At 32.6% G+C, this 144,179-nt stretch overlaps 1 protein-coding gene across 1 annotated transcript; it reads left to right on the top strand.

The window, feature by feature from the left end:
- The first annotated feature begins 36,851 nt into the window (after positions 1–36,851).
- On the top strand, positions 36,852–91,338 carry LOC126883858 (uncharacterized). The gene is made up of 4 exons (XM_050649534.1): positions 36,852–37,011; positions 45,272–45,546; positions 53,269–53,304; positions 90,887–91,338. Exons 1-4 carry the CDS (start codon positions 36,927–36,929, stop codon positions 91,208–91,210), a joined length of 720 nt encoding a protein of 239 aa, XP_050505491.1. The 5' UTR covers positions 36,852–36,926; the 3' UTR covers positions 91,211–91,338.
- Positions 91,339–144,179: the final 52,841 nt, after the last annotated feature.

Raw genomic sequence — 144,179 nt, 5'->3', positions numbered from 1 at the left:
TTTTTAAATAAAAAATTAGGAAAAACACAGCTTCTGGTAAATCGGAAGAAATATACCAAATTCAGTTGAAATCGTACTTTTCGTTCAAAAGTTATCGTGCTATTAGTCACATATGTATCGTCGCCATTTTGAATGCCCACCATTTTTGTAAAAGGTAAAATCTGAGGGCCTTGTATCTGATTTTGAACCTTCTTATGTGTAGTATATGTGGTCCAAATTATATGCTTCTATCATTAAATGCACAATTCTTATAATATTTTACGAATCTGCCTCACTACTAGTGAGATTCGAACTCACGACCATTCGGATCTTTCGATCCAAAAGTAGGCGCTATTACCACTGAGCCACAGAGGGGGTACTTCGAAATCAAAATTATTACTACAAAAACTTAAAATAAGAGCTAATAATGTAAAATGAATTGTTATAGAAATGAGAAAAACAAAAACTAATTTGCAATCTGCAACATAAGATTAATGGTTATTACTGGTTGTATATTCCTTAAAAATGAGTTCTAATATAGTTTACTTAAGTAGTAAAGCATAAGAATAAAAGTTCATTAAATGGATGAAAGAGCAAAAACAAAAAGTAACAATAATACAGATCAACGTATGTATATTATAGCAAGGACATGTAGATATGTTATAAAGCCTTAAATTGTAAAACTTAAGGATAGGACTTTTTACATAGGGGCGCTGTCAAAAGTAATAATGAAAAGTAGGGCAAAATACAAATAATAATACCGAAACATTGACTTCAAATAAAAATCTTGAAACAATTAAAAACCAAACAAAGCATTTTGTTGTACAGATGATGATCACAGGTCTGGCTACAAAGAAATAAATATTTTTGATAAAGGTCTGGTTAGTGGAGTCACTGAAGGTGGATATGAGCTATTACCTCCGACTTCGTTGAACCTCCATCGATTTTCATGAAAATTGGTGAGCAGTTAGAGAATACCTCAAGGAACAAAGGTGACATGATGACAACTTGCGCTTTTGCCCTGGGGGTGGATGCCACCCCTTCTCGGGGGTGAAAATTATTTTATTAAAAATAATACCATAAATCGATAGAGGGACAAATTCTAAGTAAAATTTGTTATATAAAGTTATTAAAATAAATCAAAACTTTTTGAGTTATTAAACATCAAAGATTTTAATTTTTCGTGTGAGAGAAATACATGTTTTTACCCCGTTTTCCATAAATAACTCGAAAACTCTGTTTCTACAAAAAATTTCTAATTGCCAAAATTGAAGCTAATAAAAAACGAAATAAACTACTCGCTTAAAAAACTAAACTAATGTTAATTGAAAGTGAGTTAGGGGTAATTGAATGTATATTTTTTTAGACGAGTACTCAAATCTAAGTGCTCAAGCTGAAATAACGGGAAAACGATGCATTTTATAAAATATACGTGCCATGCACTTATCAAAGTACTTCGGAATACCTATCAAATGTTATTAAACATCAAATATTTTAATTTTTCTTGAGAAAAATCCATGTTTTTAACCGATTTTTCATAAATAACTCAAAAACTGTAAGTTTTTGGAAAAAAGTTATAATTAGAAAAATTGAAGCTAATAAAAAGTGAAATAAACTTGTTACTAAAAAAACATTCTAATGTGAATTTGAAGTGAGTTATAGGTAATTGAATGTATATTTTTTTCGGCGAGTACCCAAATCCATATTTTCAATCTTAAATAACGGGAAAATTATGCATTCTATAACATAAATTATTAGAGATTTGTCAAAGTACTTAAAAATATCTATCAAATGAGCTCCCCAACAAGTTGATTGCGTTAAAAGTTTAGGCACCAAAAATTTTTCAAAATTTATCTTTTAAAATTTTTTCCAAAAATGGTGTTGTTTTTTTAATAACTCAGTCAATTTTTACGATATCAGGTTCAGCTAAAAACTGTTTGTAAGCTAATTTCAAGGGATAATAAACCAAGTCGAATTTATCCTCTTAAACCTCTTACTTTTTTAAAAATAAAAGGTTAAAATAGTCCCGGTTACATGGTTGTGGCAGCAAAATTTGAGTTGAAAACGTTTCTATCTCGGTTATTTTTTACCCAGGGGAAATAGTAAAAAACGGTAGAATATTTGGTATAAAAAAACTAAAATTTGGTTATATAAAATTTTTTACGTATATGAAGTATTTTTGGAGTTATTATCAAAAGAAAATGAAAATTACAATCATTTTAAAAATTCTGATTTTCTGAAATTATATCTTTTTCCAAAAATATCCATTCTAAACCGGTCAAAATTATTGAAATCGTTACTTATAGTAATATAAAGAAATTGTAGTAAGGATTACTATGTATTTTAATTTTTGTGGAAATTGCGTATGTTTTATTTTTCACTTCTTCCTAAAAAATTCGAAAGGCCTCTTATATTTTCATCATAACTTGCTTAATTTTGATGCTATTAACGTTTACTGGAGCTCATTTAATAGGTATTTCCGAAATACTTTGATAAGTGCATGGCATGTATATTTTATAAAATGCATCGTTTTCCCGTTATTTAAGCTTGAATACTTAGATTTGAGTACTGGTCTAAAAAAATATACATTCAATTACCCCTAACTCAATTTCAATTAACATTAGTTAGGTTTTTTAAGCGAGTAGTTTATTTCGTTTTTTATTAGCTTCAATTTTGGTAATTAGAACTTTTTTGTAGAAACGTAGTTTTTGAGTTATTTATGAAAAATCGGTTAAAAACATGTATTTTTCTCACACGAAAAATTAAAATTTTTGATGTTTAATAATTCAAAAAGTTTTTATAAATTTTAGTAACTTTATATAACAAATTTTGGTTAGAATTTGACCCTCTATCGATTTATGGTATTATTTTTAATAAAATAATTCTCACCCGCGAGAAGGGGTGGAATCGACCCCCAGGATAAAAGCGCAAGTTGGCATTATATCACCTTAGTTCCTTGAGATATTCTCTAACTACTCACCAATTTTCATGAAAATCAATGGAGGTTCAACGAAATCGGAGGCGAATAACTTCAGAGACTGCACTAGGTACGCGGATTCCAGGTCTGATACGATTTTACACCCGCCAAAATTCCATACCGAACGATAAAATCAGAAAAATGTGTTTCATGAACTATATCGATTAACTTTAAAGCTGATTTATATTATTTTGTTATGCGATCATAGTTTAATGCACTTCCCTGCAGAATTTAAATTATTTCAGCATTATGTATCTCAAATGTTTCGAGTTTATTGATTAATTTCAGATATTTAAATCCTGTGCTCGATTTAAGTCAAGGGGCAACATTTGTGTTGACATCGCAAAGTCTGAAATTAACAAAGTTTTCGAACTAATTAAGAAAGTACAACAGTGACCTTAAGGAACTTAGATGGAATGACATTTTCCGTGGGTCGTGGAAAGTGCGAAAGGATAATATGTATTACAGAAAATCTTTCGGTTGATGAGAAGAGTGTAGAAGGTATTTCAAAGTTTGTTAATTTGTATCACCTTGTAATTTGTTTAGACAGTGTAAAGGGAATTGGCGATATACAAATTTAATATTCAGTGGGTAGAAGAAAAAAATTAAATTTGGTAAACAAGCAATATTTAAAATCTGGATGTAAAAGAAGTGAATACATTCATTGACTTGGCGAAATAAAATTAAACGAACATACTGGTAAGGCCTGTGAGGAAATTTTGAAAATTAGACAGAAATAAAAAAATAATGAAAAATTTTGAAAAAAATAAAAAAAATAGAGCGTGGCACTTGCGGAGTGCCCACACAAATGAATACTTGTTATAGATTCGATTATATTCGGTTCGATTCAATTCGATTTTATTGGATTAGATTTAATTTTATTTAGTATGTATCATGCCTATAATTGGCATTGATTTAATATCATGTAAAATACTACAGATACTAGGTGACAAAGGATTACATATCATCCATTCTATCTGTGTCGCTGTTTGGAATTCAGGAAAATGGACATCTGATTGGTGTACCTCAATTTATATCCCACTACACAAAAAAGGAAAAACTACCAGATGTGAGAACTACCGCACACTGTCACTAATAACTAGCGATGTGAAATTACGTGTAATTTCAGAAATTGTAAGTTACACGTGTAAAATTACCCAAAAATTACAAACCAGATGTAATTTATGTAACTTATGTAATTTATGTTCATTGTATTAAAAAATCAATTGTTTGCATTCATATTGAATATAATAAACACAAAGTAACTACATACTTATGAAATAAAGAAAAGTGGATAAGAAATACATACAAATAATAAAGAAATGAAAACATAGGTTCTTTAGTTTTGTTTTAAGCGGCTTTTATAAATCACAACTTCCTTTTTCGCAGACAACTGGAGACCTTCTTGTTATAAAACGTCGAAGTTTCAATTGTTTGCTCTTCCAATGAGCCTTGTGTAATTTTTTTTATCTCCGGCAAATCCAGAACTGCATCCTGAAATTAAATAGGAAAGTGTAAACATAGAGAGTAAAAATAATGGGTTTATAATATAATATATACAGATCTAACTACCTTGTTTTCGGCATCTGAAGTATCCTTCTCGACTTCCGTTTTTTTTTTGGGGTTGTTCTGTGCCTTTACCCTGAAATTGATAATTTTGGAATATAAACAATAAATATGTATGTGTTTACACTAATTTACCGATTTCATTAAGACGTTTTCTAAAATGTTCACTTTGCTTTGTCTCAAAATGCGTGCTGGTCTCTGTTCCCTAGTTTCCATTCTTTGATCAATTTCATCATCGGTCATTGCAAAGTCAGCAAAATTAAAATCATCGTCGGAATTTCCATTTCCTGTTGTATTTGAATGCCATGATGATATTGTCTGAAAACATAAGATTTATAATTTTTTATTCGAAAACGGTGGAATGCATTGGAAAATCGGAAAAGAAGCAAACTGCATATATCACATGCACATATCACATATCTAAAAAATGCCTAAATTTAAAATTACCTCGTCTAATTCTTCCTCTTCGGAAATATGGTTTTCAATTACTTCTATCTCCTTCTGTAAGTTTCTACCTTCTATCGAAACGTTGTTCTGTACAGTCTCTTCTATAGGATATTGACTTTGTATGTGATGTTGTCGTGAACGTTTCAGCAATTTTGAATTATATTGTATATAATTTAAATTTGCTGCCCTTTGAGTTGTTAGGCGATTTCTTCTCTTCGTATGAATGCTGCTCTGGGAGCTAAAGCTTCTCTCTGTTGCCGCAGAAGTGCACGGCATTGTCAATATCCTGACTGCAACTTTGGAGAGGCATGAATGTCCACAAAATCCTTTCCACCATGTAACCAAAGAGACATTATCGAGTATGTTCCATAAAAATGTTTCGCCAAAAAAGTCTGTTTTAGCTAAATAGTTTCCTAAATCCTCAGTAATCTTTGACACTCCTTCATCACCAATCTCTATCGTGGTCGTGGTTGACATAGTAGTAATGTATTTCATCGCTTCAATCCTTTCGGCTGATGATAAATTTGCACCAACAGACCGAGGGTTTAGTAAGTCTGCGGCAAAATGGATCGGTTGAAGGGCGTATTCCTTCCTTGATATAAATTTATCCATCGCTTCTGTTTTTTCGCAATCCGTTAGTTTCACGCATTCTAAATGAGTAGATATGTTACTACCGATTTTCGCGAAAGTTTCACAAACCAAATGAATTGACGAAGAATCTCCTTCAAGACGTGTTATTGCTTCAGTAATTGGCTTAAGCAATTCAACAAGAGCGCTAGAATTTATCCAGAATCCTTCATCAAGTAAATTTGCTTTTGCGCTGCGTATTCTATCTTGAATTGTTTTATCTGGAGATATTGCTAGACGTTGTAGGACGGACTTGCATTTAGTCAGATCTTGAAGACATTTTACATGTGAACCCCATCTTGTTTTTACAGGTAGGCTAAGAGACACTCCACACTTCATCTCATTTCTTATTTCTGTGAATTGAGCTCTCAGTACTTGACACTGGTTAATAGTTTTAACGATATGTATAATATGTGACAAATGTGTCTCTATTGAAGATAATTTCAAAATATCGCTGCACAATAAATGTAATGTGTGCGCTAAACAGCCGTATGATACAAGATGGGGATACATCTCTTCACATTGTCTCACAGCCTTCCTCATATTCTTTGCGTTATCAGTCACAATAGCGAAAAATTTTTTAGGTCCATACTCCTCCAGAACTTCAACCATTAATTTTGTTATATATTCTGCGGTATGCTTCTCTGCTTTTGTTAGTACTGATTTGACAAATAACGGTTCGGGTGTTGTAACAATGAAATTAATTACACTTTCATTTCGCAAGTTGGACCAACCATCGCATTGCAATGATAAATTGTCAGCTTGCTTAATTTTATCATTAACTTGAACTTCAACTCGCTCGTACTCTTCGGTCAGGAGACGATTTGATAACATATATCTCGATGGTAAGGTGTATGAAGGTCTAATTTTTTTAAAAAACAATTTCCAATCTTCATTCTCGGTAATTGAATGTGGTGCTGAACTGGTGTAAATAGCTCTAGCAAGCAAAATATTCAATTCGTTATTTTGTTCGTGTGTCATTCGATCACAAAATGATTGTATTCTGTTGATTTTTGTGCAAACAGGTGTTTCCACATGAATGTTATCAGAAGCAGATGTTGATGCTGTGGAAACCGTTGATGATGTACAAGCAGCATCAGTGTTATCGTTATCCAATTTTGCCGATGTGATCTTTTTCATGGATGTTTCAAATGGAAATTTAGAGTGATTCCCCTTTGACTTTGGAGTTAAAATATTGAATTTAAGTTTTATCATATGCGGCACATAAGTGCATTGTTGAAGATGAGATTTCATTCTTGTAGCATTTTTTGCATGTACACTCTTGCAAAATTTACACCTCACATTTATGGTCTTTTGATTAGAAGAACCCGCAGGTAACACTTCAAAATAAAGCCAGATATCTGTCTTACGTTTCACCATGTTTTATGACCTAAAAAAAATATTCAGGTAGACTTAAACATTAAGAAGGGAAAAAACATTATTTTTCAAAGTATTTGATGGGCACGAGGGCATAAAAAATTGTTAGGCATCCTTAAATAGAAGAAAGATTAAAATTGAATCTGTGTAACAATTTAATGAAATTCGAATAAGCAGAATACTGGATCGGACAACTACATTATTTTGCCCTCAACGTTATCAAAATTTTTTATTTAGTAAGTTATGTCAGTGTAATTCAATTACACATGCTACATGCACAAGTACCCCGTTGCTCCTATCATTCTTATAGTTATTGTACAGTAAACTAATCTAAAAAATCGAATAAAACTTGGTAAACCGAATTCAGAATTAAGTACTGTAGCCACATATAAAATGACGCGCGTTAGATTTAACGTACAGTCGATATGCGATAGGCCCGCCCCTGTGTTTCCCAATCTAAGGTTGCTATGGACATCACCGGCACGTGTTTTGCTGTTTGTAGAAATAATATATTTCTTACCTTATAGTTTCTGTGCTTCCTTATAAATAAATGTAAAGTAACCAACGCTGCGTGAATGAATAGAGAAAGAACAGTCGAAAACTAACTTATACATACACATTACACATACAATAACAGAAATGTAAACATAACCTGCCTGACTCAGACTAAGGAACGACTAACGAGCGACGAGCGTAATAGCACCCACTGGTTCGCGCGCGCCGGCACCGGCGCACCGCACTTACGACAATTGCGCGCGCATAAGTTGCCATAATATATGTAATTTTACCAGTAATTACATAAATTACGGTAATTTATGTAAATTTATCATAAGTTACGTTAAATTTCATAAATTACGTAAATTCCAAAAATTACATAAATTACATTAAGTTACGGGTATCATGTAATATTACCGTAAGTTACGTGTAATTTATGTAACGTAAGTTATGTAATTTTACAACTCACATCACTACTAATAACACATACTAGTAAAATCTTGTTGCATATTTTTTCAAACCAAATTCTTGGAAATGGAATAATCTACAATTTCATATTGAATCATTTTTTCGTATCTCTGATGCCAATCTTTCTATTCTGAACAAAATTGCATTTTTTACCAAACTACAAAAATTCGTTATTTGCTTTTAACTCCAGTTTTTTAAAAACTAATTATTATAAGCCAGTCAAACGTCTATAATCTATTAATAATACATAAATTAATAAAGAAGAATGAATAAGGCCAATGACTAAAAACACAGCTAACTTACATTATTATGCTTCCAATTCGATTTCCCTTTAAAAAAAAATATATTGATTTTTTAACCGTAACCTTTTAATTTTTTATCTTAGAAAGTTTGGTGATAAAGAATTTTATGAGATCTATAAGGGTATTAATATTAAATCTTTTTAAAATCCTCAGTCTCAAAAAGAGGTGACTTTGAAAGGGTTGGTAAAGGTGGTTTTTGCATGTTATTACAAGTTTTAATTGTCAACAGCTCACTTAATTTTTGCCGTAGGAAAAATTTTTGCAAACCTTGTTCTTGGGAATTAAATAAAGTACAATTTCATATTTAAACATTTTCTCGTATCTTTGATGTTAATCTTTCTATTCCGAAGGAAAGGACATTTTTTACCAAACTACAAAAATTAATTATTTGCTTTTAACTCCATTTTATTAAAAACTAATAATTTAAGCCGGTAAAACTTCTAGAACCTATTATTAATACATAAATAAAGAAGGCCAAATAGGGCCAGTGACTAATGTTAACTAGGCTGGTGATAAGGGGGTTGTATACGATAAATTTTTTACCGAATAAATAGGGACTGACATCCTTTTCATTATAAGTTACTTAATTTTCGAGCTAGACACTTTTTTTTTTCTAGAGATAGATATTTTTAAATACTTTAAATTAGTTTCAACGAGTTATCCTCGAAAAATGCATAGTTTTCTCGTCGTTTGACTTTGAAACTACAATATTTAGCATTTGACGAAGAAGAGCTAACATATAAAAAAGTATAGCTCGATTACTATTGGTTAAAAAAAAAATAAAAAAAACAGATTTGTTTAGTTTTTCAAAAGATACATTTTTATTAAGCAAAGTTGTTTTGATAAAACAAAAACTTTTTGAGTTATTAGCAGAAAACTGATTAAAAACATTGATTTTTTCGATATCAAAAAAACACTTTCGATAGCGAGTAAATGGAATAGTATTGATTTTATCAAAAAAATGTATAGAACGTTTTTTGCTTAGAATAAATGTTTTTACCAACTTTTGAGGTCTAAATATAATAAAAAATGTCCACCCTCGAGATGGGGTGGCAACCACCCCCATGGTAAAAGCGCCTTTCGACATCATATAGATTTTTATCCTTGGACTATCCAAATCGATCCATTCTGTAAAAATTGCGAGGTTTTGTTCTATTCTAAGCTTCATTACTTGGATTACATAGTACATATAATTCGATTTGAAATGAGTTAAAGGTCAGCAAAAAGCTCTCCAGCTAAGTCCATCTCCAACAATTAAAATACCTTGGACATGGCAGAAAAGCAGAAACCGAAAGACTTATTATTCAAGAAAAAATAGAAAACCGAAGATCACCAGGAAGATCTCAACAAGAGGGATCGACCAAATACAGGCATACAGGGTGGGGCATTAGTGTGACAAAGTCCAATTACTCATTTGTCGTAAGAGATACGAAAAAAAGTTATTTAGATAAAAGTTGGGGCACACATAGCACCAAAATCTAAAAATATTTTTAAATATACAGGGTCGTCCGTATTGACAGGGCGACACAAACTTATGTTTTTTTTAATGGAACACCCTGTATATTTTTACATTTTTGGATTCTGCTGTATGTTTCCTTTCTTAAAATATATGGTTTTGTAATATTATACGAGGTAGTTTAAAAGTTAATTACGTTTTTTTGTTAATTTCTTAGCAAAATCTACACCCTGTAGAATTTTAGTGATTTGACATCAAATTGTTATTTTATGTTCAAACGATTTTTAATATAGTCTACTATTGTTAAACATTAACAGTATAGCGAAATGTTTAATTTTAGTATACAGGGTGGGTCGAAACTCGGAATGAGTATTTTCTGAGTTTTCTTAAATGGAACACCCTATATTTAAGTATTGTAATGAAATGATATTTTATGATACTTTTTTATTTCTTAAGCATTCCCTATACCTGAGTGCTTTAATTTGTAAGTTATTCGTGATTCTTTAAGCCAAACATTAATTGTAAGAAAAAGTACGTGAAATTTTATTAGGTGGCTGTGAAAATATTTAATTAAAAATAATTTTTGGAAAAGAAAATACATCATAATCTAGTCTGATCCTTAATTTAGTACTATTGGATGAAATATCCAAATAAATTCGTAGTTAAGGTTGTTGGTGCGCAAAATATTAATAAAAACATACAATATTCTACCTAGTCGGCTATGACACTAAATTTCCTTTAAAATTTGACATTATACTATTTTTATAGATCCAGTTGCTTTGTTATCATTACTAATATGTATTTTTCTTATGAGAAACTGATTAATAAGATTTTGGTGCTAGTGGAATATAACAAAATTGTGCTACTAGCAATAAGAATTTTTCATCAGAAATTCCCTGATAGACGACAACTAAGAAGAGAAACGTTTAAAAATATACTAGAACGGTTTCAACGGACTGATCACTTAGATTATGATAAATCTGCTCGAATAAAAACTATTGTAAGTGGAGAAAACAGCAAATAAATGTAATCCTTAGTGTCACTGAGGATCTGCATATTAGTACAATCGTTCTTACAATCTAAGTATCTAGTCTGTTGAAACCGTTTTAGTATACTTTCAAAAGTTTCTCTTTTTGGTTGTCGTCTATCAGGGAATTGCTGATGATAAATTTTTATTGCAAGTAGCTCATTTTTGTTATACTCTCCTAGCACAAAGCCATTTTAAGCCGTTCCTCATTAGAAAAATTAATATTAGTAATGGTATCAAATCAACTGGAACTTATAAATAGCATAATGTCAAATATTTAAGCAAATTTTGTGTCATACACACATAACTAGGCAGAATTTTGTATGTTTGATTCATATTTTAAGCACCAACAACCTTAACTACGAATCTATTTAAATATCTCATCCAATATTAATAAATTAAGGATCAGGCTAGATTATTATGTATTTTTTTTCGAAAAATTACTTTTGATTGGATATTTTCACGGCTACCTAATGAAATTTTACGTAATTTTTGTTGCAATTAATGTTTGCTTAAAGAATGACGAATAACTTACAAATTAAAGCACTTAGGTATAGGGAATGCTTAAGAAATAAAAAAGTACCATAAAATGTAACTTCATTACAATACTAAAATACAGGGTGTTCCATTTAAGAAAACTCAGAAAATACTCATTCCGAGTTTCGACCCACCCTGTATACTAAAATTAAAAATTTCGCTATATATTAATGATTAACAGTAGTAGACTATACTAAAAATCGTTTGAATGTAAATAGAAAATTTGATGTCAAATCACTACAATTCTACAGGGTGTAGATTTTGCTACGAAATTAACAAAAAAACTTAATTAACTTTTAAACTACCTCGTATAATATTACAAAACCATATATTTTAAGAAAGGAAACATCGAGGAGAATTCAAAAATGTAAAAATATACAGGGTGTTCCATTTAAAAAAACATAAGTTTGTGTCACCCTGTCAATACGGACGCCCCTGTATATTTGAAAATATTTTTAAAATATGATACTATATCTGCCCCAACTTTTACTTAAATAACTTTTTTTCGTATCTCTTACGACAAACGAGTAATTGGACTTTGTCACACTAATGCCCCACCCTGTATGTAAAAAACTTAAACATGAGTTAATAAATGACTAAAGGATTGAAGAGAAAGAGATGGATATCCTATTTTCTTTTCATTTTTAATAAATTATTGATAAATAATATCAAATAAAATGATTTTAGTAATTTAAAATAAACCATAGAAGAAAAAAATAGAAAAACTGACTAAAAATTAATTATACGTTTACAAAAATCGTTTGAAATTTAAATATTAAGATACAGCTTTAGTTATTTATTTTTTCTCTTTCCTATTCTGTTTTAAGCGGCGTTTCTGAAAAATTCACGTCGTAGAGTTTAAAAAAACGTTTACTTAACTCTAATAATACAAAACACTACTTCAATATTTACTCACCTTGATTACCCATTAATTGCGATTTTCTGGAATGACTAAAAACCAACTAAATTCAGTGGCGTACATCTATCATAGCGTACAGGTCTAACTCAAAACATGGAAAAATTGTATTTAGTTCTCTATTCTCTCTTTTATAATCTTGCCGTAAAGTCTAAAAACAGAGTTGGTTATAGTGATATCTTTATAGTTGTAGTACTTTTCTTCGGCCATCTTTTTTATGGATGCTTGATACGAAATCTGTTCTGCAATTAAACATAAAAGCAAATAGTCGCCGGTAACTCGCCAGTCATCATTCTGTAAATGCCTCTCGGTCTTAGTTTGTCTGATGCCCTCACTCCATGTCTTTCCCGGGTGTCTTCTTCCTATTGTCTGCACTAATCTTCACTCCATCATTTTCTTTTGCCACCTAACTCTATTCATACGTTTTAAATATCCGTATCATCTCAAATTCTCGGCTTGAATTATTGTTGTTTAAATAACCATTCCCTTCATTTCCGTATCTTGTTATATTTTATTTTATTGTGAAGTAGTAGCCTTGATTAAAATAAGGCATTCGATTTCGTAAAACTCTGGGCCGTATTAGAAGGAATGAATATGAATAACGCAAGGGTTCATTTCAGATATAGTATACTCCTAAAATACATAGGTATACGACAATGCAACTATGCAAATAAATTTATCAGAAGGTCTACAACAAGCAAAATAAGAACGGATAAGAATCTGAGATGATCGATTTAACAACAAATTTAAATAAAACAAAAGTGATGACTTAAATGGAAGTCGAGATGGAGACCGAAAGTGCCGAAGAGTATATAATATATCTATAATTAAGTATTTTTTTATCGGAAATAAGCCACACTTTTACTAAAAAATTAATTTATTAACGTTTAGAAGCCCAAATCGGGTTTCGTTGTCAAAATACAAAATACTATTGTATTTTATTATATCAACAGGATATTCCAGTCTATTATTTCAGTTTAGTACCGTGCTTCAAAATTTCAAGTTCTAGGGAGAAAGGAAACACATTATAGAGCTAGGGCTAAGGAGAGTGTTAAAAGCCTGATAGATTAAAGCCAAGGACAAAGGTAATAGAAATTTCATCCCTTCTACTTTAAATTTTGAAGCACAGGACTACACTGAAATATTAGATTGGAATGTTGCAAAACTATCTTCTCCACCAGTTCTTCAAAGCGTTTCAAATGAAGATATAAGTTGCTACATTATATCAGGCAACACACCAGACTGGATTGTACAAAACCATCCCTGCCATACGCAAGCTGTCTAGCGGTACGTAGAGTTGGTCACGGAAGTATCGTCTAATGTACGTGGGCCCTAATCAAGAGATGGATTCATCAAGGCAAACCTTAAATCAAGGTCCATGCTGCCAGATTTTACCACCAAATCGAAATTCAAAGTTGACGTTTAAAAGCTGGACACAAACAAATGAAAAAGAAATGTACTATGTAAATAATGTAAAAAACACACACTCATTTGTTTATGGAGAGAAGGGTGTGGGTGGAGTAAAAAGTGCAACCACTTTCTTGTTGTGAGTTATGGGCCGTTTAAATATTACTATACAATATCTAAACAAGCGAAGAGCTTCACAATGCAACAAAAAAAAGATAACTAAATGGTTTTTAATTTATCAAAATCATCAACAATTTCAAATTTTTATATATTTTGATTGATTTTGCGGGATCAGAAGATATTCGTTAAGTGCGTAAAACTATTATTTTTATTGCTCAATCAGGCAAACTGTAAATAAATTTTACTATAGCGATAAATAAAATGTACAGGGAGAATAAATAAAAATTTCCGAAAAAAAGGTAAAATTTCATTTTTTCATAATCTTTAGGCCCGTTGCGGGATCGGAAGATAAAGTCCGATTTGAATAATTTTTCTTTTGTTTTTCCTGTAATTACCAATCGCAACTTTTCCGCACTATAGCGATACTGGATTATCAACTTGACTTTTTTCGCACCACCCTACTATTGAATAATGGAATAGAGACCATGGCACATACAGAGCTATCAGTCAATAAATTGAAAACGACAGAGAGGGCGATCGAACGAGCCATGTTAGGAGTATTTCTAAGGGAACATATACGAAAGGAGGAGACATCAGACCAACATTTGATCTTCTTCTTCTTTATGTCCATCTCCGCGACGAAGGTTGACAATCATCATTGCTATTCTCACTTTTGATACTACAGCCCGAAAGAGTTCAGTTGAGCTGCATCCAAATCATTCTCTGAGATTTCTCAGACAGGACATTTTTCTCCTACCTATGCTGCGTCTTCCTTAAATATTTCCCTGCATAATTAATTTTAGGAGTTCATATCTGTCACCACGTGTTATATGACCCAAGTATTAAAGTTTTCTTATTTTTATGGAATCCAGTATCTCCCTGCTGTTCTGTATTCTCGTTAGTACTTCCTCATTGATTATTCTGTCTGTCCAGGATATTCTCAGCATTCTTCGATACGTCCACATCTCAATTGCCTCCCATCTATTAAGGCATTGTTTATTGGGGTGGGTTGTGATTGCGCGCAGCGGTCAAATACCTCCTGGGGTACTGAAATTTAAGAGGGTTGCTGTGATTGCGCGCAACGGAACGATTAAGGCAGGTAAACAAAACGGTATATTGTGATTGCGCGCAGCGGTATATATCAGCAGCTCTAATACCCGAAAGTTAGGTTTGGACCGAAGGGTTAGGTCTTCCTCCTTTGAAAATTGTACTGTATAATATGTAATATATATAATATATTAATTTTTTAATTAATTATGTGCAACTAAACAGCTTACATTTACAAAAAAAATTAAAAATATTAATTATGAAAGAACATTAAAATATGTAACAAATTTGATAGAGAAATTTAAAAATAAAGAAATATCCAGAATAGAATTTGTTAAAACTGTATGTTATAAGGCATGTTCAAATTAAATGTCTACAATATGTACATTATTTAATACAATAAATATTAATTATAAAAGAAACACTATTTAGTTTTTTTTATCACAACTATTTCAATGTAGTATTCACTTGTTATTATCTTAATTTTTTAAAATTAGCAAAATTTCCGTTCAAAACGAATAAGAAGTAAATAAAACTTCCGTTTACTATAATTTACGACTTTGCGCGCAATCACAGCATACCTTTTTAAAGACGTGCGCGCAATTGCACCATTGGCTTAGACACCTTGTTGAGAACCCTGACCGCTGCGCGCAATTGCAATCTCCCCGTTTATTGAGAACCCATGTCTCCAGACCATACAAAAGAACCGAAAATACATAACATTTTTGTACTCGATTTCTAAGATTTAGGCTGAGGTCTCTACTACATAACATTTGTTTCATATTAGTGAATGCACTTCTAGCCTTTTCTACATAACATTTGATATACGCGGCTAAAACAGTACCTGACACACAGAGAACAAAAATAATGCTAGAAACCCCAGAGATGGATACTCTTCGAAAAATCTATGGTATCGACACTATGGGAGAGAGCTAGACGTACAGATATACAACGGAGACAGATCCTTACTTTTTGGCTATTTATTTCTTTGGAAGATAATCAAGATTTTAATCTTACACTATGGGTACTGCTAACCCCAGTTTCATACACTAAGAATTTGAAACGTGCGAGGGTTAGAACGCACGATGACATTCCAATAGTGGCTCGAGTAATCCTATGGTACCTTTCACATTACGCGGCGCCGGTTGGAATGTTCGGTGTAATGTGGAAGTTACCATGGGATTGCTTGAGCCACCATTGGAATGTCATCGTGCGTTCTAGCTACCACACGTTCAAATTCTCAGTGGGTAAAAGGAGTGTAACACATTAAACTAAGAAAAAAAGAATGTGTGTAATTTGTGCGAGCGTAAGAAGTTATACTTCTATTATATGATTTCAACGAAATCAATATACTTTAAACAGTTTATTTATATTTAATTTAAATATTAAGCTAATTTTAATACCTACCACTTTCCAAAAATTTTTATTAAAACAATACCAAAAATTAAAAAATAGAAGAATAAAACACACATAAACACATTAAAAAATGCCACAAAGAAATTATTTCTGAACAATTGTTGGCAAAATTTTTAACTAAATACGTATTTTCTGAAAAAAAAATGTATACAGGATGTTTGGTAAAGAATGGGCCATAACCTAACCTTAAATTCCTGAGCTTATAACAGGTCGATTTAAGCTAACTTACATACCTTAGTACGAAAGTTGGTAATAACTTAAATACAGGGTGTCAAAGATAAACTTTTATTTTATTTATTCTTGAATATTCCTGACAGGCATGAGTTAATAACACGAAATTTGGTAAGCGGTGGTTTTTTGGGACGATAAATCTAAAGTTGTCACCAAAAATTATATATTACCCAGAGGGCGCCACATACGTTTTTCAGCGCTCATTTAATACGTTCAATTTTTTTTATTCCCCACTCTACATAGTTTTTTAATTGAAATTTTTATTCTCTTAATAATTTTACTTAATATAGATATACTACATCCATCTCGCTAAAGTTAATCGTTTTCGAAATAAACGCATTTTAAATCTGGGATGCAAAATAATTTTTTGCATAATATCATTGTAGTTACACCCGAAAAATAAACTTAAAACCATAATAATTGTGAAAGTTCTTATATTTATGGTATTGTTTCTTTTTCTATTTCTTCTAATAGAATTTGCGATACATTTTTGGAAACTATTATGGTGTTAAATTTATCTTTCGGGTGTAACTACAACGATAATATGCAAACAATTATTTTGCATCGCAGATCAAAAATGAAGACCTTGGGACCAGAAGGGGGCATGCCACCAAACAATATTTTGGAGAAAACATCATTTTAAACTTATTTTCAAATCCTGAAATCCAATTTTAAAATTTTTCTTGGTAGTAAGGCCCATAATCGTTTGGTAATATGATAATAAATACACAATAAAAGTAACACAAATGTTTATTTAACGGTTTTTGAGTTTTTGAACATTTTTTGAAAAAATATGAGGCTTATCCCCTTCTGTATAAAAAATTATATTCTAAAATATTGACATAAAATGCAACAATAAAATAATTCAGGTGTCAAAATTTTCAATATCTGAAAAGTCGTCCAAATATTTAATGTCTTCGAGTGGTTCATTATTCTCAATATCTGGTAGAATCTGTTGGCCAGCACCAATTTCTGCCTACACTGTTTTTTGCAACCGCAAGGTGCACCGAATTTTTTTGGTTCTATTTTCTTCCCTTTTGTATTTATATACATATTCGTAAACTAGATTTTTTTTAGTTTTGCGCTTAATTTTTTATGCCGCTGGGTATCCTTGTGTCTCCGTCTAGAAGGCGCCTTTTTTTCTGGAGTTGGCAAGAGAACTCGAGAAGTTTGTGGGGTATAAACCTATTCATTTTCCTATAATAAAGTAGGTATTTTACTAAAAAGGGATAAGCCACAAAAACATTTAGAACAATCCTAATATTTTTAGGTTCGAAAAATATAACATAAGGGGACAAGCCACACGTTTAATAAACTTACTGGTCCTGAGTTTATATTTTCCCAATCGCTGCTACTTCCGGATACTGTATAGTCTTTGTCATCTTCGCTTTTATTTAAAAACGACTCTTGGTCACTGTGTTCAGAATTAAACTCAGAAAAGTCTATTCTCCGTTTACATGCACGGGAATGTTCCGCTGCCAAGTTGATTACTACTGTGGCTTGTCTCCTTCTGTTGAAATATAAAGTAATGGTGACACAACGGGACTTAACTACAGCTGCGCCATCTATGAGAAAACTGCTGACATTTTCTGTTTGGGACATTAATATGGTCTTAAAGTGTGCGATTTCTACTTTAACTCATTTTTGACGAAATTGTGGCTTGTCCCCTTCTGGTCCCAAGGTCTTCAAATACGTTTATTTAGAAAACGGCTAAGTTAAGCGAGATGAATGTAGTATATCTTTTTAAAGTAAAAATATTAAGAGAATAAAAATTTTAATTCAAAAAGTAGTTAGAGTGGGGGATAAAAAAATTGAACGTATTAAATGAGCGCTGAAAGACGTTTGGGGCGCCCTCTGGATAATACATTATTTTTGGTGGCGACTTTAGATTTATCTTCCCAAAAAACTCCCGCTTAGCAAATTTCGTGTTGTTAGCTCATGTCTGTTAGGAAAAATTCAAGAATAAATAAAACAAATATTTAATTTTAACACCCTGTATTTTAGTTATTGTCAACTCTCGTACTCAGGTAAGTTGCTTAAATCGACCTATTTTAAGCTCAGGAATATAAGGTTAAGCTATGGACTATTCTTTACCAAACACCCTGTATAAGAAAGTATACTTACAATCATAAAATGTATAAAAAAAACTAAAAATCAAAATTTGCATTGGGGATGGGACCGTGCAAGTTCGGCAAAGCGACCTCTATTTCTACGCTCTGTACTTTTATTCGCACTTTTAATTATATTGGCCAATCATATTTGTCCTGGTTGCTGGATAATTGTCAAGGCCATAGTCCAAAAAAATAATAAGAAGAAAAAATAAGATGCAGGTTATGTTATGCAAACGTAAACAATTGTATGTAGTAAATAAAATTAGTTATTAAAGTGCAGTACTGCAAGCAAAATACAATTAATTAAATTTACCTTTATATAATAATTGCATATCATATCAATATTGTGGAGCAATATATAATTTTTCTGCTTCAATGACAGAAGGTATGAAATATACGTCAATTTGACAATTTCAATTGACAATATGAATTATTTAAGATAGTTGCAATATTTCTCCGCGACTCGCGCACGGTCGTTTCTCGTTTCCCTTCCAAGTACTTGCACACCGCGAATACTAGGGTCATTAGGTTGTAAATCAAGCACGTTCAAATTTAGCCATTAAGACACACGAACTGAACGTTTTAAACTTGTTGACAGTTAGTCATATTTGCGTATTGTCTGAATTTAATCAAATTAGTTTGATTTTTGGGGAATTAAAATATTAAAATACAACAAAATATAGAGTAAGAAAAAATATATTAGATGAACATTGGTAGAAATTTTGTTGAAAATCAAATGGTATAAATCGAAGCACTACCTACTAAATTTTACGTTTTCCAAATTGGTACGTATGTAATTTTGTATTACAATACTAAAACATTTACAATTAAGTACTTGTTGCGTTTAAAAACTACTTAAGAGGCAACAGTAGTGACCAACAGATAGCAACAAACGCGGTCCAAGATTGCGGTTGTAATTTTCAATATTTTGTGGAGATATTTGGCACACATATTCTTAACATAATAAAGAATGACGGTACGGAGACCAATTTGAGAAATATGGTAGTATGTGGAAATTACTCTATAACTAAATAAAATATTGCAAAAAGGAGCTTGTACCGCCATTAAGAAGAACAAAAAAATAAACTTTTTCAAATAAACTTTTTTATCCCATGCCTAGATTTTGTGTCATATTGGACCTAGTAAAATTTTCTATCTCTAACCAGAAATCGAACGTATTATAACTAGTCCGGTTTCTTTGTGGATTCCTATTGAAAAATGTCCCCTTTAAACAAATCTGAAGGGTGCGGGACGGAATTTTTGGGCAGAAATTGTTTAAAATTTTTTTTTAAACAAATACAAAAGATCACGTTTTTTGCTTGGAGCATATATTTTTAGGTGTTCTGGGACATTATAAACAAGAAAGGTATCTTGTAATTTTTCGAAATACGCATTTTCGAGGCTTAAAAACGAGGCATATTTAAGGCGAGGCGCATTTTCGAGGCATATTTAAATTAGTATTTTTGAGGTTGCCAGATACTTATATTGAAGTTTAAACATTCATCTTTAATATTCTGAAGAGATATCGCGTCTAACCTTAATTTATACCGTTGTTTTTTCATTGTTAAATATGCGTGTTTATCCGATTTTTTTGCCGGTGCGGCGAGCTCTATTTCAAAAATTTCCTATTTTCTTCCGAAAAATCTTTTTTCTATATTATTTAAGATACTCTAAATAAAATAAGTATCTCGACATTTTTCTCAAAAGTTAATAGTTCTCAAAGTTATAAGCGATTTAAAATCCGAAAAATGTCAAAACAACGCATTTTTGGATTTTATATCGCTTATAACTTTAAAACTGTTAATTTTTGAGAAAAAGTCAAGTAGTCTGTTATAACTGGACCCAAACCCAGACATCCAAAGTGAAAGTTATCCTCCAACACCAAATTGTTCTATATGGTCCACATAATGTTCAGAAAAAAGTCACACCATTTTGAGCGTCGGGTTTGGGGGGAGAGGGGAGAGAAATCGGTAAATTCGTAGTTTTCTACGTTTTTCGTCAATATTTCTAAAACTATGCAGTTTAGCATGAACAACCTTCTATACCAAAATATTCTACATAAAATTTGAAATAAAAAAGGCCCTATGCATAATCCTTCTAAAATGAACGGTTCCAAAGGTACGGAGGTTATATAATATAATTGGTCCAAAAAAAAGGCCTAACCCAGACATCCAAAGTAAAAGTTTTCCTTCAACACCAAATTGTTCTATATGGTCCACATATTGTTCAGTAAAAAGTTACACCATTTTGAGCATCCTGTTTGGGGGGACATGGGGGAAAAGTCGGTAAATTAGTAGTTTTTTTACGTTTTTCGTCAATATTTCTAAAACTATACTTTAGCGTAAACAATGTTCTATACAAAAATGTTCTAAATGGAATTTACAAAAAAGATTCTGTACATATTTGTTATAAAATCAACGGTTCCAGACTTACGAAGGGTGAAAAGTGGAGGTTTTCGATACTTTTTATATTCTTTGGACAATTTATAGAAATTTTCTTTAACAGGATGGGTTTTGTAAATAAAATTTGCTATTTCAGTGGCCGATTGTATGTTAGTGATAAGCCCTTGAAGATATGTCAACCTGACTACCCAAAATCATCATTAATTGCCCAAATAATATAAAGAGTATCGAAAACTTCCACTTTTCACCCTCCGTAATGTATAGGACCTTTTTTGTTTTAAATTTTATGTAGAATATTTTCGTATAGAACATTGTTTACGCTTAAGCATAGTTTTAGAAATATTGACGAAAAACTTAATAAAAAAACTACTAATTTACCAACTTCTCCCCCATCTTCCCCACAAAGCGGACGCTCAAAATGGTGTAACTTTTTACTAAACAATATGTGGACCATATAAAAAAATTTGGTGTTGAAGAAAAACTTTACTTTGGATGTCTGGGTTAGGCCTTTTTTGGACCAATTATACTATACTACCTCCGTAACTTTAAAACCGTTCATTTTAGAAGGATTACGTATAGGGCCTTTTTTATTTCAAATTTAATGTAGAATATTTTTGTATAAAAGGTTGTTCATGCTAAACCGATAGTTTTAGAAATATTGACGAAAAACCTAAAAAAAACCGATTTCTACCCCCTCTCCCCCCAAACCCGACGCTCAAAATAGTGTGACTTTTTTCTGAACATTATGTGGACCATATAGAACAATTTGGTGTTGGAGGATAACTTTCACTTTGGATGTCTGGGTTATGCCATTATTTGGATCAATTTTATCATACTAAAGAAACTTATTTTATTTAGAATGTCCCAAAGAATCTAGAAAAAATATTTTTCGAAGAAAAATTGGAGATTTTTGAAATAGAGCCCCCCACACCGGCAATAAAATCGGATGGACATGCATATTTAACAATTAAAAAACAAACATTTAAATTAGAGTTAGACGCAATCACTCTTCAGAATCTTGAAGCTCAATGTTTAAACTTCAACTTACGTATCTGGCAACCTCAAAAATCCTAATTTAAATATGAGTTGTTAGGCTTCGAAAATGCGTATTTTCGCATTTTTCAGATTTTAAATCGCCTATAACTAGAAAACTATAAACTTTTGAGAAAATTTACAAGATACCTTTCTTGTTTAGAATGACCCACAAAACTTAAAAATATATGCTCCGGAGCAAAAAAAACGTGATATTTTTTATTTGTTTAAAAAAATGTTTAAACAATTTCTGCCCAAATATTCCGCCTGGCACCCTTCAGATTTGTTTAAAGGGGACATTTTTGAGTAGGAATCCACAACGAAACCGAATAAAAAATTTTTCCAGACGGGAGCGGTCTCACCACATGGACTAAACTAAATAACTGATTAGTCAACATAGAGAAAGTGTCTACGAATACTTGATACGAATCGTATCAGCTATGTTTTACCGTAGCGCCGTAGAGTCGTCGTAATCCCTATGCAGATAACAGAATAGAAATCTGACGCAGGTTTGTCAAAATGACAGTGACACTTTCTCTATGTTGACTAATCAGTTATTTATAGTTTAGTTATAATATGTCCGATGTCTTGATAGAGATAAACAATTTTACAAGGTCCAATATGACACAAAGTCTAGGCATGGGATAAAAAAAGTTTATTTGAAGAAAGTTTATTTCTTTATTCTTCTTAATGACGGTACAATCTCCTTTTTGCAATCCTTTATTTAGTTATAGAGTAATTTCCACATACTAACAGATTTCTCAAATTGGGCTCTGTACCGCCATTCTTTATTATATTACGAATATGAGTGACAAAAATCTCGACACAATATTCAAAATTACAGTCGCAATCCTGGACCGCGTTTGTTGCTACTTGTTGATCGCTGCTGTTGCCTCATAAAATGACACTACATTTATAAACTTACTTTTGTTTCTCTTCCCGCAACAATATACACAAAATCTTATCTATGACTAAAACACAACATTTTGTTTACCCATATCCGTCATTTTAAATAATTTTTGACAGGTCATTTTAATATCCAATCAGAGCAAACGTATAACGTTTTAGGGGAGTGCAATTAGAACGAAACCATGCATTGTTTCGGAAAAATTCAAACAAGCTTATATTTTTCTAAAACTTTTTTTGTTAGTTTATATACATGTTAAAGTAAAAAGTTCTACTCGCAGATTTGGCCGCTAATTGTTTATTAGTTGTTTAAAAAATAACAATTGTTTTTGTCTAAATAATTTTTTTTTAAATACCATTATATTCATCATTTTACTTTGATCAAATATGTTGCTATTTTGTTTTTGATTATGCTGAATCAGAATATGGCATTGTAATTTGAAAACTCTTATACAGTGTGTCTGCGTAGCTGGGAACCACATGGAAAACGTTTTTATTATCAATTTTACGAAAAAAGTCATTCTTAATAAAATGCTCTGGATAGTCAGAAATCTAAAACGCAATCATCGGATATCAAATTTTATCAATTTTATACGAGTTATGTCAAAAATATGAAGTTCGTTAAAGAGACCTTTATATCCCAGAATATCAAAAAATGCTATTATGAAAAGTTGTTTGAAATTGAAAATTATGTCTAAATTAATATACAATTACATCATTCTAATAAAAAAAAAAAATTCAATTTTTCTCAAATTACGGATACTCATCATCATTTTATTACAATAATTATGATAACTATTTTATTATCACTTTTACGAAAAAAAGTTATTCTTCATAAAATGCTCTCCCTAGTCTAAAATCTAAGATACAATCATCATATATTAAACTTTTTTAATTTTATACGAGGTATGTAAAAAACAAAAGTTTTCCTTAAGAGTTAAGTGCCTTTGTTATTCACAATATTTTAATTAGAAAGATGTAACTGAAGACTAGAACAAATTTTTTAATTCCAAATAACTTTTCTTAATATCAATTTTCGATATTGTGAAATGTAAAGGTACTTTACTCTTGAATGAAATTCATATTTTTTGACATACCTCGTATAACATTAATTTAATTTGATATTTGATGATTGCATCTTAGATTATATGCGATGCAGAGTATTTTATAAAGAATTACTTTTTTTCGTAAAAGTAATAATAAAAAAGTTATCAATAGGTTCCAAGTTACGCAGACATACTGTATTAGAGCTAAAAAAAATTTTTTGCTGAACATTTATTGTTGTTGAAGCTTATTATTAAATGTATTTTAGGTAAGTTTTACAGAAAAAGTTGTGATCACTTTGTATAAACATTTTTTTAGCTGGTAATTTTCGGTTTTTGTATTACATTTTTTAGATACAGATTTAATTTTAGAAAATTCTTTATATAAGGTTTTTTTGTAAATTTTTCTGAATTTTTCAGTGGTCAAGTCAGTTTTTTTTCTAAAATTTATATTTTCAGAGTTATTTAAAAAACATCTAATTTCGTAGTTCATTTGTTTAATAAAAAATTAAGCACCCACTTCTCCAGTGGAACTTTTTGATATGTTGTTTATTAAACATTTCTTAATGAAATTACAAAAAGTTCCGTCTTGTTTGATTTTTTCCGAAATGAAAATCTATATGCACTCCCCTAATTTCATCTGTGCGTAGCACCAAGAATTGTTGATGAATTCACGCACATATACATTTACTCCCAAACACGATTAAAGAAGTATAACTTCAAAAATGCATCTCAACTAACAGATTTTACAGTATTGCGTATATCTCTCTATCCGTGATATTAAATTCGCGATAACAATTCTTTTTCGTTTTCACTGGAGTTTAAACCGTATTTTCAGCTACTGGGATTGACAAGGTTTGTCAACTTTATAATCAATTTTATTTGATTTATCGACTGCCTCGTTCACAAATAGGATATTATGTTATTTCTGTAATAGCAAACTGTCGTTCAGTGAGGACCAACACCGGTAATATCATTTATTATAATGGGGATACGTATAATCGATACGTCTAACAACGTGTCGAATAGATGGCATGTTAAGAAAGAATATTGTGTATATCTGAGGATGAGCCAAACACATTTTAAGCTGGATTTAAATAAACTAATCTTGTAATATTATTATGAAATCTATTACAACATGTCAATAATAAATATATGGAATTATTTTATGAAAAGTTTGTTGGTATCATTATTTATTTGTTTGAGATAATTTTTATTACCAGAGAACGGCAGTTCTCGCCAGTGGCGCACACCTACACCCCCTACACGCGACACTATATATACACGAAATTTTCGATTTTCTAAATTTGACGGAATTGAAAATTGGCCAACTCCCTTCTTAAAGTTCAGGAAAAGACTCACCCATCCATATGTCAACAATCCATTTTGGTCCAAGGGAGTGGATTTTACGGCCCTTCCTATTTAGGGTATGTTTTTCGTTCTCGTCCCCAAAACTCCCAAAAATCTCGAAAATTTAACTCCGACCTTTGCGGCTTCTAATAGAAGCGATCATTACATTTCCAACGCATGTCAACTTTTGAAAATCGGTTATACCGTTCAAAAGTTACCGAGCTCAGAAATATGAGTCAATTTTTATTTCAAAAAGGGAAAATGTTTGTGCATATATATGTATGTATGTGTGTGGAAAAGTTAAACCGATCTGAATTTTTTTTCTGTGTTTGAAGGAGGAGCCAGGGTAGGGATGGGAAAAACCTACCGGTTTTAAAACCGGTTTTTTTACTTCGCAATAACCGGTTTTACCGGTTGTTTTTTGTCCCGGTTATAACCGGTTTTTTCTTTTTAAAGTAAAAACTGGTTATTAGGTTTTTACGGTGATTAGGATTAGGTTAGGTATTATTTTGGATCCCAATCATAATTATTATTCTAAGTAATTATTCGAAACAAAACCATAATTCAAATTTTATTTTATTTTATAAAACACAGAAGCAAACTGAAAGCGCAATCTCACATCAGCTAGAAAAAATTATTAGGTTTTATTATAATATTTCCTTGAAAAGGTATTTATAATAATAATATTTACATAAGAAGTTATCTCTTTGAATTAGACGCAAACATCATCTATTTTTCACACTTAACTCTTGACATTGAAAGTGGGTGAATGAATTTTTCTGATTACCAAAAATAATACTCTGACGATGAATATCGAATTACTGACTACTAATACGAATCTCCAAGAATTTCGCTACGTTTTCAAAATGATACACTCATACAGGAAGTATTAAATGAGTTAAAATGTACCTATTCTACAAATATACAAACGTGTTAAAAGTAATACATGTTCTTTCGATAGTACTAATTTTGGTCATATTGATATCGAGTCGAATGGAGTATCGCAAACTAAAGTGTATTGTAAATGTAACTTTGTAACCAATTGGATTAAAAAAGCCGAAAACCGGTTTTTCCAAAAACCTGTTTTTTGGCGGGTTATAACCGCCAGGTTAAACCGTAATCAAAAAAACCGGTATAACTAAAACCAGTGTTTTGTCAAAAACCGCCATCCCTAGGCCAGGGCCGATTCAGAACCGATGTAGTTTGTGAGTTTTGACTACCCACAAGCCAGCTCTAAGACTTATTAGGTACAAAACGGCATATTTTTTGGCGGTATATATCTTCGGTTCAAGAAGAGACAGGAGAAGAGCAAATATATCAAATGAATAGCGTTGAGTTAGGCTTTCAAATAGTGTCTAATCTGTCAGGATCAGACATAAACACAGCTCAGTATAGCCGAAAAGCTGAAAAACTAAACTTTGAAAATTTTGGTTTTTCAACAATTACTCAAAATTTCAACCTACGAATTACGCCAATAACTGAGCGTTTGTAGAAGGACTCTAGACGAATCTAACGGTGTGTACCTTATATCCCGAAAAATTCGAATGTTTAAGTTATAGGCTTCAAAATATGATCAAATCCATTTCTTATGGGAAAAACGGTTTTTCAAGCTCAATAATTCCCGTAATAGCTTCAGTTATCATACTTGAGCTTAGATGCATAAGATACTACTTGTCAATATGTTTCAAACTCATGTTTAGTGAACAAAATCGGTTAAGCCGTTTAGAAGTTATTAAGATACAAATGTATAATCCAATTTACGATTATTCCCTAAATGCTTTATGTAGTTGTAGTGGTCAAGACGCTAATTTGATCTGGCAACGGGCAATCCGAGTTCATTTACCGGCCATCCCAATATTTTTTCTATCCATTTCGAATAAAAAAAAATCTAGTGTACATTCGATGGACACTAGATCATTTGGGAGATAATGCGACAAAGGCGACCATTTATAAAGCTTAACGTGTAATCGAGAAACATTGCATTCAACTTTATACATTTAATTTATAAATAACTTTGAAAAACTCCTGATACAAGAATAAACAAACCGCTAAACCCCGTAAAAATGAGTGGCGCCTACAATATTCCAGCTACAAAAGATCTGGTATGAATATTACGTGGCGCGAAAATGTATTTTCATTTTGATGCAGAACAAAATTCTAGTTTTATTTTAAAATATTTTTTCATAATATTTGCTAAATTTGAAGTAAAGGCGCCACAAAAGAGTTTCTAAATTCAAACTGTGTCAAAGTTACTCTTTTGTGGCGCGTTTTACTTCAAATTGGGCAAATATTATGAAAAATCTTTTAAAATAAAACTAGAATTTTGTTTTGCATCAAAATGAAAATACATTTTCGCGCCACGACATTTTTATCAGATCTTTTTTAGCTGGAATATTGTATTCGCCACGCATTTTTACGGCATGTAGCGGTTTTTTATTCTTGTATCAGGAGTTTTTAAAAGTTATTTATAAATTAAATGTATGAAGTTAAATGCAATGATTCTCGATTACACGTTAAGCTTTATAAATAGTCGCGTTTGTCGCATTATCTCCCAAATTATCTAGTGTCCATCGAATATACACTAGATTTTTTTTTCTATTCGAAATAGATTGAAAAAAAAATATTGAAATGGCCGGTAAATGAACTCGAATTGCCTGTTGCCAGATCAAATTTAGCGTCGTAACCACTACAACTACATAAACCATTTAGGGAATAATCGTTAATTGGATTATACTTTTTTAGCTTAATAACTTCTAAACGGCTTAACCGATAGTGATCACTAAACACGAGTTTGAAACATATTGACAAGTAGTATCTGATACTTCTAAGGTCAACTATGGTAACTGAAGCTATTACAGGAATTATTGAGCTTGAAAAACCGTTTTTCCCATAAGAAATAAATTTGATCATATTATGAAGCCTATAACTTAAAAATTCGAATTTTCCCGGATATGAGGTATACACCGTTAGATTCGCCTAGAGTCCTTCTACAAACGCTTAGTTATTGGCGCAATTCGTAGGTTGAAATTTTGAGTATTGTCGAAAAACCAAAATTTTCAAAGTTTAGTTTTTCAGTTTTTCGGCTATACTGATCCTGGCGGCTTAGGCACCCTTTGAAAGCTTAATTTATAATGTTCCCGACGAATATCATCACTTTTAAAGAAGGAAAACTGCTTTAGAGAATTACATAAAGCTAAGAATTTAACACGGAGACAATAAGATAACTGCCTGGATTTTTAATTTCTTTACATATAAAAAATGTTTTACATACTAAAGTATTCCGCACAAACCTTATGAAAATTAGGTCCCAGTGGATTTAGTTCATACTTTGGGAAAATACTCTTTGAAGCATTGTGATGAAAAGTTCTCATGGGCACAACTCGATATTATGGAGGATTTTCAAGATATTGAGTTACAAAGTCGGAAAATTGTAAGCTTTACTGGGTATTCCAATTCCCTCAGTTACTGAATATCTGGCAGCATGTAGAAGTTTGGATCAAAGAAAAGTACTAGTAGTCCATAATTTTTTCCTCGCTATCCAATGGCGACCTTTACCTTCAACGGACGTCTTCTTCTAGAGTTTCGAGGGTTTTCGGACTTAAATTTATAGAAACAGATTACTCATGTGTTTTTGGGATTGCTAAATACGAATATGCCATCAGAATTATTGACCTCCGGAGTACGTGGTGGCCAGGGCCACTGCAGAGGACGTCATCTTTTAGAGTTTCGGTGGTTTTCGTCATTTAATTGATGCAAATGAATTACTGAAGTGTTTTTTGAGGTCGCTAAAAACGAATATGACACCAAAACCGACTCATGGAGCACCTGGTTTCCAAGGTCAATGAAAGGGAATCCTGGAGTTTCGAGCGTCTTCGGTACTACATTCATACAAACGGATTATTTATAGGTTTTTGAGGTTGCTGAACACGAATACGTGATCAGCACAGATACAGGAGCACCTGGTGCCTAAGACAGGTTATCGTTTTGAGCTTCAGAGGACTCAAATGGAGGAATCAAATAGATTACTCTTAGGTTTTTGTGATTGCTGAACATACATACACTATCAGATCCGACCCATGACTCACATTGAGCCTAACGCACGTCATCTTTTGGAGTTTCGAGGGTTTTCGGCATTAAATTGAAAAAAAAAATAGATTACGCATGGCTTTTTGAAGATGCTGAACACGAATACGCCATCCGAACAGACACCGGAGCACCCATCGCGTAACTCACGTGATCTTTTGGAGTTTCGAGAGTTTTCGGTACTAAATTGATGCAAACGGATTGGTACACACCGAGTACTCGGATGTTGTCTGAGTTGCTATTCACAGAAAGCGTACAAATTGGTGAATAGTTTTTTTTTTTGATATTTGTAGAATTTTATTAAAATAACTATGTTCTGCTATTCAATTGTTTTAATTATTTTTAAATTTAAACTCAATTTATATCTGACAACGTTTTTCCTTCACCTATTTTAAGATCGATTTACTATAAGTATTTTATTTTGATAGTCTTATTCATCGTGGTCACTAGATATTCCAGAGTTTTTTATCTAAGTCAGTTTGTGTTCAGCAAGTCCAAAAACATAAGAGTAATCCGCTTGGATCAATTTAGTACCGAAAACTCTCGAAACCACAGAAGATCACGTGCCTTAGGCACCAGCTACCCCGGTCTCTATTCTGATGACGTATTTGTGTTCAGCAACTCCAAAAAGAGCAATCCGTTTGCATCAATGTAGTACCGAAGACCCTCGAAACTCCAGGAGCCCCTTTCATTGACCTTCGAAATCAGGTGCTCCGGGAGTCGGTTCTGGTGGCATATTCGTGTTTAGTGACCTTAAAAAACTTTCCAGTAATTCATTCGCATCAATTAAATGCCGAAAACCATCGAAACTCTAGAAGATGACGTCCCTTGCAGTGGCTCTGGTCACCACGTCCTCCGGAGGTCAATTCTGACGGCATATTCGTGTTTAGCGGTCCCAAAAACACATGAGTAATCTGTTTACATCAATTTAATGCTCAAAATCCTCGAAACTCTAGAAGATGACGTCCGTTGAAGGTCAAGGTCAAAGTAAAGGTCGCTATTGGATAGCTATGAAATAATACTAGGCTACTAGTACTTTTATTTACTACATGTTGCCAGATAACCAGTAACTCAGGGAATTGGAATACCCGGTAAATCTTGTAATTTTCCGGGTTTGTGCCTCTATAACTTGAAAATCCTTTATACGATCGAGATGTACCCATGAGAAATTTTTATCAGGTTGGTTCAAATAATATATTCCCAACGTATGAACTAAATCCACTGGGACCTAATTTCCATAAGGTTTGTGCGAGGTACTTTATTATTTAACTAAACCAAATGTTATGATGATAACTGCTCATATTTTTCAAATATTTCTTTTTCCGGTGTGGAAATTGAAACGTCAAACAACAGTTATTATTATAAAGTGTAAGTTTCATTACAATAAATTGTGACTTAGTCCCTTATAAACATAATATATATTTACATAAATAAAAAAAATACAGTACGCTTATTTTTAAAGTATCTAGAGGATGAGAGACTTAAAAAATCCTAAAAGCAAAAAACATACCTCTCTAGCAGAAGGACTTACAATATTATTAAGGAGTAAAAGACCCTTCCTAAATCAGAAAATAGTAGAACAAAAACAATAGGCCTGGATCCCGCATACCAAAAAAAGTTTATTAATAGCAAGCTGAAAATTTGTTAATAGCTTAACGGTGTCTAGTCGGACAAACTTTGATGTACGGGAACACTGGAAGAGGGAAAGTTTTAATCGTGGAATAGGTTACAGGTTTCGAATGTCAGACTAGAAAAAGGTCCCATGTATTTGTCGGACAGAACTTCCAATACATTTGTAACCCTTTCGTTAAATTCTCATGCAAAAATCGAGCTGCTATTTACCACCAACATAATTTCTGTCATTTGACATGTTCTACGTGTCAGACTTATTAAAGTGCCCAACATATCTATCGGACAAACATTTCTTCATTTCTTCATATATATACTATATTATATTATAAAATTTGCTATTGAATAAACTTAAATACATCAATACATCATGTTTTATAATCATATGTCCCAAACGCTTCGTGTCCGAGATAAGGAATGTTCATTTTTTTTACAAACTGACGATTTATATATTGCTTTAAAATCAGCTGAGATATGCAAATAAAATTTGGTGACTTTTAAGACGAAGTTATTGCACATTTTTTGACACACAATTAAGAATTTAATATTCACCATGGGCGCGCAAACGGGTATTTAGACCGATAATATCACCCGTATGCACGCCAATGGTGAATATGAAATTCTTAATTGTATATCACACAAGCTGAAAATGCGAGCATTATCATAACGAAAACTTTATTTACGTATTTAAATTCATAATATGGAAAATTACTATTACGAAAAGTTGTTTAGAATTAAAAATTATGTTTCAATTTGCAATTATATCATTCTAATTTAAATGTTGTAAACTATAAAGATACTTTACGCAAAATTCGTATTTTTGATATACCTCGTATAAAATTTACAAACTTTTATGTGATGGTAGCATCATAAATCTTAGACCATGAAGAGCTTTTTATGAAGAATAACTTTTCTTCGTCAAATTAAAAATCCAAGAGTTACAAATGAAAATGGTGATTTAAAATAAACCTTATTTTCGTTTTCAGCACCATAAAAACCTTAGGTTAGACGAAAATTAGCCATTCACCACACCGTGGTCAGTATCTTGAGAAATAAGCGTTATTTTAAGAGTGCCACTCGTATATAAAGTCACATAACTTTTTTCTTATTGCATACTTCGGCTTGAAATTTTCTAAAAAAATTTTTCATGAATTATATTTTATTCCTGTGTTGGTGAAGATTATAAACGAAAAAGTTTTTCCCTCAACTTTTTTAAGTAAACATGAAACTAACGAAACCTGACGACAAAATGTTTAAAAATTAACAACTCCTCTTTTAATTTGCTTAAACCGTTTCAATAAAGCACATTGTTATTTAAATACTTCAAAGATGATACAGTAAAATTTTCAAAAGAAAATATTTCAGGCGACCAAAGATACAGCGAGGTAAAGTCGAAAAATCATTAAAATTTATTTTTCGCGAAAAATCATTAAAATTGATTTTTCGCATTTTTGCATAAAATTTTATTTTTTAACATGTACCACCAATTTTAGATAAAAATAAGCTTCATATTCAGATTCAGGGGTATCGAAAATATAAAGAATCATCAAAATTGGTCATTCATCTTAAAGTTGATTTTCGTGGTCGGTATAACGTAATTTTAGGAGTTGCTACCGCTCGCCTAAAAATGGAACAGTCTATGTATCATTACAGGGGAGGCCGTATACTCGTACAAACCTTTGTTGTTAATACATTATTGCTTTCAAAATATACTCAAATTGTATTTTTAAACATCTTATTTATTTTATATAATAAATAATAATAAGCCTACTCCCAATAATGTCGAAAGTATTAGAACGGCTACTATTACATAAAATCGAGCAAGTTCTCCCCATAAACACAACACCAATTCGGATTTAGACGTGAACACTCAAATATACAACAATGCGACAGAATAGTAAATATAATTAAAACAAATCTTGAAGAGAAAAAGTTTTGCGCTGGAGTGTTTCTCGATATACAACAGGCATTTGATAGGGTATGGCATCAAGGTCTCTATAAACTGAAATTACACCTAACAGATCAACTATACTTTATTCTAAAATCATATCTTACTGACCGATATTTCCAAGTCAAAATTGAAGACAACTTCTCAAATTACCACATCATCCAATCTGGCGTATCACAGGGTAGCGTTCTCTGCCCATTTCTATATCTGATATTTACAGCCGACGTTCCAACCAGAAATGATACCTTCTTAGCTACTTTCGCCGATGATACGGGAATCTTAGCAGTGGATGTCGACCCTAATGTAGCATCACAAAAAGTTCAAAATCATTTAGACCAATTACAAAACTGGCTCAAGCGATGGAAAATAAATGTTAATGCCAGCAAATCAGTACAAATTACTTTTACAACCAGAAAATCTACATGTCCTTAAGTTTCTATAAATAATACTCCGATTCCCATCAAGCCAGTTGTCAAATATTTGGGATTGCATCTGGATGAAAAACTCATATGGAAAACACAAATTAAGATTAAAGATAAACAATTAGATCTTAAACTAAAAAATATGAACTGGCTATTTAACAAGAAGTCTCAGTTATCTCTTGAAAATAAACTGCTTCTGTACAAAGCTATACTTATACCAGTTTGGTCTTACGGAATAGAACTATGGGGCTGCAATAAACCTTCAAATACGAAGATACTCCAAACATTCCAATCGAAAATTCTCCGTATGACAAGTAATATAAAGCTCCATGGTATATATCTAACCAGACACTTCACAATGATCTGGACATCCCACTAATCAAGGACTTAATAAAAAATCGTTCAATAAAATATAAAAATCGCACCACTGACCACACCAACGAATTGATAAATCATTTATTCACCCAACCACTTGCTGACAGAAGACTAAAGAGAATATGTCCAGACGACCTACCACAATAAACAATAATACTTAGAGAACCGTCACTTGATGGTACCTAACTCACCTTAATTTACTTTCAGACTATTTACTTACTACTTCGTGTTTAGAGTAGATTGTAAAAATGCAGTGTATCAAAAAAAATTTATATAATAATTGAATTCACTATAAAATGTCATTTATATTTTATTAATAGCTATTTTAAAATTTAGTTTGACATTCACGAAGTGTCAAACTTAAATGTAAATACCAAATATCCTATGCTTTGCTTAACAAATTCACATTAAAACTAGCCTACTTACTAATAGCAACGATTTCAGATGACGTTTAGTGTGTCGGAAGAAAATAACAGGTTTGTGACGTCACATTTTCGAATTTGAGGTCAGTTATCTCGAAGATGGTTAGAAATATCGAAATGCCGTTTTCAGATTTGAATTCAAAACACAAAACTACATAAGAGTCCATCGGTAATCGGCTCTAGGTATTACAGGAGCGGCGACGCAATAACACACACACTTTGCGAATTTATAAACGAGAAGTTTTCGCGGAAAATGTGCAATAACCACGTCTTAAAACTCACCGAATTTGAACTGCATACCTCAACTGGTTTTAAAGCAATAAATAAATCGTCAGTTTAAAAAAAAATAACATTCCGTATCTCAGAAACGAAGCGTTTGCAGACGTGTGACTATAAAGCAAACTGTCATTATTTTCTTACGTAAAATTACCGCTTAAAGTTTGTCGCACTTATTTAGAAACATTTTGTACTGATGACGAACATGGCCAGTTGTTAAAGTACCCAACTTTTTTATTATCCAACATAAGCGAATGCATTTAAAAACAGAATGTTAAGAAATAATAAGGCTATGGTTGGGTTTTAATTTCAGTATTTTATAAATGCTAGAATAGTCCACAGGGTGATGCGAACTTTGAGAAAAAAACCCAGTTTGATTCGTAACCCCGGTATACAATGACAATTTACCTGTCTAGCAATAATATTATTACAGCGTTATTGTTAATGAATAAGGTAAAAAGATCACTTAAATCGAACAACAGATTTAGGAGATTGGAGACATCAAAAATGACTAAATTTTTATGTGGATCGATTTTTTGCACCTGAGAGTTTATCAACCTTATTTTTGGAATTGGTGAAATATGAGAGTATGTACTTAAATTTTTTTGATATTTTCCCTAGATCACATTCTCTGTTTTATTTCTTTCTGTAATTTCTCATGGATATCCCTGTTACACTATAAAATGAGATACACAAAAAAGAGTCTTATAAAAAGAATGTGTGTGTACTTTATACGCACGTAAGAAGTTATACTTCTATTATATGATTTCAACGAAATTAATATACTTTAAACAGTTTATTTATATTTTATTTAAATATTAAACTAATTTTAATACTTACTAGGTACCTCTCAAATTTTTTATTAAAACAGTGCCAAAAAATTAAAATGATTATAATAATAAAAGAATAAAACACACACAAAGAAACACATTGAAAAATGCCACAAATGATTTCCTGAACAATGTAGGAAACATTTTTAGCTAAATACGTGTTTTCTAAAAAAAAATTATATAATAAATAAACTTACAATTATGTAAAGCTTTATGTAAATTATGTAAAGCACAGCATTACAGACATACTATTTTGGTAGGTTCTTTTAAACTTTTCCAAATAGGTAGGTACCTATAAAAATTTTTATTAGGATACTGAAATATTTACAATTATTACGTACCTGTCGCTTTTAAAAACTGTTTAAAAAGTCACTACAATATTATAAACTTGCTTTTTTCTCTGCCATCACATCAATAAAAACTAATATACACAACATTAATTTGTTTATCCAAAATCTCCATACTGAACAATTATTTATAGATGATTTTAACACCCAATCAGATCCCGTATAACGTTAATACCATACTGTCTGTGTGCGCATGCGCCCAGTAAAATAAAAATTTACCCTCGTGCCTAAAGAAGTATGGGCCGGTATTTCAACAGCTACTTAAGCTTTTGCTTAGCTAAGCCTGTGTCAAAAAATAAGGAGAAGCTTAAGCTGGGTGCCGTATTTCCATCATTTCCTTAACTAAACTGGTCCTCAACTGTCAAGTTAATTGGTTTGGTACCTCTGAATACGTCAAAATGTCAAAACTAACTGTTCTGAGGTAAAAAAGTAAAAACCACTACTGTTGACAATAATTTAATTTGTCATTTGTATCTGTCTCATTTTTACTTCACTTAATTTTTGTGTACATGGTACATGTTTGTGTTGTTAGTATATTGTCTATATTTTCTCTGGTTATATGTTTTATTGTTATTTTGCATAGAAGATCCATCATTGTAAGTTTGTCTATTGGATATATTCCTGAAAATGTCAAATTGGAATGTAAGTTTACTTTTGTAAAATAAATATACCAGGCAGTGTAGAAATAAATAATTTTCATGTGCCTACACCCCTTCGTGCTTAAAACTTTCGGTATGATTTATTAAATCGAAAATACCATTTTAGACAACTCGTACCGAAAGTAGTTATTTTCGGGACTAATTTTTTCACTTTCCGGAAGTTTTTTTAATTTCGGGACGATTTTGGGTAGCTAGGTAACGGCTTTGGCAATAACATCAACTTTGTATTTTATTATGACAACGCTTATCATAATTAAAGTGTTTAATAAAAGTTCATAAGTAAAGTTTATACATATATTCTTTTTAACATACAAAACGGCTGCAGAAAAAATATTGTACGTAACACGATCCAAAAGTGATTTTACAAGACTCACAGGATTCCAGGACTCGCCTACGGCTCGCCCTTGAAACTTCCTACTCGTCTCGTAAAATATCACTTTTGGAACTTGTTACGTAAGTTACTATTGTTCTAATGACTATCACAATGTTTTTATGATTTGCTATGACGTAAATACACACTAAACATATAAAAAATATCTACTTTTGATGTGGTATTTCCCCTTGGTAGAAAACCGATTCGTCCATGCTAGGTTTAATGTTTACTGAAGCAGGACGGCAGGTATTATATTATGAGTTTATATAAACTAGCAGAATATAAATATATTTAGTGTTAGGTGATAATATTTGTGAACTGCAATGTATAAAATAGTAATTTTTGTCGCAGTTTCTGCTGTGCTAATTCTATCTGTAAATGCATACGAATTCAACAATGCCGATTATAGTAAGCTGCTAATAATTTTATTATTAATTTTTAATAATTATACATATTTTTGTCAAACTATAGATATTAATTTTACCCTTTTTCTTGCCAGTTATTACTGGATTTTGGAATTAATCCCCGTTTTAACATCAATAGCAACTGCTTCCTTCACTATTGTCGATTTTTCGTTGTTTACTACTACAGCAAAAGAATATGCTTGTTCTTCGTTTCCTCAAAATGCGATGGAAATCAAAAGTTCCTCGATGTCGATGTCGGTGTTTTTAAAAAACACAGTTCCTGTGCTGTTGTTTTTAATAGGGCAGGACATATATTCGCCCCATTTACTTACAGTTAGCTTCCTGGGTATGATGTTCCTAGTTGGTACTTTATCTCTGATTTTTATACACTGATGTTTTTCCTTAGGTGAAGGACCTGTCCAGAGTTACTCTGAAAAATCAGAAATTTGGGTTTTGAAGGATTGGGTCTCAGAGAATTCTGCAGGTAGTATGCAGCCGTTCTATTTAAGGGCAGTTTCAAGTTTTCCTTCTTCTTTTCGGAAACTTTTTCTTTTGCACATATTGCGAGATCCTCAGCATAGACGAAGATATTGGTTTAATTTGCATGGCTTGGTCATTTGTATATAAACTTAACCGCAAAAATTTTTCACCACCAAAAATTATGTTTATTCTCATAGTTTATATTATTTTTATTTTCTCATAAATGGAATAACGGATTCCGCTATTTTTCATTTTTTATTTTTCAACGAAAACTATAGGTTTATAAATTCGCAAAGTCTGTTCGTTCGTACGTGCTTCGCCGCTCCTGCAATATTTAGAGGCCAGATAGCGATGGATTCTTATGAAGTTATGTCTTCTGAATCCAAATCTGAAAACGAGATTTCGGTATTTCTATCTATCTTCGAAATATCCGACCTCAAAATCGTAATTGTGACGTCACAGTCCTTCTTCAAATATTTATTTTCTTCCGACACAGCTAAACGTCAGCTTAACTTGTTTTCATTTGACGCGAGATCAAGAAAATCGTTTGTGTTGCAGAAAAGGATGTACGACCCTACCTAGATCGATGGTGGTCGTACCATTTGTGGAGCAATGTCTTACTGTGTCATTTGCTGGCATCGGATCCCTGAAAACAGCGCATGTTATAAGTTTTTCTTTGAAGCCATCTTTATGTGCGAGGACTTGACTGGTGCAATATTTGTCGGGTCTGATTCCTTCGTGTTCAGGGATTAGGTGTTTGTCGACATTTGTTTATATTGTGGCCAGGATGAATCTCTCGTATAGTTTAAAAAAGAGACACAACAGGTAAATAGGTCTGTAGTTACTGGGATTTTCTTGGTCATTTACTGGTTTTCACAAGGCTATAAATGTTCTCCATGATTTTGGGTTTTGACAACGTGTTATAGAGTTGCTCCTTAGCCTAAATGCTTTATTTGTTCACTTCATATATCATGAACAATTTTTCGTTTTTAAACTATTTAGACCTAATAGAGATTTTTGACTTATTGGTAGATTTGAGTGGGATCATTTATGGGTTTTTCTTATCAGATAGGAAAAAAGTAGGTCACAACTACTTTTTATTATTATAAAAATTGTTTTTGCTTTCAATATTCTTTGTATTGGTAAGTTTGCCCTGTTATAAAAGCGTTATAATCCATATAATTTTTAAAAGCTTTATTTTTTGCGTTTTCATCTTGTTCACAGAACGTGAGTTATCACGTCTGTGGACAGTCACATCTGTGTAGTGAATAGTATTGAAAGTATGTTTTTAATCAACGTATTAGAATTAACAAACAAATTGTAGATGAACGATCTGTTTTTATGTTTTATTATCTGTCTTAGATGTAAAATTAATTTAGTTGGATCAGCTATTAATTTATACAGGTCACCAAAATAATCGTTATACCCGTGGACCCACTTAATACATCTAAACATTCACATACATATTAAAGTACCACAAATGTTTACGATGACGAGGCAAGCATAAAGCCAAACAAAACGTTAAACGCATCAGTAAAGTTATTTTATCAGCAATTTTGCGTATAAAGAGTGATTTGTTTGGTGAAATTTGTTTCGTCAAGACCGTTTGTCACATCTGTGAACCCTTAAACAAGTAAGTGTAATTTTAGATTTAGATTTGAGGACCACACTGTAACTAAAATATACAAAGCCACAGTATACATATAAAAATTTTTTTCTACGACCGTTTAATAACATGCTCATTATTCGCTATTTTTTCATAGATAATAGCACCGATTACTGTACCCGTGAGTAATAATTCATTACTCACGGGCTGAAGTTACTCACGGGTCATTACTCACGGGCTGAAGTTAGATTCAAGTTTCGCATGCCACTTTTAATATTAATCGTATATAAACTTCAAATAAAATTACTTAAACTTGTTTATTTAATACAATAATTATTATTGTAATTTATACCAATAATTAACTTTGAAAACTTTTTAAAGGAATTTTAACTGTAACAATGTCAGTATATTTTTTACGTTTATATCTTGTTTACTAAAGATTTTGACGTTTATCATTTAATTTAGTGACAGTGACATTAGCGCATTTTGTTTATGATAATTGGAATTTATAACTAATACCATCTAAGGTATTTGCTAATATTGTGTTTGTTTTTCAATTTATATTGTGTTAAATAATATGTTATAACATATGTATAGTTATATTATTATATTATATATAGTTAAATGTAAATATACATTATAATATGAAATACGTCTATCGACAACAGCAATTTTCTATATTATTAGATTCACTGACAGTAAGTACTTTAAGCTTATAATTTTTCGGAAACGAATAGAATTTATATTGACTATTTCTAGTTGTATTTTTACAATAAATAAGAATTTAGTAATAGTAGGCAACCAATTATTCAGCCACGTACTAGGGGTAAATAGCATTCAGGTATTTTTGTAAATTATTATAATTTAAATCTCGAGTAGTTGATAATTAAACTTTTTACCAATTTAAATAAAAAAAAGGTCGTAGAAAAAGTATAGTATTCTACTCGCATGTAATGGCTATTACTCACTCTGATGAATAACGACACTCGCCTACGGCTCGTGTCGCAAACTTCATCATCGTGAGTAATAGCCATCATTACATGCTCGTTGAATAATATACTATTTCTAATCTCAGGTTAGGTGTTTTTCGTCAGGTCCGTGGACGTCACATCCGTGGATTCTTGTTTTCCACGGACGTGGCAGAATATCCATGGACGTGACTTATTATACAAAAGTTTATTAAAACAAAATAAAAAAAATGTTTTACTTAGTTACTCAATCTAAAATCAAATAATGCACTTTATATTTTATGTACCATACGTACATAGACATGAGAAATAAAAGTACTTTATGAAGTCATTGGTCACATCATGTCCGTGGACTATACAATTTTTTTTGAGTTTACATGAAGAATACTTTATATTTAGCTTAACAGCTATAAAATACTTTTGTATAAGAATCGCCCTTATAGCAACTCCCGTTTGGAGACTTCAACCATATTTGTCTACCATCGCTGAGTTTAACCTGTAGACCAATGCAGTTACATAACAAACATTTAATTTTAGCAAAAGTAAAGAATTTGTAATTTGAGGCTTATTCTCGATAATATTTAAGATGCTTTTATGTCCAAAAGAAATAATGAAGTAAAAATCAAAAAGATATATTTTTATTTTATCTCATATTATTACGAGTATATTTTCGGCTAGTATAATTAACATCCACTTTACCTGTATCAAAACTGTATCGTATGTATATTACATAGTATAACTTACAAAATAAGCAACTACATCATACTATATAATATGTAAAAAAGCTTTTTTCAATGTCTTCGTCGAGCTTATAATTTTAAACGAAAAGAGTCTGAATAGCCACAAAGGGGCTTTTGAGAACGTAAGAAACCGATTTAATTTTGAATATTTAAAACTCGCTAAGTCCGTAAAAGTAAATCCATACAACCCTAGATATCCATGAAGGGCCATTTTTGTTATGAATAAATGAAACCATAAATATTTTAAGGCGAAAACTGAAAAGGCACCTTAGCAGGAAGAACAAATTGTGCTGCCAACATAAAACATTTATTATTTAAGATAAAAATCGCTGTAACATTTTCCAAGTAGCTCCATTTGCTCTTTTTAATTATTTAATAAAACTGTGAGTAAAATTTACCATTTAACAATTTAATTTTGCTGCTCGATACGTCAAAGTAACGTCAAATCGGAACCACTATTTCAAAGTTAACCATTTACTATACAGAAAGGGGCAAAATTATGGAATAAATTCATTTTTTCCAAAATGGGAAAATTTTGAGATATATCCCGAAACAGGTCGATTTTTATTTTTAAGTTATGATTTTTTGGCAGACTAATTCCGATCTCTGTTTGCTAAACGCGACGATAATCAGGCAACACCTGAAGCACCCTGAAGTTACGACAAACGAAGAAATAAACATCGAGGAGGGAGAGGTAAAGGAAGCATTAAGAAAATTAAAAATTAGAAAATCTCCAGGAGAGGACAGAATATCGAACGAACTCCTAAAGTACGGAGGACAAGATCTAACTAAGCAACTATTTAAACAAAGAGAAAAAATAATAGAATAAAATAGAATACCACAAGAATGGAGATCAAGCATCCTAATACCTCTCTTCAAAAAAGGAGACAAATCGGACCCGGAGAATTGCTGAGAAATTAACTTATTAAACACAACATTAAAATTAACAACCAAACTAAGAAACAAACTAAATGGAATTATAACCTTATCAGAACAACAATAAGGTTTTCGGTCGGGACGATCATGCACTGGCGCTACATATATTTATAATGAGACAAATTCAAGAGAAATCGCTAGAATACAACAAACCAGCATATTTATGTATTGTGGACCCCAAGAAAGCATTTGCCAAGGTCAAATTAGAGGACGTTATCCATTTGTTATACTTAAAAGAGAGGTAACTCTAGGAATAATTAAAACGATCGAAAATATCTACCAGAACAACACAATAAAAGTAAAAGTAGAAGATGAACTAACTGACACAACTGAAGCTGGCAATGGGATAAGACAGGGTGATTCCTTGAGTCCTTTATTTTTCAACTTGATGATAGATGAAATATTAAAAAAGTAAGAACTAAAAAAGGATACCAAATGGGAGAAAAACAACTTAAAATAAACTGCTATGCAGACGATGCATACTAATCTCTCACAGTGAAGATGATTTACAATAAAACGTATGCTGCACCAATTTAACATAACCGCCAGAAAATTTAACATGTTAATTTCCCAAAAAAAAAACAAAAAGCATGGTTATAACAGCAAATCCAATAAGATGTAAATTAGAGGTGGAGGGTCAGAAAACAGAACAAGTTATGGAGTTTAAATATCTAGGCATGACACTATCTAGCTACGGAAGGCTGGAAAGAGAAGTGGAAAATCAAGTGAATAGAGCAAACAGAGCCGCAGGTTGTCTGAATGACACAATATGGAGAAATAAAAATATCGGAAAAGAAATGAAAGGCAGAGTTTACAAAACAGTTATCAGACCAAAAAGACTGCTCGAACAGCGGAGATAAAAACCCTTTGAAAAATCGATGGTAAGACTCTATGGGACAGAGCTAGAAGTACAGATATACGACGGAAATACAAGGTGGACAACATTAATAACTGGGTAGGAAACAAAAGAACAGAATGGAATGACCACATAATCGGAATGACAGGAAGTAGAGTAGTAAGGACAGCGAGAGACGGTTCCCCAATAGGAAGACGATCAGTGGGAAGACCACGAAAACGATGGAACGACAACTTACTAGAGGCACATTGAAAAAACAGACAGAGTCATGTGTATGCAAAAAGAAGAAGAAGAAGATTTTTTGGCATACATGTCATGCTAGTGACGTCATCCCTCTGGACGTGATGACGTAATCGATAATTTTTTTCAATGAGAATAGGGATCGAGTGATAGGTCATTTTAAAGATTTTTCAATTCTCTTTTAGTACTATAAACATTACCATAATTATTTATACAGGGTGGCCTTTGCTTTTTGTTTAAATTCAATGTTAGAGCTACAAACCACCTACCTATTGGCAGTTTGAACATCTAATGAAAAAGCAATGTTGATTTGTCATATAGATATTTCTTTCTGTTTTCTGACAGCAGTAAAATGTATTTTGAATTAAAAATAAAGTACATACATTCTTCTCCTAGTGTGAATTAATTTAATTACACCATTGTATTTTTTTGGTCACCCTGTATAAATAATTATGATAATGTTTATATTGCTGAATAGAGAATTAAATAACTTTTCAAATGAGCTATCACACGACCCCTATTCTCATTTAAAAAATCATCGATTACGTCATCACGCCCAGATGGATGACGTCACAAGTATGATATTATATACGTCAAAAAATTATAATTTAAAAATAAAAATCGACCTGTCTCGGGATTTCTCTCCAAACTCTCCCATTCTCGAAAAAATAAATTTATTCCATAATTTTGCCCCTCACTATACCTAATATACCTATTGGAAACAAAATTATTCTCGTTCACTTTGGTTCATTGAGTGCATATCGTTGCTAATACTTTCTTTAAAGGTAAAATATTGCAAAACCTCTAAATTTTAAAGAACCGATTGGATTGACATGAAATTTGGCATACAGATAGCTAACAAGTCAAAGAACAAAAGTGATATTGTGCCAAGTGCCAATGTGTGCTTTTGCCCTAGGGGTGAGTTTCATCCCCTTTTGGAGGTGAAAAATATATGTTCGAAATAAACCTGGAAATAGATAAAATGACTAATTCTAAGCAACTTTTTTTCTATAGTTATTTGCGAGTGACTATGTTAATTTTTCTACAAAATAATCACATTTTCAGACGATTTTTCGCAAATAACTCAAAAAGTAACATGGTGTATTAGGTCACTATACCTAGTAGAAGCAGAGTTGTAGCTAATGAAAATTAGGTTCATATTCGTCAAATTCCAAATCGAATATTTTAACGTGCCATAACCAGAAAACGAAGCACTTATTTGTGGAAAACACATTATAATTTTTTAAAGTGTATAAAAAATGCTTATTTTTGTTAAAAAAAAATTTACTATCAAAAGTAAACAAGTTACGCTCAAAATAAAGTTGGTCCCTTTTTTTGGTAAGAAATCGGGAAAATCACCCCCTAATTAGCATTTCAAACGAATTAATTGTTACCACTTCGCAAGTTTTTTACTCGCGTATGTATTGATCATATGATCTGTAAGTTTCATCGGTTCAAAGTGCTTATTTTTGAAAGAGCTGTGGTTAAAAGGGCTTGAACGACTCACTTATCACGAGTGTATGCAAATTTAGAAACACCTAATCTTAGCCAATTTTTGTCTTACAGAAAAACAAAAGAATACAAAACATTTAGAAAAGTAAAGCCGACTTTTTCATTGTTTAAGATTTTTCGTATCTCTAACTAACAATTTTTAAGTTATTTTGGAAAAAAGCTTTTTTGTCTTGTACTATGGTTTCTCGCCAAGGGCTTCGAAGATCTGTAGTGCTGTTTTATTTATATTATTTGGGTTTGTCAGATAGGTAATAAATATTTTATTGCGTTGTTATGAGTACAAAATTCAATCGTTTACCGACAAATTTAGTCGTAAAATAATTTCCTTTGTCTAGAAACAATACATATTGCCACCCAGTTGCATGTTATAAAATTTTTAAGAAATAGTTCGCACATCCTAATCGCTTGTAAAGTTATAAAACGTTTTCTGCCAAACCATTGTAAATTTTTCTAATTTATATAATTCAGTGGAACAAAAGTGATTAGTATTTTATGTAACAAAAAAACAAGCTAAACCACCGATTATTTTTCAAAACTAAATAAGTAATTTTCTTATTAAGTATATTATGTATTTTAATACGAAAATATTTACATAATCTATATGTTGCATACGTTTCATATTAATTACTGTATGCATCCAGAGAATATGATGTAATTTGGTTTTTTAATAAATACGTTACGCTATTATATTATTGACATAAAAAAACCTAAAACCATATACATATAATATATAATATTAACATAGTATGTACTATGATTACGTATATTCGGTAGGTACACTTATTACGGCTAGCCACCAACGATCGGTTACTAGAATATTCCGGTTATAAGAATATTCCGGTTATCAGAATATTTTTGCTTGGCACGAAGGCTATTCCAATAAGCGGGTTCGACTGTACTTACCTAAATAATTATTTTTATTACAGATCGAATAATAGCCGATGAAATAGATAACTTTGAGAGGGAACTGTATGTTCCAAGTGTGAGAACACGAAGAGAAGCACCAGAGGACGAAAAATGCCCACCGAGGAAACACAAATTGTGCTGCGGAGAAGAATTAATTCACAAACTTCATCACGATAAAAAAGACTCTAGGTCCGAATGTTTTAAACAGATTATGGGAAAAGAGGATAATCCGAATAGTATTCCACACGATCCGTTTGACTGCAAAAGTATAGAGGAAAGACAAAACAAATTTTTGGTAAGATCAATTTTATTAACTTGGTCTATAATTTAGTTTAAGTAATGAAGCTTAAAATACGACAAAACTTCGCAATTTTTACAGAATGGATCGACTTGCATGAAAATTAGGAATTGAGTTCACTTTACCCTCTACTTTATAATCTATATTGTGCTGAGGGGCACTTTTAATTTTTAAGGGTGAAAACTACTCCTTATTGCTAATACATACAAAAAAGCTTAAAAAGGGTGAAATTTGTTCAAGTGCATTACATAATGATTGTCTAATACTCTAACTCTATTTATTTACTATTTCGATCCTTTAAAAGTTAATCTTTAGGGGCGCAAACTACCCCTAGTTGCTCAAATTTGCTCAAAATTGCTCAAGATTGCTTAAGGAGGATAAAATTTAATTCGGATGATTTATGTCATCAATAACGGTTTGATATTCTTAATATAATTTCAACTAGTATTTCAGCTCTTAAAAATTTATTTTTGAAGGGTGAAAACTATCCTTTATTGCTAAAAGCTATAAAAAAATTTAACAAGAGTGAAATTTGTTCAGATGCATTAAATAATTATTGTCTAATACTCTAACTATATTTATTCACTATTTTTACCCTTTAAAAGTTCATTTCTAAGGGTGCAAACTACCTCTAATGGCTCAAATTTGCTCAAAACTGCTCAAAAATGCTTAAGGAGGATAAAATTTGATTCGGATTATTTATGTAATATTTATATTCATTTATATTCGACCCGCCTAAAATTTACGGATACGTATTATTCGTATGTGTGGTATAGTTCCGTGAGTCGAGTATGAATCAGTGTATGCGTATATATAATTTTCTAACGTTAACCATACAACAAAACACCGCAAACTTACATTATTATGCTTCCAACTGGATTTCTCCATTTTTTTTAAATGTACTGGTTTTTAAACCGTAACTTCTTTTTTTTATCTTAGAGAGTTTGCTAAACAAAAATTTTGTAGGCTTTTACAAGATCTATAAGGTTATTAATATTCAGTCCTTTTAAATCCCTCAGTCGCAAAAAGAGGCAACTTTGAAATGGTTGGTAAAGGTGGTTTTCGAATGTTTTTTTACCGTACAATTTTTTTTCGAATGAAAGTACAAGTTTTAATTATTGATAGCTCACTCAATTTTTGCCATAGAAAAAATTTTTGCAAACCAAGTTCTAGAGAGCTAAACAGGCTATAATTTCATATCTAAATATTATTTCATTATAACTGATATTAATCCTTCTATTCTGAAGAAAATGCCATTTTTTACAAAACTACAAAGATTCGTTATTCACTTTTAACTCCAGTTTTTTAAAAACTTATCGTCCTAAGCCGGTCAAACTTCTAGAATCCGTTAATAATACATGAATAAAGAAGACCGAGTAAGGTCAATGACTAATTTTAATTAGAGTGGTAATTAGGTGGTTGTTGCCGATCACTTTTTCTCTGAAAAAATAGGGACTGACATTCTTTTTATTATACGTCACTTAATTTTGAAGCTAAAGACATTTTTTATTTTTATAGAGAGATCTCTTCAAATACTTTAAGGTACTAGTACACTTTAGAAGACTAAAAATAAGTATTTTTTCAAGATTTTTTTTCTCAGAACCTTTATTATAAATGAACATATAACTTTTTAAATATTAATATCTAACTATTAGAAAATACAAAAAAATATTTTTTTTTTCAATAATGCACGTACACTAATATTGTAGAGGGCGCCAAAGTCGAGGCCTCGAAAAAAAGTAGTTCCGATGGCAGACAGTTAGTCTCAGGATTGGGACCTGTGAAACAAAAAAATCGTACAGCATTTGAAAACGGAAGGTTTCTTATGTGACAGTTTATCACCGGTAGTGAAAAATTCCGCAAAATAAAAGATTTTACGGGAATTTGAAAATTTTTTGTGAATAAGTCGTCCGATTTTTTTTCAGTTTTTCATGGTTAAAAAATATTTATTTTTAATTTTTTAGTCAAATTGTGGTAAATTGTCACGTAGAAAACCTTCCTCTTTCAAATGCAGTACGATTTTTTTTATTTCAGATATCCCAATCCTGAGATTAACTGTCCGCCATCATTTTTCGAGGCCTCGACTTTTGCGCCCTCTACAATATTAGTTTACATGCATAAATGAAAAAAGATATATTTTTTGTACTCTCTAAGAGTTGGATATTGATATGTAAGAAGTTTTATGTTCATTTTTAATAAAAGTTCTGAGAAAAAAATTCTTGATTAAAAATATTATTTTTGGTCTTTTAAAGTATACTAGTACCTTAAATTAGTTTCTATAAGTTATCCTCTAAAAATGCATAGTTTTCCCGTCTTTTAACTTTGAAACTACAATGTTTAGCATTTGACGAAGAAGAGCTAACATATTATAAAGTGTAGCCCGATTACAATTGGTCTTAAAGATAATTAAAAAATACCGTTTTGTTTATTCTTTCAAAAGGTACATTTTGATTAAGTAAAGTTGTTTTGATAAAACGAAATTTTTTTAAATTATTAGCAGAAAACTGATTAAACACATTGATTTTTTCGATATAAAACTAACACTTTCGATAGCGAATAAATCTAAAAATGTTAATTTGGTCAAAAAAATCTATAGAACACTTTTTGCTTAGAATTAAGATTTTTACAAAGTTTTGCAGTTAGAATATAATAAAAAATTTCCACCCCCTAGATGGGGTGGCAACCACCCCCAGGTAAAAGCTCCATTCGCCATCATATAGATTTTGATCCTTGTTCTATCTACTACTTATTCTCAAATTGTCACGCAAATCGATCCATTCTGTAAAAATTGCGATGTGAAAAGCTTCGGTTCCTGGACTAATTGTAATTTTATATTTCATTTTATATTTTACATTTTATATTTTATATTATAATTTGTCACTTTTATTCTGGAAAGTGTAAAATGGTAGTAAGTAAATTTTATGTAGGTTTTCTATGTTTCATCAACTTTCCAGACTCTGATATCACAACTTCTTATATCAAATTATCTTCTTTAATTGCATTTAAAAGGTAATTCAGGATCAAACCTACTCGTCTCATCTTCATGGAATTTATTTTTTCTTGTAATTATATTTCTTGTATTATATGTCTTCGGAACTTCGACAGACTTGCTATAGGCAGGGCAGATGCGTAGCTACCGCCGTATCAGCCGTATCAATTATACGGGGCCCCCGACATTCAGGGGCCCCAACGCGGCATGTCGAAACAAAATTTCATTCAAAAAATTGAACAAAATATACTACAATTATTTCACTATTAAAAAGCTTTGAACAGTGTGTATTGTTTGTATATCAACATTTTCGTGAAAGGGATTCTTTATCTATATATAAACTATATTTATGTACAGGTACTTATCTATAACTCTCGCCTTTCTGTAACTACAGAGCTTTTTTGTTTTCAAGCTACTTTTTATTGTCTATTCACCGTTGGCTGTGTGTGAGACATTGTAAAATATATAATGCCAAATTGCAATATTTGTAATCGCTTTTTACCTTTAAATTTTAAGCCTTTTTGACACTGGATTCTTAAATTGTAAGGTGTTCTAGTAATAAAAGGCACTCTTGATTTAAGTCGGTAGGACACACCGTTTTCAAAAAATTTGAAAAAAAAATCGAAAAATCGTACGTTTATTCCAGGGATGAATCGATTTCATCAATTGCGAATTTCTAGTACCGGTCATATGCGTCCGTTTTGGGTAGGTCAACTGTTATTTTATCGCATTATTTTTTGGGTCTTTAATTTTGAAGCATTATTGACGCTAGATTAGTAAATTATAAGGTATTCTAGTACTAAAAGTTACTCTTGCTTTAGTTCGATAAAATACACTGTTTTTTTTTTTAAATTTTTTCAAATTCAAAAAACGAAACATTTTCAAATCGATGTTTCTAGAAAACTGTGTATCCTACCGACTTAAAGTAAGAGTAACTTTTAGTACTAGAATACCTCACAATTTAATAATCAAGTGTCAAAAATGCCTAAAAGTCAAAGACAAAAAAGTTATGCAATAAAATAACCGTTTCCCTACCCAAAAAGAGGACGCATATGACCGGTACTAGAAATTCGCAATTTATGAAATCGATTTATCTCTGGAAGATAATTAGATGTACCAGTTTTCGCTTTTTCTAATAGTCCGTTCTTTAACGGTAAAATATTGCAAAATCTCTAAATTTTAAAGAACCGCTTGGATTGACATGAAATTTGGCATACACATAGCTAACAAGTCAAAGAAAAAAAGTGATATTGTGCCGATATGTGCTTTTGCCCTGGGGGTGGTTTTCACCCCCTCTTGAGGGTGAAAAAATATTCGTCCAAAGAAAGTCAGGAAATGGATAAACTGGCTAATTTTAAGTAACTTTTGTTCTATAGAGTTTTTTCACTAAGTCAATACTTTTCGAGTTATTTGGCAGTGAATATGTTCATTTTTTCAACAAAATAACCACGCTTTTAGACGGGTTTTCGCAAATAACTCAAGTAGTAAGTATGTTGTCGAAAAATCATTCGTAAGAAAAATATAGCCTGTAAAATTTTTAAAAAAATGGTGTATATATCACGTCTCTACACCTAGTAGAAGCAGAGTTATAGCTAATGAGAAATAGGTTCATATTCGTCAAATTCCAAATGGAATACTTTAACGTGAAATAACCAAAAATGAAGCATATTTCGGGGAAAACTCATTAAAACTTATTTAAAGTGTTTTAAAAAAAGCTTAATTTTTGTTTTATAAAAAAATTTCTAGCATCAAAATTAAACAAGTTACGCTCAAAATAAAGTTAGTCGCTTTTGGTTTTGGTAAAAAATCGAGAAAATCGCCCCCTAATTAGTATCTTAAATGAACTTAATCGTTACGACTTCACAAGTTTCTTGACTCGTGTATATGTTGTTTATATGATCTGTAAGTTTCATCGGTTCAAAGTCCTTATTATTGAAAGGGCTGTAGTTAAAAGGGGTTGAACGAGTCACTGATCACGAATGTATGCAAATTTTGAAACACCAAATCTTAATCAATTTTTGTCTAACAGAAAAACAAAAAAATACACGATATTCAGAAAAGCAAATCTGACTTTTTTTTGTTTTTCGAGATTTTTGGTATCTCTAACAATTTTTAAGTTATTTTGAAAAAAAGCATATTTTTCAAAATTTAAATTTTTAAAAATTTTATTTTGAAACCAAATTTTTTCAAAAATAAGCACTTTGAATCGATGAAACTTACATATCATATAAAGACAACATAAGTAAAATAATTTGTGGAGCGGTAACGATTAATTTCATTTAAGTTGCTAATTAGGGGGTGGTCTTCCCGATTTTTTTTTTGCAAAAACAAAAAGGGACCAACTTTATTTTGAGCGTAACTTGCTTAAATTTAATGCTAGAAACTTTCGTAAAAACAGAAATAAAGCTTTTTTAAACTTTTTAAAAAGTTATAATGGGTTTTCCCCAAAAAGTGCTTAATTTTTTGGATATTTCACGTCGAAATATTCTATTTGAAATTTGGTGAATATGAATCTATTTTGCATTGGCTATAACTCTGGTTCTACGAGATCCAGAGACCTAACGCGTACACCATTTTTTTTACTTTTTTATAAGCTATATTTTGCTAAGAACGTATTTTCGACAAATTACTTACTTTTTGAGTGATTTGCGAAAAACCGTCTAAAAATGTGGTTATTTTGTTGAAAAATGAACATATTCAATCGCAAATAACTCGAAAAGTGTTGACTTGGCGAAAAAGCTCTATAGAACAAAAGTTACTTAAAATTAGTCAGTTTACCCATTTCCGGACTTATTTTGGACATATATTTTTTTACCCCCAAGAGGGGATGAAAGTCACCCCCAGGGCAAAAGCACACATCGGCACAATATCACTTTTTTTCTTTGACATTATAGCTGTGTGTTTGCCAAATTTCATGTCAATCCAAGCGGTTCTTTAAAATTTAGAGCAAGAACCGTGAAAGAATGGACTATAAATAAAAGTGTTCTAGAGGTACATATTAAAAAAAACATTTTCGGAGTAGGTGATTTGGGTTAACCATTTGGGGATTTGCGTATTGTTTAATTTTGTAATAATATTTACGATTTATGTAATTTCAGTAAACTGTATTTGTTATTGTTTTTTCCTAATCTTTGTAAGCTTTGTCCATAAAATTCTAAAACTTTCAGTGACAATAAAGCATATTTCTATTCTATTCAATACAAGCGTGTTTGCTTCTTTTGTTGAACATTTTTTTAGCACTATGCCATATCAGTAGTGGAAAAGGGCCCCGCGACAAACTTTAATATGGGGCCCGTGTGGGGCTAGCTACGCCACTGATGCAGGGTGTCCCAAAAGTAGAGGATTGGTCGAATATTTCGCGAAATAAATATCGGATCGAAAAACAGAAAAATATGTGTTCAATAATTTTCAAAATCTATCGAATGACACCAAACACGACCCACCTCTCCACATCCTGGAGGGGGGTGGGAGATAACTTTAAAATTTTAAATGGAAATCCCCAGTTTTTCTTGCAGATATGGTTTCCTTGCATAGAAGTTAGCAATTTTTATTCGAAACATTTTTGCGAATTGTGGATAAATGGCGCAATAATCGGAGAAAACCATTTATCGTGATACCATAGGTAAATTATAGAAGCGGTTTAATATCTCGGGAAATAAACTTCCAAACGAAAAACCAAAAAATACGTATTTATTCTTTTTCAAAAACCTATCCAATAACACTAAAGATCCCCAAAATAACCACACCCCCTGGAAGTGGGGAGGGGGATAACTCTAAAATTTGAAATAGGGATCGACATTTTTTATAGCAGATTTCGATTCCCCATAAAAAAATAAATAACATTTATTCGAAACATTTTTTATAATTGTTGACAGATGGCTCTATAATCGGAAAAATACGGTTTATTAGCGCCATTTATCAAGAATTCTAAAAAATGTGTCTAATAAATATTCCTTATTCTTTCATGTAGAATCCAAAACTGCAATAAAAATGGGGGTTCCGATTTAAGATTTTAGAATTACATCGACCACACATCCAGGGTGTGGAGTTGGGGGTCGTGTATATTATAGTGTCATTCTATAGGTTTTTTGAAAAATATTAAACACGTATATGCTGGTTTTTTATTTGGAAGTGTATTTTATGCGATATAAGAAATCTTGTATAATTATTTACCTATGGTATCAGAATAAATCTTTTTTTCAGGTTATTGCGCCATTTATCCACAATTCGCAAAAATGTCTCGAATTAAAGTTGCTTATTTTACGTAAGAAAACCAAATCTGCAATGAACACTGGGGATTTCCATTTAAGATTTGAAAATTACCACCCACCTAACCTCCAGTGGTGGAGTAGGGGGTCGTGTTTTATGTCATTTGATAGATTTTTGAAAATTATTAAACACTTCATTTTCAGTTTTTCGATCCGATGTTTATTTCGAGAAATATTCGACCGTTCCGCTTCTTTTGGGACACCCTATATAAAAATCTTTTGGATGTCGCTGGTTTATTCAGGTCCCTAATCTTACCCATTTCTTCGCAGTGCAGTAGTGCGTTTTCGAACCACTTACTTTGCAAAACAGTATTTGTAAATATCACAGTTTCACCACAATTTTGATTTCTTGTTAGTATATTCTTCTAACTATTCTCATTTTAATTATTCGCAGCTTCGCTACTTTATTGTTTACTAATTGTTATAATATAACTATTTATTTATATTTATATTTCTTTTTAGTGTGTCTTACAATGTGAAGGCCAGAAAAACAATATTGTAAGTATTCTTTTTATATAAAATATGTGCTACCTTTCTGTTTGCTCACTTATTTTTTAGTATAACTATACAGGGTGGTTCACCTTATCCGCCTCGGTCTCTGTACGGAAAACCACTTGATATTTTAAAAAAATTTCTTCACAGAAATATACAGGGCCTTTAATACTACAACCTAAAAATAATGTGAATTATACAGGGTGTTCCAAAAAAGAGTGGTATATCAAAGTTATATTTTTTCTTATAGAATGCCGTATATCTGATGACATTATTGAATTGACCTTAAAAAATAAGCTATACTTTCATAAGGGTTCCCTATACCTAAACACAGGGTGTTTTGATTTATTTCGATTTTTATAAAAATGTAAGGTTTTAGAAAAAAATAAAATATCTACGAATCTAAGAAGCAGTAACAAATTCTTTCTTGGATCATAATAAAAGACTATTTAGCATACTTAAACAGATGCTTATTGCAACAAAATTTCTTACAGGGTGGTCAAAATATTAGATTGTTCTATTAACAAATTCAAGCTGTAATAACTTACTTATTTTAAATAGAACACCCTGTATCTTACTAATCTATTGCGTAGAAAATTTACTTAGCTTTCAATTTGTACTAGGGTTTCCTATACCTATCGTTTTACAGGGCGGTCAAAATATTAGATTTTTCTATTAACAAATTCAAGCTGCAATAACTTACTTATTTTAAATGGAACACCCTGTATCTTACTAGTCTATCGAGTAGAAAATTTACTTAGCTTTCAATTCTTATTAGGGTTTCCTATACCTATCTCCCTTCATTTTTTAAATATTAAAGATTTCCTAATTTGTAAGCTTTAAAAATTAGAATTAAGTAGGTACCTATGTCGTGTTTATGTACAACACATCACCAAAACACAGGCAATATACTTAGACAAGATACTGTCATTAATGGAATTTTCAGTGTTATCATGTAGTCACACAGAGTGTTGTATTATTTTAGTTGATTTTGGCCTACATGTGAAATTGAATAATACGTTTATTTTAAACTGCATACCATATATTAGATGCCGTATTCTGGAAGATATTTAAATTATATTTCATTCCGTATAACTATTTTCCATATCTTACCCCAACGGTTATTAAGTAAATTTAAGAACGCCACTTTTTGTTTGAATCTTTAAATCGCAATTACAAACAATTAAATGCAACGGCTACTTTGACGAAAACGAGCCTATTGTACAAAAATATGTAAACATGGGTATTTACAGAATAACATGGGAATTTATATCTACAGAATAACATGTGTATTGAGAATGTTAACATGGAATTGAAGAGATTTTAAATATCTTCCATTATAAAGAATAGAATATCGAGTGTGTCATTTAAAATAAGAACACTCTGTGTGATTAAATGATAAAAATGTGAATTTTATTAATGAAACTATCTTGACTAAGATATTTAAGTATATTGCCGGTGTTGGTGATGTGTTGTACATAACCACGACATAGGTACTTAATTCTAATTTTTAAAGCTTACAAATTAGGAAATCTTTAAATATTTAAAAAATGAAGGGAGATAGGTATAGGAAACCCTAATAAGAATTGAAAGCTAAGTAAATTTTCTACTCGATAGACTAGTAAGATACAGGGTGTTCTATTTTAAATAAGTAAGTTATTACAGCTTGAATTTGTTAATAGAACAATCTAATATTTTGACCACCCTGTAAAAAGAAAGGCATAGGAAACCCTAGTACAAATTGAAAGCTAAGTAAATTTTCTACGCGATAGACTAGTAAGATACAGAGTGTTCCATTTAAAATAAGTAAGTTATTACAGCTTGAATTTGTTAATAGAACAATCTCATATTTTGACCACCCTGTAAGAAATTTTGTTGCAATAAGCATCTGTTTAAGTATGCTAAATAGTCTATTATTAAGATCCAAGAAAGAATTTGTTACTGCTTCTTAGATTCGTAGATATTTATTTTTTTCTAAAACCTTATATTTTTATAAAAATCGGAATAAATCAAAACACCCTGTATTTAGGTATAGGTAACCCTTATGAGAGTATAGCTTATTTTTTAAGGTCAATTCATTAATGTCATCAGATATAGGGCATTCCATAAGAAAAAATATAACTTTGATATACCACTCTTTTTTGGAACACCCTGTATAATTCACATTATTTTTAGGTTGTAGTATTAAAGGCCTTGTATATTTCTGTGAAGAAATTTTTTTAAAATATCAAGTGGTTTTCTGTACAGAGACCGAGGCGAATAAGATGAACCACCCTGTATATGTAAATTTCTCGAATCGCTAGAACACATCTGTTTTTTAAATAATAATTATATATACAGTAGGGTGCATCGAAAAAATAAAAGTTGGAAATGTTATATCTAATAGCGTGAAAAATTTGCTTGTGTTATTTTTCAGCATATTAGTATTTTTTATTTTTTTTTCTAAGCCAATTTTCTGCCCCCCCAACGACCTTGAATTTTATTAAATATCTGATTTTTATGGAAATTTCAATTTACATTATTTGGAATGAAATATGTGACAAGTCGATCTAAGATCAATTAAAGAAAACTTAAAATTTTGTCAGTTACAAATTTAAACGATATTTAAAGTTTTATGTATTTTTTCAGTCTCCCCAACCCCTTTGAAATGTCCCGCTTCGTGAATCCGTGTGTGTAATTTTCACTTATGTTTGGTGCGATGCCTTACTTTGTTATTATTGTTGTTTGTAAATTAAAGATTTTTAAAATAGGTAAACCAGGACGATGGGGAATAAAATCAAGATGTGCTGTGGACCGCCCCATTTTTTGGCATCCGCCAAATATACCTGAAAATGTTTTACCGAAATACAAACAAGCGATGAAGTTTTGGGGTTGCAAGAGGATAAAAAACTCAGCAAGAAAGAGCCAGAATTTTCTGGTACTGCCGAACAGGTTGCAATTAAATTGGAGGAAATGAGGGAAAAGGCTTTAATTCCAATAATGTAACATACAAGAATTATTCAGCTTTTAAAAGCCTACCATGACAAATATATGAAACTGATGAAACCATTTAAGAGCAGGCAAAACAGTGAATTTTACAAAAATAAAATTCAATGCTTTAAGAACAAAAGTAAATTTTCTTCGTAGCAAATCTCAGAAAGTGCCTCTGGATGAGCGCGAATTTCTATTAAATCAGAGGTACCAGAAAAATGGTGATAAGCTCGATTGATAGGGAAAACCAAAACAAATATAATCAGAGAGAACATCGGTAAAAGAAGAAAGTTACCGACGCAAAGACAAAAATTTAGCTCAAGTAAAAAACAGTACCAAGTTTTATGGTCAATCGATCGTGGAAGAACACATAACACTTGTGCATGAGTCAGGATGCAAATATTTCGGAAATGGGTATCCGCTCTCTGGTATATCAGAAAGTAACAAATCCAGCTATTGCATGTGACTAAACAGTTGTAAATATTGGCGTTAAGGGTGATGTAATACGGCGGTTAGAAGAACATTTTAAAAAACCGCTTCAGTGGTTTGTATGTCTGCGACATTCAAATGATCTACCCCTTGGACATCAAAAGAAGTTTTCCAGTGACCAAATCAAAAAACGTAGAGTCTTCAAACTTTCTCCTAAAAATTTTGATTCGAAGGACTACTTTGAGTTAATTAACTAACAAGAATACCACCTTACTACAGAACCATCTATATTCTCTAGATTTTCGAGTGACAATTTGCGAGATTTTATTAAGAATCCTAACTTAGACCCTTTTTACCCACTGCCACAAACAATGTGTACAACGATGTGTTAAACCTGTGACACAAGCTTCTCTAGCAGTTTGTCGAGCGTATTCGAGGGATGGATTTATAAAAACTCGAATTATTTCCAGAAAAACTATGCCCCAGTTTAATGCTAAATCGGAAGACCTTCGAATATAATGCTTTTACCATATTTATTAGTAATATTTATATACCTAATTTTGTACTTTGCTTTATATTTATTGTAGTATTAAAAAACTTGGGTGGCGTCAGGCAGACGGATAAGTTAGGCTATTTTGTTATAAAAAGAATGTTTTAGTATACTTTTCTTAAGTAAAAGTTTCAATTACGTTGTGAAACCAGAAAATATATGTTAAAATTTAAACCGAATTTATTTATTCAAGTTCTATAAGGTATTACATTTCCCTTACAAAAGAAATTCGCATATTAATGTAATTTTTCTAATCTTTAGTTACCGTGGGGGGCAGAAAATATTTTTTTTATTTCAACGCAATTTTACTAAAATACTAAATAGTGTGTTAAGCAACTTTTATGAGCTATTACATTTTCGTTCCGAAATAAAAATTTTTGTCATCTGCTAACATTTTTTAAAATTTTTAATTGTCTTGGGAGGGGGGGGGGCAGAAGATATTTTCCAATTTCGAAAAAATTTTACCAGAATACTTAACAGTTGATTGGGCAACTTTTGTGAGGTATTACTTTTCCATCGCAAAGAAAAATTTTTTTTCGCCTTTCTCGATGCACCCTAATATACAGCCCTTGGGTTCACCATTAAAAGCATATTACCTCCCTCATCAGAACTTTGTATGCAGTTACTCATGTCGAATCGGACAGCTTCTATTTTTTAAAAATTTTCGAGTGGAGGGGGGCGTTTCGTATATATGTTATAGTCAAAGCCCGAATTTCAGGCACTCCTAGGTTTGACTAGGCAATCCTCAGGTCTGACTGATGGTCTTAGTCAAAGCCCGAAATAAATTACAGTTTCGGCTTTTGACTAGTCAAACCTAGGAGAGACTAAGTTGGTCAGGCAAAGGTCGAAATTTAATTTTGTGAAATGTGAAATGTGAAATGTGAAATAATATGTGAAATAAATGTGTGAAATGTGATTAGCTATTTAAATCTCGTAATTTGTTAGATTAGGTTTAATTAAACGTCATTTGTTAATTTTAGTGTTTGTTATTTTTATATTGTTGTAATTAAAATTAAAAAATTAGTGTTTATTCTCACATGTTGAGGCCAGGGATGGGCGGTGTCGATAATGTCATGTCGACAATTCGATTGTCGACATGTCGACAATCATGTCGATGTCGAGTGATTTAAAGTTGTTGCCAATGTCGACAATGTCGAGTATGTCGACAATTAGCAAACGATCAGAATGACGTTCCGTGCGCACTAATTTGAAATTTTAAGTTAATCTGGCTGCGCTGACTTATTGAAAAAGTATGCATTAATGTTTCAACAAGTTGCAAAGAGACCAAATAATCTCAAACTTTTGAAACTTTTAACCTCGCTATTAACTTGCGATTGTCAAATTCATAGGATATTCCATAATTGTTTGATTGCAGGTTTTTCAAGTGTAAATGAATTTTAAATAGATTCATATAGAGACAATTTATTATGTGCAAACCTCATGATAGAGTAATGCAATGTAATGAATCTAAAATATTACCATATAGATGCAAAACCAGAAAAAAAAACCAGCAAAACAAATTTTCATAGATTTTTAATTTTCTATCGTTACTCGTAAACTCGTAACATTTACAGAAAGGTTTAAAAAAATTAAAAAGAAACGTAAACCTAAACGTCAGTAAACGAGGTAAGATTCAAAACCACAATCAAACATATCTCAGTACATTGAAACCTTATCTTGTTTCCTAACATTTCGTTTACTTTTTTTTAAATCTTACTAACTCTTTATTATAATAATTATAGTATAATAATTACTGAAACAGTGTTGAATCTCTTCGTGCTTTGGCAGAGACTGCATAATAAAAACATTACAACATTTTGCGGTTTTGCTAATTTTTAACCAAAGAAAACATTTAACCAATAATACATCAAATAGTTGTACTTTCCCCGTCCATATCTACAATTTCTTCCTCGTCCAGGTCATAACTATTTTTATCAGGATACTCTCCCTTTAATGAAACATAAATATGTACCAATTTCTTGGAATTAGTGAACGTTAATCTATTTCTTATCAGACTGTGAATGTGTCCCCAATTTGAAAAGAGTCTCTCGATTTGAGCTGAGGAGGCTGGCATTTTTAGAAGTCTGAGAGCCATTTTAGCAAGAATTGGGCATTCCAGTTTGACCACTCGCCAAAATACTAGAGGCTTTTCAACTCCTTTTTCCCAAAGTGTTGAGAATATTCCTGAAATTGTAAACCTAATATATTAAAAATCAAAAGAGCGATAATTTTATCTGAAAGACTTACCCGATTTAGTGTTAAATTTGTCCCATTCTTCTATGCCCTGATTGCACAACTTTCTGAGTAAGAACTGAGTTATTATACCAGTGTGCTCTGACGTAAGCTTGGAATTTTCATATTTCGGATGCAGATAGTACGCAGTTAATGCGTACACGTTTAACGCCATTTGTTGTCTGTGTTTCAATTTTTCTTTAAGGTTATCTGGCAGATTCAAATTGAGCCACAGATGAACGGCATCTGCTACAGATGTGTCAGATTTCTGACAAACATTGATCAGATTACAAATGGGTTCATAAATTTCTATGTTGTGTTGAATCTCATCCACAAATTCATCGTTGAAGATTAATTCCTTGACTTTCGGCTTAATCTTTTTTTTCGTTACAGCGGCTACTTGTTTCATATATACCAGATTTTCTAGGAGACTTTCGAAAGAATCTCGGTAAGAGCACCATCTTGTTTCGGCCGGCAATTTGATTCTGCGCCCTCCCTTATCAACTATCATTTTTTCTAAATCTGGTTGCTTAAATTCTTTGAGGACAATGACCACATTGTCGACTAACTTTTTATCCAGTACGTCTTTGGCTAAAAGGTTGCCGGTGTGGCTACTGCACGTAGAGTGCCACATGTTGTGCTTGAGGAGGGATCCCATTTTAATCATTGCACTAGCATTATCCGAAACTATACCGTACGCATCTACATCGTATTTTTCTTTTGCAATTTTTTTAGATTCTGTTATTATTTCGGCAAGTTTTTCTCCAGTCTCAGACTCCGTGGTTAAATCCCAAGCATCAAGAAAGGCATTTTTTCCGTCTGCACTATGCAACATTGTCACAACCGTTTTAGAATTAGTAGATGAGTTTTTCCAACCGTCACACAAAATGACTGACTCGGTTTCCACTTTTTTACGTGAAATCTCAATACAGTCTTCATAGCACTTATTTAAAAGCGATGTACAAAGTTTTTTCCGGCCAGGAATTTTGTCTAAATAAGCAGGACGGATCGTTTTTATAAAATTTTTAAAGAGAGGTGATTCTACCACAGTAAATGGTAAGTTACAGCCGAATATAAATTTGGCTAGTGCAGTGCTTATCTTCTCCTCTTCATACTCTTGTAATATGTCCATATAGTCGGTGATTTTCTTTGATTTTTTGGCTGGTCTAGCTTGAGATGTAGCGAATAAATTTCTTTTATTCGTGCTTGTGTAGCTTGTGCTGGAGGAAGTTGGAGTACTTAAGTTAGTCAAATTACTACTCTCAGTATCAGTAGTTGATAACATCATATTTTCAACAATACTATGAGTGCCTTGAATTGCTACACCATTGTTTTCTTCCAATTCCAATAAGGCGGCATCGGTATCTAATGAATTTTCTATAATTCCATCTAGCATGTTTTCAGGTGAAGTTCCAGTCACAATAGCTTCCACAACCATCTTCCATAACTTCGTAACTACCGTTCGTTGTATTCTAAAATTCAAAATAAAAAGAAACTCTAAGGTGACTAAATATGAAGGGCGGATCTACGGACACCCTGTATACAGAAGTTGGCATAGATACAGCGTTTTGTACTTAATTCAATAGGCCAATCCGTTTTTTGCCGTAAAATACTAAACTTGGTGTTTTTTAAATGGGACACCCTGTATATAGAGATGCAACAACGTGAAAACCTCAGAATACAAATTCTGGGGTGAAAACTGATGCAATTTATGTCCCCTTCCGAATTCGAATTAAATAGTAATCAAGAAATCTACAATAATATATAGTGCGTTATTTTCACTTCTTGCCGTTAGATGGCTATACGGTTTTTGACGCCATGTTTTCTCCAATATACTACTACCGAAATGGTGATCCATGCGTTGTTGAGTTATGCGGCTCCGAACACATTTTACGATTCATTTTTATATTATAGATAAATGTAATTTCAAAAAGTTCCCCCCAAAATTTTTTCTAGATCCGCCCCTGCTAAATATGTAGTAGAACATACGTCCTATATACTCACTTGTGGATTAACTGTAGGTGTAAAACCTGTGTCTGAGCCAGTATTTTCGTATATCGAAACATGCGACATTTCATTATTGGATTGATTACCATTGCCACGATCTAACTTGCAGACGTTTCTTAAAATGAAAGTACGGGACGGGGTTAGTTATCAGCCGATACAAATATCAATTTCAGAGAATAAATCTCTATAGCTATCCAGCTAAAATTAATTAAAATATTTCTTCTTACCTGTGACTTTGCAATCTTGCTGCAGCTGTATTTTTTATCACATTTCCACATACACAACATTTAGCCGCGTGCTTTCCTTCTATCTTTAATACTTTGAATGATAATATATCATAGTTTTCAGTTTTCTGCCACTCATTTTGATTCTGATCAGATCAATCAGATCACATTCAAAGTTTACAACTGAATAATTTCATAACATAACCTCACTTTTTTCCATTATGGACACGTTGCTGACATTGTCGACATTGTCGACATTGTTGACACGTTCTCGACATTGTCGACACGTCTGTGTCGACAATTAAAGTCGACGTGTCGATGCCCATCTCTGGTTGAGGCATTATGGCATTTAGATTTGCTAAATGCGTTAGACCTTTTACACATAATTTTGAAGATCATTTCTTATTGCAGTAGCGTTTTATAAAACCTTGACCTCCAAAATTAGGATCTTTTGTACTAATTTCTCTTAGAGGCAGCTTAACGTGTGGAACATCTTCGAAATTAAGAAAATTCTCTTTAAAAAAAAGTCTGTTTATTGTTCCGTATTTCGTACCAACTGTATATAAACCGTCAATTGTTTTATCTTGTATGGTACCCAAAATATTTCGAGCATCTCCTTTGGTTCTATCTAAATAAATAAAGGAAAAGCGATTGAAGGTCTTCATATCCAGGCTAATGCTATGAAACAATTAAGTGAAAAAAAATGTCCTCCAATGTCGATCGGAAAACCTGTAACAATACCTACTTATCCCCAGCTTTGATAGAGCCAAAGAAGATGCTCGAAATATTTTGGGTATCATACAACATAAAACGTGGCCCGTCAAAATAGCCCGGTCAAAACAGCCCCGTCAAAAAAGCCCCGTCAAAAAAGCCCCGTCAAAATAGTCCGCAAACAAAATGGCCCCGACAAAATAGATCGCACACAAAATAGCCCCGGTCAAAACAGCCCCGGCTAAAACAGCCTCTTAGAAAACACTTTCAATAAACAGTTTTACCTTTTAACGGAGTACCAATTATTTTAAATTACTATTCTAATTGGGAAATAAGCCACAATTTACTAAAAAAATAAAAAATATATTTTATTAACGTTTCGACTTCCACTTCTGACGTCGTTGTCAAAATACAAAATATTAATAAATTAATCAAAAATGTTGTTGCTCAGTAAAAAAATTCTTCTATTAATTTAATTTAATCTGACTCAAAATATCAGCAATTCAGACGTACAATATGGTGCAAATGGAAGGAATAAATTCGTTATTTCGTAAACCCGCGACTTTAAGGAAAAATCCTGAAATAGATAGATTTTTATTTTTAATCTCATTTGAAAAGTTATTTAATTCTCTATTTAGTGATATAAACAATTACATACATAATTATTTATACAAGGTGTCCAAAAACTTTTTTTTTTAATTTAAATTATTTGACAAAAAGGAAGAATGTATTTAATTTATTTAATTTAAAATGCCTTTTACTGTTCCCCGAAAACAGAAAAAAATGTTTATATCATAAATAAACATTGATTTTTGTTTAAATTAAATATTCAAACTTCCAAGAGGTAGAGAAGACAGGACTCGTCTTGACGGGGTACCAAGATAAAATAATTGACGGTTTATATAGAGTTGATACGAAGTACGGAACAATAAACACACTTTTTTCAAGAAATTAAATAAGAGAATGCAAAGAGAATTTTCTTAATTTCGAAGATGCTCCAGACGTTAAGCTACCTCTAAGATTATAAATTTGGAGGACAAGGCTTTATAAAATGCTGCTGCAATAAAAAAGAATGTGTGTGTACTTTGTACGCACGTAAGAAGTTATACTTCTATTATATAATTTCAACGAAATAAATAATATACTTAACAGGTTAGTTGTATTTTATTTAAATATTAAACTAACTTTCTTACCTACCACTTTCAAAAATTTTTTATTAAAACAACCAAAAATAAAAAAAAAATGTGAACCATCTGGGATTGGAACCCGGGACATCTCGATCTCTGGTCCAATGCTCTAATAACCAAGCTATCGAGCCCCTTGTAAGTGACATATAGTATCTCGGATATAATTACAAAACACGGTGACAAATAGATCATAATATGAAGTATAAAAATGTTATACCTAGATATTTTATTATCTTACTACCAAGGAAGACAAATGCAAAGACACAAAAATTATAATAAATAATACATTTACTAAAAACACTTATATATTCTTTCAATGACTTATTTGCGTTGATATATACATACCTATCTTGAAAGATTAGCAACGAACTACATACTGTCTGTGCGCGCATGCGCCAGGTAATTATAAAATTTCACTCTCGATCGTAAAGAAGTATAAGTTCAAAAATGCTCTTCAAAATTATGTACCTAAGTGTAAAGGTCTAACGTATTGTGCAACTCTCTAAATGCCATAATGCCTCAACATGTGAGAATAAACACTAATTTTTTTTATTTTAATTACGAGAATATAAAAATAATTAACATTAAAATTAAAAAATTAAGTTTTATTAAACCTATTCTAACAAATTACAACATTTTGGTAGCTGATCGGGGTTTGACTAGTCAAAGTCAAACCCCGATTTCATAAAATTAAATTTCGACCTTTGCCTGATCAACTTAGTCTCTCCTAGGTTTAACTAGTCAAAGGCCGAAACTGTAATTTATTTCGGGTTTGACTAAGACCGTCAGTCAGACCTGACGATTGCCTAGTCAAACCTAGGAGTGCCTGAAATTCGGGCTTTGACTATAACATAATATTTTCTAAACTTTGGTGCATGCGACAACTGAAGTGCCGTTAAAAATTTGTCGGACAATATTAACAATACATTTTAAGTATTTTTGTATCAAACAATCCTGCAAAACAATCATAATTTATGACTCCATAGTGCGCCCCCATTATAAAGAGCGGAAGAGGAAAGAGTAAAGAGGGGGAAGCTCACATATTATAAAGAGTCATAAAATTTATACCCTGAAAGCTGATATTTGCAGGATTGTTTGATAACAATATTTATAAGTAACTGGTAATATTTTCCGACAAATTTTTAAGAAAGTTTATAGAAAGTTTATAGAAAGTTTATAGAAATTTTTTTCCAAAATAAAAAATATTCGACACGAATAACCGAATAAAAAAAAGTTTCATGAGGAGGGTAATATTTTTTTTATGATGGGCGCAAGGACCAATATGCTATGGTAAATCTTGAAAATTCTTGAAGTCCCGAAGTCTTGGATATGTATTGTATACCAGGTTTGTCTCTTCTTCTTCACGTGCAATATCAGAATTATCCGACGTTGGCGATCACCATTGCGAAGGCTTCTCGATCTTCTGCAATATGGAATAATTGTCCTGCATTTGATATCTGAGTCCATTCACGAATGTTTTTTAACCCAGAATCTTGTTTTCTTTCTACACATCTACGGCCCTCTATTTTGCCTTTAAGGATCAGTTGTAATATTTTATATCGACTTCCGCTCACTATATGTCCCAGATAAGACATTTTTCGGTGTTTAACAGTCTTTAGCAGTTCTCTATCTTTGTCTTTGTTGACCTTCCTTAGTACTTCTTCAAGTTCCTGGTACGTTAGTACCAGGTTTCTATACTATTGTATCTTCTATTGTATACCAATAGAAGATTTACACGCGGCGCGTGGATTATTTACATCTTCTATTTTATAATCGTTTTAGAGGCCATTAGAATAATGAAGGCACATATTGCAAAAGAATTTCCGGGATACCTATTCACGGTATAATTAAATATACAGGGTGGGCCAAAGGAAAGAGTCAACCTCGATATTTGGCAGTATTTTTAAGGAAATGCCGAAACAGTTCGACTTTATTTTTATATTGCAGTTTTTTTGCATATATTTCATACTAGTTACGTTATTCATCTGAGCGTGATGACGTATTTGAAGATTTTTTTAAATGGGAATAGTGGTGGTAGGGTAGCTCATTTGAGATTGTGTTCAATTCTCTATGCAGTAATATTAACATTAATATCATTATGTATACAGGGTGATCAAAACAATAATTTTTAAATTAAATTCGTTGACGCAAAAAGAAGAATGTATGTAATTTGTTTAACTTAAAATACGTTGAACTGCTGTCAGAAAAAAAAAAAATGTTTATTTCACAAAATCCTTTCTTTTCCCTTAAATTAAATCACAAACAGCCTCCCACATACCTCTTGATAGTTTGAACATTTAATTTAACAAAAAAGTAATGTTTATTTGGCAAATAAATATATTTTTTTTTATTTTCTGACAGCAGTAGAATGTATTTTGATTTAAATAAATTATATACATTCTTCTTTTTGCGTCAATTAATTTAATTAAAAAAATATTTTAGCCACCCTGTATAAATAATGATATTATTGTTTATATTACTGAATAGAGAATTGAACACACTTTTAAATGAGCTACTACACGACCCCTATTCCCATTTGAAAAAATCATCGAATACGTCATCACGCCCAGATTGATGACGTCACTAGTATGAAATATGTATCAAAAAGTTGTAATATAAAAATAAAAATAAAGCTGTTTGGGTATTTCCGTAAAATCTAAAAACTGCTGCAAAATATCGAGGTTGACCCTTTTTTTGGCCTACCCTGTATATTGGTTATCATATACGTAAGTAAAATGTGGTGCAAACTATTAATTAAAATAATTGACATAATTTTTCTATTAGCAAAATATTAGTCTGTGTTCATCAAAATATTAATCACAGCGAAAGCATTTAACCATAAAAATATACAATAAAAATTTCCAAACAGGATGTTTTTTTACGTCGGTGTTAATAAATAATATTGTAATTATTTTTATGATTACTCAGTTTTTGAGGAAAAACTTGTGATGTCAAATTATATATACATTTTCATGATCATTATATTGTTACACGACCTGATGACATCCTTGATGGTTTAATTAACGTCATGTCAATGTTGCAAAAGGTTAGATAGAAGGTTTTGTAATCGGTAATATTATCGGGGATGATATAAATTATTAAAAAGCCGTAAATTGAGAGCCGCATAAGTAAAAATTAACTACATCCGCTGTTATTCAATCTTTAGTTCACACTCTATAGTTCCGAATTTGCAAAAATATCTGGTTTGTCATTTTCTACATGTTCAATATCCACTTTTATAGAAGGTGACTTATGTTGAAGTTCAGTATTCATAATGTGTTCAAAGTTGGCTACTACTACAAGTCGGTTTATAACGTTCTATGCCATTTTTCGACTTCCAGTTGCCACTTCGTCTAGTAGACGAGGGTGCATCTGTAAAAATATTAGTACATTTGGACGTTGAGAGGTGATTCAATTTTTTTTTGCAGAAATTGCTTGAAAATAACTCAAATAATAATATTTGAGTTATCCACCCCCTCAAAAAGGTCCGGAACATTGGTTAAATAATCAAAATGTCAAAAACTTAAGGAAAAATTCGATTTTTTTCTTCGTCTCATTAAAACTTGACTTATGTCCTTTATAGTTGATCAGTGGCGTAGCCAGGAATTGGCTTTGGGGGGAGCCCACCGGGGGGTCTGTGGGTACCCCCAAAATTTCCAAATTTTTGAAAATTAGACCTTGAAAGAGGCGTTTGGGACTCATTTAAGCATCAAAATCTTAGGTTACAAATAACTTTATTATAGTTTTCAATTCCTCTCGAAAAGGAAAAATCAACGACATTTTATTTTGTTGATTAAAACTTTAGGAAAGATGTAAAGTTGTATGTTAATGATCCTCGAGTCATAATTTGATTGATGCTCTGTCATACTGTATACTCTACCACTTTCTTATTGAAAAATACTCATATTTTAACAGATCAAAACCCATAAATATTACAAGTAATGTTCATAGAAAGGTTTCAAAACTCAATACAATTTTTTATCCGTTCATAACATTTATTATGTGCACAAAATTAGCAAGTTTACTTTCACTACAATCCTGAATTGGTAATACATATGAAGATGTGCCCTACTAATGGAACTGCAACCTTCTTGGAGTTCTTGTGTATTGGCAGATGATTTCTTCTGTCTTCACTTGCAAATCTCGATGTATGGATAAGAGTGCAAGGGAAGTGAGCCTTTCTTCACCTATTGAATTTCTTAAATAGGTCTTCAGTCTTTTCAGTGTTGAAAATGATCTGGAAAATTAAAAAAAGCTGGAATTTTTGAACTTTAAAGTGAGGTAATGAGTAATATTACTGACAAGCTGTCTAGTATTATTAAAAATTGTTACAACTTCAATAAATTACAATGAAGAAAACATATTACTAGAACAACTAAAAAGAACGATATTAACTATTTATAGTTCAAAGTAAACTCATCAAAGTTTATAGGAAATATTGTATAATAATTTACCTTTCAACTGATGCTGTTGTGACAGGGAGGACTGCCAATATACCAAGCAGAATCTTCATGTTAGGAAAAGCATCATCTTCGTCCTTCAAAGCCTTTAGCACTGAAGTAGCAGTTTTAGGCGTAACCTGGGCAATCTTCCAGTGGCTTTTCCATAACTCCCACTCCGCATTCAAGATGTCTCCGTTTGTGTGGACCAAATCGGATTGGTAAAAATCCAAGGCAGGCTCCAGATCAGTGAACTGCCTTTGTTGGATATTGCAAGGAAGTACACTGTCTAGGCCAATTAACACATCTTTGTGGCTGGTGAATCTTTCGGTCACTGAAGATGATATTTCGTCAATATACGGGTAAATTATAGATCTCCTGTAATACTCCTCTGGGTTGTTGGCTTCTACGTTCGATCTAAATCTTTGTGTGCCTACGACTCTCGGGGTTTTTGGTTTGATACCAAGTTTCTCTCCCATATCTTCAGCTCTTCTATACAGTTTTAAGAACTCTTTGTCGCCTTCTTTTCTCATTTCGGAAAATCTTTGTTGTACCAACTCAATCTTGAGCATAGCTGAACTCAAGTCGATCGACTCTTTTTGCAAATACTTGGATAGTATGTATGTCAAAGACATCATTTTGTTCATAATGGTCAAAGTTATTATGAAGTCAAATTTGCACAAGCATGCATGGAAACTGGATGCTTTTGATCCGTGCTCATCGCCCCATTCAATGACTTTTTCTAAAGCACCAACAATGCACTCAAACGATTCTTGGAATACGCTGACAGCATCATGCCTCTCTACCCATCGTGTCTCTGAGGCGCTGTGGAGTGTGCTGTTGTCTTTGCCTGCAGCGGACAGGGCATCTCTCAGGACTTTAGTGCTCTTTGCAGACGCACGAAAAAAGCTACACACTTCGGAAATTGTTGAAAAACAGTTCGGAACACTGAGGCATAAGTTCAGGCAATGTGACGAGCAGTGAGTGTACACAGCTTTGGGGTATTCTTTTTTGATCAGAGCCTGTACTCCTGTAAAAGCTCCGCGCATTGCTTAAGCACCGTCGTATCCTTGGCCTCTAATATTGTTCAAATCCAGTCCAAACTTCTTAAGCTGACTTTTAATTGTTTCTGCAAGCCCAGCTCCAGTCAAATCAAATACTGGAATAAGAAGCACGTTGGCGTGAAGCACGTTGTTTTACGTATAAGATTTAATACAACTAAACCGTAAGTCAATACCCTTAAAACTTAGTTTTTTATGATTTCTACAATGTTTGAAATTTTATAAATTTCGGGGGGGGGGGGCGGGGGCGTTTGAATAATAGAAAACAACTAGTTAGAGCAAATCAGGAGCTTGGAGGAGTAAGGGCGAACCTGAAAAATGATCATTTCAAAAATACTCTCATCTTCCTCACATACTTTTAAAGAATGCGTCTGTTTATTATAACAGCATTTTTCGCCCTTCATACTCCTAAAATTTCGTAAGAAATAATATACCAATCTATTCATGTCAGAAACTGAACTGCATAATCGTCTAGAAGAGTAAGGGCGAACCCACATGCTTTCGTTGCGTTTCCGTTCAAGGTTTGCCCCTTTTCCTCTGTTAACGCGCCGGTGTTTCTGTGATTTTGTAGCTTACTTAGTAGCTTTAATTGGTGATAGTGAGATACAGTATACATAAAACAAAGCAACCGTAGACGATGAAAATCAAATTGAATTCAATTGAAGCTTTATTTGTGAATTTTATTAAAAACACTAGAGATGTTTATTTTTATAGAATAAAAATTATTAAACCTCTTTTTTTATTTCATAAAAATCTTGCAAAATCCTCTTGAGTTTTTAAGATCTACGTAAAGGATTTCCATACCGTAGGAAAAGATTAGGGTGTAATTTGCATAATAGTAGAGAAGTTAAATTTGCATAAAGTTTATTGTATATTGTAATTTTTATTAGTACTTGACGATAAACTTTCCGCTTACAAAGGCGCCTTTTATTATTCTGTTTAACGTTTCTGAGAAAAGATTGTAGTGATGAGCCCATATACTGATAGAACGTGACACCCACAAAAACCATCTTTACAAAGGGAATATAAGGCATAAATAAGAAGGATTATTATAGTAATTTTACAAGTTAATACTTTATTATATCAATTAACTATTTTAGTTGGGAACAAGCCATAAAATTAAAATAATAATTCCTAAGATTTACACGTTTTATTCACTTTGTAAAGATTTTTTGTCGGCATTGTAATAATACAAATTGTACACCGCATCCCTCGGTAGACCGCACGCTATAGTAGAGATTCGACGATAAACCGCATAATCTAGTAGCATCACTGGTTCGCCCTTACTATTCTAACGTGTTTGTAAACTTTAACTCAGTTTTCCCGAAACATCGTTTTTGCAGTTCGCCCTTACTCCTCCAAGCTCCTGAAATGATACTGACTCTAGTCTCAAAAACATTGTATGTGGAGTACCGCAAGGTTCAGTATTGGGTCCTTTTCTGTTCCTTATCTTTATAAATGACATCACTAATTTAAAAATCGATGGGAACATTTTTCTTTTTGCTGATGATACCAGTATAACTTGGAGCAACTTAACTATTGCATCTCTTCATGAAACTGTAACTTCGGATCTACTGACGTTAAAGACCTGGTCTGACTCTAATTTACTCTCTTTTAATATATTTAAAGAGTAGCATTATCCTATAAAGGAGCTCTTCAACCTTTGCCTCTTAATAACAGCCAGATCAGTACCGTTGATACTGTAAAATGTCTTGGTATTTTTTTAGACAGCAACGTCAAATGGTCCCTTCATATCGATTCATTAAGTAAGAAACTCGCCTCAGCTTGCTATGCAATAAGATCTGTCTCAAGGGAACTCAATTTAGCATCTTCTAAAATAACATATTTTTCGTTGTTCGAGTCTCATCTTCGATATGGTCTTCCTTTTTGGGGGTTCTAGTACAGCTGCTCAATTTGATGTTATTTTTAAATTGCAAAAAAGAGAAATAAGATATCTGTTTGGCCTCAGAAGATCTACACATTGCAGAAGTTACTTCAGAAATCACGGAATTTTAACACTTCCATCTTTATATATTCTAGCTAGTCTTTGTTTGAATTTCGAACGAGGCAGTCGATATTACCAGTCTGCTTATCTTTAGTTAAATAAAAATACAAAAATAAAAATCCAGTTTTTGTGGTGAAGATAGCTTCGACGGCGATAAATCAGAATATTCTGCAATCTAACGAACCTATGCAATGCGACACAATGGGTAGTAGCCCGCAGCCAGTGGCGTGAGCTCCAAAATACCAAACGTGCACTGATCAACAATTACAAGGTAATATGCAAATTTCTCAACCATTAAACACATCTTACTCTCAACCCTTAAAGTAACCCCAATATACTTACCCACCTTCCACCTCATTAAATCAAACCGAATGGAAAACAGTCGAAAACTCCAACAAAAGACATCGAACTAGTCCAGACAAAAGAATTGTAAAGCAAACAAAAATAAACGATTACTGGCTGAACTCGCCGACTACCACTTCTAACAGATTCGAGGCACTAAATAGCGAGTCAAAAGATGATGAAATAAATGGCAATGAAAGCACAAGTGAAAAAGAGAAAATAACCAAACCTCCTCCAATATTAATTAAGGGGGTTAAACACATACCCCCACTTATCGAATTACTAAACAAAATTGCTGAAAATAATTACGAATTAAAAGTTCTTAGCTCCGATCAAGTTAAACTTCAGCCAAAATCTGCTGACTACTATAAGTACAATAACAAAAGCCCTATCGGAAAAAAGACAGAGTTTCATACTTATCAAATAAAAAACGAGCGCAGTTTCAGGGTTGTTCTTAAGAACATGCATTACCCGATGGACAAAAATCTTATTAAAAAGGAAATAGAAGAGAAAGGCCACATTGTTAGACACATTTGGAACATCAGACACCCTAAAACTAAAGATCAGCTATCACTATTTTTCGTCGACCTGGAACCTTCTGATAATAATAGAATTATATATGACATTGAGTTCCTATTAAACCATAAGATTAAAATTGAACCACCGTACCAAAAAAGAGACATACCACAATGCTCTAGATGTCAACGATACGGACATACCAAGTCATACTGCCACCTTAGACCACGATGTGTAAAGTGCACAGGGGATCATGCAACAGAGCAATGCACTAATAAAGAAAGAAGTACCAACGTCAAGTGTGTACTCTGCGAGGGAGACCACCCAGCAAACTACAAAGGTTGCAGGGTATACAAGGAGCTACAAACGAAAAAATTCCCAACGATTAGACCCAGGCCTAGCATGCCAATTAATCATGCACAACATGTCCAAGCAGGAGTTACCTACGCCCAAATCGTTAATAACTCACAACAAATTATGAATAGTAATACAAACCAAACAGAAATAACTACTACCAATACTCCCGCCTCAAATGACATGGCTGAACTAAAGAATATGTTAAAAGTCCTGATGGAACAAATGGGTACACTGTTAAATCTTCTCACCACCGTCGTCACTAAATTAACAAAATGATCAAAAAAGGTTAAAGCTTTTATACTAATACACAACATCGACATAATGTTAATATCTGAAACACATTTAACAAATAGAAGCTATCTGAGAATTCCCAACTATGCAATATATAACACCAAACATAAAGATGGCACTGCACATGGAAGAACTGCAATCATATTTAAGTCATCGATAAAACACCACGAGTTAAATAAGTTTAAAAGAGACTATATACAAGCAACAAGTATTAGCATAAAAGACTGGAACGGTCCCGTAACAGTAACTGCAATATATAGTCTACCACGACATAATATAGCCAAAAATCAATACCAAGAATTCTTCAACACACTTGGAAACAGGTTTCTAGCAGGCGGCGATTATAACGCAAAACACACTCACTGGGGATCCAGGCTAATAACCCCGAAAGGTAGGCAATTATACATGGCAATGGAAACCAACAACCTTAAATATATATCTACTGGCGAACCCACATACTGGCCCACAGACACCAACAAAATTCCGGATTTGGTTGATTTCTGTGTGACGAAAGGAATACCACTTGAATCCCAGACAACACAATCTTGTTTCGATCTTTCATCCGACCACTCTTCTGTCTTGGTCATGATATCCACAAATATCCTCGAAACAGAACCTCCACCATATTTAAGCAGTAAATATACCAATTGGATTAAACTCCGGGCTATCATTGATGAGAGACTGGACCTAAACATCCCACTAAAATAGGATGACGAAATTGACGAAGCAGTAAATCAATTAAATAGGATAATTCAGGAAGCTGGCTGGCAGTCAACACCTACACAACGAAGAACAATCATACACAAAGATTTACCCAACGAAATAAAAGAAAAAATCGCAGAAAAAAGAAGACTAAGGAAAGTATGGCAAAGAACCCGCGCACCCCAGGTTAAAAATAGATTAAACCAAGCTACAGCGCAACTAAAATCTTTCTTAAAACACAATAAAAACAACGACATAAAACGATATCTACAAAATCTCTCTGCCACAGAAACCTCCGAATACTCGCTATGGAAGGCAACACGAAAGATTAACAGACCACAACTCTCTAATCCGCCTATCCGGGACAGTAACGGACGATGGGCTAAAAGTAACAACGAAAAAGCTACAGTCTTTGCCAAATACCTGGAGGAAATGTTCCAACCACATGCCCAAAACAACAACTCTGATGCAGAAGATAATATTCAATTGTATTTAGAATATCCATACCAACTAGAAGCACCGTTGAAGAAATTCACAGCCAAACAAGTTTTCAACAAAATCCAAACAGATATGAATCCGAAAATGTCCCCAGAGTTCGACTTAATCACTGCAAGAATTTTAAAAGAACTTCCCAAGAAAGGCGTGCAATATTTGACACAGATTTTTAACACAACCTTAAGAACTGGTTACTATCCCCTTTTGTGGAAAGTGGCACAAATCATCTTAATACCCAAACCAGGCAAGCCTGTAGAAGAAGTTAAGTCCTATAGACCTATCAGTCTACTTTCAGTGATGTCAAAGGTTTTTGAAAAACTCTTACTAGACAGATTACAGCCAATCCTTTTGGAAAAGCAGCTAATACCCAACCACCAGTTTGGATTTAGACAACAACATACTGCCAACGAGCAAATTCATCGAGTCTGCAATTCCATAAACAAAGCCTTAGAAGAGAAGCAATACTGCTCTGCTGGCTTTTTGGATGTCTCGCAGGCTTTTGATAAAGTCTGGCACACTGGCTTGCTATACAAAATAAGAAAAGTTCTTCCTCTCAACTACTTTCTAATCCTCAAGTCCTATCTCTCCGACCGCCATTTCCTTGTAAAAGTTAAAGACCAGTGCACTAACTTAGATCCAATCAAAGCTGGAGTACCCCAGGGTAGTGTCCTTGGACCAGTTCTCTACCTACTCTACACAGCAGATCTTCCTACAAGCCAAAACATCATCACAGCCACATATGCAGATGACACAGCAATCATTGCAGCTCACTCAAACCCGTACATCGCCTCCCAACTGCTCCAGACAAATCTCGACAGTATAAATATCTGGTTACAAACATGGCGAATTAAAGTAAACGAAAGCAAGTCAGTACATATAACGTTCACTAATCGAAAAGATACGTGCCCAACCGTCTCATTAAATAATCAAGTACTACAACAAAAGAATGATGTAAAATACCTAGGTATGCACTTGGACCGCAGACTAACGTGGAAGAAACACATATTCACGAAAAGAAAACAGTTGGGTCTGAAACTCAATAAAATGTACTGGCTGATAGGAAAAAGGTCACAACTGAGTTTGTACAATAAAATTTTAGTATACAAGGCAGTGATTAAGCCAACATGGAGCTATGGTATCCAACTGTGGGGATCTGCGTCGAAATCCAATATCGACATCCTGGAGAGATTCCAATCGAAAACTTTGTGCATTATCACAAATGCACCGTGGTACATGCCCAACGAACTCATTAATCGTGATCTTCAAATGAAGACTGTCAAAGAAGAAATTGCCAGTTACGCCCAAAAATACGACATCCGACTACAAAACCACCCCAACAGGCTAGCGAAGAACCTAATGAGACCCGAGCCAAACAGAAGGCTAAAGCGCGACACTCCAAGCGATCTACGAACAAGATTTTAAATTTTAAATTTTCAAAAATATTTTATTTATTATAGAGTTATATTTCTAGGGTTTTATTTATTAGTCACAAATAATTTTGTTAAGTACTAAAATTATGATTTCATAGGTTATTGTCACTGGACAGTGGACAGTCTCCTGCAAGTCTCTTCTAATTGTTACAATTTACATATTGTAATCATTATTACAGATTGCAAATAAATAGGATGTTAAAAAAATATATTCTAGAAACGGTTTGTTTAATTCGTAAACACCTTCATGTCTTTCCAGCAAGACCCAGTCATATTTACTCCACCAGAAATTCAATCTTTGATATTTATTTACCGATTCGATCCACTGAGTTAGTAAAGAAATCTATATTATATTCCGCAAAAAAACTTTACAACCATCTCCCTTTACAACTTAAATCTGCAACATCTTTCCCAAAGTTCCGTAAATTGACAAAAGCCTATCTATCTAAAAGACCATATTATTATTCAATAGAAGAATTTCTTAATGTTAATGAATCACTAAGACAGTTTCATACGCAGTAGCTTAAACTGTCAATTCCTAATGTTGTATTTTATTTGTTGTAAGTATGTATAATTTGCAATTTATATAAATTTTGCAATTAATTGTTTTTGTCTTTGGTTTTATATCATATTTACTGTATATTAACGATTTATCTAATTTTAGTAAATTGTAGTAGTTATTTGTTATTAGTTGTTGATATTATTTTTGTTTTAACTGTATGTAAGCTTTGTCCATAAAATTGTAAAAATTTTCAGAGACAATAAAGCACATTTCTATTCTATTCTATTCTGTTTACGTTAATACCAAATTGCTAAACAACACCACTTTCCTAGCAACGGTAGTAAGAGGCTATTGATTATGTATTTTAGAGAGGAACTACAACGTTAACGGGGTTCTATTATTTCATATAGGCAATGAACCTCTAGGTATGAAAAACCCGCGGAGTGCTACTATTTAAAGGGGTGCGTTTTTAAGAAAGGGTTGAATTAGCCCCTAGGCACAGGGCGAATTAGGTTGAGTTTTATGCACTTTTGGTACAAACACGTCTACAAGAAAATTGTCCCTGGTTAAACTTACTATCGAAAAATTACATTAGTCAAAATTCAAAAATATTTTTTTACAAAAATTTATTCAAAAGAAATGCAAGAAAAAACACGAAAGATAGCAATTGTGTTTCTTTCCCCATAACTTTTTTCCACGGGGATATATGTATAGGCATTGCTTTACAGAAAAAAAACTTCCATCGTTCTTCTTTAGAATGACGTAGAGCAGAAGTCTGTGTGATTTACAGTTTCCAAAACATGACTATTCAAACTTCGCCACCCACAGCGATTTTGGCCCATTTTCCTTGTTACTTCTCAAACATTGACCTGTAACTTTTTTCTACGTAGCCTTAGGGGTATGCAATGCTTCATTAAATAGGAGAAATGTCAATTATCTTTAAAATGGTATATTGCAGGTATATTGCAGAAGGCCGTATGGCTATTTTTAAGCAAGATGTGGTTGCTCAAAATATTATACTTTTAATGATTTTTGATATATTATACGATTATTTTTAAATTTCTCATTATAACTTTTTTTATTGTATATTTAGTTATATACATTGTACAATAAAATACAGCTTATTTCCATTACTTTGAAACGGTGTATCGTGAAAAATTCTAGGACTATTTTTAAACAAGGTATGCTTTTTTAAAATGTGACATATACACATGCAATAGGTCCCACTAAGTTGAAACCATATGGAAAACGTTGTTATTATTAACTTTATAAAATAAATACTGCTTGTAAAATGCTCTGCATAGTCTAAAGCCTAAGATGCAATCATCAGATATCAAATGTTATCAATCGTGTACGACTTATGTTAAAAACTATGAATTCAGCTCAAGAGTAAAGCACCTCTATATTTCACAGTACGGAATCCGCAATTTTCTCAAATTGCGGATACCATTGGATTTCCTACGGATATCCTATTTAAAAATAGTTTTAGACTTTTTTGCAATACAGCATTTTAAAGTAAAGAAAATAAGCTTTTTTTTGTTCGATAATATATTATACCTAATAATACAAGAAAAAAAGTCATGATGACAAATTTAAAAAATAATCATTAAAAATATCAAAAATCATTAAAAGTATAAAACCTTGAAAATACATAACTTGCTTAAAAAGAGCCGTATAATCTTATACAATAGACCATTTTAAAGGAAATTGACTTCTCTTTATTATAAACGTCAATAAACGTTGTAGTTCCTTTTAGCTTTGAACATAATAAATAACCTATAAATAGGCTATTGATTATGTTCAAAATAAGAGAGCTAAAAGAAACTACAACGTTAACGGGATTTTATTGTCTCATATGATCAGTGGACCCCTAAATTAGAAAAAACCGCGGAGTGCTACCATTTAAATGGGTGAGTTTTGGGTAAGGGGTGAATTAGTCCCTAGGCACAGGGTGAATGAGGGTGAGTTCTATGCACTTTTAGTACAAACATGTCTACAGGAAAATTGTTCCGGGTTAAATTTACAATCGAAATATCACATTTTAACGTCAAAAACATTTTTTTTACAAAAATATGTTTACATAACTTTTTCCACAGGGATATAGTTATAGGCATTGCTTTAGCGAAAATAACTTCCATTATTCTTCTTTAAAATGAAGTTTGGTAAAATTCTCTAAGATTTATAGTTTCCCAAATTGGATTTTTCAAATTTCGCCGCTCACAGAATTTTTGGGCAATTTTCCCCATTATTTCGCAAACATTGTTCTGTAACTTTTTTTCTACGCATTTCTAGGTATATGCAATGTATACATTTAGTAGAAAGAGAAGTCAACTACCTTTAAAATGGTCTACAGTATAAGGTTATCTGGCTCTTTTTAAGCAAGTTATGTTTTTTCAAGTTTTCATACATTTAATGATTTTTGATATTTTTAATGATTATTTTTTCAATTTCTCAATATGAGTTTTTTTCTTCTACATTTAAAAGTCCAAGATTTCTTGTACAAAAAAGCTTATTTTTTTTACTTTAAAATGGTATATTTATTGCAAAAAATTCTAGGACTGTTTTTAAACAAGATAACCGTAGGATATCCAAGGGTATCCGTAATTTGAGAAAAATTTAATTTTTTTTTTTTTTTATTAGAAAAATATAATTACATATTATAACATAATTTTTAATTCCAAATAACTTTTCTTAATAACACTTAACACTCCGATATTGTGAAATATAAAGTTACTTTACTCTTGAACCAAATTTATATTTTTTAACATATCTAGTAAACTATTAATAAAAATTTATATCTGACAATTTCATCTTAGGTATTAGACTATACAGAGCATTTTATAAAGAATAATTTTTTTTCATAACGTTAATAATAAAAACGTTTTCCATATGGTTCCATCTTAGTGGGACCCATTGCATGTGTACGTCACATTTTGTCCCAGATTTTTTCACGATACACCATTTTAAAGGAAAGAAAATAAGCTTTCGTTTTTATTAGACAATGTATATACCTACATATACAATAAAACAAGTTATAATGAGAAATAATCGTAAAATATAATAATCGTAAAATATATCAAAAATCATTAAAAGTATAAAATTTTTAACAACCATATCTTCCTTAAAAATAGTCATACAGCCTTTTACAATAGACCGTTTTAAAGGTAATTTACTTTTATCCCCACTAAATGTAACATTGCATATACCTAAAGCTACTTGCAAAAAAGATACAGAACAATGTTTGAGAAGTAACAAGGAAAACAGTTTCCAAAATTATATTTTGGAAACTGTAAACTATAGCGATTTCTACTAAACGTAATTTTAAAGACTAAGGATGGAAGTTTTTCTGTGAAGCAATACCTATACCTATGTATATCCCCGTGGAAAAAAGTTATGGGCCAAAAAGCAAAATTGCTATCTTCTGTGTTTTTTTCTTGCTTTTCTTTTGAATATATTTTTGTTAAAAAAAATATTTTTGACTTTAAGCTGTGATGTTTCGATGGTAAATTTAACCTGGAACAATTTTCCTGTAGACATGTTGGTACCAAAATTGCATAGAACTCACCCTAATTCGCCCTGTGACTAGGGACTAATTCACCCCTTTCTCAAAAACTCACCGCTTTAAATGGTAGCACTCCGTGGGTTTTTCATATTTAGGGGCCCGTTGACTATATGAAACAATAAAACCCCGTTAACGTTGTAGTTCCATTCTAAAATAAATAATCAATAGCCTAAAATAGCTGCTGCGATACAATATTCTAATTAATATAAAATAAAACTAAATCTTTAATTGATGCAATGAACCGGTATGACATAAAGTTCTGTATGCACCACGTGCAATATTAGATGTTTGTACCCTCGGGCGACATATAAACTCTCGGGCCAGAGGCCCTCGAGTTTATAAGCTTATTTCCCTTGGTACAAATATCTATTTAATGCCCTTGATACATAAATAACTATTACTAAATTACGCCTAATACTCCAGGCTTTGGGTGAAAAATAGGTCGATTTCAGGATATAATTCAGGAATTTTTGAAACCTATCAAGTGTTGTAAAGGACGATGCCAGGAATAACTTCTACTAAAATGTGACCAAAAATATTGTGAGCTTAGGTAAAAGCATTAAGGTAAAAGTACCATTATTATTATTATATTTATAAAACAATGAAAAAATTTAAAAAAAATTGTTATATATTTCATATAATCTATCATTTTTGTAATATTATTTCTTCAGAAATTAGATTTCACATATAAAAGTTTACCAAGAAAAACAAATACAGTGGTAAATAGACTGTATATTATAATGGTAATATTATTAAATTGTTTTCAGTCAAAATTTAATACAAGTTACGTAAAAATTTTCCGAGCGCGCGGATTTGAAGCGAGCCGGGCGATTTGCAAAATTCGGCCGCTCGCAAAAGCACCGATTTTAAAAATGTAACACCCACCTAATATCACCATATTGGGCTGCATAGCTCTGACTACCAGAGGCCAGCCTGAGAGAAGAGTGACCGTTGACTTTAAACAGTTGAAATATGAATATATGCTTCTTAACCTACTTCTGTACACGTTGTAACGCTTTTACGTTTTCTCGAATAAAATAGTTTAAATGTTGTTTGATTTTTCACAGTTTTGGTAAATTAGAACCCAGGGAACAAATATTCCCCTTACATTGGCGCCCACTGTGGAACCTTAACGTGTGAAATAACTTCAAAATAGGACTAATTCGACAATTCGTGCAGGACTTTTGTGCAATATTACGTCGTGGGAACGTCGTGTCTTCCACATATTGCAAGTCAAGATCGTGTCTTTTGTGCAAATCGTGTCTTTTGTGCAATCTTACATCGTGGAAACAGTGTGTCTTCCGAATATTGCAGTCAAGACGGAATTAAGTATAGGTTAATCAAAAAACTGTAAGTACACTTTTATGCATACATATCCCCTTCGGTCAAAGTACCCAAAAGCAGCTACTAGCCGTACAGAAGACAATTCTACAGCGGAGATGGCATCGGTTACACTTACAAATGATCAATTCCAAGAATTATTGCAAAAATTGGCAGTGACTACTCAACTACCGCCCGTGCATCAAGCCGGCAACTTATCAAAATGCTGTTCGCGATTCAATGGATCTAAAAATTCGGACGTAAACGCTTTTCTAGACGCGGTCACTATCTTTAAAGACTGTTCGCAGGTATCGGATGAAAATGCGTTGAAAGGAATCCCAATGCTGTTAGACGGTTTTGCTGCAAACTGGTACCAAGGCGTTAAAACTACGGTTAAGTCGTGGGATGAAATCGTGCAACTTCTACGTACTACATTCGGTCCACAAAAGCCCGCATATCGCGTGTATAAAGAACTTTTCGAGAATGAGCAAGACTCACGTACTGCTAGCGATATATTTATTTGTAAAGCTCGCGCTATACTAGCACAACTACCTGAAAATACGCTAACAGAACCTGTGCAACTAGACATGGTTTACGGTCTGCTTCATAAAAGAATTCGTGAAAAAGTCCCTCGTGACAAAGTAAAAACTTTTAACGAACTTCTAACTCAAACACGGTTACTCCAAGAAACTTTTGATTATGACACCGAGTCTAAACCAATTAAAGATTCTAAGAAAGTACGCTGTGCTTTTTGTAAAAACATTGGTCACGTAAAAGACGATTGTAGAAAATTAGCTGCGGTAAAAGCAAAAGAAACCGATTCCGACAAAGCTAACTCGCCAAAAACGTCACAAAATTCAAATTTTACAAAATCTCAGTCTGCTAATGCACCGACGCAGAACTCTATTGCATGCTATCGATGTAAAACCCCAGGATACGTTGTAAGCAACTGTCCTAGGTGTTCTAAAAATGCTCAATCAACCTCCTTTTCTTCTTCTAACACATCTGAGTTTCTATTAGCGGAAATTGACAATGACAATCATGTCTTGAAGGTTCAACCTTCACACTCCAAACCTATAGTTCAGATTAATGTTGAAGGCCATCATGGTCATTGTTATTTAGATTCTGGAGCTCAATGTAGTATTGCAGGTTCGATGCTAAGAGACATTCTTTTAGAAGATAAAACGCCTTTCACCACGAGAGTAATGCAAAGGACTCTTGCGGATGGTCGAACAAATTCAGTTAATGTTCTTTTATTTAACGTTTCCATTTTATTACAAAATAGATCACATGCTATCACATTGATTTCTGTACCTGAACACATTCAAAGTAGAACATTGCTAGGTGCCGACTTTCTAAAGAAAGCAAACATAATTTTAGACATACCACGCGACTCTTGGTCTTATGGTGATATATCAGAGTCTCGTTATCCTTTCTCATGTGACCCCCTTCAAGGTAATACCTGTACACTTAACACTATTACTATGGCTCACTTAGAAATTAGAGATGATGAAGGAATTTCTCTTTCTCCTCCCGAAAAGAATACACTTAATATGTTCCTCAAAGAAAATGCGGATGTATTCGAACGAAGTCTTGAATCTACCCCATTTGCTGAACATACGATCACCCTCACAGATGATAATCCCATAGCTGTTCCACCATACAGAATGTCGGATATTAAAAAGGAACAACTACGTCATGAATTAGACCAGCTATTAGAAGATGGTACAATAGAGGAATGCGAGTCCCCATACGCGGCTCCTGTTGTTTTGGTGCCCAAAAAAAACGGCGGTGTTAGACTGACAGTAGATTATCGACGTTTAAACGCTGTGACCCGAGCTGATAAGTACCCTCTTCCCCGAATCGAAGATATTTTACATGCATCCAAAGAAACCAAATTTATGAGTACCCTTGATCTAAAATCTGGTTACCATCAAGTATCGGTGCGCCCTTCTGATCGTGACAAAACTGCTTTTGTCTGTCCTTTTGGCACTTTCCGATATACCAAAATGCCATTTGGTCTCTGTAATAGCCCCTCTACTTTCCAAAGGCTCATAGACAAGTTCCGTTCTGGCTTGCAGAACCTAAATATTTATGCTTATCTGGATGACATAATCATCCTTTCCTCTGCTTTTGAAGACCATCTAAAAGACTTACTTCAAGTATTCGATAGATTAAGGCTCTTCAAGTTATTTTTAAATCGTGAGAAATGCTCATTCGCATGTCAAGAAGTGCATTACTTAGGTCACATAATTTCATCTCAAGGTATTCGCCCAAATGACGATAAAGTTTCAGCCATACTACAGATGCCTCCTCCTACCAATGTGACCCAACTTCTTAGATTTCTCCAAACCTGCTCATGGTTTCGCCGCTTCATTGAGAACTTTTCCCATGTTGCCAAACCATTATCAAATCTGACTAAAAAGAAAACAAAATGGAATTGGGGACAAGAGCAAACCGAGGCTTTCGATCTCCTAAAATCCTTGCTCTGTTCCGCTCCCATTCTAAGACAGGCTGATAGTAGTCTTCCCTATGTCCTTCGAACTGATTCGAGCAGTTATGCTCTGGGGGCATGTTTACTACAGGGGGAGAGTGAAGACGAGAGACCTGTCGAGTATGCTTCTAGACTACTGACACCCGCCGAACAAAATTACAGCACCACCGAGCGTGAGGCTCTTGCAGTTGTTTGGGCTGTCAAACGATTTAGAGGTTATCTAGAAGGCGCTACATGCACAGTACAAAGTGACCATCAAGCATTAAAATGGTTAATGTCTTTGAAGTCACCTACAGGTAGGTTGGCCAGATGGGCCCTAGAGTTAATGCCATTTGATTTAAAGATCGAATACATTAAAGGCAAGAAGAATGTCATTGCTGACACATTATCGAGACCATCTCGTGACGATTCACTAATGGCCTCAGAAATTAACTATGTCACTATAGATTTCCCGACACTTAGCATAGCTGAAGTACGAGCTGAACAATTAGAAGAACCCGATCTTGCCAAGATCATAAACAGTTTAGAAAATCCCTCAGAAGCAAGTGTAGATTTTAAGAAATGGACTGAAAGAGGTTTTCTAATGGTAAATGGAATTTTATATAGATATGCTCCTGAAATCGATGAGGACGAACCTCAGTTAGTTGTAGCCAAATCTCGGATACCACACATCTTGCATGAATACCATGACTCGGAAACGGCAGGACATTATGGTATTGAGAAAACCTACCAACGAATAGCCCGACGCTATTTTTGGGTTGGTATGAGACGAACCATCACCGATCATACACGCAATTGTATTGAATGTCAAAGGTACAAAGTCTCAAATCTTAAGCCCGCAGGTTGTCTTCAAACCCCTGCATACTCTCAAAGATTTGAAGTCCTCTCCATTGATTTGTTTGGGCCTTTGCCCCCCACTCCTCAGGGTTATACCTGGATTTTTGTCATAGAAGACACAGCCACTCGTTGGGTAGAGCTGTTTCCCTTAGAGTCTGCCACTGCTCTTGCCTGCGCAAAGCATTTAATTGATGAAGTAATTTTACGCTATGGAGTTCCCCGTCGAGTTGTTAGCGATAACGGAACCCAATTCGTAAGTGCGGTTATGCAACAGGTAGCACATTGCCTGGGTTTTCAACAAAACCTTATCCCTGTGTATCACCCGGAATCCAACCCGGTCGAAAGGAAAAACAGAGACATTAAGACTCAGTTAGCTATTCTCACGAAGTCTGATCATACGTCGTGGGCGGACAAATTACCTAGTGTGCGTTTCGCGATGAACACCGTGATGTGCGATTCGACTAGTTTTACCCCCGCATATCTTACGTTCGGAAGAGAACTGCGAACTCCAGACGATGTTAACAGAGACTTTCGAGCAATAATAACAAACGAAAATTTTGTAACTCAAATCACGCCTTACTTACAAACTATAAGTGACGTTTTAAGTACCGCGCGCGAAAGACATGAACTATGCCAGGATAGGCGAAATATCTATAAAGACTCTCATCGCCGTTGTGCAACTTTCGTTGTCGGAGATAAAGTGCTAATAGACAGTCACACCCTTAGTGATTCGGCCAAGTCGGTTACTTCAAAGTTCGCGCCCCGACGCGACGGGCCTTATGTGATTACGAAGGTTATCTCTCCTACTACTTACCAAGTTTCACCTGCTGACAACTTAGAGACTTTTGTTGGAAAATATCACGTGTCAGCCCTGACTCCTTACCGTTCGGAGGTCAGTGACCCCACACCACAACCAGTGCATGCGATCCGTAAGAGAGGTCGTCCACCGAAGATGGCTCCTGTAGATCTTACTCCCGCTCCTGTGGAAATCACCGTCGATGAGTATCCCGAAGAGGAACCTCCATCTGTTAGCTTAGCTGCTGACCTACCAGACCTACCGTCTCCAGATGCTGCTAGCAGACGTCAACGAATACGAACCAAGAAGTTGTGTTCTTGTTGTTCAGATTCCATCACCACTCTTGCCCCACACGCGAGACGCCAGTGCGGTGCAAAGGGGGAGGATGTAACACCCACCTAATATCACCATATTGGGCTGCATAGCTCTGACTACCAGAGGCCAGCCTGAGAGAAGAGTGACCGTTGACTTTAGACAGTTGAAATATGAATATATGCTTCTTAACCTACTTCTGTACACGTTGTAACGCTTTTACGTTTTCTCGAATAAAATAGTTTAAATGTTGTTTGATTTTTCACAGTTTTGGTAAATTAGAACCCAGGGAACAAATATTCCCCTTACAAAAATAATTTTTAATAATTACATATAACTATATTAGGTCTGGATCCCGCGTATGAAAAAAAAGTTGATTAATAGCAAGCTGAAAATTTGTTAATAGCTTAAGGGTGTCTAGGCGAATAAACTTTGATATGTGTGAACACTGGAACAGGGGTAGTTTTAATTGTGGAACAGGTTAAAAATTTGGAACGGTCACAGCACGAAAACGGCACATTTATTTTGTCCGACAGAACAGACTTAAACTCTTCGAACAGAGATTAAACTCTCATGCAAAAATCAGACTGCTATTTATCACCAAATGGGCGTTTTAATGAGTGGGACATGTAGAATATGTCAAATGACAGGAATTATGACAGGTAATAAATAGCAGTCTGATTTTTTCATGAGAGTTTAATCTCTGTTCGGAGAGTTTAAGTCTGTTCTGTCGGACAAAATAAATGTGTCGTTTTCGTGCTGTGACCGTTCCAAATTTTTAACCCGATCCACAATTAAAACTACCCCTGTTTCAGTGTTCCCATATATCAAAGTTTATTCGACTAGACACCCTTAAACTATTAACAAATTTTCAGCTTGCTATTAATCAACTTTTTTTTCATACGCGGGATCCAGACCTATATTTTATAATAATTTTAATTTTAAGATAATATAAGTCTTTCTTTAGTCAATTACTGCAAAATAATTTTTCAATTGTTATAAATAAAGGCACTACGATTTAAGAAAAAAGAAACAATTATCTCGGCTTCAGTTAGTTGTAGAAAATTTTTATTTTATTATAAATCTTCGTTTCGTCTTCAGCAATAATAATCTGTAAGTTAGAAACTCATAGGATGTACAAGGCCGCTTCAGCTCTAAATGTTTTTAACGAAATTTGCCCCCTTATTTTCAAACCCAACATTTAGCTCGGCTTCAGTTGGTCGTAGAAATTTTTAATTTTTTTATAAATCTTCGATTCGTTTTCAGCAACAATAATCTAAGTTAAAAACTTATAGGATGTACAGGGCCGCTTCAGCTCTAAATGTTTATAACGAAATCTGTCCCCTTATTTTCAAACCCAAAAATTAGAGGTTTAAAAATGTTTTACGCATTTATTTACATCAGAATATGAAAATATAACTCTTTAGAAAGAGATTGGATGTTTCACCAACTCTCTACGATTTTTTTTCAAAAAGTTATAGCTTTCGACATTTGACCTCTTGGGATAAACAATTTAAAATATCTAAGCAACAAATTCGTTAATCCGGCCTTACAATTTTTTTTATGTTTGGAATTGAAAGATCTTCATTTTAAAGCTTTAAAAAATAAAAAAATTATTAGTGCAATAAATAACGCAATTGTAAAAAACGGCCATTTTGGACTTTTCGCAGGCTGTTTTGCAATAACCAATAAACGAAATTAAACTTACCATAGCTCAAATTGTAGGTTTTCTAATTTACTACAACTTTCTTTTAAAAAGTTGTTCTCTAGAATCAATATCCTAAGCTACAAAATTAAAAATCTTTAAAAATTGCAAATTTAACAAATGTAAATCGCAATAACAAAAAAAGCTCACAATATTTTTGGTCACATTTTAGTAGAAGTTATTCCTGGCATCGTCCTTTACAACACCTGATAGGTTTCAAAAATTCCTGAATTATATCACGTTTTTTTACCCACAGCCTGGGGTATAAGTACACTTTCGCTCTCAGATCATCAACAGGGGCATTTCTTCAGGAATGTCAATCATCCCAAAATCATCGTGGACATTTTGTTTATAGTCCACACTGTGAAGCTGCTCCCGTATGAAAAAAATTTCTGGTTCGGTTTATTTGCTGATCCTGTTCAAAAATGAACCTTTAAACAAATCAGAAGGCCGGGCGAAAATTTTGGATAGAAATTGTTTAAACAATATTTTTAAACAAATTTTAAAGATCGCCTTTTTTGACCCGGAAAATATTTTTTTAGCTTTTCGGATCATTAAACAAAAACGAGTCCCTGTCGTTTTTCTATAGAGGTGCAGTCCAGGGCGCATCTGTTTTGAGATGGACGTTGAGAGGTGACTCAAATTTTTTTGCATAAATTGCTTGAAAATAAATCAAATAATAATATCTGAGTTATCCTCCCTCTCAGAAAGGTCCGGAACATTGTTTAAATAATCAAAATGTCAAAAAATTAAGGAAAAATTCGATTTTTGTTTTCGTTTTTTGATTATAACTGTAAAATTATTCATTTCCGAGAAAAGTTTTACTGACATAAAAGTTGCGTAATTAAATTTTCTACAATATAGAATTGGTAAAACATTTTAAAAATAGTCACCCTTGTTGCAAAATAGCAATAATTGCGAAAAAACAATACAAAAACAAGTATTCGCATTTTACGTTTTTCAACCATTTATGCTATACTTAGGACCTTAATATTTCACCCAGAAAAACTTTATGATACAATAAAACAATACTTTAAATTTAATTAAAATCGGTTTAATAGATTTTGCAAAATAAATTTTGAAATCCAGCTTTCGCAAAAAAATTCATTTTTTCAAAATGTTACAGGACTGAAAATAAAGCAGATAGAAAGTTGAATTTTTTTTTGCTTATAGAAGTGTACGCTTAAAATCGATTAATTACCACGGCGTCAGGAAATTTTTTAAATAAACATTAATTTTTGGTGGTACGCGCAGGACAGCGGTGTTCGATTCACACAAGTTGATTTCCACCAAAATTTCTTCTAACCTTTATCTAATATATTATTTTCTTACTTTATATTTTGTTGTATTTTAATATTTTAATCCCACAAAAATCAAACTAATTTTATTATTGTTTGTGAAATATTGTTTAAACAATTGCATATATTTAAAAATAATAAACTTTTATTCTCTAAGTTAAAATATATAAACAATAAAGTTTTTGCTAATAAAAGTGTTATTTCAAAGGATAAAATATGTGTTTTTATTTTGCAATAAACGAATTTCTTTATTTATACCGAAATTTAATAAAAATTAAAATGTATCAATCATTATCAAAGGTCATTGGAATGCCCAATAAGAGCAAACTATCCGCTGTCCTGCGCGTAGCACCAAAAATGAATGTTTATTTAAAAAAATTCCTGACGCCGTGGTAGTTAATCGATTTTAATTTTGCAAAATTTCAAATGAAAGGTACAGTAAATTTCTATGCGCAAAAAAAATTTCAACTTGTTATCTGCTTTATTTTCAGTCCTGTAACATTTTGAAAAAATGAATTTTTTTGCGAAAGCTGGATTGCAAAATTTATTTTGCAAAATCTATTAAACGGATCTTAATGAAATTTACAGTATTATTTACTGTATCATAAAGTTTTTCTGGGTGAAATATGAAGGTTCTAAGTTTTGCATAAATGGTTGAAACACGTAAAATGCGAATACTTGTTTTTGTATGTTTTTTTCGCAACTATTGCTATTTTGCAACAGGGGTGACTAGTTTTTAAATTCTTAACCAATTCTATATTGTATATTGTAACATTAATTTAAATTCTTAACCAATTCTATATTCTATATTGTAGGAAATTTAATTAGGCAACTTTTATGTCAGCACAACTTTTCTCGTAAATGAATACTTTATAAGTTATAATCAAAAAACGAAGAAAAAAATCGAATTTTTCCTTCATTTTTTGACATTTTGATTATTTAAACAATGTTCCCGACCTTTTTGAGAGGGAGGATAACTCAAATATTATATTTGCGTTATTTTCAAGCAATTTCTGCAAAAAAAATTGAGTCACCTCTCAACGTCCAAATGTGCTAATATTTTTACAGATGAGCCCTGGTCTAGTGATAGCTTTCGAGTTATCAGCGATTTAAAATCTGAAATTGAATGAATAAATTCAGACAATGGTCTTAATTGCTTGTACTGCTCCAACTGATCAATATAGAAAACTGTCATTAATAAAGCATTTAACCCCTTCTGAGACTAGATTATTTAAACAATTTACCAATATCAAAATTGTTATATACAATTTATTAGAAAACAAGACAACAGTAAAAGACAAAATTGAGTAATATCCACTGTAATATTCTAAATATTTTATATTAATTTTTCAGTTTAAAAAATAATATTTTTATCATCCTGTATATTTATAACGTGTAGTTTTATTGTGTGTTAAATGTTTTTAGTTGTTTTTATGTTACTTAACTATTTGTGTTTTTAATCACTAATGATGTATACAGTGTGTAACAAAAATACAGTTCATAAATTAAATCACATATTTTGGGAACAAAAGTAGTTCAAATGAACCTAACTCACCTTAGTACAAATAAACACATAAAAAAGTTACAGCCCTTTGAAGTTACAAAATGAAATTCGATTTTTTCGAATACATCGAAAACTATTGGAGACATTTTATTGAAAATTGACATGTGGCATTCTTATGGCAGGAACATCTTAAAAAAAATTACAGTGAAATTTGTGCACCCCATAAAAATTTTATGGGGATTTTGTTCATCCTCAAACTTTTGTGTACGTCTCAATTAAATTATTATTGTGGTACCATTAGTTAAATTGAATATTACTAAAACTTTTTTGCCTCTAAGTATTTTTTCGATAAGGCAAATTTTATCGAGTTGTCTTATTTTTCAATATGTTTACATACATTTTTTATGGGGGTTTTGTTCTTTTAAACCCCTAAAATGTTTGTGTACGTTCCAATTAAAATATTACTGCCGTACCGTTAGTTAAACACTGTGTTTTTAAAACATTTTTGCCTCCTTGTATTTTTTCGAAAAGGCACCTTTTATCGAGATGGGACTTCTTTTTTAATATGGTTCAAAATATCCCTAAAAATGTAAATGATAAATAAATGTTCATATTATTACCAAGTCCCCATAATCGTACTTAACCATATACAAATATGTGGTGGATTTGACAAATATTCGAAATATCTCGATAAAAAATGATTTTTCGAAAAAGTACTAAGAGGCAAAAAAGTTTTAAAAACATTGTGTTTAACTAATGATACTACAATAATAATTTAATTGGAACGTACACAAAAGTTTGGGGAAGTTTAAAGAACAAAACCCCAATAAAATTTTTATGGGGTGTCTAAATTGCACTCTAATTTTTTCTTAAGATGCTACTGCCATAAGAATGCCACACGTACATTTTTAACAAAAAATCTGCAATAGTTTTCGATATATTCATTTTGTAACTTAAAAGGTCTGTAACTTTTTTTATGTGCACATTTGTACTAAGGTAAGTTAAGTTCAATCGAATTATTTTTGGTCCCAGAATATGTGATTAAATTTATTACCTGTATTTTTGTTACACCCTGTATATTTTTAACTGATAACGTTAGTAATGTTTTGAACAAAAAATATGCAAATTTTTGAAGCTTTAACTGTAAATCTGTAAGTCATCTGTCTTCTAGTATCTTCGTATTTTTATACATAATTTTAATTAGGTTAGGTTAGGTTGGGGTACATTTTCTACGTTACAATCAAGAAATTATCAAATTGAATTTTAATATTATTTTTTAGAAAACATAATATATTTCCATTTTATTTTAGATTGACGATGATGGAAATATTAAGCCAGAAGAATATCGCAAATATATTCAAACACAGCTTGCGGACGTTGAATATCTAGCTGACGTTCAGGACAAAATTATAGCCGGTTGTCTTGCGGATATAAAAAATGCTAGTAAATCAAGCGGTAAATGCAAATCGGACGGAATGGTCTCAGAATTTTGTGTGTTTAAGAATATCCAACTTAATTGCCCTGAAGACCAAATTAAGGATAAGATGTTTTGTGAAAAAATGCGGGAGAGATTAAGGCAAGAAAATGGCCGACCAATGGTTTTGCCGCCTCCTCCACCTCATCCTAAAGCATAATTTGAATGTTCAATCACTATAATTTAGATAACTGACAGTAACAGATTCTTTAAATGGTTATAACATATTTCACATTACTGTATAATCCGGCAATACACTTTATTAAAACTATTCACTATTTGAACCTATTTGTCAATTTTTTTTTCTGACTAACGCGTAAAAAATCTATTTAAAAACATTAGAAATTCAAAGATTTCTTAAGTTTGAAATCAATTCAGAAAAATATTGGATTCAAGTGTGGTGTTTCTGAACAACTTTAGGTTTGCTGACAACATACAGGGTGATTGATTAGTGGGGTCAAGCTCAATAGATCCGCTATAGTAATAGATTGCAATAAAAGTTAATAACAACAATTGTAAGCAACTTTGAGCTTAACATTTCAAAATTAATTAGAATGTTACAGGGTGTTCGATAACATCGTGGCAGAGCAAACTTATGTTTTTTTAAACGGAACACCCTATATTTTGTCTTATATTAGAAATTTTCTTTATTACAAAAATATAAACGTCTGTTATGTTATACAGGGTATTTACAAAGTTATAGCCAATTTTCTATGAAAATCGTAAGAAGTTCAGCGCCCTGTATAAATAAAAATAAGCACAACGGCAATGGTTTATTGATGCAGTATTTTTTTAATTAATGTCAAAATTTTTAAAAAAGATTGACATTGCTAATTTTCTTTATATCGAATACAGGGTGAGTCCAAACGTAAGTACATTATTTTCTCAGTAATTTTAAATGGAACACCGTGTATTTTATATCACTATTGAAAAGTACCATTATCGTTCTTTAATTTGTGTACAACATTACCTATGTCTAAATTTATTAGTTTTCGAGATATTTTCATTGTTCAATGGACCAGTGGCGTGGCGACCAAGATCACCAAAATTTAATATACTGGACTGAATTTTTTGTGGTTACGTTAAGAATGAAGGTTGTAAAATGCCTCCAACAACAAGGTATGAGATGAAAAATAGAATACAAAGCGTATTTCGAAGTGTTAATTTACAAATGATTCGTAATGTAGTAAGTAACTCATTCACTCAACTCATTTTGAACACCTGTAATTAAATATATAAAATATTTTACTAAAACTAGCTTTTAATTTTTTCAAAAATGTTGTATTTTGTGTTTATGTTCTTTTTTGTAAAATTTTTTACTGATAAATTATTTCTCCTTTTTTATTGGTTACATTGTTACATTTATATACAAAAGTAGTTTTTAATTGTGTTCACAAAATGTTGTATTTCGTGTTTGTGTTATTTTTTTTTGTAACATTTATAACTAATAAACTATTTTTCTTTCTTTATTTGTTAGGTTTACATACAAAAGTAGTTTTTAATCGTTTCAAAAATGTTGTGGTTGTGTTTTATTTTGTAAAATTTATTACTAATTAATTAGATAAAAAATGAAGTTATCGCGAAAACTAATAAATTTAGACATAGGGAATATTATACAAAAATTAAAGTACGGTAACGGTACTTTCTGATAGAGACATAAAATACAGGGTGCTCCATTTAAAATTACTGAGAAAATAATGTACTTGTGTTTTGACTCACCCTGTATTCGATTAAAAGAAAATTAGCAATATCAACCATTCTTAAAAATTTTCACAATCAAGAAAAAAATATGGCACCAATAAACCATTGCTGTTGTGCTTATTGAAGTTATACTTCTTTAGGCGGGATTAAAAGTAAAATTTCATAATAGTGCGCGCATGCGCACACAGACAGTATGGCGTTTAGTTATGTATAATTATGTAAATCTTTTTAGTTATGTATAAATATATCAGTGCAAGAAAAGGTGTGAAAAGAATATATTAGTGTTTTTAGTAAATATATTTATTATAATTTTTGTGTCTTTGGATTTGTCTTCCTCAGAAGTAAGACGAGTATTATTAAAACATTTTATTTTATATTTATTATACATCACCTTGCCTGTTTGTTACCGTGAATTGTCATTAGGTACGTTCGAACCGATACAGACACAGTCCTCGTAGCGTATTTGGTATAGCATTCGGCCAGAGGTCGAGAGGTCTTGAGTTCGAATCCAGTGCAATCCTATACTTATTTTTTTAAGCGGTAAGCACAAAATTAGTTTGGTGTTTAAAAAAATTAAAACAAACTGTTTAAAGTATATTTATTTTTAAGAAATCATATAATAGAAGTATAACTTCTTACGTGCGTACAAAGTACACACACATTCTTTTCTTTTATTTATACAGGGAGCTGAACTTGTTACGATTTTCATAGAAAATTGGTTATAACTAGAGAGCGGAATATATGCAAAGTGCATACAGATGCATATATTGCATATTTTCAGACAACAACCACAACATTGAATATTTAAGCTAAACACGATTTATTTTGCATATTTTAAAAATAAATTATATAAAAGTTTAAAATTTTCCTCTCTTAGTTGGAATTTTTTTAACTTCGATATGAACGAGCTCGTTATTTATCTATCTATGGCTCATCTGGACTTTCCAATTACTACCTGAATTTAACAATTATAAGTGTTCCCAGAAAAATATTATTTTATTAGCGTAGCAAGTCGTAGGTACCTACCTGCTTTTAAGGGTCTAATAATTATTTTGTCAGTTTCCAGCCAATATTTGTTTTAAAGTAAACATTGTATCGTATTTAGTGTTTTTGAAGTGATTGGTATATATTAAATTTAAATATGTCTACCATTCAAAAAAGTGCTTAGATATAGTGTTTTCCTGAGTTAAAGCTAAGTGGAGACAAAGTATTTTGCAAGGCCTGTTCCAAAATCGTAAGTTACATTCATTTTCACATTTCATTTTTTAAATGAAGAACTGACAAACAAAAGCATCATGTCCCACAAAAGACATTTTTCTGGAAAGAGTGTTTTTATTCGACAAATTTGCTTTTATTTCTATAAAGACGGACATAGGGAGAAGCATCAAAATACAAAAATCCATCAAATTGTAGACAATTCCGCTTTTTTTCCTCAGCTTAAGTAACGTACTTTGTTCTTTAAGTAACGTACAAATTGCTAAAGAACTTATGTTCATGATAGTTAATTTTATAATTACGTATTTTTTATGGGAAATAAGCCACAATTTTACTAAAAAATGAATTTATTAACGTTTCGAAGCCCAAATCGGGTTTCGTTGTCAAAATACAAAATACTATTAAAATAAAACAAACATGTTGTTGCTAAGTAAAAAAATTCTCCATATATTTTCATTGTTCAATGGACCAGTGGCGTGGCGACCAATATCACCAAAATTTAATATACTGGACTGAATTTTCTTACTTAGCAACAACATGTTTGTTTTATTTTAATAGTAATTTGTATTTTGACAACGAAACCCGATTTGGGCTTCGAAACGTTAATAAATTCATTTTTTAGTAAAATCGTGGCTTATTTCCCATAAAAAATACGTAATTATAAAAATGCCACAAGGAAATAGCTTCAGAACAACATTAAGTTAATTTTAGTTTTTTACCGGATCTAATAAAGTCATTAGAACAAAGGAATTTACAATTAAGTGATTCGGTTAATCTTGTTAACACTTTTTCTGCTCATTGTCAAAAAATTCCCGGAAATACAGGGATTGTAATTAGAAATAAATTAAAAAATGTTTTAGAAAAAAATGAGGGCTTCGATTGTTTGAGGAAAGTTGTACGTATTTTTGAAGGCAACTTTTCTGAAAATCTTACGACTTAATATATTGGTTTATTTTTGAGTATTTTTAATATGCATTTGCATATTTAGACAAATTTAGAAAAAATACCTGCATATTTGTAGTAAAAGTAATGCATATATATGCGCCTATTTTGGTAATGTTTTGTTGCATATATTCCGCTCTCTAGTTATAACTTTGTAAATACCCTGTATATCATAACAGACTTTTATATTTTTGTAATGGAGAAGTTAAGAAGATTTCGAATATAAGATAAAATATAGGGTGTTCCATTTAAAAAAACATAATTTTGGTCTGCCACGATGTTATCAAACACCCTGTAACATTCTAATTTTTTAAAATGTGGAGCTCAAAGTTGCCTACAATTTTTGTTATTAACTTTTATTGCTATCTATTACTATAGCGCATCTATTGAGCTTTGCCCCTCTAATAAATCACCCTGTATGAAGAGTACAGGGGAAAAACAAGGAATGTCACTTTTTCATGAATTTTGGCTTTTCACGCCATGTGGTAGCAAAAACTGAGTACTATCGACTAGACTATCGATTTAGAACAATAACCAGAAAGATCAGTCTAGATAAATTTTTTAAGAATTTGTATCCAGGCGAAGTACCAGGATTTTCCGCACGCCACTGGACAAAAATAAGGAATGTTAGCAGTTTTTTAGTGCATTATTAAATTAATAGTTAATATAGATTAATATTATATGAAGACGATAGCATAAGAATTGCTAGAATTCTGCTAAGAATCTAAGTGGTGATATCATAAGAATTAAACTTTTATTGGTGTTTATCTCATGTATAAAATGAGACATTCCATGTTATTCCTTATTGCAGACCGGGTAGATTATGCCTGTCAAATTCATCAAGATCTTCAGAGCTCTTGTACATGAGTTGGTCTTAAAATTAACTTTTACAAACACAATATAAATATGACCAACTTGGAAATGGACAAAAACATCTCAACTAGTGGCACACAAATTGAACAAGTATATAGGGTGAGGCAGATAACTGGCCTATTAGAAATATCTCGAGAACTAAAAGCAACAGAATCATGAAAATTGGAATAAAGGGTTTTGAGGGATGATCTATTAAATGAAAATATTTTCATCTCTTTGCAACTTCCGGTTATACCAAAAGTTCCTTATAACTTAGTTTTTTAACAATTAAGCACAAATTCAAGCAGTTAGGTGTAGGGAATGTTTAACAAATAAAAAGTACCATAAAATATATTTCATTACAATACTAAAATACAGTGTGTTCCATTTAAGAAAACTCAGAAAATACTCATTCCGAATTTCGACCAACCCTGTATACTAAAATTTAAAAATTTAGCTATACCAATGATTCTTAACAATGGTAGACTATATTAAAAATCATTTGAACGTAGTAGAGTTTTGGTTGTCAAACTACTACCATTCTACAGGGTGTGAATATTGCTACGAAATTAATAAAAAAACGTAATTATCTTTTAAAATACCCTGTACAACATAACAAATCCTCATATTTTAAGAAAGAAGATATCGAAGATAATCCAAAAATGTAAAAATATACAGGGTGTCCCATTTAAAAAAACGAAGTTATAACCGGTATAACCGGTTATAACGGTATAACCGGAAGTTGCAAAGAGTTGAAAATATTTTCATTTAATAGATCATCCTTCAAGACCCCTGTATTCCAATTTTCATGATTCTGTTACCTTTAGTTCTCGAGATATTTCTAATAGGCCAGGTATCTGCCTCACCCTGTATACCTAAAAATATGTGGGCCTATAAAAATCGGTCCAATCCTGGTCGTAGGTCTCTCTCTGATATCACCTTTTGGACTCCATAAGCCCATCTTGGTTTCGGTTTTCCTAGGTTGTATCGCTCAGGGGGCTTTCAAACCAATATTAATTTCGACAGAGAATAGTGTGTCATTCTTTGTACATGTACATACCAAATAAGCTGTTTTTGTTGTGTTCTTCTATGATGGTGGTTGTTCTGTCCATGATTTGTCTTATTCTTTCATTTTTTACGTGCATCATTTTGGATCTACCTGCCGATCTGCACCAAATTTCTATTTTCAGAACTAGGAGTTTTTATTCCGTTCTCAGAGTGTCAGGTTTTGCATCCATAAAGTACAACGCTTTTAGATATACTGTCATATAGTGTGTATATAGTTTATATACTTTTTTTCTGTTCAGAGATAGTTTTGGTTTTTACGAATAAACGTAATTTTAAAATAAAATTGTGGTTTATGATCCAATTTTTCTCCAATTTTTTTCAGATCTCTCACTGTATCTCTCTACCTTTCTCTACGTCATCCTACAGACTTTCTCCTATCTGGTATTTCCCAAAATACATTGTTTCTTATCATCTGCCTATTAGTCTGGGCAGATTATAGGAGAATAGGCCATTTTTGGGAAAAGCTATTTACCAGCAATTTTATTGGTGGAATCGAATCTTAATATTGTTTATATTAATAATATAGGTATGCAAAGTCCGCAGATAGTGAGCTACTTTTTTTATAAACAAAATGGCGCCCAAAAATCGTGTTTTGTTCAATTTTTGCTCTATAACTCCCAAAGATTTTAACTTTACACCAAAAACACCCAAATAAAAATTTACCGTAATTAAATTCTGCATAGAGATGTGTTTTTCACGATTTACTTCGATGAAAATTTTCCCCGGAAAATGCGGGGTTTTCCAACAAAATCTTTAATTTTCAACTAAAATTTTAGATAATTAATTGTTTATCAGTAATGAAATAATTTGGCAGTATAAAAGCTCTTTTTATGTAGATTATAATTCCAGAAGTCGATGGAAATTAAATGAAGAGTTTAGCAACAATTGAATTGTTAATTAAAAATTTCCGATCGCTATAATAGCCGCAATAATTATGAGATCTCACAATAAAACACTGAAAAACGTTTGTTTTCTATACTTCCACAAAATTTATTACAACTATGTTATTACTACAGCTGTTTCGGCAAAGTGCCTTTCTCAAGTGATATATTTTATAATGTGTTTGCCTTTTTAAGTCTTTAACTGAAGAGGTTGAGGAGTGGGGAGCTGTTTGTCTCGAGTTGGTCATTCAGAATTTTATCTGTATTTTTTAATTTATTAATTTCCATTGATTCTAAAAGTGATAGCTTAAGGCCTTTATTTTGAATATGTATACATATTGCAAAAATTGAAAAAAACACGATTTTCGGGCGCCATTTTGTTTATAAAAAAAGTAGCACACTATCTGCGGACTTTGCATACCTATATTATTAATATATACAATCATAAGATTCGATTCCAGCAATAAAATTGCTGGCAGATAACTTTTCCTTGTATTTTGCTAATTAGCCCAGAGTATATACACTGCTCATCTTATTCTATTGGCCTTTATATATCTGACTAGATTTTCCTTTCCGAAGAGAGACTCTATTCGTTTGTCAGAGTGTCTCTGCAGGGGCCATATATCACTCGAAGAATTTTACGTTCTTACACCAGCAATTTGTTTGCTCTATTTAATACTGATCGTATTATGGTCTTATATATCTGGATTAGAAACCTATTGCTGAGTACATTAAACAGAAGCGAATGTTGTGGTTTGGACATATTAATAGAATGAATCCTGAAAGAACAAATAATATTAGAATTGGAAAGTAGAACAAAATGAGAAGGGGAGACTCATAAGGAAATTGATAGGTCTGATCGAATAAATCCGAAATGTATTGAATAATTAAAGAAGATGACAAAAAAAAAGAAATGCATGAAAAAAAATGGATACAGGAAGAACTGGAATCTCAATCCAACGCCCAAAAGAGCAATAGGGTGTGAACAGAAGAAGGAAAATAATAGATTTATTTTCGAAGTGGTAATGGAAACAATAAAATAAACATATTTTCAGTTGAAATTGTGATTCATTCCCATTAAAGATGGTAAATATGATTATTTTGATGGCTGTATAATATATAACAAATACATTTCTACATTTAAATTGAAATACATAAGGAAATCTTTTAAATGAAATAGGGTTCTTTATGCTCCAGAGATCTAAAAATTTTATAAACCCTAATGTATGTGCACCCTTAAACAATACCCTCCAACATCCTGTAGTATCACGAAATTGTCGTCTTTCTCATATATTATTCATCAGCGACTTTATTAAGAACATCACTAAAACACTTGGAGTTAGACATGCCGGACGTAATGTTTTAAGACGCTCTCGCAACCGGAAATAAGTTTTCTTCTTTGTTCACTTCTTCTTTTCCGTTTTGAGGCGAGATGTGTTTAAAACTAAATAGAGGTCTGTAGAGACTTTAGGCTTTCTCGAAATTTGCAAGTCTCACGAAGCATGTTTATTCAAAAACTTGCTGAATTCTCTCCAACGAGACTTACAAATTTGCTTGAGGTGGCATTAAATTTATTAAAAAGGTGAAGTATTTTCTTGTTTCATGATGCTATAAGTAACAACATTTTTAATATTTCAATTAAAAAGTAAAGTTTTTTTATTATTCAAGCTTATCAATATAATATAACTATAATTAATAAACTACATAAATTTAAACTATATAGTGCGGCCGATATGTGAAACAATTGCACATTTAATGATAAAAGCATAAAATTTGGAACACATATACTACACATATAGAGGTTCAAATTTAGATATGAGGCCATCTCAGATTTTGCCTTTTACAAAAATGGCGGGCATTCAAAATGGCGACTATACATATGTGTTTAATAGTACGATAACTCTTAAACGAAAAGTCCGATTACAACCAAATTTAGTATATAGATTCTTTCTTTGATATACAAGATGGATGTGGTGAACCAGAAGAATCGGTTTACCAGAAGTTGTGTTTTTACTGGTTGTTTATGTAAAAATATGTTTTTTTTTTCAATTTTTTTCCCCTGTATATATTAATTTTTCAAAAAGGTAATACCGCAATTGAAAAGAGCGTAAAAATATTTTGTAGAAAATATTTTGAACTTTTTAGTTATGTTAATTAGCATTTAATAAATTCATAACTTATCTTCACATGTGCCATGTGTGGCAGATTCGTGCAAATATTATAAGAATTATTGTGAATTTAATGGTAGAATCATATAATATGGACCACATATACTAAACACATCAAGGTTCAAATTTAGATATAAGGCCATCTCAGATTTTACCTTTTACAAAAATGGCGGGCATTCAAAATGGCGACTATACATATGTGACTAATAGCACGATAACTTTTGAACGAAAAGTCTGATTTCAACCAAATTTGGCATATAGGTTTTTCTTTTGATTTATAAGACTAAGGTCTTGAACTGAAAGAGTCGATTTACCAGATGTTGTGTTTTTCCTAATTTTTATGTAAAAACAATTTTTTTACCAATTATTTCACTCTGTATATATTAATTTTTCAAAAAGGTAATACCGGCGTTGTAAAGAGCGTAAAAATATTTTTTAGCAAATATTTTGAACTTTTTAGTTATGTTAATTACCAATTAATAAATGCATAACTTATCTTCACATGTACCTATGAAGCTTGTGCGGCAGATTCGTGCAAATAATATAAGAATTATTGTTCACTTAATGCTAAAAGCATATAATTTCTACCACATACACTACACATACAAATATTAAAATTTAGATATGAGGCCATCTCAGATTTTTTCTTTTACAAAAATGGCGGGCATTCAAAATGAATCTGCCGCACATTGCTACATGTGAAGATACGTTATGCATTTATTAAAAGGTAATTAACATAACTAAAAAGTTCAAAATCTTTCCTAAAAAATATTTTTACACTCTTTTCAATGGCGGTATTACCTTTTTGAAAAATTAATATATACAGGGTGGAAGAATTGAAAAAAAAAACAACATATTTTTACATAAAAAAACAGTAAAAACACAACTTCTGGTAAACCGATTCTTCCGGTTCAAAACCTAGATCTTATTCATCAAAAAAGGAACCTTGGTGCCAAATTTGGCTGAAATCTTTTCGTTCAAAAGTTATCGTGCTATTAGTCACATATCTACAGCCGCCATTTTGAATGCTCGCCATTTTTGTAAAAGGCAAATTCTGAGATGGCCTCATATCTAAATTTGAACTTTTATATGTGTAGTATATGTGGTCCAAATTATATGCTTCTAGCATTAAATGCATAATAATTCTTATAATATTTGCACGAATCTACCACACATAGGTACATGTGAAGATATGTTATGCATTTATTAAATGGTCATTAACATAACTAAAAAGTTCAAAATATTTCCTAAAACACATTCTTATGCTATTTTCAATGGCGGTATTACCATTTTGAAAAATTTATATATACAGGGTGAAAAAATTGAAAATAAATTATTTACATAATAAAAAATAATTTTACATAAGAAACCAGATAAAACATAACTTCTGGTAAACCGATTCTTCCAGTTCACGATATCGATCTTGTAAATCACAAAAAGAACCTATGTAGCAAATTTGGTTGAGATCGGACATTTCATCCAAAAGATATCGTGCTATTAGTCACATATTATGTATAGTCGCCCATTTTGAATGACCGCCATTTATGTAAAAGGCAAAATCTGAGATGGCCCCATATCTAAATTTGTACCTTTATATGTGCAGTATATATGTGAACCAAATTATATGCTTGTATCATTAAATGTGCAATTCTTAATAATATTTGCACGAATCTGCCGCACTAATATCTTAACTATAAATAATAAACTACACACATCGGCAAAATTAAAGGAACACCTTAAAAATGGGACATGATTGATGCCTTGAATTTCCTAAACTATTTGTCCGATTTTAGTGATTTTTTACTATGTTGTAGCATTATTATGCTGCGAGAATGGTTTGGATGTAGCTCAAAACAACTATTGAGAGCTACTGCCTTAAAAATTAAAATAGCTATGATGATTCCCAAGCTCCGTAGCGGAGACGGCACCTGAAGAAAAAGAGGCATTATTATTTAAGAATATCGGTGTAATAATATTGATGCTAGACAGGTAAACGTCATTTTATACCGGTTGTAACAAGCATACTGCGTTTTTGCCTTAAAGTTCGTAACACCCTGTGGAATACTCTAGCTTATATAAAATAGTATTGAAATTAAAACTCAATTGTAGCCTTAGGCTTTCTTAACATTTTCTTTTTTGATACATTTGCTGATTTTGCATATTAAAAAAGTTAGGTACTTTAACAACTAACCATGTTCTTCACCAATAGTTTATTTCTAACTTATTCTAACTACCTTATTTCTAAATAACTGCGACAAACCTTAAAGAGTAATTCTACATGAAAAATAATGACAGTTTACTTAATAAACATATCGCACCTCGGCAACAACACTGTCATAAGTCGAAATTCAGTGTTTTTTTATGTTTGGTGCATTAAATGGGTATTTTGTTCAACTTTCGTCAGCACCACTGTCGAAAAGATATTTTGTGTTATAAGCGCTAGATGGCGACCTATGTCTGTCATAGCAATAACTATCTTTGTACAACTCTATTCAGCAACACTGTAACAACTCACTTATAACAGTGTTGCAGATATATTTAGATATATTTTTTTCAAATTAAGTGCGCTATACAGTATAAATAAAAGTTATGTCGCCATGTTCTCACGAATTTTTAGGAATGAATTTAATATCTCATTTTTCCATCCTAAAAAAGATCAGTGCGGTACGTGTGAAGAGTATTAAAATGCGAAGGGTAAGATCCCATTACAGGAAAATTATGACCATCATTTAAAGGAAAAAGATCTATCACGTATTGAAAAAGATAAAGATAAGCAAAAAAGCAAATCAGGTGAGTGTATTACTGTCTGTTTTGATTTACAGGCAGTTCTCCAGACACCTTGTGTGGACATCAACTCCTTTTACTGTAAATCAAGGCTAAGTACGTATAACTTTACTATATTTGACTTAGGATTATTAAATGGTCTCTGCTGTGTTTGGCACGAAGGAGAAGATAACCGTGGATCTAACGAGATAGGATCGTGTTTAAACTCATTTCAAAAATTAATGCTCTAATTAAGACCTTCCTGTTGTATTATACTGCGACAATTGCTATGGCCAAAATAAAAACAAATTTATAACCCCGCTACTTCTTTATGCAGTAAAAAACTCGATATTCCTTAGATCACTTTAAAGTTTTTGGTTGTCGGTCATACGCAAAATGAAGGAGACAACAAGCACTCCCTGATTGAAAAGCAGAAGAAACGTGTGCTAAGATCTGGTCCTATTTACATTCCTTCACAGTGGATTCCTGTAATTTCTAACGCAAAAAAAACTGGTATTCCATACAAAATTACAGAAATTAACTTTAAAGATTTTTTTGATGTTAAACATTTGCAGGAGAAAATGGGAACGAATTTTGTTTTAAATTCTGATGGAGAAAAAGTTTTGTGGTCCGACATTGCAACATTACAAGTACTTAGAACTGTTTACCGTTTATTATAAAACTTCCTACAGTGATAGCAACTTCAAAAAAATTGTAATTCGAAAAACAAACAGTAGAAATTCCATTGGCTTAAATCCTGATAATATTGAACAAAACAGCTCAATAACGCACCATTGAAACTTTCCCAAAATAAAATAGTTGCCTTGAGATTTTTATGCAACAAAAATCACATCATTTTAAAATATCATGATTTTTAACGATCTTTAGGATGCAAAATATACCCTCCTTTCAGTTTGTACAAGAGCAACATGCAACAATCATCCAAGAAAGGCGTCAAAAGCCAGTAGTTACTTTAAAATAATGTTAAAATCTAAATAGGTACATGTTTCTAATTAGTATTTTCTAATAGGCAATAAGCAGATTTATTGTATGTTCTTATGTAATTACGTTTGCGCTGTATTCTTTAAATAAATGTATTAAAAAAACTTAACAATCATTGTAAGCTATCATAATTTTCACGTTGAACCGCAATTTCTGTGCAATTTCTAACCACTATGATCAGCAACAGTGACACATTGTTATAATCCATCTTTGGGTTTTCAGCAACACAGACACATTTGTTAATAATTAATAGGTTAGTTTCAAATTTCTACAATATAGAATACTAATTGATAAAATAACCTAAATTAATCGTATTGAAGAAAAAATAACAAAATTATTGTCCAATTTATAGAAATAATCGAATATTAGATAGTAAGGATGATCTTCATACGGGATTTACTTAAAATCCACATTTTTGACTTATGACAATGTTGTTGCCGAGGTGCGATATGTCCGCAAATTCTTCGTTTCCGAGCTACTGGATGTTGAATTTTTTTTTGCAGACTGGCGATTTATTTATTGCTCCAAAACCGGTTGAGATATGCAAATGAAATTTGGTAGGTTTTAAGACGTAATTATTGCGCATTTTCGACATACAATTAAGAATTTTGTATTCACCATTGGCGTGCATACGGGATATATCTAAAATATTTTTACCCGTATGCACGCGAATGGTGAATATAAAATTCTTAATTGTATGTCAAAAAATGCGCAATACTACTTCTTAAAACCTATCAAATTTCATTTGCATATCTCAACCGTTTTTAGAGCAATAAATAAAAGTTTGCAAGAAAAAATTCAACATCCCGTATCTCGGAAAAGGAGCATTTGCGGACTGTTTATAAAGAAAACTGTCATAATTTTTTCATGCAGAATTACTCCTTCAGGTTTGTCGTAATTATTTAGAAACATCCTGTATTGATGAAGAACATGGCTAGTTGTTAAAATATCTAACTTTTTTATTATCCAACATAAGCAAATGAGTAAAATCAATGGAACTAAAAGTGGGAGACGACTCCCTATTTACATTATACTTTGCGGACGACCAAGTTGTTATAGCCCAAGATCAAGATGAAGCTATATGATACGGAAGCTAAATGAACATTACCAACAGGCAGGATTAGTAATAAATATGGACAAGTCAGAATACTTCATGGTGGGAAACGAAGACATTGAAAACCTACCATTGGAACAAGGACATATTGTTGGTGTGAAACAATGCAAATATTTGGGAGCTATATTTAACAAACGAGGAAATAGTGAAGATGAAATACAACACAGAATCAATAAAGGTAGAAGCATCACTCGATCTCTCAATTCAATTTTATGGGACAAATATATAAGTAAGGAAACAAAGAGAAGAATATATAAAAGTATAATGAAGAGCGCTACAATCTACGGTGCAGAAGTTTGGGACATAAGTGCAAGAAATAAAAAGAAGCTACTTAGTACAGAAATGGACTTTTTGAGGAGAATTTGTCAGGTCTCAAGATTAGAACATTAGGGTGGGTCGAAAAACAATAATGTTTCATTTTTTAATCGCTATACCGCGGAAAATTTGCCTTTGGGGTATATAAGTAAAATGAAAAGTAAAATAAAGTTAAATGTTGAACCCCCAGCTAGCGCATCATACTTAAAATTTAGTTTTTTTCAGAAATCAAGACATTTTTCAATTATTTTTACAATCTTTAGCCAATAATATTTAAACGTGCTATAGTGAAAACTATTTAGTTGATAGTTTAAAAAATAGAAAATAAATTTGAAACACACAATACCTTTTAATTTGCGGTAGCGCAAAATACTAAAAAATTGTGAAAATTCACATATTAGCACCTTAAAAGAAGGTGTGGTCTACTATGTTGTGTTGGGTGTTAATAGCACAATCCATTTTTTGTTCTTTAATTTTACACCCCATTTAATTAAAATATAATTATTATAGTGTGTTTAAAGTTATAAAGGATATAAATAAAACAACTTAATAATAACATGTTTAATTGAAACAAAAAAGAAACCAAATTGTAGCCAAACAATGTCTACAAATTAAATGAAATTTCGACTTTAGGAAGAGACTTATACTCATTATTTCTGAGTGGGTACGTTGAATCTGCACTTGCTGTCAAACTTTGGCATCGAAACTCTGGATGCTACGGCAGATCTTATGAAACCATCTCGTTCCTAACCACTAGGAGGACTAGTTAATCGCAATCTTTTGAGTAAAGATGAATAGTATCTTCTAGACAAAAGATGTGCGATAAAGTCAGGCAACTGCCCTGTGGACTTATCTGTTCGAGAACCGGGTCCACTTTCCCACTCTCGATGGTTGACTACAGCTAACAGAGTTTTGAGACTGTATGTAAGTGTGGAAACGTCTTCGGTTGAACATAAATTGTTAGTATCCTTTATTTTTAAATCATACATGCCTGTATGGTTCAAAATAAAGTACAGAAAATACATAACAGATTGATCTGAATACGTTTTTGAGGCTATCAAATCAGCCAGATTTCTACCAGAGAATTTGATTAAAGTAGTTGATCCTGTAATCGAAAGAAATGCATTTTTCCCACCCAGAAAATTTGCTACTGAGGATAATAGTGGATGAAAGGAAACACATAAGACAATTAGGATTCCGAAGAATAATCAAAGCAAGGATGTTAGCTACAGAAACAGAAACAATTAGGGTTTTTCCACCTCCAAAAATCACCTTTCATGCGACTGACACCATCACTGTTACGGAGAGTCCCTGATAATGAAGTTTGGGCTAAAATCACTGCTGGAGAAACACCCCAGGATTGGAACTTTGGAAAATTTCCATGTCATACTCAAGCTGAAACGCTGCGTCAAGTTAGTGACTGACGCATCTAAAAAGTCATCGGTGCTAAGTAATGAGATGGTTTCATAAGATCTGCCGAGCATCCAGAGCTTCAATGCCAAAGTTTGACAGCAAGCGCAGCTTCAACGTACCCACTCAAAAATAGTGAGTAAAAGACTATTTCTAAAGTCAAAATTTCATTTAATTTGTTGACATTGTTTGGCTATAATTTGTTTTTTTTTTGTTTCAATTAAATATGTTATTAAAATTATAAGTTGTTTTATTTATATCCTTTATAACTTTAAACACACTATAATAATTATATTCCAATTAAATGGAGTGTAAAGTAAAAGAACAAAAAATGGATTGTGCTAATAACACCCAACACAACATACTAGACCACACCTTCTTTTAAGGTGCTAATATGTCAATTTTAACAATTTTTGAGTATTTTGCGCTACCGCAAATTAAAAGGTATTGTCTGTTTCAAATTTATTTCCTATTTTTTAAACTATTAACTAAACAGTTTTCACTATAGCACGTTCAAATATTATTGGCTAAAAATTGTAAAAATTATTGAAAAATGTCTTGATTTCTGAAAAAAACTGAATTTTAAGTGTGAAGCGCTAGCTGGGGGTTCAATATATAACTTTATTTTATTTTGCATTTTACTTATATACCCCAAAGGCAAGTTTTCCGCGGTATAGCGATTAAAAACTGAAACATTATTGTTTTTCGACCCACCCTATTAGAACATGTAAGGAATGAAACAATTATAGAACATTCGCACCCTCAGTGCACGACTGCAGTAACTCAAAAATTTTACGAAAATGAAGTAATCATGGAATTCGATTGTAAACATGCTTATCTATCCCCCGTAAAACTTTAGTAACTTTCAAATGCTTAACGGGCTAAATATTACAACAACAACAGTTTAACTTTTTTGCGTTTTTGAATATAAGTTCCGTGCAAAATTGTTGTAACTCTAATGTAACAGAGTTTACAACAGTTTTGCACGGAACATTGCAATGGCTTCGATAACAAGCAATGAAAGGCACGAAAAAAGTAAGATATTTGTTATTATAATATCTATATCCGTGGTGTTTAATTTTAATATACAGCGTGTCTACGTAATCCATAAACGGCCGAGACAATAAAAAAAGATTTACGAGACCAAATTATTCATGTAAATTTTATGTCCTTTGTGTGACATTATATTTTCCATAAGATTTATGCGATGTCGTTTGACCATTTATTTGTTAGATTGGATTAAAAACACAAATTAAGACTAATTATTTACGACCAAAAAGTATTTTTTCTCATGAAAGGAAAAACAGCTATCTTAAAACTTGTGTATTGACAATACTGAAAGGTCAAAAATATCTATTCTCAGAAAACTTGCCAAATAACAGCCAAAAATTCAAATGGCCAAAAAGAAAGATTTGGTATACTTATGACATTCGGGTATGACACCAGAAGCCCACCATAGATTTTATAAAAATATTTTGGCACAAGATGATGTACGAGAAGAGGACAACAACTACGGGGAAAACCTGTCAGTAACGGCCACTAAAAATGAAAGAACTATTGGCCGATATAGAAAGGTGGCCGGTATTGCCAGTTTTTGTAGTTCAGATATACATAATTGGTTTGGGGACTTTTTAAACTGGCTGTTAGTATAGGTGTCCGATGTTGGCAGGTGCCCGGTAACACAGGTTTTACTGTAAAATAAATGTGTCTACACTTTTTACAATTTTCTCCGTGCAAAACTGTTGTAACTTTGAAATTCCTATTTTTTTGCATTAATATTATTTGATTTAAATTTCTATTTTTGGTTAATGTAACATAGGCTGAAAAGCATGCAAAATCATAATTAAATGTTAATTTTTCTTAAAACGTGTGTCTTATTTCACCGATATTAGCACAAAAATAAACAAAATCGTCTTTATCTCGAAACTTACTTATTTTGACTTACTGCAGTCTTGCACCGAGGGTGAGATATGAAGGTAGAAAAAACTATAATAGACGATATTGAAAGGAGACATCTCACATGGTTCGGTCACGTTAATAAAATAATGAATGAGACTCGCTGGCCGAGAAAAATATTAGAGTTGGTCCCACCGGAGAGAAGAAAAATAGGACGACCACGGAGAAGCTGGAGGGACAATATTAAGGAGGCAATGGATTTGAGGCAAGTAGATGAAGGTATGTGTTACGATAGAAAAAGTTGGAAGCTGGGTATGGAGAGGCGGCGACAGCCATAGAAATCTTTTATATATATATAAGCAAATGAGTCAAAAAGAAAATGTTAAGAAAGCCTAAGGCTATAATTAAGTGCTAATTGCAATATTTTATATAGGCTAGAATATTCCACAGGGTGTTCCGAACTTTAGGGAAAAAACACAGTATAATTGTTACACCCGGTATAAAATTACATTTACCTGTGTAGCAACAGCATTACTACACCGATATTCCTAAAGAACAAGGCTAGAGAATGCTAAAATAATCACTCAAATCGAACAATTGGTTTAGGAGATTCGAGACCTTAAACATGTTCCATTTTTAAAGTTCCATATTATATAGTTTATTAAACACACACCGGCAAAATTAAAGGAATGCTGCCAAATATCGAGGAGGATAATCAGTAAATGTCTATAATATCTGTAATTAATTAATATAATATAGAGGCCAAAGAAAACAGTCCACCTCGATATTTGGCAGTAGTTATTAGATTTTAAGGAAATTCCGAAACAGGTCGATTTTTATTTTTATATTGCAATTTTTTGGCATATATTTCATACTAGTAACGTCATCCATCTGAGCGTGATGACGTAATCGATGAATTTTTTTAATATAAATTGGGGTCAGGGTAGGGGGAACAGTAGATCATTTGAAAGGGTGTTGAATTCTCTATTCAGTAATATAAACAGTAATATAATTATTTATACAGGATAACCAAAAAATAATTTTTGAATTAAATTAATTGACGCAAAAAGAAGCATGTATGTAACTTATTTAACGTAAAATATATTGCACTGCTGTCAGCAGTGTATATGTTTCAGTTCAAGTTGATTATCCAGTTGGAGTTGACTCCAACTAGTTGGAGTCGACTCTAACGGCTGGTTTCAGTAAAAGTTGATTATAAATATAAAATGAAGATTTATATTCAACATTTACTAGTAAAAGTAGACTCCAACTAGGAAAAGTATACTCTTCCCAATACCATTTAGTAAAAGTTGATTCTGATTCACACAAACAGCCGATTCTAGAAATTAAATTAATGTTACTGAATATGTTCAAATTAGTCTAGGCTGTATCGTCGTCCCCGTTAGTGAAATTACTCCGATTCGAATTTTTTGCACAAACTTACTCAAAAAGAGGTCCTTATAACAAATCTACTGGGTGCCAGGCAGTACCTTGATCGATAAATTGTTTAAACAATTTTTTTTAGACAAATTCACAAAAATAATTTTTTCACTTCGAACAATTTTTTTTAGATCATTTGAGTTATTCTGAGCAAAAAAAGGTATTTTGTGATTTTTCTCTAAAATTGATTGTTGTCGAGTTATACGCGATTTAAAATTTGAAAAATGCAAAAATAGCCATTTTCAAGGCTTAATAACTCGGTTAAAATCCATTATTATGAAAGTCAGAAAGTGACCAAATCAAAGTTTATAGCCCCCTGTACAAGATCCAGCAGAAATTTTTGTCACTATTTTATTACTAAGCTTTATCTTTAATTATTAACAATGAGCGCTAAGTGCGTATTAGGCGGCCGTCAATGGTGAGTGTTAAAGAGATGCACCATTTGGGCCGTCCAATGGTGAATCTCACTCGCACTCACATTGACGGCCGCCTCAATACGCGCTTAGCGCTCATTGTTGATAATTAGAAATAATATCTTATTAATGAAATAATGACAAAAATTTCTTCAGGATCTTATAGAGGTAGCTTTAATCTTTGATTTTTTTTAGTTTCTGACTTTCATAATATACAGTGAGCACGTAAAGGTTGGAATAAATTCATTTTCTCGAGAATGGACGATTTTAGAAAGAAATCCCGAAACAGGTCAATTTTTATTTTTAAATTACGACTTTTTGGCATATATACCATAGTAGTGACGTCACCCATCTGGTCGTGATGACGTCATCGATGATTTTTTTAAATGGGAATAGGGGTCATGTGATAGCTCATTTGAAAGGTAATTCAATTCTCTATTCAATAATAAAACTAATAACATAATTTTTTATACAGGGTGCCCAAATTTTTGTATTTTTTTGATTAAATTTACTGACATAAAAAGAAGAATGCAAGTATGTAATTTATTTAATTCAAAATACATTTTACTGCTCTCATAAAATGTTTATTTGAAAAATAAACATTGCTTTTCGCTTAAATTAAATGTTCAAACTGTCAAGAGGAAGGTGGGTGGCTGCTTTAATACTGAATTTAAGCAAAATACAATATTTTTATTTGTCAAATACACATTATTTCCGGTTTTCTGATAGGAGTAAAATGTATTATGAGTTAAATAAATTACACACATTCTTCTTTTTGTCAAAAAATTTAATTCAAAAAAAATATTTTTTGGACACCCTGTATAAATAATAATGTTAATGTTTATATTACTGAATAGAAAATTGAATTACCTTTAAAATGAGTTATCACATGACCCCTATTCTCATTTAAAAAAACGTAGATGACGTCATCATCCTAGAAATTAAATGTTACTGGAAATAATTATGTTCAAATTGTGATATTTATATTCTAGGCTGTATCGTCGCCTCCGATAGGTAAATTATTCCAGTTCGATTTTTTTGCACAAACTTACTCAAAAAGAGGTCCTTATAACGAATCCACAGGGTGTCAAATGGTACTGTGGTAGAAAAATTGTTTAAACAATTTTTTTAAACAAACTCACAAAAAAAATTCATTTAGGACAATTTTCTTTACATCATTTGGGTCATTCGGAGCAAGGTCAAAAGACCTCATACTTGTTTAATGTTATATTTATTTCAAAATACGAAAATGACCATTTTCAAGGCTTAATAACTCAGTTAAAAATTATATTAGTCACCGAAAGTGACGAGAAAGTCACCGAAAGTCACGAGAAAATCCGAAAGTCACCAAATAAAATTTTAGCGACTCCCCTACAAGATACTGAAGAACTTTTTGTTATTATTTTATTACTAAGCGGTAATTTTTAATTATTAACAATGAGCGCTAGGAGCGTATTGACGTAGCTATCAATGTGAGTGCGAGTGAGATGCACCACTGCACCATTTTGACATTTAAAAATTCAAACTTCTGTCAAACCACAAAAACACATTTTTTGTAATTTATTGCTTACATGTCATCACCATGACAAGGCGAAAGTTCTTCTCCTTGTGGTGCTTTCTCCTTTAGTGGAGATTAGCGACTACACTGGCAAATCTGTCTCTGTCCAATGCGGCTCTAAACAAAGATGTTGAATCTAGGCCGGTCCAGTCTCTGATATTTCTAAGCCATGAAATCTGGCGCCTACCGGGACCCCGTTTTCCTTCAATCTTACCCTGGATGATCAGTTGCGTGAGGCGGTACTTTTCGTTTCTCATTATGTGTCCCAGGTAGCTAACTTTTCTGACTTTAATGATTTTTAGCAGTTCCCTACCTGTATCTATTCTCCTCAGAACATATTCGTTGGTGGTGTGGGTTGTCCACGGTATTTTCAAGTCACTTCTATAAAGCCAGAGTTCAAAGGCGTCCAACTTGTTCATCAGTATTGTGTTGTGTCCAGGCCTCCGTTCCATACAAAAGTATTGACCACACATAGTAATGCAGAAAACGACATCTAAGGCTGATATTAATGCTACTGTTACAAAATAAGCTTTTCATTTTGATAAACCCCTGTCGGACTACCTGTATTTTCGCTCTTGACTTCTTGTTTATAATCAAGTTGATTGTTGAACCAGCAACCAAGATATTTGTACTGGCTTACGTATTCAAGCTGTTGGTGTTTCACATATTTATTGGAAGAGGTAAATTTTGTTCCTTGATATTTTTATAACTTTGGTTTTCGCAGTATTGATCTTCATCCCCATTTTTTCACAACTCTCAGTATCCCTATCCACCAGTATCTGCAGACTATGGTCCGAATCAGTCATTAATACTGTGTCATCTGCATAGCGGATGTTATTTACTCTCTGACCGTTTATCCTGATTCCTTCTGAAGAGTGCGATAAAGAGTTCGCAAATATTACCTAAGAGTAGACGTTAAAAGTATGGGTGATAGCACACAACCCTGTCTAACACCTCGTTGTATTTCAATTTTCAATTGGCCTTGACGTATTACCATTGGTCTTTACGATTGCTGCCTGATTCCAATAAATAGCCTCTATAATTTTAGAATCTCTTTTGTCGACTCCGATGTTGTTCAATCTTTCTATCAAGGTCTTGTGCGTCACCCTATCGAACGCTTTTTCAAAATCTATGAAACAGATAAAAAGGTCTGCTTGCTTATCTTTGTGCCAGAGTTTGAAGACAGAATATTGCTTTTCGTGTCCCCATACCTTTCCTGAAGCCAAATTGTTCTTGACCGGTGACCTCATCACATTTTTTATAATACAGTATAATCTCGGTTATCCGCCATAAACAGGCCGACGGAAGGGCGAATAAGCAAAAATGGCGGATAATAGGGAGCGTTAAATGAAACACAAGTTGAGCCCTTGATGATTTCCAGTCTCCGATAGGAGTGGCACAAGAAGAAGAAGAAGAGAATCAGTTTAATTTTGACTGACATTGGACATTGTAGATAGAATGATTTAGGATGAACGAAAAAAACTAGCGATTTTCATCTGCCTTGCTGATGTATCTCGTTTTGTTGCTGCCAATACTCGCCATCTTGTAGCAGCATAATATCGACAGCTCTTTCTTCTTGTTGCTCGGAATGCTCGGCTTATTTTATCTCATCTTAAAAAATTTTTACTCATTCTTTAATATTTTCAAAATTATATAAATTTGAAAAAAAAATTATTACTTAAATGGAGCGGCGGATAAAACGGAACGGCGGATAAATGAAGGGCGGATAACCGAGACTCTACTGTATATTCTGTTCTGTATGATACGCAAGAAAAGCTTTAGAATGTTATTTAATAGACTTATAAGGCGGAAGTCCTGGCATAATTTGGCATTCTTCTTTTTAGGTAGTGGTATGAAGACTGATTCAAGCTATATTTTAGGGATAGTCCCTGTATTTTAAACATTATTAAATAGTCCAAGAAGAGGTCTAAGTTTTCTCGTTGATTAACTTCAACAGCTCAGCTGGTTTTTCATCTTTTTCTACAGATTTGTTGTTTTTTAGTTGACGTAGAGCATATTCCAGTTCGGACTTCAGTATTGGAAGACCTTCGTCGTTAGTCTTCCCACATGTTTATTTGTTCTTCAGGGCTTGAAATCACTTTGCCTTCTGCGTTGATTAGATTATTTAGTCCTTTTGAATATGTCGTGCTTGTGAATTTCGGAGTTTCTTATACAGATGGAAGTCATCATGTTTTTTTATATAAGTTTTCGATTTCTTTTGTTCTGTTATCCATTTTTCTTTTGCAATTTTTATTTTTTGTTTAATGGTTCTATTTACTGCTTTGTACATTGCTTTGTGCTGTTTGAATTTTCTTCTTTTATCCATTAAATCCAATATTTCCTCTGTCATCCATCTTTGCTTCCGTGGTCGCTGTTTTTTGAGCATTTCAGTTGCCGTTGCAAGGGCGAGTCTGATTTCCTCCCGAAGGCGAAAGTTAAGGATGTTTAATTATATGAAAGTGTGCTAAAAAACAGTGCGAAAAATTAAAAGCCATTTAAAATACATTGTTACTTCAGACACACTTTAAGCCCTTCATGTACTGCTATCTATATTTACAATTTTCACACAATAAAACCTTTACTTACATAATATGAGATAAAGTAGATAAAAATTATTTTTGTGAATTTAACAAAAATTGGTTAAAAAATTTTTCGACCACGGTACCGCGTGACACCCTGTGTATTTGTTATAAGGATGTATTTCTTTGAGTAAGTTTGTGCAAAAAATCGAATCAGAATAATTAACCTAACGGGGACGACGTTACAGACTCTACTAATAAGTAGGTAAAACGGACAAGACAAAGAAACGCAAACTCATCAAAAATGCACTTGAGATTCTCGTATAATCAACATTTACTGAATCGATCCAGGAAGAGTCAACTCCAACTAGTACAAGTTGATTTAAATTTTTAAAATCAACTTTTACTGCTCGTTTCAGTTGGAGTCGACTCCAACTAGTTGGAGTCGACTCTAACTGAGAATCAACTTGAACTGTAACATATATATTGTCAGAAAGTGGAAAAAAATGTTTATTTCACGAATAAACATTTATTTTCGCTTAAGCTAAGACACAAACAGCCTCCCCCTACTTCTTGGCAGTTTGAACATTTAATTTAAGCAAAAGCAATGTTTATTTGCCAAATAAACATTTTTTTTCTATTTTCTGACAGCAATAGAATATATTTTGAGTTAAATAAATTACATGCATTTTCCTTTTTGTGTCAATTAATTTAATTCAAAAATATTTTTTTGGCCACCCTGTATAAATGACACATTTAATTAATTTAATATTTACACTACTGAATACAGAATTGCACACCCCTTCAAATGAGCTACGACACGACCCCTATTCCCATTTAAAAAAATCATCGATTACATCATCACGCCTAGATGGATGACGTCACTAGTATGAAATATATATCAAAAAATTGTAATTTAAAAATTAAAATCTACCTGTTTCGGCATATCCTTAAAATCTAATAACTACTGCCCAATATCTAGGTGGACTGTTTTCTTTGGCCCACCCCATTTAGAGGTAAAGATAGAAAAACGAATCATCGATGTCATTTAGTTTATCAGGATGACAAGGAGGCCTTTTATCACCGCTGCTATTATTCTGCCTCTTATCATTAGTAAGACCTAAGCTGATGAACTGACAGTTTAAATGAAGACTGTACATGTCAATAATTATTCACCAAGTTGTTACGTAATAGACATCACGGACTTGACTCTTGAGAAAATAAATAAGCTGCTGGTATTTAAAATGAAGGTTCTCAGAATGATACTTGGTCCACAAAGAGATGAATTGACAGGAGAGTGGAGAAGACGTCGAAATGCTGAATTGGTGAATCTGTATGGTACTGAAATCATCGTCAGACTTATAAAAGATAACCGGCTGAGAAGGGGCAGGTCATGTGATCAGATCAGAGGAAGACGTTGTTTTTTGAGAGAAAATAGAAGATTAGTAGGCCGTCCCAGAAAAATATAGAAGGATGATGTTGGAGCCGATTTAAATAGAGATCTGTACATTGTACATACCTTAGGCTGTATCGAAATTTGCGGAAAATTGATCGAAAGTGTCATGAATAAAGCTCGGATTATAGGCAAAATGCCTTTTTTGCCGATTTTGCCTATTATAATTGTTTTTTGCACATTTTGCCTTTTTTCGTAAATTCCGCCTATTTGTGCCTTTTTTAAAATTTCATGGTACTACCCATGATATTATTCTATTACTAAACCATGCTATAATAAAATTTTGGGTCAATAATAAAATATCAATGGTTTGTTTATATAACAGATTTCTAGGAAAATATACCTGATCGAGACTTGAGGGTTAACTATTTCTAAATCCCTAAGCTTTATTAGTTTATTATCAGTTGTACAGTCGGTTACTGTATCAGAGTTTAGTCACAAATTGCTATATCCTAGTTTAGTTTTGTTGCGTATACCGAAAAGCAAAGAACACGTTTTAAAACGTTTTAGACATTAGTGTGAAAAGATGACATCTAAATTAAGGCTATGGATCGCACCTTATTCGGAACTTTCTCTAGAAGGAGATGGAGCATTTTGTAAACCATGCGGCAAATCGGTAAGTTTTAATTTTTCTCTTTTTTTCTCGTCCCACAACATAACTAAATTCTAAAGCGGTTTTAGAATTCTAATTATTTTTTTTTAAATTCTCAGATTTCAAGTAGAAAAGAGTACTTTATTGACCAGCATTGTGGAACCCCACTTCATAAACGTAATTTGGAAAAATTAAATTCCTCTAAGTTAGCCCAAATATCTCTGCGGGATAGTTTAAGCAGTTCAAAAAAAAAAGGAGGAAGACGCATTTAAATTTGATTTATGCCAGATGATGATTGCATCCAACATTCCTCTATATAAAGTTAATAACCCCAGTTTTAAATGCTTTTTCGAAAAATATCTTAATAAATCCTTACTGGACGAGAGTACATTGAGAAAACATACTGTGGAAAAATGTTATGTGGAATGTATTTCAAAAATTAAGCCGGAGTTAGAGGGCAATTTTTTGTATATTATCGTGGATGAAACGACAGATGTATGCGGCAGGTATATAGCTAATTTAATGATTGGAATTTTGAACGAAAACTTTGCGAGAAAACCTTATTTAGTTGCCGTTAAAGAATTGGAAAAAACAAACAATTTAACAATAAGTCGATTTATACAAGATAGTTTAACAAACCTCTTTTTACCCAACCCTATACCAGTGAATAAAATAGTTTTAATGCATTCAGATGCTGCGGCATATATGTTAAAATCTGCTGTTAATTTAAAGATTTTTTATCCTAATTTAATTCGTTGCACTTGTGTAGCCCACGGGGTAAATAGAATTGCTGAAGAAATAAGAAATTTGTTTCCGTTGGTAAATAATTTTATAAATTTTATGAAAAAAGTTTTTGTAAAGGCTCCGTTGAGGGTGCAAATATATAAAGAAAAACTTCCCGGTGTCCCTTAGCCACCTAAACCAGTAATTACAAGGTGGGGAACCTGGCTCGAAGCAGTTTTTTTGCTTTGAACACTGCAATGAAATAGAATTAGTTGTCAGAATTTGATGATGATATTTCCGAAGCCATTCGAGAAGCAAAAAAAAATTAAAAAATCCCAAATTGAAACAGGAACTCGCTTATATCAATGACAATTATAAATTAATAGTTACCACAATTACCTTATTAGAAAACAGGAGATAAATTTATGTGAGTCAGTAAAATTAATAGATAATTTAAAGACGAAAATTAAATCGACACCTGGAAGTAACGGTCAATTAATTTTTAAAAAGATGAAATATGTTTTCGACAAGAATGTAGGTTTTTCGTTTTTATCTAATGTTGCTAAAGTTTGAATGGGACATTTTCCGAGGAATTACAAATTATGCCAGATTTATTATCCGCTCTGAAATATGCTCCAATTACGTCTGTCGATGTCGAAAGTTCGTTTTCAATTTACAAATTAATTTTAAGTGATCGAAGACATAGTTTTAAGACCGAAAATATTGAAAAACATTCAGCTGTTTCTATTAATGATAAAATTTTAAGTGGTTACAATGTTTAATTATTAATTAACAGTTATTTAGTTACTAGTTTATTTATACTAATGTTATGATTATGATGTGTAAATATACCTGCCTTAAGTTAATATTACGTTAATTCACTTTGTACAATAAATAATAAGTTATATTCCTTTATTGCATATATTTTGCCTAAATGTTAATATTCCTGCCTTTTTTAATAAAAATCTTTGCCTGTATAGGTGCCTTTTTCTTCAATTTTTGTTGCCTATAAATCCGAGCTTTAGTCATGAAGCATATATATTCAAAAACTGGCGGAATTCTCTCCGGGACTTAAAAATTTGCCTGAGGCGGCCTTACATTTATTAAAAAGGTAAAATATTTGCTTTGTTTTCATGATGATGGTTTACTATCGTATACACAAATATGGTAGTAACTTAACCGTGTACAATAAATAACAATATTTTTAATACATATTTCAGATACGAAAGGAAGTTGCTTTTTTTAAATTATTCATTACAGTTAATCAGAAATTGATGAGAATATCTGAAGTATTTTATTTGATATCTACTATCTAGGGCCTAGGGTGAATGTTTTGAAATATCTCTGAAATGGATTATAAGAATAATTTTCTTTTATTCTTCTATTTTCTTCGTTATTTTTTCCACCACTTCCGGCCGTTAGCTCTCTTTCTCTCCAATTCTGCACCCCAATACCATTTAAATCTCCTTTAACCCCTTCGCTCCGTCAAATAAATGCATATAGTGGAGTCACTGAAGGTGGATATGAGCTATTACCGCCGATTTCGTTGAACCTCCATCGATTTGCATGAAAATTGGTAAGTAGTTAGAGGATATCTCAAGAAACAAAGGTGACATGGTGCAAACTTGAGCTTTTACCCTGGGGGTGAATACCACCTCTTCTCGTGGGGAAAATTGTTTTATTAAAAATAACCACATAATTCGATATAAGGACAAATTTCAAGCAAAATTTGTTATATAAAGTTATTAAAATAAATCAAACCTTTTTGAGTTATTAAAGAACAAAGATTTTAATTTTTCTTGAGAAAAATGCATGTTTTTAACCAATTTTTCATCAATAACTCAAAAAGTGTAAGTTTTTACAAAAAAGTTATTATTTTCAAAATTGAAGCTAATAAAAAATAAAATAAACCCCTTACTACGAAAACCTTTTAATGTTAACCAAAAGTGAGTTATAGGTAATTGAATTTATATTTTTTTTCGGCGAGTAAAAAACTCTAAGTACTCAAGCTGAAATAACGGAAAATTTATGCATTTTATAACATAAACTTATTAAACATTTGTCAAAGTACTTAAAGATATCTATTAAATGAGTCCCCGAACATGTTGAAAGCGTTAAAATTTATGCTCCAAAATGTTTTCAAAATTTATATTTTAAAAATTTTTCCAAAAAATGTTATGTTTTTTTTTTAAACCTCCGTTCGTGTTTAGGATATCAGATTTATCTAAAAACTGTTTAAAAGTAAATTCAAAGTTCTATTTAAGCCCGTTAAACCTAATCTTTTAAACCCCTTACTTTTTAAAAAATAAAAGGTTAGATGACCCCGGTTGCATGGTTCCCACAGCAAAATTTAAGATTGAAACATTTCTATCTCGGTTATTTTTTACCCTATAGAAATAGTAAAACAGGTAAAATATTTGGCACAGAAAAAACTAAAATTGGTTATACATAATTTTTCACGTATATTGAGTATTTTTGGAGTTATTTTCAAAAGAATATGAGAATTACAATAATTTTAAAAATTATGATTATTATAAAGTATATCCTTTTTTCAAATTATGCATTCTAAACCGGTAAAAATTATCGAAAACATTAATTATGCTAATACAAAGAAGTTCTTGTAAGGATTACTATAAATTTTAATTTTTGTGGAAATGGCGTATGTTTTATTTTTCACTTTTCCTAAAAAAATCGAAACGGTTCTTTTATTTTTATTATAACTTGCTTAATTTTCACGCTATTATCTTGTTCTGAAGCTCATTTGATAGGTATTCCAAAGTACTTTGGCAAATGTTTAGCAGGAATATTTTATACATTGCATCGTTTTCCCGTTATTTAAGCTTGAATACTTAGATTTGAGTACTCGTCGAAAACAATACACATTCAATTGCCAATAACTCACTTTGAACTAACATTAGCTTAGTTCTTTATGTAAGGAATGTATTCAATTTTTTAGTATCTTAAATTTCAGTAATAATAACTTTTTTGTAAGACCATATAGTTTTTGATTTATACGTGAGAAACCGATTTAAATCAGACATTTTTTACGAAAAAATAAAATTTTTGGTCTTAATAATCTTATTTAATAACTCAAAAAGTGTTGATAATTTTGATAACTTTATATAACAAATTTTGCTTATAATTTGTCCCTCTATCGACTTATGGTATTATTTTTAATAAAATAATTTTCACCCCCGAGAAGGGGTGGCATCCACCCCCGGTTTCACCCCTATTCAGCGGTCCCCATAAGCGCGGTCCCCGATTGAGCGGTCTCAATACGGCGGTCCCCGTTTCAGCGGTACCCCGTTTCAGCGGTGCCCGATTCAGCGGTCCCCATAAACGCGGTCCCCAATAGAGCGGTCTCAATAAGAAAATAATAATATGACAATGGTAAGTAATTAGTTTTATTGTAGGATACTATTTTAACCTATTCTTTTTTGAAAATATAGTAATATCTAAGTATCTGGTATATACCTCAATTAATAGGGAAAAAAATCATCGATTTAACGTAAAAATGTTCTACAGGGTTTTCAAAGTTTTAAACGGTAGATGAGGAATAACTGATAATAATTCCGTGAAGACGTAACGCTGTGGCATTTTTTTTAATGCCTTTTTACATTTTGTCACTCTAACTATAAACAGCCGTTTTAAGTGCAACAAACCGGTGTAATATTAGGAAGTTTAAAAATGGGGCGTAGAAAAAGCTCTTTTTGAGTAGTGGTTGTAAAAAAAATGGATTTTACTTACTGTTTTTTTGGTGCGGAAAATATAATTTTCCGCATGCTACTAGAAAAAATATTTTTTTTTACTTCTAACAAATTGATTTTATAAACCCGCTCTCCCTCTTTCGATAGGTACCCGCAGAATCATCCTAAGTAAATTGGTTTATGTAGAATAATGTTATAAATATTTAGCCTCTAGGATATTCTTTTACAATTTTACAAAAACTATTGCATGAATTAATCTAAAAAAATTTTTGCAAATTATTTACTATATTACCCTACTTTTTATGCAATTGCAAAGCTATATATACGGTGATTTTGGGACAATTTATTGTTTATTTTATAAAATTCATTTTTTATTGTTAAAACTACTGTCACAAAGAGGGTCCTGTTTTTACTTATTTTCCTGAACGATGCCTCTCAAACGGCATGCTGCAGAACCAAACGCCGCTGAAACGGGTCGGTGGAATCGAGAACCGCCGAAACGGGGACTGCTGAAATGGGTACCGCTGAACGGGGGACTGCTGAAAAGGGTCGGTGGAATCGACAACCGCTGAAACGGGGACTGTTAAAATGGGGTCTTACCCCACCCCCAGGGTAAAAGCGCAAGTTGGCATCATGTCACCTTTGTTCCTTGAGGTATCCTCTAAATACTCACCAATTTTCATGAAAATCGATGGAGGTTCAACGAAATCGGAGGTGAAAACCTTCAGTGACTGCACCAATACCGCTGACCGGTGCGGCAGTAGTTCTGTAAAACTAAACTTAATACTTCTTGTTCAAGCATTGTTTTTTGTACATGTGTTAAAACCGATTATAATAATTTCGGTATCATTAGTTCGGGTTTATTCATGCAGTGGGTACCAGAGAGGCACTTTTTGGAGTACAGGTACTGATTCAAAGATGCAGGGACGTTAACTGCGACGTATACGCGTCTTTTATTGACTATGAAAAGGCATTTGACAGAGTTCAGCACCAAAATATGATTAACATTTTGAAAGAAGCAGTCTTAGATGATAAAGACCTCAGAATAATTTCACAACTCTACTGGAATCAGACCGCATATATGAAAATTAACGGAGAAGAAACAGATCACATAAAAATACTACGTGGAGTTAGACATGGATGTATCCTATCGTCGTTGTTATTGAATATTTACTCAGAGAGAATTTTTAACGAGGCTCTATACTGGGTAGACCAAGGCATCCTTCTAAATGGAGAAAGTATACAATATTAGATATGCCGACGAACCCATGGTGATATCAGAGAGTTTAGAGGGACTTCAGATATTCCAGAGAAATAAGATTTTTCTCGTGATACATCCCCCTCCAGGCCGAAACCAAATTTTTTGAGTAGTATGGACGTCTATATTAATAACCTATATGTTTCCTGCAACCGATTTTGATGATATACATAGCTATAAACAAATGAAGATAAAAAAACTCTAAATTTCCGCTTTTTTCGTCTATTACTAAAAAGTGAAGCATTTTAAATCAATTTGAGAGTAAGAAACTGATAAATCGTATAAAAAACTTCAACATGGCGTTCGCTGCATATGTCTATCCTTATTTGTTGCTTAGAAAATTGCAGAATAAGTCATAAATTTTGAGATTTTATAAATGTTCATAACTTGTGTAAAAATTAAGTTAGAACTTTCTTATTACACGGAATGCTGAGAATTCTGGTGCTTAAATTATATTTTAAATTTCAAAGCAATTGGTCAAATAGTTTAAAAGTTATTTAATTTGTTTTTCCCAAATTAATTTTTTTGCAACACTATAAGTCAGAAAACGATGAGGTTACAGTAAGACTTTTGACAGTTTATGAAAGAAGAAGATTTATGCTATTAACTTAAATTAAAAAATGACAAAAAACAATTATAAATATTGTAAAATTATTTTGCAAGAACATGTCGATTTTTTGCTTATAAACAATTAGAATAACTTTTTAACCGTTACCCGCAGAAAAATTATTTTTCCATATTTAGAAAGACTAAATTTTTACACACATTTAGAAAGAGAAACAATTGTCCTACGACAATTAGGGACAAAGCTAGCCCCCTTTTTTTTTAATTCACGGCAGCTTTGTTTATAACAATTAAGAAATAAAATTAGCCGCATTTGAAAGAACATACTTCAAAGTTTTAACGTACCAAGTATACAAAAGATTTCCTTTAAAAGAAATCGTCCACAAAGCTTAAAAATGTGGCCCTTAAAATCGACCGTCGTTGAAATTTGGGATAGCGATGAGAGGGGGGAAGGAGCTGTTAACTGTATCTCTGGTTTTCGATTATTTATTTCGTTGTTTCTTTTTTTAATTTGTATGTACTTTTTACGTACATTACGAATATGCTTTATTTAAATAAACTGATTGTTATATACACCATCAAATTTGTTTAAACAATTCTTGTTCAATTTTTTTAATAATATTTTATATAAACTTTTATTGCAAAACGTACATATTAGTTATACAGGGCGTAACAAAAATACAGGTCATAAATTAAATCACATATTCTGGGACCAAAAATAGATCGATTGGTCCTAACTTACCTTAATACAAATGTGCACATAAAAAAAGTTATAGCCCTTTGAAGTTACAAAATGAAAATCGATTTTTTCCAATATATCGAAAACTATTAGAGATTTTTTATTTAAAATGTACATGTATCATTCTTATGACAGGAACATCTTAAAGAAAAATTATAGTGAAGTTTTTGCATCCCACAAAAATTTTATGGGGGTTTTGTTCCCTTAAACCCCCCAAACTTTTGTGTACAATCCAATTAAATTATTATTGTGGTACCATTAGTTAAACTCACTGTTTTTAAAACTTTTTCGCCTCTTAGTATTTTTTCGATAAGGCAGTTTTTATCGAGTTGCGGCTTCTTTTTTAATATGTTTACATAAAAATTTTATGGGGGTTTGTTCCTTTACACTTCCCAAATGTTTGTGTACGTTCCAATTGAACTATTACTGCGGCACCATTAATTAAACACAATGTTTCTAAAACTTTTTTGTCTCTTAGTATTTTTTCGATAAGGCACCTTTTATCAAGATGTGGCCTTTTTTTAATATGGTTCAAAATATGCATAAAAATGTAAATTATAAATAATAAATTTTCATACGATTACCAAGTCTTCATAATCGTACTTAACCATATTATACAAATATGTGGTGGATTTGACGAATATTTAAAATATCTCAATAAAAACTGACTTTTCGAAAAAGTACTAAGAGGCAAAAAATTTTAAAAACATTGTGTTTAACTAATAGTACCACATTAATAATTTAATTGGAACGAACACAAAAGTTTGGGGGTTTAAAGGAACAAAACCCCATAAAATTTTTATGGGGTGTCAAAATTTTACTATAATTTTTTTGTAAGATGCTCCTGCCATAAAAATACCACATGTCTATTTTCAATAAAAAAATCTCTTCTATATATTGGACAAAATCGATTTTCATTTTGTAAATTCAAAGGGCTGTAACTTTTTTTATGTGCATATTTATACTAAGGTAAGTTAGGTTCAATCGAACTATTTTTGGTCCCAGAATATGCGATTAAATTTATGACCTGTATTTTTGTTACACCCTGTAATTTTTATATTACTAATCCTATTCAATTATTCCTAAATCTAAAATTGGCTTATAATATTAAATATTAAATTGAAAATAAACATTCTCAAATAAACTAGGATTTATTTCTTGATAAACTTGCTACTAGATAAACGAAAAATGAAATGTAACAAAACTAGAGAGAGGATAAAAAGAACAAAATTATTTTCAGAAATTTTCTACAATATTGTAATAATTGTATCTTACAACATTGAAAGTTATAATTTTAAGATTGCAAAAAAAACAAAATATATTTCATACATTTTGGTATGATAGCAAGATTATTAAAATAAAATTAAAGGAGGTTTATCTAGGAATACTTGTATTTTTATGAAAAACGTAACAATTATCAGTTACCCATTTATTATAAGTTTTTGTAAAGTCAAGTGCATATGATCCACTTCTATAATTGCCAACAAAGTCATCCTAAAAATATCGTAAAAGAATTTCCAAAAATTGTTTACACAATTTACATAGTTAATTAAATAACCACTTTATTAACAAAAAACATATCCGTAACATACGCAAAGAGTACATGCAGATTAAAAAAAGAAACTCCAAAATAGATAATAGAGAAAGATTGAGGTTTTGATAATCGAAGTCCATAAACTATTTATATCTCTGTACTAACAAGTACTCGGTGCAACCAGTTTTGCAAGAGCAGATAGTTTATTTTAATAAAATACCTGATATAAAGAAGATCTGTTGATCGGATCGGCACTAACGGTTCTTAGCTTAATTTCCAACCCCAATCAATTACGTTTATCTCTTTTTTGGTGGTTCTGTAACTTCAGTTTTCATTCATCTAATAACATTTTTACTAAAAAAATAAAACCTAGTTTATTTGAGATTTTCTGATTTCCATAGACCAATACTATTTTTAGAAACAATCGAATGGGATAATTTGTTTTTTCATACTTTAAATTATTACTAAGTTTAATAAAAAACTATGTATTATTATATTATTCATAAATACGTATATTTTGTGATTAAAATTACTTCAAATATTATTAAAAAAAAAATTGAAAAAAAAATAGTTTAAACAAATTTGATGGTGTATATAACAATTAATTTATTTAAATAATGCATACTCGTACTGTACGCAAAAATTACATACAAATTAAAAAAAGAAACGTCGAAATTCATAGGCGAGAACAAGAGATACAGATAACATTTCCTTCCCCCTTCTCATCGATCTCCCAACTTTCGAGGCCGGCCGATTTTAAGGGTCACATTTTGAAGCTTTGTGGACGATTTGTTTGAAAGTACGTATTTTTTATATTTGGTACATTAAAACTCTGAAGTATGTTCTTTCCAATGTGACTGATTTGATTTCGTAATTGTTATAAAGAAAGCTGCTGTGAATTAAAAAATGGGGGGGGGGCGGCAACTTCGTCCCTAATTGTCCTAGGACAATTTTTTCTTTTTTAAATTTGTATAAAAATTCAGTCTTTCTAAATGTGAAAAAATAATTTTTCTACGGGTAATGGTTAAAAAGGTTTTCTAATTGTTTATAAACAAAAAATCGACATGTTTTTGCAAAATAATTTTGCGATACTTAGAATTATTTCTTGTCATTCTTTTTTAATTAAATTATTGGTATAAATCTTCTTCTTTCATAAACTATCCAAAGTATTACAGTAACTTTATCATTTTCTTACTTATAGTGTTACAAAAAAATTAATTTGGGAAAAACAAATTAAATAACTTTTAAACTATTTGACCAATTGTTATGAAATTTAGTGTGTAATTTAAGCACCAGAAGTCCCAGCATTCCGTGTAATAAGAAGATTCTAAGTTCATTTTTGCATAAGTTATGAATATTTATAAAAACTCAAAATTTATGATTTATTTTGAAATTTTCTAAGCAACCAATAAGGATAGACATATTCAACGGGAGCCATATTGAAGTTTTTTATATGGTTTATGAGTTTATTACTTCCAAATTTGTTTAAAATGCTTAGCCATTTGGCAATAAACGAAAAAAGCGAAAATTTAGCGTTTTTTGATCCTCAATTGTTTATAACTATGTATATCATCAAAATCGGCTGCAGGAAACATATAGGTGATTATTATAGATGTCCACACTACTCAAAAAATTTGGTTTCGGCCTGGAGGGGGTTGTGTCACCAACAGGCTATTTTTTTCCTTATTTCTCTGAACTAAGAGGCTAATGGTTAGAATCAACGAGTACAATCAACAGTTTAGACTAAACATTAATACCCAGGAAACGAAACAAATGATTATCAGCCAGAGCCAGGAGAATATAAACGGGGCTAATCTATACATTAGTGGAACGCAGATAGAGCGCGTAAAACAGTATTGCAACCTGGGGCAATTATAAATGAGTAGTGGAGCAATGTACAGGAAATAAAGTGCCGCATAGGAAAGGCAAGAACGATCTTTAACAAAATAAGCTCCATCTTCAAAAGCCACAACATATCCCTATATACAAAAATAAAACATTTGAGATGTTACGTTTTCTCTGTATTGTTGTATGGAGCAGAGGCATGGACGCTTACAGACACCACTATTAGAAAACTTGGAGCATTGGAGATGTGGCTTTATAGAAGAATGCTGAGAATATCATGGACAGCAAGGATCACGAACAAGGAAGTCCTAGGTAGAATGCAGATGGAACCGGAGATTGTGTTTACCATCAAAAGCATAAAATTGCAGTATCTGGGACACGTTGTGAGAAATCAGCACCGTTGCTCCCTGCTGCATTCCATATTGCAAGGTAAAATCAAAGGTAAGCGGGGATTCGGTAGAAGGAGAATATCATGGCTGCGGATTTTGAGAGCATGGTTTAATAAAAGGTTATGATTGCCAATATGATTTCCAACATCCGAAACGGATAGGAACCAGAAGGAGAAGATAATAATTTTTTCTATGGATGCTATACAATATGCAACTTCTCTCACTAGTTACATACATTCAAAATGAACAATTCCTCATGCAGTTAGAAAAGTCGGCCATTGCAGTGAGAAATATTTTTTCTCACGGGTTCTTCTACGGCCTTCCATACTATGATCACCGTTTTTATGGTAACATGCACAATACAAACACAATTAATGTTGTCAAAAATATGTGTTATAGCAAAACCTACCAGGAATTACTTTTCAAAACTCTTCAAAAATAACTGTTAATTAGAATTTAAAAAATATGGTATGTAAATTTTAAGAATATTAAATAACTACATATATATATTTTATATATATTTTATTTCAAATTATGCATATAATATTCCAAAAAGCACCTGAATTATTTAATTTTGAAGTTTGACCTCTTGAAAAAACCGCATCCATAGAAAAAGTACAGTGTACTACACATGAGAAAATGACCCTCGCCTCGTGCCTCGGCTGGTGTAAACAAACTTCTGCGCTCCTGAGAAATATGTCTTTTTTCTCACTTATTGTTGTACAATATACTATTTCTTCTGAATTTTTGCGAGACGCTCATGTGCCCTGTGCGCACTTTTCAAGAAATTTCATTTAACAATGCAGATAACGCACTTGTGCGCTTTAATACAAATTCGTGTGTTTAGTAAATTAAATACAATTTTTTTGATCAAAACTAAAATTTTATTCATAAAAACAGGAATATAAAAATGTTAAATAAAAGTAGGTATACAAAATATTAATGTTTTGGTAAGGTCTTTTTATATTGATTGCCTAAGCAGAGGCTAGGTTTATCTGGACATTCTTGAAAATGATAAACAATACTTTTACGTATCTTATTTTTATTGCATGTCCGACATTTTTTCTAAGAGTTCTATTCATGTCGAATCGGACAACTGCTCTATTTCGGAAAATTTTCGGAAATGGGCGCTTCGTAAATATAGAGGTTTCTAAACTTTGGTGCGTCCGACAACTAAAGTACCCTTAAAAATTTGTCGGATAATACTACCAGTTAATTTTAAATATTTTTATTAAACAATCCTGCAAAAATCAGCTGTTACGGTATAAATTTTATGAGATACGTAGGCCGCGCAACTGCGCTATACGCATTTTACGAAGAAATGAGAGAGAAAAAGTAGTTCTTAAGATGATCTTGGAAAAAACAAAAGTAATGACGAATACACCGAACAACGAACATTATATAAATAACGTTGAATGACATAGATTTAGAAACAGTAATGAAAGTTTACAAAGAAAATCAAACTGCCGAAATTACTAGAAGAATAAGGTTAGCGAGGGCAGGATTTGGAAAAATGAGTTGGATCTTGAAAAACACTAAAATAGAACAATATTTGAGAACCAGAATTTACGATCAGTGTATCCTCCCTATACTAACGTATGCTTCACAGACGTGGACACTCACCAAGGCCAATATGGATAAAATAGTAAAGGCACAGACAGCGATGGAAAGATCAACGCTCGGGGTGAGGCTCATAGACAAAAAAAAAACAAATACATGGATTAGAAGCAAAACCAAAGTAAAAGACGCAGTAGAACGTGCTGCCAAATTAAAATGGAGCTTCGCAGGACACAATGCCCGACTGAAGGATAAAAGTTGGAATCACGAAATACAACAATGGAGACCGTGGTTAGGAAGAAGAAACAGAGGAAGGCCACAAATGATATGGGCCAATGATATAAAGAAGTTTGGAGGACACAACTGGAAACAGGTGGCGCAAAATAGACAACACTGGATTGAACTGGGGGAGGTCTATGTCCAAAGTTGGATTTTTTTTTGGAGGTCGTCTGACATATGTCTCCGATGGCACTGCAGCCTCGTGGGCTTATTGTGCCAACCATCCTACCTTTTATGTCACTTAATCCACAAGCTTGGTTCCACGTACCAAATTGTACATCCCTAGCATGGTTTGGGTGGCATATTCTGCTGGACTTAATTTTGGTTGTCCATAAATAGCCTGCCTCTTGTGATCCAAAGCCTCACACTCGTACAGTACATGATATTCTGTTTCAGTTCCCCTATTGCACAGTCTGCAAATAAGGTTCCCTTCGTACAACCCAATTCTATTCAGGTGTCCTTTCAGGGCACAGTGACCCGTGAGAAGACCTGTAATTATGCGGAGCTGACTTCTACGTAATTTTATTAGTTCCTCAGCTCTCCGTTTTGAAAGCTCCCTTATTAAGGGCCTCCCGTGTCGCTGACCAGGTACGTTCCCCCAGTATTATTTGTGTTTGTTTTTGACCCATTCCTTGACTTGTCCCCTAATTATTGTTTTAGGTACTCCTAGAGCAGGTTCTGGGACAAAATATGAAGTTGATGAACCGTTCCTTGCAAGCTCATCTGCTTTCTCCTTACCGTCTATCCCGGTGTGTCCTGGCACCCAGAATAAAGTTACACTATTTCTTTCGGCCAGTTCTTCCAGTTCTTGCCGGCATTCCCATACCAGGCTTGACGTCACTTTCGGGCTCATTAGTGCCTTCAGTGATGCTTTGCTGTCTGTGAGTATATTGATCCGTCTATTTTCATAGGCCCTCAAGTTGTTCATTGTGAGACACTGCAGAATTGCTTACATTTCCGCTTGAAACACAGTTGTGTATATTCCTAGTGAGTAACTGAGTCCTACATTCTCTGTTTCACTAAAAATACCGGCTCCAGTGCCTTCATCGGTTTTTGATCCATCCGTATACCAGATCGTTCCCTGATTTTGCTACTGATGCTCTTCCACTCCCTTCGGTCATTGATTTCTATCCCGAAGTTCCTATTAAATGTGTATTTTGGTACCATGTGGTCAGTGTATGTATCAGATATACTTACCCCACCTTGGTTCCAAATCTGATTATGCCCAAGGTTCTCGTATTTATCCCTTGGTTTTCCTTGCAGCCTGTATGCTCCCATCCTCGCTTCCCCTTTGATAAATATATCAAGAGGGGGTAGGTCTAACAGGGTGTCCAGTGCCGCCGTCGGTGTTGTTTTTATTGCTCCCGTTATTCCCAAGCATGCAGGTCTTTGTATCCTGCTTATCTTGTTTATAGCGGTGCTTTGCTGCATCTTTGTCCACCATACCAAGGATGCATATGTTGTCATGGGTCTCACTATCGTTGTATATGTCCAGTACGCCATTCTCGGACAGAGTCCCCATGTTTTTCCATGTGTGCGTCTGGTCAGCATTAATGTCGCCTCCGCTCTTTTAACCCTTAACTGGTGACCATGCGTCTCACAGACTCCTCACGTTTATTAACGCGTCTGCGTTTCTCGCCACAAATACGTAGCAACCTGTAATTCGGTGTACCTTCCTAGCTTTTAGAGTATATTCGAATGTGTTAATGAGGGGTACCTCGCTTGCCCCGTTTTCGAAATATTTACGTCGCGGAGTCTACTAGACGCAAGGTCACCATTAGTGTTACGTTAATATGGATAGTTCTCGTAAAGCTGTAAAAGTATTAGACGATGTTTTCGAAGAAGTGTGCACAAAATTGTATAATGCGGCGAACAGTGACATTACTGATGATGATGTGGAAGAAGGATATTATATAGAAAGTGATGAAATTTGTATAAATTGTACCAGAGTAGAATAGATTTTTAACGTTTTTTGTGATTTGCAGGTTTTGTGCAGAATTGCAATTATGTTGTTTTAAATATTTTTTTATATAAAATGGACCTATTTGTAAACATACGTATATTATATTTGTTTGTATATGTTTAATTTTTTTTTGAATATTACTTTAAAAATTTTGTGTTATAAAACATGTTACCATTTTTTCTGTTTTTGTTATAAGTCCTACAGTTTGATTTTTTTCTTTTTGGCTAAATAAAAATGACATTACAATATTGTTTTATTATTAAAAACTGTTTTATTGCATTTTTTGGGTACCAGCTTGACAAAAACAGCTTTTTTTAGACAGGAGTCTGTTAGACTCATGGTCACCATTTATGTAATTAAAAATAGGGTCACCAGTTAAGGGTTAATTACTCTTTCAAGCTGTCAGTTCCAGGTAAGTTCTGGGTCCAGTATAACCCCTAGATGCTTTACCTCTTTAGACAGCTCCAATTGTTCACCATTAAGGATCAGAGGCCCTAAGTCCTCCAGGTTCCTTCTTCTGGTGAACGCAATTGTGACTGTTTTGGAAGGACTGACTCTCAGCCCTTCTTCCTCAGTCCATTTGGTGACAATATTAAGGGCCTGCTGCATGCGTTCCCTTACTATGTTTTGGAATTTTCCCTGAACAAGGACTACCAAGTCGTCTGCATAGCCCAGGGTTTCATGGCCGTTCAATTCCAGGGACTCGAGCAAATCGTCCATGACAAGGTTCCATATTAGCGGGGACTGCACACCTCCCTGCGGACACCTTCGTCGGACCTGGGCTATAATGCTCTCCCCTAGAATGGGCGTATATACGAGTCTCTGTTGTAGCATGTGGTCTATCCACTTGCAACAAATTTCATCGATCCCTTTTCTCCTCGATGCTCTTGAGATTGTTTCTAAGGATATGTTATTGAACGCTCCTTCTATGTCCAAAAAGGTCGCTAATAGTACCTCTTTGTGCTTGAGAGCATATTCAGCTTTTTCTACAAGCTGATGTAATGCTGTCTCTGTTGACATTCATGCTCTACATGCATACTGGTTCTTATGTATCGGTCTGTTTTCCAATACGCCATCCCGTATATGCCTATCAAGCAGTTTTTCTAGCGTCTTAAGCAGAACAGACATAAGACTTATTGGTCTCAAAAACTTTGCCCCATCCTGTCCAGTTCTTCCAGGTTTTGGTATAAAAGTTACTCTGATCATTCTCCATGCCTTTGGAATATATCCTAGAGCCAAATTGCTCCGAAGCACTGTAGATATTCTATTTGCCAGAAGGTCGGAACCTTTCTGCAATAGTACTGTATAAATCCCATCTAATCCTGGCGATTTATAAGATTTGAATGAGTGTAATGCCCATTTTACTTTTTCCCCAGTTACTACTTTCTTTGCTGCCTGCCATTTCTCCTTGGATGCCCACAGAGGGGTATCTAGTTCTGATTTCTGGCAGTTCTCCAAAGTTAAGTCTGTAACTTGGGAATCGAAGAACTGGACTTTCAGCAGTTCTCTGATAGTTCCTTCCTCTGTTTCTGTGTACCCTCCGTTTTCTGTTTGGAGAGTATATATATCGAACTCTGAGGTTCTTTTGAGAGAATCTTATGGAGTCTGGCGTATTCTGGAGTTCTTTCTATATCCTCACAGTACCTTCTCCATGATTCTCTTTTCTGCTTCCTCAGAGTTTTATTGTACTCAGTTAGGGCCTTTCCGTATTCATCCCAACTGATATTCTTGTTCATTGCGTTGTTGAATTTTTTACGAACTTGCCTTCTTAATTCTTTAAGTTCCTCATTCCACCAGGGCACTTTCCTGTTGGGTTCCTTATTGATTGAAGGACAGTTGTCATTATACGCCGAGATGATTGTGTTTTGCAGCTGCTCCACAACCATTTAGAGGTCTGTTGTATTTCTTATCGTATCCTTAGTCTGTTTTAAACTATATTCCAGGTCTGCTTTATACGCCTCCCAGTTAGTTTTCCTAGCGTTACGATAGGTTTCTAGGGTACATGTTTTTTCCCCTACTTCAAATTGTATGTGTCTGTGATCCGAGCAACTCGCATCATCAGACACATGCCAATTTGTAATTTTATTGCTAACGTAGTTGGTGGCTATCGTTATGTCTATGACCTCCTTTCGAGCACTAGTCACAAAAGTCGGTTTATTACCTGAATTTATTATGTTCAGCTCGTTTTCCATAACAAATTCGAGTATAGATTCACCTCTTACATTCGTGTTCGTACTTCCCCACGTTGTATGGTGTGCATTAGCATCACAGCCGATGATCAGCTGGGTTCTGGATCCCCTGAAGTCTCTGACCAGCTGCTCCACTTCCTTAGTTGGAGGAGAACCAGGTGCATCATATGAAAGATACGCTGATGCGAGCGTAATCGTTCTTGACACCCTTCCCTTCCCTGGCCTTATCTTGACTGCCGTCAAGTCTCTAAAACAAAAATTTGTTAACGGCAGTATGTTAAATTTCTTTTTGATAATAATGCAGGTTCGAGGTACCTCGGAGGTTCTGTCATATATGAGTTCCCCTCCAACTCCCCCTAACCCCATAATATTTCCCCAGTTCACCCAGGGTTCCTGAATAAGGGCCACATCGAATTCCATTTTTGCAGCCGTAAGGGCAGCCGAAGCAGCTTTACTGTGCTGCAAGTTAACTTGGAGGATTCTGATTCTCCCCTCCATCTTTTCCTCCAAGGACTTTAAAGATGACCATTCCGAGTCTGTAATAAGCTTGGAAACGGTTCCTCTCAAGGGCCTGAAGGACACTTCGTCTATAGAGAAGGCCAGGAGTACTTATTCCTTCTCTACTTTTTTGTTTAGAGGGAGCCACCCTCCCACTCTTAGTTCTGGGTTCTGTTGCCCCAGTCGTGTTCGGGTAACTCCCTCTTCCTGTGCCTGGCCTGGTATGAATACAAGAACTTTGGTTCTTTTGGGAAGATCTTTGGATTCGACAGCCGTCAAATCCGCGTTCTCCCACAAACGGCCCAGCCTTTCAATGCACCTACCAGCCAGTTTTTGGTGTGTTCATTAGCGGGGGTAATCCATAAGACGCCTCCGCTAAAGGTAGTTCTGGCGAACTGCAGTGGATTTTTGCTCCCGAAGGAGCTTCGTCCATTGCATCCGCAATCCTACTCTGGATCAGGTCAGCTTGAGCCTGATCCAGTGTTACCTCAGGATGTCGTCGATCTATGATCGCCATCCTGAGTCTTTGTGCGGCCTCTGGATAAGAGTCAGCAGGTCTGGGAGCCTGCTTCGTCTTTTTGGAGACCTGGGGTGGTGTAGCAGAATACTCTCGGGGTCTCTTTTTACCTTCTTTATCGGGTCCTTTGTCTGTCCTGATAGCAGGTCTAGAAGTGCCCACTTTCCTCTGCACCCTTTTCCGTGGTCGTTGTTCCCACGTACCTTCTGCCATTTTTCTTTCCTTTGTCTGTTTCCCCTTCTGAGCCCCAGACAAACGTTTTTTTGTCCGACAGGTCCATTCTTTCAGCCCCTGTCGTGATTGTATCAGCGGTTCCCTGAGTTCCCGCTGATGCTTCACTGCTGTGTTCTATTATCTCCACGACAGTGCTTGAGCTGGAGTACTCGTCCGAGTCCGACATCACTCCAGCCTTTTTTCTTTTATTTGGTTCTTGGTTCATGGTTTATCCCACGACTAGCTAGGGAAGTTTTGTTCACCTGTGGCAGAGCCCCGCATTAACACAGGAAGGCTAACAAAACCAGGGATTCGCCCATTTTCCGGAGTTCGCATAATAGCGGCTTAGCAACCCCTAAGTCCCGTAGGAGCATCCTCTACTACGCCAAACCATCGGCTTATGCTGTTCCACCTTAGCTTGATGGGATTTTTTTTGTGGTTACCTTCCACTTGGCCGGCCGGTTAAGGCAAGCCCCCACACCTGGCAAATATTTCCTCACCAACCACCCATCTACCAGGCACGGTATGATATGATAGCAGTCATTCACGCTCTCATAGAATGGCTCATGTGTCGCACCATTTGGACTGATACCAGGTCATGCCTCCTGCGACACATGGGTCCTCGTTATTCATCCTCTCAAAGCACAGGTCAGCTGCCTCCCCTAAACTGTGCTACCACATGATCCGCGGTGCCTATTCTGTGGAAGCCCACATTATTTAGCAATCTTACCAGCGAGTGTACGAGGAGCGTCATGCCTTCCGACAAGTCCGGAACTTCATGTCGCACCTCCCCCTCTCACTGGCTCACCCTATCAGCCATTGGGACGCGCCAGATGGGTCGTGCCCCGTGGGTTTGTAATCCGCAGGAGGAGGGAACTAATCCCAACTACTGCAGACTACAATCACCGGCTGGCCAAAGTTGGATTACTGAAGACTGAAGAAGAACAAGAACGACTTTTTCCGTGGTCTACCTCCCTTCATTTTATCCCCATCTCCTTCAAAAGTAAGTTTTTTACACAACGTTTCTCTGGCATTCAAGTGATGTGTCCTATCCGCCTGATTCTCTGTGCTTTGACTTTTTGTAAAATTAGGGGTTCCCATACATCTCCATTACCTCTTTATTTGTTCTTCTTCGCCAGTTTCCCTCCGCCGTTCCAATACCACCAAAAATTTGCAGCATCAGCTTCCTTTCCCAGATCTTTGTTATTTAAAGTGCACATTTCACAGGCAAACTGGTCGAATGACTGTTTCAAATATTTGAATTTTTGCTGTCCTACATACAATTTTAGCTTTCAGAATTTTGATAATAAGCCCATTGCTCTACTTCTTTTTAATAGCCTTTTTTCTATTTCTTTTTTCTTCTTCCCCTTTACTCGTTATACCCAAATACTTGAAATGGCTGACATTTTAAATTTTGTAATCCTTTCTTTCCGTTTTAAGCTTGACGAATTTATTGATTTCTGTTACCTTGCCACGCATTTCCGTATATGTACTTTTTTTCGCTTTATTTATATACCACTCAAATTTTCTTGCTTTATTTTCAAAGTTTCTAAACATTTGTTCAAATTATTTTTTTGTTCTTGGTAAGAGGACTACATCATCTGCGTACGCTATATATTGCTGTTTCAAATGGAAAATGGTACCCGTAGTATGGATCTTACTTTCTCTCATTTTTGCCTCCAAGACAAAGTTAAACAGATCGGTAGAAAGTGGATCCCCTTGCCTTAATCCTATTGTAACCGATAACAGATTTGACATACTTCGTTCTATGACCACTGTTAGCCACATTTTTAATAATTTTATCAACTTTTTTCAAATTCCTAAATTTTGTAGAGCTTTATAGAACATCGCATTAATCATTGTAAATTAGTCGACGGATATTAGTACATTGAAAATAATAAGACGAGAACTGGATGATAATGATTATAAAGAATACTTTTAAAGCTTTTTCTACTTTAACGACAAAAAAGCAAGCTCATTAGCAGAACCCAATTCAAAATTATTTTACACACCTTATTTGAAACACTATTTGGTTGAACAATCTCATTTTTGTTGGCAAAAAATATATTAATTTGTCTGGATTAAATTACAGTTATGTTTATCTTAAAAGGGATATGTTACTATCAACATTCACACAGTGTGGCCAAACTGAATTTTATTATTTTGGGTGTAAATTCTCCCACCGATTTCCGAGGGTACTATAACATCTTTGATAATTTTTTGTACACTGTATCCAGTAGCGCTACCCCTCTGTAATTTTCACAGAGTTCTGTCACCTTTCTTATGTGTTGGGTGAATTACGACATTACTCCATCTCTCTGGCATTTTCTTCTCACTGCACACTCTCAGTATCAAATTACATAGCTCTTTTGCAGTATGACCCCCCCTCTTCTTAAAATTTTCGCCAGATCCCATTCTCCCCTGCGCTTTTATCGTTCTTAAGCCATTCTATTGTTTCCTTTATTTCTTGTTCTAGGGAAAAGGCAGTTTATGTTTTATTTGATTCAAAGTTGGACCAATCTCCAGACAGCTATTTCTGCATCTCATGCGTCCTCGGTGAAGCTATGCAGTTACAACTCTAAACCAAATATCAACAGCCTGCCTATTTAAGGGAAATCACCACGAAGCAATGAATCCACCTTTGAGATGCAAAACAGCAACATCTCTCGTAAACCGAGGAAGACGAAAAGACCTAGCCTTAGATAGAACGTTTACTACAATTAAAACAATTAAAATAACGTAAATAAAAATAATACACAATATTTTAAATCCAAGACTTTTTGTTAAGCAACTCCTTTCTGGCTGCATCCCGTATCTCTGGCTTTTACAATGTATAAGATTTTTTGTTCGGTTGGTTTCTCTGCGTCCTTCTAATCGTTATCCTCTGATCAGCCCATAGCCTCATTTGTTTGCATCTTTTCTTCATTAATTAGCAGTTCTTCAACATACTATTGTGCGCATCTGTTGCAGTCCCTCTTTATTTCTACAAAAAATGTTTCTCATCACTTCTTGATAGATATTTTTTATTTGTTTGCTAATGTAATACTTCTCTATTGTTTTTAATTTTCTTTACAAGTATTCTCTCTTTTTTGCCTGCAGATTCTTTTAGCTTCTTTCCTTTTCGTCTCATAGTTTGTAATTGTTTCTTAGAATAAGAATAATATGGTTTTATTTTTTAAATTCCTTCTATAAAATAAATGCCCATCTAACATTATAACTCATATGAGTCTCAGTAATGGGTGCAATTTAATAGCTATTTGTATAACAAGGGAAACAGTACTACTTTTCCTCCCGAGAATGAAGTTTACTGCTCGACGCGTAGCGGAGGGCAGTAATCATTCAAGGGACGAAGAGGCATTTTACTCCCATGTTGTACATATGAATTTTCCACCTTCCTCAGATAACAAGTCATTTTTTCATTTTTAAATTATTTATTTATTTAACTAACACAATTTATTAGAAAACTAAAACTAACAAGTAGGTACAGCAGAACTGTCAACTGTCGAAAATAAAAGTCAAATTATTAATCTAAACATTGTTAAATCAAAATAACAATTTACTGTTTTTTCCATTCTGCAAAATACAGGGTGTTCTATAAATAAACGTTAAAATGTGTAGATACTTACGTAATAGATAATAGAATATTGTATAGGACGTCAAGTTATTTCATCAATGACATAGAATGACGGCACTTTTACTTTTACTCCCTAGGGAGGAAAAGTACGATTTTGCTTCCTACCATCATGTCCGGAAAAGTATACTTTCGGTAGAGGTAGGTGGAAATAGCTATTTGTATAACAAGGGAGGAAAGTGCTACTTTTCCTCCCGAGAATGAAGTTTCCCAGCTAGCAAGATAACGTTACATTAACATCGTTAATTTAACGTTACATTAACGTTACATTTGACAGATTACGTAACATCTGTCAAAAAATGACGTTACTGATACGAAATTTTAATACGTATATTATACGTATGAATTTATTCGTTTCTGAAACGTGGCTCTTTGATAGGTTTTAATGCGTATGAATTTATTCGTCTCTAACACGTGGCTTTTTGGTAGGTATAGACACGTATAAGATCTCGTTTGAGATTGCAGCGCCATCGCGTATTTATTTCGAATCTTTCATTAATACCTAACCCTACATTTCCGTGATTAAAATCGTGTTTGTATGTGTCGAGTTATGTCAAATCGAATTAATATTGTTGTGTGCCTCAATGTGATTTTTGGATAAAGCGTACCTAATAGTAATTTATCGTTTCATTCTTTCCCTAAATAGGATAAACAAAATAGAATTCTATTCAATGACAGTTTAGTTGAAAAACGAAATATTTGGAAATATCTTCTAAAAATGGGGAAGCAGCCTAGTCCTTATATGAAAGTGTGCAGTTTACGAATGAAGATTACTTCAAGGGTATGTTTATATATTGTAATATAAAGTAGCTATTAATAATTTTGTCTCTTTCTCTCACATAAAAGTCAAATATATAATAAATGTTTATTTAAAATATTTAATAAATGTGTCAGCATCATGTATGTTATTTTATTTACACAATAATTTTAAAAGTCCGATTTATAAATATCATTTATACCGAAAATTCTACTAAAAAGTGACGTTTTTGTGACGTTAAAAAGGTTACGTAGAAATAACGTAAAATTGTTACGTAACATCGCTGTGACTTTTATACGTATATTTTAGGTAAATTTTGATGTAACTTTTGACGTAGCTTCTCCCAAAATGTTGACGTTTGTTTGACGTTATATATACGAACACTGTTAGCTGGGTTACTGCCCGACGCGTAGCGGAGGGCAGTAATCATTCAAGGGAGGAAAAGGCACTTTACTCCCATGTTATACATATGGTTTTTCCACCTTCCTCAAATCAATAACAAGTCATTGTTCATTTTTACTCAATTTATTTATGTAACTAACCAACAAAATTTATTAAAACTAAAATTAACAAGTAGGTACAATATAACTGTCAACTGTCAAATATGTCAAATTATTAATGTAAACATTGTTAAATCAAAACAACAGTTTACTCATTTTTACCATTCTGCAAAATACAGGGTGTTTTATAAATAAACGTTAAAATGTATAGATACTTACGTAATAGAAAATAGATATTGTACAGGGCGTCAATAAGTTATATTTCATGAATGACGTCACTTTTACTTTTCCTCCCTAGGGAGGAAAAATATTTTCCTCCCTAGGGAAGAAAAGTACAACTTTGCTCCCTACAATCAGGTCCGGAAAAGCATACTTTCGGTAGAGGTAGGTGGAAAAAGTGTTATTTTAACTGTACCGCTTATACGTTAAAAGTTTTTTACTTTTTCTGCATTATTTAAAAGTCCGTATTCGACTAGCTAAAATAACGTCAAAGAAAAACTTCAAATAACTTCCTATCTCTTATATAAAAGTTTATCGCCAAAGGTGATGGCTCACATTTGTTTTGCGGCTATTTGCGATGGTATATAGAGGGCAGCACTGGCTGGCGAAGCTTACATACAAACCTTGTATAAATAGAGTACGCTGTATAATCGTTTGAAGTGTGTTTAAAGTGGATACGGTTTCAAATGTCCTGGTTTAGCCTCTCGTTGAGGCTGAGGTCACTTCGATGTCAAAGGATTAATTGGATAGATGGTCTGTTGTATAAATATTCTGTCGTTTTTGTACTTTTTATCGAAGTTCTGTTCAACTTTGTAGTTCGCTTTAACAGTAGTGGGTAACTTGCTATTTTATTTGCTGGACTATATCTATTTTACGCGGGAGGTAAACCTTGGCAGTGGTATATATACAGGATGGCCGGACGAAATTGAAACTACAATAAATTTTTTTAAAACCCAGCGACGTGTAAATTTTTGATTAAAGGGGGACACATGTTTCCAGTAATTTTGATTATTTTATAGAATAATTAGCATAACATAAAATATAATATTAAATTTTGTTGCTAGTAGGCCTGGATCCCGCGTACCAAAAAAAGTTTATTGTGTGTATTCATAATCTCCAGGTTATTGTCTAGACAGAATTGGAGTAGTAATTTTCCATTTGTGTTTATTTTTTCCTCCCCATAAGATCCAATGACATTGTTTCATTTTTCAGCTTCTTTCTCTACTCTACTGTTCATGTCTCCTGTGATTATCTGTGAAATTGTGATTAATTTTTTCTGTACAATAATTTATCACTTCTTGTAATTTATCCCAGAACTCGTTCTTTTCGTTTTTTTGCATCTTCATCTGGTCCATAGCATATGATTATGTTCGCATTTATTTCCTCTGTATCCATATCTATGTCTACTCTTAGTAAGCGTTCGTTGTAATATATCTAATTTTTTACTTTGTTGATACTGCCCTTTTTTACCACGCACGCTACTCCTGCCTGAGCTCTCTTCGTTTCTTCCACTTCACTGTATATTAGTAGCATTCCGTTTTCTTAGATTATTGATCCTCTTCCTTTTTTCTTTGTCTCTGTTATAGCTACTATTTCAATGTTTTTTCTCTAATTTCTTCCCCCAGTTATATTTCCTTCCCATTTATAACTCTTACATTCTATGATGCCATTTTCAAAGTTGTTTTGTTCTTTTCTGTGTTTAAGTTGTACTTAAATTTGTTTTTCTTTCCGTTTGTGTTATGATCTTTAAAACTGTTCATGTCCCTGTTCTGTGCCTGTTTTGTTTCTCGGTCCGTCATTTTATTTTCTTCAGCTAGTTTTTTTAACAAGTTGGTTCTGTATTGTATGTTACTTTTTCTATCTGGCTTGTTTTTTGATTCCATTACCACTTATGCCTTCAATAATTATGACACCATAGCCAATTTTTTTCCTTTTCTGATTAGTCTTTTTATCTGCTGCTATCTTCCTAAGATTCCTTTGTGTTTCTATCCCTTTTAGTGTTAGGCCACATTCTATGTATACTCGGTGTTAGGGATGGCGGTTTTTGACAAATACCGGTTTTCGGTTATACCGGTTTTTTTTGCTTACGGTTTAACCTGGCTGTTATAACCGGCCAAAAAAACTGGTTTTTAGAAAAACCGGTTTTTGGTTTTTTTAATCCAATAGGTTATAAAGTTACATTTACAATACACTTTAGTTTACGATACTCCATTCGACTCGATATCAATATGATCAAAATTAGTACTATCGAAAGAACATGTATTACTTTTAACACGTTTGTATATTTGTAGAATAGGTACATTTTAACTCATTTAATACTTCCTGTATGAGTGTAGCGTTTTGAAAACGTAGCGAAATTCTTGGAGATTTGTATTCGTAATCAGCAATTCGATATTCATAGTCAGAGCATTATTTTTGGCAATCAGAAAAGTCATTCACCCACTTTCAATGTCAGGAGTTAAGTGTGAAAAATATATGATGCTTGCGTCTAATTCAACCAGATCACTTCTTATGTAAATATTATGATTACAAATACCTTTTCAAGGAAATATTATAATAAAACTTAATAATTGTTTTTGGCTGATGTGGGATTGCACTTTCAGTTTGCTTCTGTATTTTATAAAATAAAATAAAATTTGAATTATGGTTTTTTTGGAATAATTTCTTGAGAATAATAATTATGATTGGGATCCAAAATAATACCTAACCTAATCCTTATCACCGTAAAAATCTAATAACCGGTTTTTACTATAAAAAGAAAAAACCGGTTATAACCGGGACAAAAAAACAACCGGTAAAACCGGTTATTGTGAAGTAAAAAAACCGGTTTTAGGTTTAAACCGGTAGGTTTTTCCCATCCCTACTCGGTGTGGCTTGTAGTTTATTAATTTACACCGGGCTTTCAGTATTTTCATTTTGTCTTCAAATTTTTTACATTCGATAACACACATTGTCTCATTTATCTTTTGTACTCTAATTACTTCTGATTTTATTCCCATCTGTTTCCCTATGAAATTCTCTACATCGTATTTTAGTGTTGCTCTCTTTTCGTTGTGTCTATTGGTAAAACTCTCATTATTTGAAAAAATTAATAAATATTTTTATAAAATTTAAACGCAGAATGAAAGACTAAATTATTATCGAGGGCCGAAAGTCCCTTAGAATAAATAAAAAGTTTCTTTTGAACGAGATATTTGAAATTAAAAATCACACTACATGTTCTTTTAGTTTTGCATTCCTGTAACTTATTAAAATAAACATTACGAAAGTTTTCAGGGACTTTCGGCCCTCGCTAAGAACGTAATCTTTTATTCTGCGTTTAAATTTTTCAAAAATACTTATTAGTTTTCTCAGAATTCGAAAAAAATGAATCTCATTTAAATAGCATTAGAGCCGAAACTAAGTACACCTTAAGCTGTTAACAAATTTTCAGCTTACTAATAATAAACTTTTTTTTTGTAGGCGGGATCCAGGCCTAGGATAGACAACGGGTATGGTAAATTTCAAATAAATAAGCCTCTGTGACATTAGGGACATGGAACTAATTATCTTCTTACATAAAACAGTAACATTCGATATTAATTTGGTATATTTCTGGTAGTTAACTTTATTGACAGTCGATCAACTAAATGTTTTTGTTTTTATTTTAAGAGGATCGGTACGATTTTTCGGCTGAAGTGCTATTCAAATGGGGATTTATTTTTTTCGAATCCTGAGAAAACTAATAAGTATTTTTAAAAAATTTAAACGCATAATGAAAGATTACGTTATTAGCGAGGGCCAAAAGTCCCTGAGAACTTCTATAATGTTTATTTTAATAAGTTACAGGGGTGAAAAACTAAGAGAAAATTTAGTGTTATTTTTAATTTCAAATATCTTATTCAAAATAAACTTTTTATTTATTCTAAGGGACTTTCGGCCCTCGGTAATAATTTAGTCTTTCATTTTGCGTTTAAATTTTTTAAAAATGTTTATTGGTTTTTTCAGGATTCGAAAAAAATGAACTCAATGTCCGTGGTAATATTTTCCAAATCTATCTTTGTCATACAACGCACTCAGTCGAATAGAATATTGTCAGTCAGACACTGACAATCAGTGACAATTTTAAATAATTATTTGACATGAATCGGGAATATTTTTAGTTGTTAATTAAATAATATTGATATATAGTGTAATTAATAAATAATTGATTTAAGAGGTGAACTTTATAAAAAGTTATTTATTGTGTATTATTTATGGAAGATAGAAGCAGAGAATACATCAAGATATATTCTGCGATCCAAGTATTTTGTTGTTAAAGACGTTCAAAATTGTAAGCGTTCCATAGTAACAACATATTATTAAAATATCACTTTAAAACTTTTCCTATTTTCTCGATTGTGTATTAGTTTTTGTTGTAGGTACATATAAATTATTACAATCACTGAATACATAGCTAATGAAAAAATTATCACATTTATTAACTGAATTAATAATTTGCAATTATACAAAAAATAACAGTTAACCAAGAACATTAAAAAGCCACCTCTTTAAGCTAGTTATGACATTGTCAAGTAGAATGACATTCTAGTAATATGTACATATCCATACCAGTGTAAATTTTACTACACGTAATTTGCCATGTAAAGACAGAAAAGGTAGGGATAGCTGTAAAATATTTGCGAATTATGTACCCATAGCCTTAATGTGTATTGTGTTTGTCCTTATATTAATAGTCTGGCACCAAATAGAAGTCATCGTGTCCTTTTTAATTCTGATGGACAAACTCAACGGTTTCTTATGGACTTTTGGCTGCTGATTATGAATTTCGAGGGTGGATTTCGATCCGAATAGTCAAAAAATTGTTATTAACAATTTAATTGTTTATAAGGCTCTGGCTCATAAACTAAAAGAGATAAGAAAAAATGTTTCAAATAATATTTGTTCCTTAATAAAAAAAGAAGAAAAACACGTTTACTAAAATT

This window comes from Diabrotica virgifera, chromosome 4, assembly GCF_917563875.1.
Source record: "Diabrotica virgifera virgifera chromosome 4, PGI_DIABVI_V3a".
In the NCBI taxonomy this organism is placed as follows: Eukaryota; Metazoa; Arthropoda; class Insecta; order Coleoptera; family Chrysomelidae; genus Diabrotica; species Diabrotica virgifera.
The sequence above is the reverse complement of the archived record's forward strand: the minus strand, read 5'-3'. Positions and strand labels throughout refer to the sequence as shown.

Coding starts and splice junctions, on each gene's coding strand:
- LOC126883858 (XM_050649534.1), top strand. CDS start 36,927: ATGTATAAAATAGTAATTTTTGTCGCAGTTTCTGCTGTGCTAATTCTA. Junction 37,012..45,271: donor ATTCAACAATGCCGATTATA/GTAAGCTGCTAA, acceptor TTTTTATTACAG/ATCGAATAATAGCCGATGAA. Junction 53,305..90,886: donor AAGGCCAGAAAAACAATATT/GTAAGTATTCTT, acceptor ATTTTATTTTAG/ATTGACGATGATGGAAATAT.